The sequence below is a fragment of the Melospiza georgiana genome, chromosome 5, assembly GCF_028018845.1.
Source record: "Melospiza georgiana isolate bMelGeo1 chromosome 5, bMelGeo1.pri, whole genome shotgun sequence".
In the NCBI taxonomy this organism is placed as follows: Eukaryota; Metazoa; Chordata; class Aves; order Passeriformes; family Passerellidae; genus Melospiza; species Melospiza georgiana.
This window is the reverse complement of record NC_080434.1, coordinates 19,087,354-19,231,532: the sequence shown is the minus strand read 5'-3', so window position 1 is coordinate 19,231,532 and position 144,179 is coordinate 19,087,354. Positions and strand designations below refer to the sequence as shown.

The 144,179-nt window shown below is 42.6% G+C and overlaps 1 protein-coding gene across 1 annotated transcript; it reads left to right on the top strand.

The window, feature by feature from the left end:
* Positions 1–56,576: 56,576 nt before the first annotated feature.
* ELOVL6 (ELOVL fatty acid elongase 6) lies at positions 56,577–135,388 on the top strand. The gene is made up of 4 exons (XM_058024414.1): positions 56,577–56,795; positions 105,992–106,123; positions 127,110–127,261; positions 129,170–135,388. The coding sequence occupies exons 1-4, from the start codon at positions 56,707–56,709 to the stop codon at positions 129,592–129,594; spliced, it is 798 nt and encodes a 265-aa protein (XP_057880397.1). The 5' UTR covers positions 56,577–56,706; the 3' UTR covers positions 129,595–135,388.
* Positions 135,389–144,179: the final 8,791 nt, after the last annotated feature.

Sequence of the window (144,179 nt, the reverse complement as noted above, 5' to 3'; positions counted from 1 at the left end):
GACCTCAATGAAAATTATTCTTTTTATGTTCAGAGGGCTTATTAGCACCTCCTAGGCTTCCACATCTTTAGTAGGTATTCCAGATGGACTCATAGTGGTATCTCCCTGAAATAGGCAGCACTGTGACCTTGTTAGGAGAGATCAGGTTCTTTAAATGGTGCCTATAAAATTGCATATCATTCATAAAAATTAGAATCATGGGGTCTGGGTTGTAAGGGATGTTAAAGATCATATAGTTCCAAGCCCCCTACCCTGGGCAAATAGCATTTCAACAGAACCAGGTTACTCAGTCTCAAGTTCCAACCTTTTCCTGATATGGAGGATTCCTGAGTCCAAGTTTTCATTCTGAAGAGGAGCCAACAGTTGATGGTGCAATTTTAAAAATTGTCAAAATGCCAGAAATCTTTCATTCTGCCAAGGGTTCCTTGTCACAAAGGACTGAGCAGAGTTCTTGTGTATCCCCAGATATTGTCAGTTGAAGACACTGGGTTTCCCAATAGTGCAGAGGCCATGCCCATGCCAGTCTAGACCTGGTGGTCACGTAAGATATGACCTTCTAAAAGAGTGAGGCTAAAGGCTACTGTTACAACAGCAAAAATGTTACAATTCTAACACTGGACTGAGCAGATTTCATCAGCTTCCACAGTGAAACTTATATATGGAATTCCCTTGCTGCTAATCTGCAGACATATAAATGAGGTGAGAATTGCCCTGTGAACTCTGAAATGCCCAGTAAAAGAAAAATGCTGTTGTCACAGATAATGCCTCTTCCTTCAGGTCATGTCCCTATAGCAACCTCTGTGGCATACAGCAGTCTGGACATCGTGGCACATTCTGGCAGTCTACATAGCAGTGCCTACTTAGATGTTGGATCTCTTGTGGGTGGACTACACAGCCATACCCCTGGAGGCAGACTAACAAGAATGATTTGTAAGAATTATTGTGACCACAAGTATGTGGGATGGCACTGACCATTCCTTACTGTTAATGCAGAATAGAGCTGCCATAGCCATTTTTTGGTCAGTACACTTTGAATATTATGTATCTCTTATAATAACAAATATTCCCACATGAATATTTCAATAAACTGTTTTCCTTTTGGTATTGTATGACATTTGCATAATTATTACTGAAATTTGTGGCAGATTCAAACTGTCAAGCCTATTTACATTGCAGTGGAAAAGTATTTACTGATCTGTACAAATGTTACATTTGCATCTGTAACAGAAAATGCCTACCTCTTCAGTTTGCTAATGAGAAGAATTATACTTCTGGTTAAAACTTTGTCAAAGGCCGTACCAGAATTTTCCATGTCCCATTAATGTATGGGAACACTTTTTTCCCCCTTGGAATTTCAGTTAACTCTGAGAACATGTTGTTGAGAAAATTGAGTGGTGCCAGAATTTATATGAAGTATTAAACCTCAGGCTTCCGAGCCATAGACTTATAATAGTCATGGTCTTATTTGGCTGGCCAAGTAACAAGTACAGCATTAATACAGGATTTAAAACTAGAGGAACAAAATAAATGGGACACTGTCCTGTTCTTTAAAGAGCTAAACATCTGGGGCCTCAAAAGAAGTGTTTGAGAGAGGAGGTGCTGAGTACCTGACTGAATTTAGTACCGGGACACTCAGCTCTGCATTGCAGTTGTTAAACCCGTGACTGAAAAATGAGATGCAAACCTGCTCAGAGCAGCTCAGGTCCTGTCAGGCATATTAGCTGAGCCTCAACAGAGATCAAATGAAGCAGCATTGGTGCAAAGCTGGCTTTGAGGGACCATAATCTCAAACCTGGAGGAGCATGGTAGAACTGTACCCAAAGGGCTCTTCAGAAGTCTGAAAAAGTCCAGATAGATTTGGTATGGCTAGGTTGGAGCTGGCATACCAGCTGTCAGCAGAGAGATTCAGCCTTTGGCTTGTGCTCTTGTGCTAAGTGCACAGGAGAAGAAATCAGAGGACTTGGTTCCCTGTCAGTCCAAAGAGAGAAGCAGTGGGACACTGGCTGCAAATGAGTCCTCCGGTCCTGCTGGATGCAGAACGAAGACGATCCTTTCTGTAATTACAAAACAAAACTGAATTACAAGAATTATCCTGAAGAGGCAAATGTCCAAATACCAGGGTTCAAGTTGCAACCAACATGGGTCTGGCTTAGAAAAGACTGGTATTTTGGGACACGTTGGGTTCTCTTTGTCTTTGGAAACTTCCAGGTGTACTTGAATTCCAGACTCACCCCTTAAACTAGGAAGGCTAGAGGTTTCCTTGTCATACAACTGAACTTGACATTCCTGTTATCAGGAACTGGTGTGCTAAGTAATGCATCAGTATCTATGAGACTTGAAATAAAGCCAACACCACATCCTTCTGAACTGATAGCCCTGCATAGTCCCAGACTTCATGCTCTGCTGGTTGCTTTTAAATGTTTATATGATGCCTTTAACTGGATGGATCAAAGATAGTTATCAAAATTCCCTACTCAATTAATAAGAAAGGTGTGATATAATCAGAAATACTTGTTTGGTATTAAACTACTTCAGAAATCATTATTGTTTAGGAGTTAGCCTCCACTGAGATGTTTGATTATTTCACCTTAGCTCTCCTAACATTTAAGCTTACAACTTACTTATTTTCCTTAGTGGTCTTCAAAGTAAAAAATTACTCAAAATGTCCAAGAAGTAGATAACTAAACTATTATGTCCTTGTAATGAATACATGGAAGGATGAAGCTACTTCTTGGCCCCAGACACTTAAGAAGTTCCTTCCTTTCATGACTCTTATTTTTTTACTAAATGCAGCAACATCATGCTAGCCATTCCAGCCAAGTCCAAGTGAAGCATTAGTTCTATATGATAGAACTAATTATAGTTGTATATAATATACATGATATATACTCGAACAGTTCTTTCTGTTACTTGTGAAAAATCCTAAAATTTCATTCTTTTTCTCTTGGCTAATAGGGCTTTTAAGTGCTCTTGTCACTTGCACACTACACCACTATATTTTTATCTTTAAATGATGCCTATAAAATTGCATATCATTCATAAAAATTAGAATCATAGGGTCTGGGTTGTAAGGGATGTTAAAGATCATATAGTTCCAAGCCCCCTGCCAGGGCAGATAACGTTTCAGTAGAACCAGGTTACTCAGTCTCAAGTTCCAGCCTTTTCCTGATACAGAGGATTCCTGGGTCCAAGTTTTCATCTCTTTCATGTCCCAGACAAGCATCTTGAGCAGCTGGGACAGATCAGTATTTCTATAGATGTCCAAAGAAGGCTATGTGATAGCTGTGACTTGAACATGAATGAAGAAATACCAATATTTCTGGGGGTTCAACTTATTTTTACAGCAGTGTGCCTTAGGCCTTCAGGAAAGGCTTCTGCCAAAACCTGTCACATAAATAGATTACTTTGTGCCGAGGACATTTACTTCAGATTCTTTAGTCAGTAGCAGGCTCTCCCCTCATGGCACAAAAATTCTGTGAAACTTAAAACTCACAAAAAGAACCTCTGGCTTCTCTGGCCCTCTGGCGTTTGGGCCACCAAAGCAGAATTATAACATCCATAATGCAGCATGCTAAGCTAAGATGAAGAATGAAAGGCATGAAAGGAGAAGAAAGTGTGAGGATGAGCTGTGCACAGTGGGCCCTGATGTGCCCATGAAGGTCAAAAATGGACTCCTTGTGGAGGTGTGCAACTGAGAGTGTGACCTGAGCATGCATGAAGTGGGATAGGGCACTGTCTCAGATGCCTACAGTATCCTTTTCAAAAAGGTGTGGTAACTGCTGTCCAAAACTAGAAGGAAGCCTCCTATGATTCAGTTGTGCTTTTATTTGTATTAGCAACCAAAGGGCCTGACAGAAGAATTCCAGGTGTTTGGAGCTTTTCTAGTTATCCTAAAATTTCCTCAATAACTTTTTATTGTAGGGGTCAAAATCCTTGATTTTCCTTTTTTTTTTTAAACTTGGAAAGATTTTCTTTTGGTTCATTTCCAGGGTCAGTATTAAAGCCACCAAATGCGTAGACCCTAAACCAGAAGATATGGGAAGCAGCTAACTTCTAACGTGAAGCAAGTGAAAAGCTATTTCATCAAATGTAGGTTCTAGAGAATTAGATGGTTCAGCCATTCTCTGAGAAAGCAAATTTACGGTCAGGTTACAGAACAGGTTTGGTTTAATTAACTGTTGTGATTTTCCCATACCTTTTTGTCACCAAAATCAGACAAAGTTCTCCAATGCCTGTGACATCAAACCAGACATGGTCTGAGCCATCTGAGAGCAGTTGAAGCTCATTAGTGGGACTTTGTGGGGTGCTTATGTTTCCTGGGTCCCGCTTAACCAGAGTGTTACATTCAGCTCTTCAAGAGAAATGCTGAGGGTGTGGCTTTTCTCTCCTTAACTGCCCAAGTGACAGGTGTCTGTAGCTTTGAGGAGCTGACTCACCTGGAAGTAGAAGTGAGTTCAGCTTGAAAATACAGATTTTTGAATTCAAATATCCTCTTCCTCTACTCTTGCAAGACTTTTTAAGAAATAGTTGAATTTTAAGAATAGTTGAATTTGTTCCAATTAGACATCAAGTTTGTATTTGTTCTGGGAAGTCTAAAGGTAGAAAATTATGAAGTGCCCAAATACAGAATATTAGTGTGCTTTTAATTTTCCTAGAATGCTGCTGTACTGGTTCTAATAAAGATTTGCCAAAACTTGACATTTAAATTCTGTACTCCAGTCATAACTAGCAAACAAAATAAATCTGGAGATACACAATGTTTTGAGTCCCCAAGTTAATGTTGTATGTGTATACTTGTTGCACATTTTCTTTTTTTAAAATAATCTCAGACCTTTCAGTAGTATTTTAACTCATGTTATAAATTTCTACCAAACTTTTCATGGAGAATCCTATAGAAATACATAGGATATGTATATTTGTAACTGCTATAGAATGCTTAAAACAAAATACTTAATTACAAATATTGCAAAAATGTAAAAAACTGAAAATAATAAATAATTACTTTAAGTTCTATGATTATTATCTGTCTGTCAATGAAACATTTTATAATCTGCTAGTAAAACAGAGGAATTAAATTTCCCATCAAGGAGTATGTTCCATTAATTCCACACAATTTTTTTTACTTCCACTTAATTTAGTGAATACCATTATTTAATCTTCCCTTCTCAGAGAAGCTTCCCATCTATTCCTAATGCTTCATGGAAACAGTTCAATAAACTGACCTTGCACCTGAAAACTAAAACCAAGATGCTTCAGTCACCTTTTTAACAAGGTAAAAAAATTGTCTTGCCCACTTGTCTGAGCGGGTCAGAGTCCAGCAGCGTGTGAGCCAGAGCACAAATCCCAGGTGATCTTCTCTTGCTGAAGTGCTCCATCACCCTACTGACTGGAAAGTGATTACTATTTTCATAATCTCTCACTTCTTACTACTTTTGCTTTTTATATCAGCCCAGGTTGTGGGTAGGAAGTTATTGTGATGATATCATGCAGGCACAATAGGGATGTGCCAGAATATGATATTTAGGATATAATTCCAGCGCCCTTGACAAATCATTAATTTTAAATGTCAGCAGGAATGTATCTCTGCTGTGAGATGAGGGCCCCCTCTTACATATGTGTTGGACTCATTTTTCTCCACTCCCTGCCTTCTCCAAGCTCAACAGAAAGTCTGTGAATCCCCTTCCCTTCAAATACAAATTGAGATGTAGACCCAGAGGCCAACATTCCCGTATTTCATTTTCCAAAACTTGCAGAGCACAAGAGCCCTGGAGGTGTGTGCTTCTCAAATGCAGAGAGCAGCTTTAAAGTGCCCCCTGAGGTGGAATTCTGCTGGACCACAGCCTGGGGAGCGTGCCAAGTGGAACACACTGAACTGGTGTCACCCTGACTGTGCCTATCTGCCTGCTTCCAAGGCTCCAGGAGCCATGGTGTGCAGGGAATGGCCGATCTGCTGCCCTCCTTCCCCTCCTGGCTGTTGGTTCTCCCTTGATTCCTCTGTACATGGTGTCTGGGGAATTCTGCAGCCTGAACTGCTTTTTTGTTTTTCTCCAGGTGAGGAGTCGAGTTCTTGGCATGAGTAACCTCACAGAGATCTTTTTCTTACAGAAAAATAACTCATGGCCACAGAAACCTAAATGATCAAATCTACACTTCTCCCTCAGCAAAGGGGAAGAACAGGGCACAACTCCTTGCCAGCAGAGCCACTCCACAGGGAATGCTGCTGTCAGTGCAGTGTAGACCTGTCCCAGGGCAGCATGGACTGGCATCAGGAGCCAGAGAATCCCTGAGGAGTGATTGAGATGGTTTTAAAGTGCACATGTCTTTCCCCATGGCCAGGAATCACCCTGGTACAGTCCCAAGCTGACCACATGCTGTGTCCTTGGTTGTTTCTGTCATCCAAGAGTATTTACTCAACATTCTGATGTTTCTGTACCTTTATGTCTGTGGTGGGAAAACCAGGACATCCTACTGTGCTGCCAGTCAGCTGAACATGCAATCCTGGTTACTCTCAGACATATGCCTGCTGCTAAGAACTTTCTCCTTGTTTGCAAAGCTAACTTCGTTCAAACTTTCTCTCTCTCAAAGATATCAAATAAATTCTTGCAGAGCGCCTCTACCAAATCTCTCACTGAAGCTCTGTATTACACGGCAAGTGATTTGTGAGCTCATATCCTTGCTTTATGCAGCTGTCATGGACTCTGTTTGACCTGCAAGGGGCAGTATGTGGCTTAAAATGCTTCCTTTTTCTATGGCTCTTTATCATCCAGCTCAGTGACTTTCAGAGGGAAGGATAATTGGAGAGCTGACTGAATTCCCCCGACTAGGAGCTTACTTATACAGTCTGCTTGTCTGAATGGTGTCACACTGGCTCCTATTATTCCTAATACTGCTCAAGCATAGGAAAAGATTTTGAATTCCTTTCTTTTCTCAAGCTTTTAAAGCTGCTTTTTACAGTAGTCAAAAGATTTCTTTCCCTTTCTGTTTTGAAAGCTTATATTCCTATGTGAATTTTAGAATAGCACTGTGTGGCTCATTTCTACATAATGTTTGGGTGTCATCATAAATATACCTAGAGAAATAAGTACATTCAGTCAACAAACAAACTTAACTTGTGCGCATGATTTCCTTTGCGAAGCTAGTGTTAGAATTCTCAGCAGGGATAAATTCTGCTAAAGGTTTCCTGAGTTTTATGCCAATAAAGTGGTTTAAGCTTAACCTTTTAAGACGAGAAAAATAGGCTCCTTTGCTTTCTTTTGAGAGACATCAGCCTGATTTGTTTATTTTTAGTTGTCACCTAAACTTGAAAATAACTTCAGTGGCACCTTGCAAACCTCTGTTGTGCAGATGGAGTAAGAAAGCAGAGTTTATACATACTGGGTTTGATTCTGCAGTCTCAGCCATGAGTCAGCCCTCCTGAGGACTGAATGATAATCATAAATGATGCTCTTCTCTCTGATTCCCATCCTCCCTCTGCTTTATGTGTAAAGGTGCTATGCTTCTGCCTTGTCAGCTGCAAGTCTGGTGCTTTTTCACAGCCTTTAAAAATAAATCTTAAAAGAAACTATTCTGTTCTGTTTGGCTATAAAGGACACTGAAAATTTCGTATATAGCATATTATGCATAAAAATAATTGCTAGAACTGCAATGTACAAGTACTTATTGTTCCCAAGTAAAATCAAGAAATGTCACAACTGAAAAATATTCCTCTGGAAAAAAAAGTCCTTGCTTTAAAAAGTAGAGGGAAACAGCTATATCAGGGGAAATGCAGAACACAGAGAGGGTTTTGTTTATAAGTCAGCCTTTTTATGGTACTCATCAGAATCCCTTTAGTACCTCATAAATATTAATTAATTTATGCTCATAACTCTTCTATGAAGCATGCAAATATTCTTTTCTTCAGTTTGGAGAAGGGAAAATGGGCCAAGCAACGATAAATGCATTGCCCAACATCATAAGGCTCACCTGTAGTAGAGCGGAATACAAATACAAATGCAAATGCAGGTTTCCAGAGTCTGAGCCACACTTTTAACCATTGAACAAGCTTTCTCTCAAGGATAATTTTTGGTATCTATCACGGGGAGAAAATATCAGCCCCACTTTCAGGAAAATAAAAATATGGGCACATGGATGAATTGTTTTATCTTGAAGTCTCTTGAGATTTAGAAGCATTTAAATGTAAAGTTTCCAAAGACTGACTTTAGATTCAGCTATGTTCATAAGGTTTCAAGATTTAAAAAAATTAATTGAAATAGTCCATAAAAAGTGGGAATTACGGATCAAGAGGGGAAATCCTGAGCTCAGCTATTTTTTGGCTTTTCAAATGTACATGAATATCCTATTTTTAACACCATGGATTTCCCTCTCCTGTCAGTTTCATAATCCTCACTTTCAGGGATGATGTAAAACACACTCTCCAGTAAGTATGCTGATGGTTTCATTCCCCTGCTAGGGCTGCCTAAACCCCAGTGTTGTGAACTCAGCGAAACCAGCCCTGAAGTCTGGAGATTTTTAGAATTATAAATATTTTTGGTTCAATCTTCTCCAGTAATACCAGGAGTTCTCAAGTAAGAGAAGGCCTGCACCATGCTAGATAGAAAAGAGCTGATGTGAGACAAAGTCATGGATCCTTTTCCTCAGTGCTGTCTGACTGCAATTAGACAATTGTGACATTAGGAAAGGTACAGTGAAGCATCAGGAGTAGCACTGTGACAACTTCAAAGACAGCAGAACATCCCAGAACCTTACTTATCTCACTTAATAGATCATGACTGCATTGCACTGTAAATATTGCTTATGTGTTTTGTTTGTAACCACCTAGGAACAGGATGCAAAGAGTTTGGAAGGAGTTAGGTGTGCATCCATCTGCATGACACGATATCTAGTAACGTGTATCTCAGTATGCCTAAGATGGGAATGCTTTAAAATGGGAATATGTATTTTCTGCCCTGTGCCCTGAGCTCTTCTTCCACTTTTAACTTTTCCTGCCCTTTCCTGGCACAAGAATGTTTCCAACTCTTGGTCTTTTGAAGTTTCCTACTGACTTGAAAGTTTGGTTTGAGATGCTGCTTAGGACTTTTGCACTGGCTACTTTCATCTCAGTGGTTTAATATTGGACATAACAAAGTTTTAGCTTTAAGACTTCTTCTGGACTTGGAATTTAGGTGCATGTGAATCAGAAGTCTCCAGGTTGATATTAGTGGGGAAATTAAGTAGAATGCAAGGTGGAAGAGAACATGTATATCTATGTAAAAGCAGCCAGTGATGTATGGGATGGAAGCAGAGAGGGAGAAAGTTATACCAGAAGAGTTGCATTGTCGCTAACAAAATGCTTCCTGCTGTGAATTGCATGGGATGTGGTGGCTGTCCCTCACTGAGTGCTGCAGGAATTTGCCTGACTGGCCAGTCACAGGGGTCACCAGTAATCTCTGCAGCTACATCCAATTGCTTTGTTCTCCTGACCTCTCTGCTCTGCCACTTCAACTGAAACAAGTTTCAATACCAAAATGTTCCTTGCTCTAAACTCTTCTCGCAGGCATGTGTGTGGTGTCACATTGCATAACACAATGTCCAACAGTCCAAGCATAAATTGGCCTTGTGTTACCAGGAGTGATGGCAGCCTACAGGTATTTCTCATGTGTGTCTGTGTGTGGCGAGAGAGACTAATAGATTAGGAAGTCTGTTCAAAAAAAACTGTTTGTTCTTTCACAACAGCTCAGTGCAAAGCCACTCAATGTCTGCTTGTTTTGCTTGCTTCTGCACCTACCTCTGCAAAATGATGTTACCTGACAGTCTAGGAGGTAGAAAAGAGACTTTTAAAGTATTTTATTCCTCTATGACATCTGACAAGTCAGACTCCTGCTTTAAGATGAAGTTGAGAGCTCAGCACTCAAGCGGAAACCCTTTTGGAAGCAAAAGGCTCTTTCAGAGGCAAGAGGTCATGTGGCTGATTTCTTGCAGCACCAACTGCTCAAATCTTAAAATAATTAAGTAAGAAGCAGTAGATTTAATCCTACTGTGGTTTGGTTTTTTTCCCCTCTGACCATCTGTGAACAGAAGTGCTTCTTCCTTCAGTGCTGAAACAAGGGAAGATTTACCAGCAGTAGAGACTACAAAAGAAATGGCAAAGGCTTGGGTCCTGCTGGGATGCTCATCACTTCAGGAGAAGCAGAGGTGTCTGAAGAAACACAAGCAGTACCTGTTAGCTTGTGCTCTCTCTTTCATAAAAGAGGCAACCTGTTTTGCTTCTTCTCCGAAGGGGAATAAGAAAAGACCCACAATGTTCTGCAGCTGTGGGGAAGGTGGGAGGGTAAGGAAAGACATCTTGTCTTAGAGAAGGATGATCACAGGCACGTTGAACTGTCAGGTCTAACATTTCAGGGTGTAAGCAGCCTGGAAGAATAAACGTGTCATAAGGACATTTAAAAATGCAAGCACAAAGCGGAAATAAAAAAATAAAAACTAGGTGAATAATAAGGGGAAATTATGTCGAATAATAGGGGGAAATTATATCAAATAATATGGAGCTTAGCAGTAAAATGAATGGTGGAAAGAGGTAATTACTGAAAGACATGCAAATAAGCAAGAAAGAAGAGATTCAAGATAAGCCTTGAAAGAAGATTAGGAACAGAAAGTCAGTGTCTCCCACAAATATTTTTGGAAGCTTTTTTTCCTTAATTCAGTTCCATATGCTAAGACCTGATCCCATCTTTAGAGTTGATGGGTTATGCCTTTTTATCAAGCATGTTTTCTCAGCTGTGCTAACAAGTTTTTGAGCAGGAATGCAGCACTGTGTTTAAGATGGAAAATAGAAAAGCCTACTTTAAGACTTTTAAGCTTCCTGAAACTCCTACTTTTTGAAAAGCCATTTGTTCCCAGATACAATCTCTTGAAGAATAAACTAAGGCCAACTGCTTGCTGCTCCTCACTGTTTTTTATAGTCAGGAGTTGTGTATGGGCCTATTTGCTGAGAAGTGTTAACTGTTGCTCAGACTCTTTTTTGGCAAAAATAGGATTTCTTGCAATTTGTGCATTAGCACTTCTATGCCAAAAGCATAAATAAAAAACAGGTAATACATAAACTCTCTATGTTTGAAAGCAATAATCTTAGACTCTGCTTTAAAGCCGCTCTGAGAACCTATTACAGCAAAGCAGATTTCTCCAAATTGGTACCTCTCTCACCACAGGTAATATTCTTTAAGAGGATCTTCAGCAAGTTATTCCCAGTGCATTTGCAAAAGAGAATTTGCAGTTCGTATCCACTGCTGTTCAGAGAACTTTTGGGGCATGAGGTGTACAGGGATGATAAGCAGCATTAGCTGTCACCAGAAAACTGACTACAAGAAACCCAAGACTTCAGCTTCATCACAGATATAGATGTGGGTATTTTTGCAAGTGATAGGATGGATATTGCATCACTGCAGCGAGCTCTGTTCCCAGTTAGCAGGTGTTGAAGCTGACAGTGGGTGCCTTGCTCGCTCCCATGCTCGGGGAGCAGGAGCTCGGCCAGCTGCACTCCCCTGCCAGCTCCCCAGATCGCAGCCTGCAGGGACTGGAGGGATGGCACAACACAGGAAACTCATTTACAAATGCCTGAATTTCAGCTGCCTGGCTGAGGAAGCAAGAACTTCTCAAGATATTTCAGGGTCTTTTCAGAGCTGGGGACTCAGATAACCTTTACAAGTACAAGGGAAGCACTTTAAATGCAACCTACTAAAATGAGCTGCAACTAGGGCTGACACCAGATTTCCCGGAAGTCAATGGTACCTTCTAATTCAGGATATTTTATGGTTCTAAAATACATGTTTATACAGCAGCATATCTGCTGTTAATTTTGCACATGCTGATGTATTCTTCTCTGATTTTTCCTTTCTTATTATGAGCTCGCAGCCATTTCTCCTTCATATTGAGACAGCTTCAATGAACACAGATAATTCTGTCTGTGCTCCTCAGCAAGCAAAGGCCTCTTTCGTAGACTCATGAAATATTATAGAATATCCTGAGGTGGAAGAGTCATCAAGTCAGCTCCTAGCTCTGTGCAGACAACCCCAAAAATCCCATCACCGTTTCCAAAAGCTTCTTGAACTCTGTCAGGTTCAGTGCTGTGACCACTTCCCTGGGGAACCTGTTCCAGTGCCCAGTTCCCCTCTGGGTGAAGAGCTTTTGCCTAATCTCCAACTTAAGCCTCTGCTGACACGATTTCAGGCCATTCCCTTGGGTCCTGTCACTGGTCACCAGAGAGAAGAGATCAGTGTCTGTCTCTTCAGTAGCTCCCAGAATATTCTCTGGGATATAATTCTCTGGGGTATAATTTTACCAGTCATTGAAATGAGACTGACAGGCCTGTAGTTTCCAGGCCATCCCTTCTGGACTTCTTGAAAATTGGGAAAATGCTTGCTAGGTTCCAGTCCACTGGGACATGTCCAGATTCCCAAGACTTCAAAAATCGAGAGAGCTCTTGTGATGACATCAGCCTGCTCTTTGCAGACCCTTAGATGAAGCTGATCAGGCCCCACAGACTTACAGAGAGGCAACTGGAGTGGCAAACCCCACACAAATTTGGGATTGACTAGGAGTTTATAATTTCACATTGTATTTCTTTCTCTATCATTTCTAAGTTCAGTGGGATGTATTTCAGAAGAGGATAGCTCTCACAGCTGCAACCTGCAATCTGACTCCATGAAAAGCTTTGGTATCAAATCTGATCTCAGTGAACTATGAGCAACCTGAGTACCTGAGTTACTGGGTAACTTTGGCTCTGAAAGTGCAGAGTGGGATTATTGGCTGGTTGGATATAAGCATATGAGTTTTCAAAGAAGCAGATGGAAATGTGATGTAAAGAAAAAGACAAAAAGTCTGGCAAGTCAGCTATTTTGCTGTGTTTAGGGTTAAATCCTCCCGTCCTTGCTTCTGCTGAATAGCATTTATTAGCTTCCTTAATATGCCACCAGGAGTATTTAGGTAATGGGAGAAAATAAAGATGTCAAAATCCCTTCTCTACATTGTCTTGAACCAGGGGTGCTTGTTCAGCACCAAAGGTGAGAGCAAGTTATAAAACCTTGTGTCCCTTCTGATGCTGGGAACCATGAGACAAATGTGGCTTCAGACTGACCTATGGTCAGGGCATGGCACACTGTGCAGGGCATGGACACCTGCAAGTTTTGATAGGACTTTCTTAGAAGTAAAATAAGCTGCTTCCTTTCAAGAAAAAGACAAGGACATGTTGAGGCATCATGACTGGTTCAAGGTGATAGTGATCATAAAGATTTTCCATTATGATTAATCAGTTGAGCTTAGGTTCAGGGGACATGTAGAGCACAGCACAATCCAGAAGGCCAAGAAATAAGTGTGGCACAGCTCAGCATGTGCCTGTGCCTGCTCTGGGCAACCAGTGCATAGATCACAAGCTCCTCAGAATACAATAGTCTAGTTGGAATAACTGCATGTGCTCTATAGTCTTAAAGTGGATGTGAGATGTCCTAGAAGGAGAACACATAGATTTCTGGGCAAAATTGTAAATGGCTTAGTTTTCATGGCTGATTTTTCCTGGGGGAAATTTATGCTTTTCCAGTGCTTTCTGTGTGGAAGTGCTTCTATCACAGTAATTAAAAGGCCTGTAATTGCATGGGGAGGGCCATTTCCACATCATTTACACTAGCTGTGTGTTGCTGAGAAGTCACAAACAGGAACAGGACTCAGGCAGCTGTGCTGGTAATTCCCAAAAGAAACTACATGATTTCCATCTTCTCTGCATTGCTTAACCCTAGCAGAGCAGAAACTGCTTTCAGGGATGAGCGGACTGTTTTCCCTGTTCACTTCAGTGATCTAAATCAGTATGGACACTGCCAAGGAACAGCGCTCAATTGGTGCCAAATCTGGGCTGTGAGAAACAGACCTCAGCCCACTTGGAAAGCTCCACAGCCTGCCACTTCCAGGCTTGCAGATGCCCAGGATGAACTGTCTGGTCTGGCAATGCCTCCTTTCTCCCTCTTTTGCTAGTGTGTAGTGCTCTCTTCACACCCTGAAGGGGCCCTTCCCTTCCCCTCCCTCCCTTCCCTGAAGGGAGCAGCTGCTCCCAGGAGGGCAATGCTTTCCCTTTGCTGCTTTCCTGAGCCACAGAGGATGTCCCTTTGTAGCCCAAGCCACGAGACCAAACTAGACCAAACTTAAATACTGGCAGTGTCTAATAGAGGCTTCAAGTTCTGACCATTTCAGCCAAAAGTATCAAACAAAAAATTGTTATGGATGTCTTTTTTGTCTCTTTTCCTCCGCCGTGCAAACCTGTGTCATAAGTTTGGGCTGTGCAGAAGCAGGTGGTAAAATTCCTATTGATTTCAAGAGAGCCTAGGTTTTACTTCAGAAACAAACTGCAGAGCTGTGCAATAAATTAATTCAGCATCCCAGACGCAAACTCATACATTTTACTGTTTAAATTGTGCACTCTGAGTGTATAGTGGGGCTATGGGAGCATAAATTATTCCAGTGTTTGCTAGGTGTTATTGAAAATCAGATGCCAGCCTTAATCTGCCTAAACTCCCAAAATAGTGACACATAATTCAACTACAAATTGTGTGCAAAAATGGAAGAAGCTTCAGTCAAATACGTGCCTGGGGGCTCAGTAATGGATACCACGTTACACTTGCCAGTTCATTGCTGTCTGTGCTTTCCTCATGCATCCATCCTTGACTTACATTTTTACCTAATGGTAGGCCCATTCCTTTCTTCCCAAAATACTGAGAAGGGAACTGAAATGAAAAATTAAAATAATTGTCTAATTTTTACCAGCAGAAGATTCTTTGGCATAGATTTACAGTGAAGCAGGCATTATTGACAGCTTTGTCGAGTTTCCCATATGGACAGTTTATGCTGATTGCCAGGCAGTTACAAATAATTGAAGTTAAAGATCTCTGTAGCTTGTCTGACAAGGCTGAAACAAGAAACATGTATATGTTTGATTTTGGGAAGTTTATCATTTATGGTGCTGCTGGTGTGCTTCTTCAAGGAACTAGCAGGTTGTCTTCTATTACCAAACAGCAGAGACTAATTTGGCACTGCCAGCAATGATCACAAAGTGACTTTCATAAAAGATCAGAGAGTGCAGCTTGAAGAAAGCTGGTAACGTCAGGCAAAATGGAGCAAACCCTTCTGTTCAGTATGTGCTGAGCAACAGTCCATTTCACCTGTCTTTGCTGGTATCATTTTCAATATGCAATAAAAACAGTTATAATGAAAGAGAAGCTTGCCAGCCTGACAGCTACACATCTTTTTTTATGGTGAAGATGTCTGTGGCAGTAAAAATCTGTTTAATAAAGTCTCAGAATATATGTAATTACAGGGTACTATGTGATAAAGATGAAGTTAGGCATGAAATAAATGGTATTTTAGATGCTTGCAGTAGTTGTTAGATACCTTGAAAACAATCTTAGCTCACATTGGTAATGTATGAACAAAATGGACTTTCCTTGATGACAAAAATTGTCAAAATTACCAATGATCAAATCCAACAAGCAGAATCACCACAGTCATTATTCCTGAATTTTTGTGTGTATGACAAGATTTGCATTGTATATTCTGTATGTTTGGACTACTAAGGCAGTCAATAGGGGCAGGACCAAGAATCTACTGATAACTGATGTGTGTTGTAATTATGCTGGGTCTGGTTTGTGTCTAGTGATAAGATTCCTGTGTTTATATAATTTAGACACCTGAAAAGAAAAATGGGCATTTGGAACCTCAAGAACCGAGGGAGTTTCTCTTTCTGCTGATTCACAGAAAATAATAGGGTTGCAGGGTGAGAGGTTATCTAGTCCATCCTCCTAAATCAGTGTAAGCCCAGTGCCTTTTGTGCAGCCTCTGAGGAACCAGGAGTAGATGAAGAGTATTTACATATTCCGAGGCTACTCTCGTGCCCATTCTTCAGTGCTCTTTTTTTAGGTTGCTGCGGTCTTTTCTACACCAGTGCTCCTGACCTTTTCTTTTTCCTCCACAAGGTTTATTAGGGGAGAAAGAAAACTCCAGATGCACCTACTGTTCTTGAAAAAAAAGAACTGACAGTTGATCTTTTCAGTGAAAATGAACACAGAATTTTGGGTTTATTCACCTTCAGTCAATAGGTTTGCCCACACATCAGAGTGGTGCATTTATGGAATGTCACAACTTGTTGCCTTTGTTAGAGGCCTTTAGGATTAGCTGGTTTTCTGCAAGGAATAAGAACTTTTTATCTTCATTGACCTATAAGCAGTCAGTGAAGCTCAGGCTTATGCTTCACTAGGACATTTTAATGAGAGTCCCTACTAGAAAAGTCCACCTCCCAGTCATATGAGTATGGTGCATTTGCTGACTTCGGGAATGTTCTATCTGAAAGAAAATCTCTGAAGTATTTATGGTTGCTGTTTAACTTCAGGAAGATGTAGAACAATGTGCAGGTCAGGTATAGAAAAATATGATGGGATATTCTTCTGCATTTCTATCTGGCTAGAGACATGTTACCTTTTGTTTGTTCTGTTTGTCCTGATAGAAACACTGAAAATCATGAAACTGAGAAAAATATTATCTCATTTGCCAGGTTTCTGTTTCCCTTCTCAACCCCTTACAATTGAGCTGATGTAATTATGAAGTTAAAATTACCTCTGAGTTTTGATACTGCTCAGCTCTTTGCTTCATCTTACAAAAAATGTTTGAGTTTAATGCACGTGTTATGGATGTATGGTACCTCCAGTAGGAATTGCTTCAACTAGGGCTATGTAGGATTTACTTTGAACAGGAAATTCTAGGAGATTCTATGCAATCTAAGACTAGGTGTACTAAATAATAGTTATATTTCCTTTATGCCTATAGTCAGGATCTCCCCTTCTCCTTGTAAACCTTGTCCTGGAGCATTTATTCCACTAAATTTTGACCATGACTTACTGAAACCAGTGAAAAGTTTTTTCAGTGACACAGCAGGGATGTGGTACAATTGTCTTTAAATTACTCTTGTTTTGTGTCTCCTTGTTGTTGTGCTTAGCATTCTCAATGTCACCTCCTAAACTTACACAGAGTTCTCTTTTGGCAATAAAAGTACTGGCTGGCTTCCACTAGGATTCCCAGGGCTGAATTTGGCCCATAACCTCAGAGTGCTCTCTGAGTGAGTGTGATTTCCTTCTGAAAACTTTGATTGTCCTAAAAATATCATTCAAATATCTAAAAACCTACTTGTCAGATTCTTAGAAGATGAGTAGTGGTGTAGATCTCCAGAGTTCATCCACTGGCTGCTGCCAGAGCTCAACACCCAAACACCCTGAATAGCAGAACTAGATTGATGTTTGTATAGTGAACATTTATAGCACCACCACATAAAATGTCACACTGCGTCTTTTCCTCTTCCTCACAAGTACAAATAGTTTAGAATATCTTAAAAGTCATTAAAGAGGCAGAGAACTAACAGACCTAGCTTTAATTTAAAAATAATGGTCATTTTAAAAAAGTTCCCCTTGCAAATCTATTAGATCAAATCCTCCAGTCTCACACTTCTGCATCCTAACATTTCATCTTAGTGTCATCACTTTCCACATAAATAGCAACAACCAAGTGTGTAATAGTTATGAGGAATTTCTCCCTTTCTGACTCTGAATTTTACTTGTGAGGAGCTGGAATTAAATTCTCATCCACCAAGTGTTCTGTCTTTCAAAATAACTAAGTTTTCATTTACCCACAGATTAAATCCATGAGTGTATCATCCTCAGGACAGATAAGGCTTTGATGTCAAAGAATTAAATCATTAATCTCTCTTGCAAAGTCAGTGTGAATTTCCAGAACTCTTTGAGGTTTTCCTATTTTTTATCAATTTATGTCCACATTTTACATTTCATGCGTCCTCTTTTTTCTCTTCCCTGAAACTTTGTACATCTTTGTCTGCTGATTGTAATTTCTTCCTTGTCTTTTCTTCATTTTTTGCTTCTTTGAGGAAATCAATTATTAAATTTTTAATTAATTATCCTAGCACTGTCTTTATATTGGGCATGACCTTTGAGATTTTAGAGTTTTGGCAGATTTAATTGGTCAAGTAACACCCTCCTCCTGTTTACTGAATTCCTCTCCTTGCTGTAGAATCCCATTTGTTACATCTGGGTGACACAGTTCTCTCAGCTGCAAACCATGTCAGAAGAGCTTTTTCTTTCTTATCACTCTCTCCTTTCTTTCAAAGAAAAAAAATATATTAATTAGTTTTTAAATCACAAGTTTGAGTATCTCTGTGTAGTCTCATTCTTATATCTCAGTTCTTTACACTGAGGCTGTCCTCAATTAGTTTTTGATGGCTATTTATATCACTCTGGAATGTTCATCTCCAATTATAAATCTGTACAAAAGGCCAAGTCTGAATTTACACCGAGCATACTTCACCAGTTCTCATCATACAACTGACTGAAATGTGATCAAAGAAACTAAGAGACACTTGTGAAGACAATTTAAGGTTCTCTTGAAGTTACTGAGGCTCTATTAAAGTGATGAAATCAGGAGTTTATGCCAGAATGGGAATTTTACTTTAGATTTGGTATCCTAGCTGTCAGACTGTGAATTTTTATATTATAGAGAATAGAAATAAAAACAGATCTCCCAACACCATTGCAACTAGTTTACACAAAGATTTTTGTTCCTCTATACAGATATAAATTTTAATATTTGTCTTGGGATTGTTTTTTTTTTTCTTGCTGCCTAAGCTTGATAAAACCCTCACCTGTCTCTTTTGTCCCAGCTGAGTATCCATTAACTTCAGGTGAATTTCATATAGACAGTCTTTCTCATAAAACATTTATTTTTAATTATAAATATTGTTTTTAAATACAGTACAAGGGAATTGCATACTACATTTAATGTAATAAGCTTCTGGGTAAAAGGTATATGCAATCAATAGATTGAACACAAATGAAATCTAGGTAAAGATACGTGGGGATATTTTTCTACTGTTATCCTTTCTTTCTCTTTCCTTCTTTCTCTCTGTCACCTTCTAACTTCCTCTCCAAATATATTGCAAGCCAGACTAAAAGATCCCAGTCAATGCCTCAGTAAGTGCCTTATGTCTGAATAAGTTAAAGTTGGATAAGTTTGCGTTTTAAAGTTTATGAAGTACCTTACTTTGTCTGTATGCTGTTTTAAAATTTGCCTAGTACACTGTTGTACCTTAATGTTCTAAAGTTTGCAAGTAAAAGTTTGTCACTGAAGCTTCTGAGAATATTGTTGTTTCTCCCACACACCACCCAGAGAGAATCAAACAACCTTGCCCTAAACCCACTGAGCAGACCTGAGCATAACAAGGTGTTCAAACTCTGTCATTCACCATATGATCCACCCACAGATGCTTTTTTCCTGCTCTTTTAATGGATTGGAATATATTTTTCAGTCAGATTCTGTTATGGAGGCTGATTTCAGGATTTCTACAGCAATCTAGAAATATCTACTGCACTGATTTTTAGCTAGAAAACTGCTTATTTCTGAATCATTATTTTGCTTGGACACTCTATAGAGCTGTATCTCTCATCTGTGTCAAGACCGGGGGTGAAATATCTATGCGAAAGCAGTGCCTCCAGCACTAAGTCCATTTTATCCATTCTTTTCCCTCTTTGAGACCTGTGTGCTTCCTTAATTAGTCTCAGGGTGAGGAAATTAGTCTAACTGAAGCTGTAGTAACTGGAAAGCCCCAACCAGTGGGTGATTTTAGTGCCTAATGTCATTGGGATTACACCAGTGATGAATTTAATGCAAGTTTAACAAACACAGTCCAACTATAAAAATGTCTTGTATAAAGCTGAAAATCTCTTCACCCAGTTCATTAAACAACCTCCATATTGGAGAGTGACACTTTCCCCCCATTTGTAAACATTTGCTTCTTGCTTTAAAATTCCCAGTTATAATGCATCCAATCATAGATCTTATCTACAGTCCAGGGTGAACTGTACAATAACACCCTTTAAACATTGCAGTGTCTTCCCTCTAATCACTGCTCTCTGGAGTGGTTCTATTGTGAAAGCTCCTGCAAGGGCTAGGACTGTTTTCTTCAATACTTTTCACTAGACCACAGAATCTCTCCTGTTTTCCTGCTAAACAGGACCCTGTCTGGGTCTGCTAATGAAACACCATAAATTTGTGTGGAATTCTTCCAACAGCAGAACTGCCTGGGAGTAGCCCCCAAAATTTTGAATTTCTAGAGGCTTATTGTTCTTGAAATTATAGACTTCATGTGAAAAATATTGTTCTATGAATGGCAGAAAAAACCAGCAGCTGCACTAATAACCCTCTTATTTCTTATTTTCCAAGTCAATATCTCTCGGGCAGTATGTTGCGGTCACTGGGGATCAAAGAGGAGGAGTCAGAAATCTTCACAATTCAGTCTAATATCCACCTTGGTGTGACTGATGTCCTGTCAGCAGTTAAAAGTAGCTCTTATCCTGGCTTGTGTAAACTGCAAAAAGAGATGCATCTGCAAAAGGTTTAAGGAATACTGCTTTAGAGTTTGTATAGAAAATGACAGTGTCCTGAAAACTGGTGAACTGTTATCAATCTAAATCTAAAGTCTCAGATAGGATTCATGGAGATGAAGAATCTGATGTTAATTGTGAATTTTTATCTGAAACATCCTGTTGAAAATGTCTGTTTGGAAGGAAAAACATGTGTATTTTCCTTTTCTCTGTGAAGACCTATAATGTTTTTACTCAGTATAATTGACTAGATCAACACACTCTTGCAAGTCTTGCAAGCTTTTCATGACTTTTCATGACTTTCCTACAAATCAAGTAGGAAACTTTCATCAATAGTTGCCAGCATTTTAATTCTGATTCCCACATCAAAATGAATCAATCCCCTTTATAAGTCTACCCACACCCTTTGTTTTCCTGTCAGCAGATAGCACAACAGAGCTGAGGGAAATAAATTTAAACAGACCTGAGGGAAAGAAGTTCAGTGTGAGTGATTGTTATGTCTTTCTTTCCATTGTCCTTGTTTCTATCCTTCGCATAGAAGAGCAAATGGATTGTGAGACTGGGAGGAACTGAGAAGAAAAGCTGTCCCTTTCTGCTTGGTGAAGGACAGAGTAGCAGGTGTGAAGCAACATGTATCCAGCCTACTATTGGCAATTCCCATTTACCAGCACACTTTAGCTTGGAATGCACTGTGTTCATTTTGTGCTTACATCTGCAATTGATGCACAGATCATGCAGAGCACTGCCTTGAGAAAATAAATCCTCTTCTATTCCTCTAATGGTGCATTTGATTTCCTTTATTTGGGCTCAGTTTATTTAAAGCTTTCTGAGCATTGAATCTCTAGTGTGTAAATAACCTCAGGCAGTCCAATCTATTGGGAAGAACATCTCTGGTTATTTATTGTTTTTCTAAAATGGCACATACGGAAAAGCAGACTGTGAAAAATAGCACTGCGTAATAACTGGTTATTATACAATTGTGTATATCATAAAGAGGGTAATGTGCTATGTACTCTTAATTGCCACTTCCACTGTAGTATCTTGAGGCACAGGTCTCTTCTTTCAGTGGTATAGTTTTTTATGGAAGCAGTAACTCCCTGCCAGAAAAATAGTGCTGTCTTCATTATAGCAACTTCATAGTCATTTCCTATGTGCAGTATAAGGGCAGGATTTCAAACTACTTTGTTTAGCCACATGTGTTTCCCTTGTTGTGGATATCTGTGTTTGTGGGAATAGCTAATACAAAGAGATTGGCAGCATTTTGATAACTTTTGCACTGACCTCTCTTCAGTTTTGTAGGGGTCTGCCTATGGGTGGCTCAGTGCAAAGCAAAAGCTGACTGTAGATATTAAATATTACTTACTCTGTATTTTTAGTAGTGAGTGCACAGTGTGATCCTCTGTCTGAAACAGGCAAAAGAAAAATTAATTCCAAGGAAGCAAAGAGCAAACTATGCCATGTAGGAGGCCATTCCAAATAGATTTTCTCTAAAGAAAAATACAGCAAAATTCTTCTTCTTGTACTTGTGTGAAACAAAAGGTGAGCCTGCATACTGCTGAGTTTTTTGCTTCTCCACATCCAACTTCCTAGTGGCAAATGTAGTTTAAGTGTTTGGTTCAGTGGGCTAAGCTCTGCCAGTACCTCTCAATAGAATCACAGAATTATTGAGGTTGGAAGAGACCTCTATGCTCATCAAGTCCAACCATTAATCTAGCACCACTATGCTCACCACTAAAGCATATTGAATGCTGCATAGAGCCAAGCTGCCCTGTCCCAAAGGCAACAAACTTCAGGCACGTCTAGAGTTTCAAGGGGTCGGGTCCCAGGGAGTGCTGATATTGTGTTGCCTTACTTCTGTAGGTGTTACATTGGCAGGGAAGTTTGATTTTCTTTAGCTATTCTTTCTTTAGCTCCTTTGAGGCACCTAGTGAAGTGTATTGGGAGTCTGAAACAAGACCTCAGAAACAAGTCATTCTATTAGCTGAGCACCTTAGCTCTGTTGAGGAGGAAAAGTTGCTTTGAATGAAGATTTCCTACATGAGACAGGTCAGAAGCAGAGAAGATGGAAGATCAGGTAGAATCTGCAGGATGGGCAGCTATAGTCCTGAACACTGAGATCTTAGTTTTGGCTGACCTGTAGTCCATTAGGAGAAGTTTTGAGGCATTTCAGAATTCATAGCTGGTCTTAGCCATGGGGACAACTGAGAGGGAGGAGGTCATTGCTGTTGTGCAGGGATAGCTCCTGCTTGTTTACTGAGAACATCTGTGTCTCCTTCAACTCTCTCAGCTTGTCTTTATAGGAGGGGTCCTTCAGCCCTCTCATCAGCTCTCTGGCCTCCTCAGGACTCACTCCAACAGGTTCTTGTCCCTCCTGTGCTGGGCACCCCCGAGCTGATGCAGCCCTGCAGGTGGGGTCTCAGCAGAGCAGAGCAGAGCAGAGCAGAGGGGCAGAATCCCCTCCCTGCCCTGCTGCCCACGCTGCTCTGGATGCAGCCCAGGACAGGTTTGGCTCTCTGGGCTGTGAGTGCCCGTGGCTGGGTCACGTCCATCCTGTCACCCACCAGCACCCCAAGCCCATCTCAGCAGGGCTGCTCTCAGCCTGTGCTGGTTCTGGGGGTTGCTCCAACCCAGGTGCAGCACCTTGCTCTTGGCCTTGTTGAATCTCACAAAGTTCATATGGGTCCACGTCCCTCTGGATGACATCTCATCCCTCAGGCATGTCAACCATACCACTAACCTTGGTGTTGGGAATTTTAATTTAATTCAGTTTCTTGAATAGTAATTTATTCAGCTGGGACTAGATCTCATTAAAATCCTAAAAAGATATTGACTGTACTTTTGTTCATAAAGAACTGCTATATTTCTCTTAAAATATGACAGTACAGTGCATATTTGCAAATGGAATTTAAGCTCCTTTTTAAGCTGGATTCTTTTGGACAGACATAGAGAGATTTGGGATTTCTTCAAATGGAATAAAACTGTACCTGAAAATATTGTCTCATGCTTGAACACAAGCTGAGTTAGAAAAATAGCATACTTTACAACTAGTGGGAATTAAACTTTAATTAAATAAAACAAAGTAGGAATTGCCCGGTAATGTACAACATTAAATTAGCAACGCTAAGGATACAGCATATTCTGGAATATCTTTGCAATTACCAACTATTTAAATGGTTTTTTTATCAGCAAGGTAAAGAGAAGTGACATAGGATCAGAAAGTTGGCAGAAAAGATTAAGGGTGAAAAGAAATAGGAGAGAAAAGTGAGTTATGCAGCAGCAAAAGAAAGGAAGTAGGCCTCCACCCATTCAGCTGACTACACAGCAGCTTGAAAAAATAAACTCAAGCTGTGAAAGGCCACCTGTCACTGGCATCATCAGTGGCCTTTGAAGACATGAGGGAGAAAGCAGAAAAGCTGTCGTGCATCATCCTGTGCTGTACCAGTTCGTATCTGCTGCTGGGGACAGCCCAGCTGGCAGTGGCAGCTGCCTTGGTGGTGAAGAGGTGCTGCTGTCCTCGTGCCTCTGCCCCTCGAGGCTGGCAGAAGGAGCTGTGCAGCAGCAACTGTGTGGCCCTGGCTGTGCTGGAGCAAGGAACTTCCTTTTCACTGAGTGCAAAGTTACCTTCTCCTGTGTTTAACCAGGCTCATGCAAGTGGGGGTGTTTTGAAGCTTGCCATGAAAATAGGTCATTGTAGGAAACAGCTACTATGTCAACTCTGAGACACTATTTTTGGATACCAAAACTCTCAGAGTTACTTTTCAAAAAGGAGATGAGAGTAACAGAAGAGCATCCTGCTCCTGCAGGATATATCAATTTTGTCATCACACAATTTTTTTCTTATTAATGTCTTTGATAAACTTATTTATGAAGTAGTAGTAAAAGTCAATGTTCAATGTATGGTTTGAATTGCAGTACAGTCAAACCACTACTTTTTTTAGCAGACTTGCAGCTATTTTTCAAGTGTTAGTGTCAAAGGTTCAAGTCAAGTGCCGGAAAACAGATATTCAAAGCACACATCGGGGTCTTTTGTAGGCTCTGCAAAGGCAGATGTTGCAGTATCAGACAGAGCTGACCAGAGAACTCCTGCTAGCATGTTCTGAAGCCTTCCTTGAGTTTGCCAGCTGCTCCTCTCATCCACTCTGTCCTGCCTCCTTGGGGCAGTGGCTGTCCTTTGTCCTGTGCTTCTGGTGTTCTGTGGCATCCCAGAATCACAGAACCTCAGAACAGCCTGAATTGGAAGGGACCCACAGGGACCACAACTTCCAGCTCCTGGCCCTGCACAGGACACACCAAGAGTCACACCCTGTGTCTGAGTGCACTGTTCAAGAGCTTCTTGAACTCTGTCAGCCTGCTTCTGTGACCACTTCCCTGGGGAGCTGTTCCAGTGCCTACCAAACCTCTGGGGGAAGCACCTTTTTCTGATATCCAATAACCTATTTTCTAATTTTCAATTTCAATTTTCTAGTATCTAATAACCTAAACCTCTCCTGACACAACTTCAGGCAATTCCCTCAGGTCCTGCCACTGGTCACCACAGAGATCAGTGTCTGCCCCTCCTCTTCCCCTCATGAGGGAGTTGTAGACTGCAATGAGGTCTCCCCTCAGTCTCCTCTTCTTCAGGCTGAACAAACCAAGTGACCTCAGCTGCTCCTCATATGGCTTCCCCTCAAGGCCCTTAACCATCTTCATTGCCGTCCTTTGGATGCTCTGTAACAGCCTAATGTCTTTTTTATACTGTGGTGCCCAAAACTGCCCCTAGCACTCGAGGTGAGCCCTCCCTAGCTCAGAGCAGAGTGGGACAATCCCCTCCCTTGCCCCGCTGGTGATGCTGTGCCTGATGCCCCCCAGGACAGGACATCTTGGCTGCCAGGGCACTGCTGACTCATATTCGGTTTGGCATCCACCAGGATCCCCAGGTCCCTTTCCACAGTGCTCCTTTCCATCATCTCATTCCCCACTCTGTCCATACACCCCGGGCTGCTCCATCCCAGGTTCAGAATCCAGCGCTTTCCTTTTCAGAACTTCATACCATGGGACTGTTAGAGATATAACTGTGCTACAGCTGGAGTTTTGAAGGAAGTCAGGGTAGGTAAGCAAACTTCAACTCCAGCACTTTCATTTAGGGGTATTATCACCTCTTATCTCTAAGCTATATTAAACCTAAGGGCCTCTCTACCTTATCTGCTGCCAAATAAAACGGGAGTCCAGATATTCTGGCAAGGTTTATAGGCAGGCTGTCGGATAAAATCTGAAGAAATACAGGCATAAAAAGACTACAGACATCATATTACTAGCTCTTCTTTTTATGAAGTTGCTTTACTGGAGAAAATTGTTTATTTTAGGTAATAAACCATCTTTTCTCTGTCTCTGTGTGTTGTAGGCAGACAGTGGTAGCTGTAAATGCCATCCTCTTCCTTCCAGTGACTTAGCAATAAGGCAGCATGTCTGCCAGGCAAGTACAATAGAAGAAATTGCTAAGACAGTTTTAAAGCACTGAGTGAGATCGCAGAACCTGGAATGGCAATGCTTCTGCAGGTCCTTTAGCACTACCTTTCTGCTTCACTCAAATAAATTCATACATTCAAGTCTGCTCTGGTATATTGTGCCCAGTGATTGTACCAGAAGGTCTTTGCTACCTGCCTACATCCATTTTTAGCAGCAGTACCTTTCTATTTTGAGTTGGTTTTTCAAGTGGGAAACAGTCTCATGAGAAGCCGCAGCAATCTGAAAGAGCAGTAAGTTAGTTAGCAGTCATGAGATGTTGCTGGGAAGAAATGTAATCCCCACAATTTAAATATGCAAAACACAGCCCTGCTGTTTTGATCAGAAAATAATCTTTCAATTCTGATTATGCTCATTCAGACAGCAGGTCACCAGGCAGGGCTGCAGTTTTGTGTTAGCAGAAGGCAGAAAGAAACAAAGCCAAACATTTTACCACACTATTTCCCATTGCTTTTTTAACAGGTCTCCATAGGTTTGCTAAAGTATGGCTGCTGGAAACACCCATGTATTTAAGGCAGTCCTATAAACCTGTTCAAGGAAACAGAGTAGACCAGATGTATTTTTTCATACCTTTCGCACTTAGTTGCCTAATAGTAAATAGGATTTGCCACCTATTTTTATCTGATTATATAAACTGAGCTTGGTAGTACTGCTAGGCACTGATTTAAAGCTGAGATAGTCAAGGTCACAAATCCACCATTTACTTGTGAGGTCTGTCAAGTGTTGAGGGATATTTATGGGAAAGTGCGGGAGGAAGTTTGTGCATTTCCAGTGACTCGCTTGGACTGTCTATCAAGGTGCTTTGAGCACAAAATTAATTTTATGTTACTTTTAATCCCATTCATTTCTGCCATGGCAGTAGGGTTTGTTTCTCAGATAAGGTTTTGAAACAAGTAGTTATACCAAGGGGAAAACATGTAAGGTGTTTACATTTTTCTGAGACCATTGACCTCCCAGGCTCCCTGTCAGTCACACCAATGGAAGTGTGCAATGAATTAACATTGGTTCAAATTTCATACTTTGTAGGCTTTTTTTAAAATGAAACCTGGAAGCTGCTTAGCCTCAAATATCTTAATGACCTGGAAAAAGCAAATGCAGCTTCTAACTGATTATGGATAAAATGTTATGATAAGCATCTCTGGGTTTTTTTTTAAATGAGTAAGATTGATGGTCAACTTTTAAATGGAAAGAGCTGGCTGAGTCAGACCAGCTTTGATGCCAAGTTCTATAATGGAAGGAGAAGATACTATCAGTTCCCAAGTATTACTACTTTATTTCTAAATTGACAACACCATGCACATGGGTGAAATCTGTGTTTCCCATCATGAAAATATAACAGGAGTCAAGATGTGGTTTTGTTAGGACAGTGGAGTAGGAATTATAGGAGTAAAAGGGCTCTTTGCATACTTGAATAAATAATAAATATCCAAAGCAAAGGTACTCACTCATACCACAGAGCATGTTCATTCTGGGAGAAGTGTAATTGATTTAATTTCAATGAAAATATTTAACTAACCAATAGTTAATTACAGCCCACTTAAAACACTGTAGGAGACATTGGCATGAAGCTGCATGTAGTTATACCTGATAGACAGTGATCTAATACAATATCCTTCAGCTGTATACAGCATCCAGCCACAAATTGGGATTTTTAATTTCAGAGTTTAGTTTGGTAGGAGAAAAGTGGTCAACAATTCTAGCAATTTCATTACATGAAAAGGAGTCAGGGTAACCAATACTCGCACTCTCAGGGACAGCTATGGGCACTGTCCTACAGGAGAAGTTAATTCAGTTCCAGCCCCAGTTCTGACGGTTAAGTCCAGATGTCAGAATTAACTGGGAGAAAAACCCATAATTTTTGAGTGGAAGTTGGAGCACAATATATACCCTGTGATATTCACTTTAAATTTTTTCTGGAAATTAGAATCGAGCTGGGCCGATAACAGCAAAAATCAGTTTTTTGTTTAAGAAATTGCTATAAATGGAGGTGTAAAGTACTGGGCATATACACTTTTAAATAGATAAGGAACTGTGCTTGAAAGAGCATGTAAGAAGGGGCTGGGATCTCCCTTGGCATACTGCTCTTGGCAAAGCACAGATGGAGCTCCATGAGTCAGCTTCCTTGTTCTGCTGAAAAGATAGGACAAGTCCTTGGTAGATCCAAAGTGTTATTCTCCCTGTGCATAGATAGCTCCAAAGACAAATTCAGTTTGGTGGTACATGCAACCTTCTGCCCAGACCACAGTTCTCTCTCTCTACCTGCTTACACAGCAGATGGAATGCTGTCGGCATTATGTTGCATAACTGTCAACGTATTTTTCCCATACAGCTACTGCCAAGGTAAAATTGCTACTTATCCATAGGCTAAAACTCTAAATCATAGATCTTCATGCCACTTAGACTCCTTAAACTTCTTGCTGAAAATGAAATATGCAGTCTGTATGGACACAGGCATTTATGACTGACTGGTGATACCAAGTCTTCAGAGAGAAACATTATGCAAGCAGATGGTAGCTGCTTTCAGCTGCCTTTAACCAGGAGACGAAGGCACCAGCTGGAGACTCACTAGTGCTTAAAAAGCAAAGGCAGCCACTCATTGACATTTCCCTGAGCCGTACAGTTTCCAGAAAAATGTTTTTTGATGTCTCTTCTGCAGTGTAGAGTTCCAGCCAGGAGCTACAGCCCAGCAAGTAGAAAAGGAAGAGGTTTTATCGGCTGAGACTGATACTGATGTTGTCACTGGCTGTGAGAACAGAAGTTGATTGCTGTTTAGGCATATGAGAGGGAGCCATCTAAGTCAGGAATTAATTCTTAGGCAGGCAACCCACTGACAATGGTAAAGTGCTGATGGGGTTTCTACACTTAAATGTGCAGTAGTTTAAATGTGGACAGCATGTGCACCATGAAATCCAAATTTCCCTAGTGTGGCTTGCTGGTTTTTCAGACTGAAAACTGGAAATCAGCCTGTTTATTTCATATGTTACTCAGGAGTTTCAAAATTTCTCTGATAGCTTAGTGCTGATTGCAAACTATGCTATGCTGCATATAAATGCCTGGTTACAATATGAAAAAAAATACATGGAAACTTGGATTGCTTGGAATTAAGCCACACAGGTTATTTCAATTATATATATAGAGAGAGAGAGAAAGAGAGAGAGAGAGAGAGAGAGAGAGAGAAAGAGAGAAAGGTTTTCTTCTTTCAATTTGAGCAGTCCTCTCTCTTTTCCAAACATGATGCATGCCAGGGCCAGCCTAGAAGCAAATCCCAGGCCCTTCCCTTTCTGCTTGAAATCCTTCTAATGACTGCAGGCAGTATTTTGGCTTCTGTTGAAGTACAAATTTTCAAGTAATAGAATGGATAATTTTGGAAAACAGCTGACTGAAGTTCATATGTATGCATGCAAGGGCAGTGAGGAGATATTGCTGGTTTGGAAATATTGCCAGCATCCTCTTCACTGCTGCCTGGGGAGCAGACTTCTGCTCTAGTCCCTCAGAAGCTGAGAAGCAGGGGCTGGAGGAGCTCTGCTGCAGTGCTATGCTTGTCTCTAAAGCCTCTCTGGAGTGTGTGCACTTCATCACTTGCATAACCAGTGCCCAATCGACCACCAGATGGCCTTTGCAGAAGCAAGAAGTTTAAGGTCAAGATTTTTATTTCCGATTTGCGGGGTAGACACTGTTTCCAGTCCTGCATAATCAGATTCTCTGCGCACCAGCCAATTTCCTAAGACATAATGTATTTAGATGGGTAGAAAATGGCTTACATTTTTCCCAAAGCACTACAAAGGTAAGCAACAATCCTCAGTATCCTTGCAGAGAGGCAGCATAGAGACATGAATTGTTAATCACACAGGTTCTCCATTCACTCCCAACAGGCATTGCAGGGTTGTGGTGCCTCCAGCTGGCTCAGGAGGGCTTAGTTTGCAACAGAGTGGGTAACATCTGTTTGTTGTACCCACAACATCAGGGACTGCAGAAAATGCTGTAAAATGAGTCGGAGAGACTGAATGAGTAGTAGGGTGGGTATTTCAACACTGAGTTTTACAGCTGCAGCAATAGCTAAAGAGTTTTTAAGTTAGGTACATCTGCTTTATTCTGTCATTGTGGCAGCAGAGTCACTGTCAGGGAGCTAAACACTGAGCTGTGCAACTTTCACCATTGGTAACGAAAATGAATCTGCATCTCAAACTTTACATCTGGTGTAAATAGAAAATAGGAATGTGTACAGGACTGCACTGAAAGAAATTATGTTTTCAGGGAACTGGATGCTGAAAAGCATTTCCAGGTGATTTCAGTCCCAGTTAGAAATTGCCCTTCCTGTGTCAAACTAACATAAAGCTCCCACTCTTCCTTCCACATGTCCCCTCAGATCTACAGAATCCCAAACCATTCTCTATTCCCATCTCACTTTTGCTTCTGCTGCAGCTCCAAGCCATCAGTCTGTCTGTATGGTGTGTGAGTGTGTAGCATTGTCTCTCACAGCAATCTCAGGTAGTCTAGGTGAATATTTCATTGTTCAGTTTTCTCAAGGACTGTATCCTTCTTTCTCATTCCAGGTGAGGCAAAGGATGCTTGTGACTCTGTGTTTGCATTGCATGGGGTGCTGCTGAGGGAGGGACACAGCATTTCTTGTTATGAAAAAATGAGGATGCCTAGAATTCCCAGAACTATCTTCCCTTTTTATTTTTCCTCAATGCTGGTGGGTTAGCAGTCGCCTTAAAGCCTTCAGAGATCCATAGACATGCATGGGCTTGAAAATACACAAAGGAATTAGATTGAATTGTTGTTTTTAAATTAGATGGCTGGAATAGTCTTCATGCCCTCTTCCAGGTTCAAGGAGAAGTCCAACCAAAATACTGATGAATTTTGTCTTTCACCATCAATATCAATTTATGAAATGCTCTTGTATGTCCTGTGATTGTGAGTTTATTGAAGTGAATCACCAGCTATTTCTTGTCATTGCCAGACATATGCCAGGATGTGTGAATGAGTAGGACTGGTTGTGAACTTCTACATATAGAATCATGGAAACATTAGGGTTGGAAAAGATATCCAAGACCAGGTCTTGGACCAAACACTACCATGTCAATCAGACCATAGAACTAAATGCCATGTCCAGATGTTTCTTGAACACTTCCAGTGGTGATCAGTCCTGCATTTCCCTGGGAAATTTCTGTTCCAACACTTAACCACACTTTCAGGGAAAAAAATATTTCTGATGTCTAATATGAACCTCCCCTGGTGCAGCTTGAGGCCATTTCCTCTCATCCTGTCACTGGTTGCCTGGGAGAAGAGACCAACACCCACCTGGCCACAACATCCTCTCAGGTGGTTTTAGAGAACAATAAGGTCTCCCCTGAGCCTTCTTTTCTCAGGCTGAACAATCCCAGCTCCCTCAGCTGCTCCTCATGTGAGTTACTCTCTAGACCATTCACCAGCTCCATCGCCCTTCCCCGGACACGCTCCAGCACTCCAATGTTGTTCCTGTTGTGAGGGGCCAGAATTGAACACAGCATTCGAGGTGTGGCCTCACCAGTGCTGAGTACAGGGGGGCAGTCACTGCCCTGGTCCTGCTGGCCACACTCCTGGTGATAAAGGCCAGGATGCCATTATCATTCTTGGCCACCTGGGCACAGCTGGCTCATGTACAGCTGCTGTCAGCCAGCTGTGCCCAGGTCCTTTTCTTCTAGACAGATTTCCAGCCACTCTGTTCTCAGCCTGCAGTGCTGCCTGGGGTTGTTGTGACTCAGGTGTAGGACAGGGCACTTCACCTTATTGAACCACAAAATGCTCGCCTCAGCCCACGGATGCAGCCTGTCCAGATCCCTCTGCAGAGCCTTGTTAACCTCCAGCAGATCAACACTCCCACACAACTTGGTGTCATCTGCAAACTGATTGAGGGTGCCCTCAATCCCCTTCTCCAAATCATTGATAAAGATTAAACAGAACTGGCTCTAACACTTAGACCTGGGGAAGCCCCCTAGTCACCAGCCCCAACTGGATGAAATCCATTCTCCCCACTCTTTGGTTCCAGCCATTTGGCCAGTTTTTAACTCAGAAAAGAGTGCACCTGTGTAAGCCATGGCCCAGCAGCTCCTACATGAAAATGCCATGGGACACAGTATCAAAGGCTTTTCTAAGTCCAGCTAGACATATCCACAGCTTTTCCCTCATCCACTAGGCAGGTCACCTGGTCACAAAAGAACAGGTTGGCCAAGCAGGACCTGCCTTTCCTAAACCCATGCTGGCTGAGCCCAATCCCCCAGCTGTGCAAAACATGTTGCATGATCAGTTCCATTACTTTTCCTGGCACTGTGGTCAGGCTGACAGGCCTGTAGTTCTCTCGATCCTCCTCTAACCATTCTTCTTGTAGCTGGGTGTCACCTGGTCAACCTCCAGTCATCTGGAACCCCCACAGGTGGCCAGGACTGATCATAAATGATGGAGAGTGGCCTGGCCAGCTCTTCCACCAGCTCCCTCAGCACTTTCATGTGAACCCCATCTCACCCCAGAGACTTGTGAGCTTCTGAGTGGCACAGCAAATTGAGGAAGGGTGTCATGGGTAGTGTTTTCATTGAATACACCCTCCAAAAAAAAAGTGAGGGCAGAAGGCTATGGAAGAGCTGCCAGTGGACTCCCACAGAACCAGGAAGAGTGCAAGAAATTCTTCTCTCAGAGAATACCACTGTCACAGCAAAGGAGAGGGTTGTGGTGCATCTTATGAGAAAAAGTGTATTTACAGTATTCCTTACCACAAAGGTTAAGATGTCAAAAGAAAATCCCAGCTATTAAGTGAATAAAAGTGGGAATCCTGAGCAGAAGCTATTACAATGGCTGAATTCACAGATCGAATCTGCTTAATTCTGTGCCATCACTAATTGTTGCTTCATAGGGTGCAATCAAGCTTTGGATGAACAAAGCCATGAAGAGGGGTCTTACTTGTATAAGCTAATAATGTGCTTTTTGCTGGGTGGCAGACCAAAACTGTAGATGTTTACATTTTTTTCCAGCTCAGCTTGGAGGCCTGTTTTGGCACAAAATCAGCACATACCTCATTCAGCCAGAATAATTCACCTTTTTGGCCAGCCAGGAAAATTCACCTTTGGTTTCTGACTGGAGTTCTCCTCATTTCATTTCCTTCCCAAAGCCAAGTTTCAATTAGCACATTGAGAGCAAAGACTTGGGCCCCACATGACAGTGTTTACCTCAGTGTGGAAACCACAGGAGATTGCTGAGCAACCCGGACTGCTAAATAGTTCTTGGGAACTAGTGCAGAAAGAATAATTGAGGAGCAGATGAGGAGTTTGTGTGCAGCCCATTCGTACAGGCATACACAAGCCTGCTCTCAGTTGCAGTAGCTGAAGTTGTGCCTACTAACAAGTCTCAGCTGAAAACATTGGGTTTATACTTGACAAAGGGTGTTTGTGCAGGTTTGAGGTTTTTCTCCTCTATTTTTATTGTACTATATGTTTTGTGAAAGCGATCACTTAGAAATCTCCATTATGTAATGCTGTCTTAAAACCTTCTTAAGCTCCATGAAAATAATCTCTTTTAATTACATGATCAATTTCTTCCTTTAGCGTGCTTTTTTTGCATTCTACATGCCTCATGCCTTTCTTTCTACCACATTATCTTCATGGGAGGATAAAGAACAGCACTATTTACTGTCCTAGAATTACAGTTTCATGCATAAAACATATAGTGAGAATTACCACATCTAAATAGGATTAGCATTATTTTTCTACTTATTTTTTAGGTGGATTTTTTTATATAATTTATTCACACCCATCTTTTGTGTAGCAGCAGAACAGCTTTCAGCTTCTAACCCTCTTCTTCCCTTCTCCTGCCTGCTGAATGTTTTCTAAACACAGAAGTTGCTGAATAAAGTTAGAGGCCAGGTCATGTATGAAACAGGATCTGAACTTTTTTCTTTTACTGGAAATATAAACTTAGAAGTCTATATCTCTCTTTCATCCTTCACTTCCCACCAGAAAACATGCACTAAATGGTGCAGCTCAGGAGGGGAAATGTGCCTTCCCTGAGGCTGAATTTCTAAGAGGTATTTTACAGGCTCTGTCTAGAGCATGCTGCTGGTGGGGCTCCACACACCCTTAGCTCGGGGACAGCTGGGCCATAAGCAACTCCTGGAAGAGTGTCCTTGCTAGACCTTGGCCCCAGCTGTGTGGACAAATGCTTTAGGGAGTGCAGCTTGAAGCCTTCACCTCATTTTAAATCCAGGCTGGTGGTAATCCGCTGGGGACATTCCAAGTAGGAATGTCCTCTGAGGATAAGGGCAACAGCTAGCTCCCATCTCCTCAAATCAAACTGAAAAGCCCCCAGGAGCAGGTGCCTCTGCCTTTCACCATGCAGGTCACCTCCTGGAAAGGGCAGTGAGGGCTCAGAGTCCCCACTGAGCTTGGTGCAAGAAGCAGGCTCAAGGGGCTCTGCTGGGAGATGCCCGTAGTGTTTGCCAAGATGACACCAGTGAGAGCTGCTTTTGCAGGTATGACACACAAGCAAAAGTGCCAGTTTGAATGTTCAGAAGAGATTAGTTTCAGAGACAGAAATACAGATGCAATTGGGATACTACTGCTTCCAGGGGTAGGTAGCAACTGAGAGAAACCTTGAGGGCACCTGCCTGAAACATGGAGCCATCACTGATAGTTTTGTTAGACAGTCTGACTGTGTTCCCAGCAAAGTCTGGGACACACTGGACAAAAACTTTGTTAAAATATCCATTAAAATGAGAGAGAGTATTTTGCTTTCTCAACAGCCCAGAGTTTTAAATGAACTGGTGGAGGACCTCAGTATTTCTAGGATGAATTTTAAACAACTATTTAGAGACAGAGGCATCTTCAGCTTGATGCCAATGTTTACAATCAGAAGATGGCATGATTCAGATGCTTTCAACTGCTATTTCTCATCCTGACATTCATTCTGTGTAAAGTATTTTAAATGGGATATAATAATAAAATAGAGGAGAGAATTAATGAGTTTATAATTATTACTTCTTGCTATTTATTAAAGAGCTTAAATGGATGCTTTCATATTTGAAATAGATTGCTAGATAAAAGGATAAATTTGGCCAGCATTAGGGAATATAATGTGCTCAAACATCTGGTAAGAGTTTGATTAGATCTTACATAATATTTTGATACTAAATAAGACTGCCACAAAATTACCAAAGCACATATTAAAAAATAAGATGGGTGACAAGTCTTCAGCACATATAAGCAGGTAATCATGAGCAAGCATATCTTCTTCCAGAGTGGTCAGCTGGTGGCAGCTTCTTGATCATTGCCTAACTGCCATAAACCAAAGAGGTTTACAACAACAGCAATGTTGAGCATAAAAGCCAGACGGAACAATGTGGTTCTCTGAATAAACTGAGAATAAGCCAAACAGTGTAGGTCTTAAACTGAAGTTTATTACTCAAATACAATTTATAATAATAAAAATGAGTGGAGGAAATCTTCCTCCATCTCAAATGCTGCTTTAAAGAAAGCAGCATTTCTCTAAAGGATGGGGAGGGTAATTTGAGCTGCTGGGGTAATAAGCTTCTCCTTGACAGGATAGGGTCTAATGCAGTCCTTGGATGTATAAACAGAGGTAGTCCAAATAAAAATGGAGCAATGATATTTGTGTTTGGCACTGAAGAGAGCACTAATGGAATCTGTGTCCAGTTCTGTCATTAGAGAAGGATATTGGCAAACTGGAATAGGTTAGAGAACAATTCAGAAGCTGGAAAATACTTATTATGGGCAGAAAGCCCACAAGCCAGAAGCTAGTGTGTATTTTATGAAAAGAAAGTTAAAGGGTGCCTAATTTGCAATCCATGAGTTTACCAGAGAGGAAAGCTTTGGTGATGGCCTCCTGTAGCCTTGAAGCCAGAAAAAATGGAAGTAGAAGCATGGCACAGGATCTAACAGTAAGGCTCTCATCAAAAGTTATGGTGGCGATTGTAAAACTTTTTTTTTCTTGTTTTTTTCTTATAGCTACACAGGGGAGTGCTGCTCCAGAGTCATCCCCATTGGCCTCGGGAGCCACAAATCTATGAAAACTACTGAGAGTATCTCAAACAATGAGTGAGTTAAAATTGCAGGAGCATCCACACAGAGCCACAAATACAAGCATGAGGTCAGGGTCTTACCTGAAACCAAATGCTTTGAATATTGAGAAAACTGTTCAAGACTGTTAACATGTACATCAAAAACAGTCACCTTATGGCACACTGGCTGCCAAGAGAGAGGTAAGAAAGTTCCAGTGAAGAGACTGAAAAAGGAATCCAATATTGCAAGGGAAAAGGGTTGGATGGGCAAATAACATGTGTAAGGTGTGGAGCAATGAGAGTAGCAGAGAAGCCAAGTAACTCCCTGCCATGAAAGGAGGTCTGAGAAGAGTGGGGTTTTATACAAGCACATAAGGGTGAAATTAATCCTGAAAGGAAAATGGATGAGGTAGGGATTTGTGTTAGGATTTGTGAACACCTTTATGCAGGTGTTCTCATTAATGTGAGAGTAAGGGGAACTGCAGATGATGTGAAAGTACAAGTAACTGCCCTGGAGGAAATATAAAAGAAGATACAAAAAAGTGGTAGAGGATAATAAGACAGGCACAGAATAACAGTGTGAGATTCAGAGTGAAAATATGTAAATTAACTCATTGAGGCAGAGGAAAAGATGGAATTAATCCAAAGGAAGGGAAAATTGTACAGAGCAGCTATGCTGCAAGATAAGAAATGTGCAAAGATGGAAATACAGAGCCAGTGAAATGAGTCTACAGTGTGATATTGTAGCTTAAAAGATGGCATTAGTTCTGAATTTCACATGTGAAAACACAAGTTCAGAGTCTAGACCTGTAGGAAGGTCTGCTGCCAGGCCCTAAGCACAGCATGAGGTAAAGATGACTTCCTAATGTTGTTTTCTTGGGAAGAAAAATACCATGCTGTGAGTTGAGATATCAATAATCAATAACAAGGCAATTTTGGAGTAATTGAAATTAGTTCAAGCGGGACCCAGACATGGGTCAAAATACATTTGGATCAGAATGTAGCTGAGGTATTCTGATATTGGACAGGCTCTAGCCAAATTCCCATTTGCACATTGAAAGGTGACACAGATTGGATTGAGGCATGTTGCTCAGGAAACTACACAATGAAACTTGGAGAAAATTAGTTCTGAAACTGATCTGGAAATCTGAGTCTTCCTTGGTTGTCAGACACAGCATTTCCTTAGAAAACTTCTAACAACATTTTCACCATCTTAGATACAGCACTTGTACAACTGTACCATAAAAATGTTTCAGAGGCAAGGAGATGGATTAGAGTATACCCACTGGGTTTTTTCCACCTTTGTGATGACTTTATGAAAGCACTTTGTCAGCCCTTCACTAACTACTGTGTACTTAGCTCTGATCTTTCCTGTCAGTCTATGGTTTGGGAAGTTAGATTTAGCTATAAATTCCAATCTGTCTCTCTGAAATCTAAAAATAGAATAGTTGAGAATGTATGGGCTGAATTATGGATCAAATGTGTCACTGCAGAAATCAAGGACAAAATGTGTGACATTAAACTGATGTAAAAGAAAAACTCTTTACTTGACTATTTCTGTACTCATAGAGTACATTTTTCATACTCAGAGCTCTGTGAAGACATTAGCTAATTAATCTTCACAGGATGTCAGGGGACCATTACTCACACTTTCATTTTTTAGGCAGAAGAGAAAGTTTAGAGAATCTTTCCATCTTCCAACTGGAATCAGGAATATGAACGTCTTGCCCGTTGCCCCATGCTGAAGTCTCCAGCCCACACTGCCACCTAATGCCTGTCTCGTACATGTGAGAAAATGCAGCCTTGACAGAACAAATTCAGTAGACATTTTCAAACTATTCACAATTTTTAGTATTTAAAAAAATTATATGCTACATAAATTGGCTCGAAGGAGGGTTTGAACTGGTTTAAACCGGTCTGGACTGGTTTGAACCAGTTTGAACTGGTTTGAATGGATTTGAACTGGTTTGGACTGGTTTGGACTGGTTTGAATGGGTTTGAACCAGTTTGGACTGGTCTGGATTGGTTTGAACCAGTTTGGAACAGTTTGGACTGGTTTGAACTGGTTTGGAACGGTTTCAACTGGTTTGAACCAGTTTGGATCCATTTGGACTGGTTTGAACCAGTTTGGACTGGTCTGGATGGATTTGAACAGGTCTGAACTCGTTTGAACTCATTTAAACCGGTCTGGATGAGTTTAAACTGGTTTGAAATGGTCTGAACTCATTTGAACCAGCTCAAACCAGTCTGGATGGGTTTAAATTGGTCTGGACTGTTTTGAATGAGTTTGGACCAGTTTGGACTGGTTTGAACTGGTTTCAACTGGTTTAAACTGGTCTGGACTGCTTTGAACTGGTTTGAAGTACCAAAGGCCGATCCAGCACACACTGAGCAGCGTTGTTCGCTCTTGTGAGCGGTTGCAGGCTGCCTCCTGTGCTGGTTTGGTGCAATGTGATCCACAGCAGCACAGGCACAGCCTCTGCACATCACTGATGCAGCACTCGGATAACTCCTGGCTGCGGCCAGCAGTGACTGGAAGGAGTTTCCTCCTCACTTAGGGGGCTTCAGCATTGATATTCCCCTCTACCACTGAGGCAAGCATTGGTGTATGAGCTCCACCTTTCTGGGAGAGGGGGAAACTAGGCCAGCCTGTGATTGCAAGTCTTCTCAGAGAGCTCAGGAGCGTAGGAATCCCCAGCCATCATTTGTGATTACAGCAGCTGCTTTGCCCTACATACTGATGAGGCCAAAACTTGTCCTGGGACCACAATGCTGAATTGCTGCTCCCTCCATAGCAGTAACTTCTACCGCATCATCAGTTTTCAGCTCTGCCACAAGCAGTTAGAGTAGCTATTATTCACAGGTCCATCCCCAGCACAGTGATATTCATAGGCACACAGGCCTGTGTGTGCTTCCCCTGGATTGCTGGCAGCTGCTGAGGCACACATGGCCACGTCCACCCTGGCCCTGGACCAGGGGCACACCACTGACACAGCCATCGACTGCGAGATGCCACTGTCCTCGAAACAAAAGGAGGTGGCACACTTGTGCTGAGTTAACATTCCTGATGCACCTACACTCTGGACTTGCTAAAAAGACATGCCTGTCACTACAGCATGCAAGTAGCCATTGCCCAGAGGCAGTATAAAGCAATTGTAAATCTTTTTTCTCAAATTCTCCAACAGTTAGAACATTCCATTAACAGTAATATTTGCATGGTCTTGCTACTCATTGAGCAATTTTCCTGTAACTATTAGGTTTAGTACTGGTTTAATGAACCCTGATATTTTATTGTCCCAGCAGTGCTGACAGCGTGGCCACTGGAAGACAATAACAGGGGAGAATGAATTCCTATTGTCATCTTGTTGCCATTGTTATAGAGGTGAAATTCTGTTCTGCTGTGGTTGAATAACCTTTAAACTGGGGGGGAAATCAGGCCTATACAAGTACTCTTGTGTTTTCATACACAATATGCTGAATGTAGGGGATTGCTGACAAGCAAGGGAAGCATTCATAGTGAAAGCCAAGATTTTTGCATTGGAGAATATTTCTTTCTGAGCATCATTCAGAAATCCCTTATTAACCCAATGCATGCTGTGTCCAAAGCTACAAACATATGCACAGAAACGTAATGCTATGCCTTTGAAGATTTGGAGATTACACAGTTTGCTTTTGTCCTAATTCAAGTGGAAAAACAAAATGTTTGGAGTCCTTTATGTCAGCACTTGAAGGCATCCTTACTCTTGAGTTATGTTGACTGCATAGCAGATATCACTAGAGCCTTCAGTCCTAAAAGTGCCCAAAATTTGTGCCTGCCACAGATCTGTGCACCAGGCAGACTAGCTTACCTGGCATCTTTTCCTTTTGAAGAGAGCTGCCAACTGACTGGGAAATGGGACAGGCAAGAAACCTGCTGAAGAGACCTTGTTTGTTTTCTTTCTCTCTAAATTTCACTGGCACAGACACACATTTGCAAAGCATTTCAGGTTCAGTTAATTCAGCAGCTGGTAGTGAAGAGAGTTTTCTCTGTTCTGCCCTCCCCACAGTGGTTCTAATCTTACCAGAAGATAGCTAAAATTACTGAGTATTAACTTTCATTGGAAACTGTCAAAGAGAAAAATTCATAGCCTGATTTTTAAAAGGTAATAACTGCAAACTTTCCCATTGGAGTGCACATGCTTGAAGAAATTAGGTTATTTTCCTGTTTCAGTATCTTTCAAAATAGGCCAGATTCAGCCTGGGAGGAAGTAATTGTATTTATTACAAAAGAACTCAGTTTTCTGGGAAGTCAGTGGCTTTTTTCCAGGAAAACTTCTGTTGTTGTTACTATTATTGTTAGTGGTGTTGTTTCTGTTAATTCTGTATGGCAGTCCCACTATGTTATGTAATATAAGATAAAAAACACTCCCTACATCAAGGGAGGTAGCTCTCAGGAAGAAAAGAGCAAAGCAAGGAAAAGAAAGGAAAGGAGACAGGAAAATTGCAGTTTCCCCATAGGATCACATGTATAGGCCTTGCTGTTTCTTATCAGTCATCTTCTAACTTTCCCCCACCGCCACTCGAGTTTAAAAAGGAAATGGTTTTGATGGCATCCACCCCCATCTCAGAGCACCACAGTGTCAGTGCTCTGTGCTGGGTTTCCAAGTGCATTCCCAAGCAGCCAATTAAAGCAGACAAGATAGGTACCAAAGGAAAAAATAAATATTCGTCAGCTGCCACCTCGTTATGGAATGCAAGAGCCTGTCTCCTGTCAGAATCACTGGAAGGTTTTTGCAAATGCATAAGTGCATAAATTGTGCCTGGGAAATTGCAGCTACCATTGCTCCCAGAGAAGTGCATTCTGATAGCTTGCTTTTTAGATAATATAATTAAAGACATAAGTGAGGCTTGTGCAAAATTCAGACATACTGAATCTAGACGGTGGATATTTTGAAATATTAATAGGGCTTCCATTCTCCACATATTTTGGCAGATATCCTCCTTTGCCAAACTTTTCCATTTGCTGTTTCCTAGACATGGGATAGGCTGAATTCAGTCCTGGTTTTGCCTGAGTGCAGACACAATTTCTTGCCTGCAGTCAGGTACATTTAGTAGCCACTCAAATGGTGAGACAGTACGTTAAGACACACAGAACTGTCCTTCAGAAGAAATAATATCTTATGCCTATGAGGCAGCAGACATCAATTTACATAATTTACCACAGATCAGCCATAATTAGCCTGAGGAGCACATGCTAGGCTTGAGCATTTTATTGCCAAAGTTATGTGGAAACAGTATTTGTATAACAGGAATGCAATGCTTTTTGTTTTGTTGCTGTTGTTGCTGTTGCCAAAACCAGCACATTACAGTGTTATTTGCAATGAGTGGTTGTGGGAAGCAGACCTCCCCTCTTCCCTTTGAGCAGAGGGTGGGACAGAGGACATTTTTAACTGTGATTTCTACCTACCTTTAATTGCTACTGTTTTGTCCTTAGAGGTAGGTTAGATAGAATATGTATTTCTGAGCCTGATAAAAGAAGCTGAGATCAAAGTGTTGATCTTTTTCTTCTCAGTGGCATTTCTGTAACTAACTAAATTACTTGGGAATGGAAAGATAATGAATACAGAAAATGGATTGGAAATGTTACCAGAATACCTTAATGAAATTAAAATTTTTAAAAAGCAATTCAGCAACACACTGATTGTCCCTTACAAAGTCACACATAACAGTTAGTGTACAGCGCAAAGTAGAGGAGGAAGAAGGGTCTACCAGCTTCCATTAAGTAATAACACCTAAGGATGAAGGTTTTGTCCTTGACCTCACCTTTGATGAGGCTTGGTATTCTCCCTGAACTTACTTATGAAACTTTAGGTTTTCCAGGTCATTTTAGGGAACAATAGGAGTGAAAATCTTGCTATTGTAAATTCATGACCTTGTGAGAGCTGCTTGCTGGCACACATGGCCAATGCTGGCATCCAGGCTCTGGTGAGATAAATGTCCAGGTCCCAGAGGTCACCATGACTGGCTTTACTTGCATTTGCAAGGAAGGGATGGAAAGACATCTGCATTTCCACTTTGGGAGGCCAGCATGATCATGCATACTGCTTTTGATATTTCTTTCCTGGAGGCAGATGATTTGCCTTCAGTCCTATTTGAGGCTCTCAAAGACACCTCCCTGCCTTGCTGGAATGGAATGGCTCGTGCAGTAGAAAAGCATGTTTTCCCACACACACTTTCAACTCTCTGACTCCACATAAACACAACCCTTACAGACTGAGTACCTCGTAATAATGCAGTAGGAGCAGAGCAGTACTTCAACTCTGGCAGTTCCCGGGTGTGTTCATGTAGCTCTTAAAAGCCTGGCACCTTCAGCCGTAAAACCCTGCTTTGTAAAATCTGAGTTGCTGTTTTTCTGGCAGAACTGAGGAAGTTGTTGGCTTCCAAGCTGCACAGAACACCTTATTGTTCTGCTTGTCAGCTCCGATGCCGGGATCATTGCCTGCATGCTCCAGTGCACCTCTCACAAATTATAGCTGTACCTGTGTGCAGGCTCAATTAGGTTTGTGTACAGGGGAGCTGAGACATTTCAGTGCTGCCTCTGCCAGTGCCTATTCCCAACACTCTGACATGGAAAGAAAGAAGAAAAAGATTCCTTTTCACAAGAGAGAGCAGAAAAACTAGAAAGGAGGCCTGCAGCAACACCGATCACTGCTTCCCTGTATTATCTACAGAACAGAAAGATCCAGGGTAGTAGCAAGGGCCTGGGATGTGCACAGGCACCTGGGAAAGCAGGGAAGGGGCACCAGTGATATTGTGGGGAACCCAGGCCAGACCTTTAGGGCCAGAGAGAGGCTGGGAATAGAAGCAATAAGCTTGAAGTTGATTTATAATCATCTGTCTGGGGTTTTTTTCCTTACCTCTCCTCCCAGTTAAAGAATGGGACAACAAATTAATATTTCTCTAGTTTTCTGGTAACCGAGGTCTTTAATTTTACTCATAAGCTGAAAAAGCAATGAAAAAAATGTTTTCAGAATGAAAATTTGAACTTTTAGGTTTCAAAGGCATTGAGATGAAATTTTGCCTTATCCTAAAATATGTTATTGGGGCAGAGGAAAACATGGGATCCAATCTAATTCAGCTGAATTCATGTATGATCACTTGAGACTGAATTTTTTATTACATTTAGCTGCATTTGCTACCAAAGTTTAATCCATCTTGTTTTTTCTTTTTTGTTTAATAATTAAAGTTTATGGTACAACTATGCTCATGTTGTAACCTAGATAGTTTCCACATGTGGATGTCGGGCTGTAATGCTATTTCTAATAAATTTGGACTCCTTTTTATTTTTCATTTCTTACTATTTAAATGAAAATTATTTCTGATATGAAATAGTTCTAGATGTTGAAGAAAAGGCGCAGAAAATGACATATTGAATGTTTGAAGATTTGATTTCAGTAAATACTCATAGGTTTGGACAAATTAAACAAATCTTGACAGAAGATCCATGAAATATTTTTTATCTAGGTGGTGAGACATGCTTTTAATTTATATAGTAGGATTTGCCCTTAAAATGTCTTTTACAATAAAGGTTCTTATGTCACCTGTATTTATGAATTATTTGAATGAAGGGGAAATCAACCAGCTCCTTAACATGTGACTGAGGGGAACATTTTTCCACCAGACTATGAAAATGTGAAGATAGTGAAGAAACAGATGTTGGAGCAAGGAGGTGATTATTATGGCCAGCAGGAGGACAGGGGCTACAGATGTGCTACTGAGCCTGAAACCTGCATTTTCATCATCGTACTTGTACTTTGACTCAGTCTTCCCTGCTGCTTGAGCTACAACGCAGCTTTTTGCAGACAGAGTTTGTTCTGTTAGAAAAAGGGGGTGGTGACCTTCCAAGCTGGAATTACAGATGAACACCTTTGGAAAGGCATCAGGAAAACTGTCCTTAGTTTCAGCTGTCAAAAATGAAAGGCATGTCTATGTCAGTCATGATACATACAGGCACACACAGTTCTGAATTGATCTCTGGTTCTACTTAAGAGTAACAAACAGGTTACAATACACAAAATGCTAGGAGATATTTTACATTGAGGTTTAATGCTGTTTTCCTTCAATAATGTGTATGGTAAAGAAAGGTGCATAGTAACTTAAAACACAGGCATAAAAAAGATATTTATTTTCTCATTATTTCTATACAAAAAAATCAATGGTGAAAAAGTTGAATACATATAACTGTCTAGCACTTTCCCAAAAATAATTCCCCTTCTATTTCAGTTTCCTTTCTCTCTGCTTTTCATAGACCCTCAGTAGTTTTTGTCCCTGCTATTTTCCTTTAGCTCAAAGCATGGCTTCCCTGCAGAGAAAACAAATGAAAGGAGTTTTGCCATTGATTTCAAAAAGGACTTGATTTGACTCCAGATCGTCTTCCTGGCCATCACAAAAAAGAGTAAGGGCTGAAACACACAGTCTAGGAGCTTTTATGGAAATTCAGGGCTTTATTCTGAATGCACTCAGGTGCAGCGTTTCACAGGAAATTTCCAAAGGTTCAGCCAGATGATAGAAATCAAAAGTACAGTCTCACAGCCAGTCTGACCACTTTGCCTGAGACTGAAAATCATGAAGATCTGCTTTGAGCAAGGCTGATCCCAACAAGTGCACCAGGCCTTTGAGGTTAAATGTATTGAAAGGCAGTCATTAATGTCACTGGAGTTATAGCAGGGATGTATTTATGCTGAGAGAAATCTGTGGTGTAGAAGTACAAAATGCCAAGCTCACTTGAAAGGTTTTGGGGCATGTGTGTGCAGATGGGTAGAAAGATGTGATTTCTTTCTGCTCTGTTTGGTATTTGGTTTTTTATTTTATTAAATTTTTGGAGTAGTAATTTATTCTATGCAGCATGTAGTGATATTTGTCATCCTTATTCCTTCAACTATTCCAAAATCAAGGCTTACCCGCTTTGGGTGGCACATTTCAGGTCACTAAATCGGGAAATGAAATGAAACTGGAAAGCCTGTAGAAGCAAACCACCAAGAAAAACTCCTAAAGGAGTGTATTATCAGAGAATTGAAGAACAAATATGGAAAAAATATGCTTGTGTTTCCTATTTATCTGAGCAAAACAGTGACTGTGACCTACATAAGTTGTGCACAGGACAAAGTCTATTTGTCTAGACCCCAACCACAACATAGACACATACAGCACTTTCTTCATGGCTCCTGAGAGAACGCCTTAGCCTGTCCACAGCAAGTCAGGCAAGAAGCTTTCATTTATAGATGCCAGAATGCCAGTAATATTGGAAAGTTTTCCAGTTTGGCTCTGCAACTGGAGCAAAATCTCTCCCATCACTGCAGAGACCATAGTAATTGTGCGTGCATGAGTATTAGCTTTGTTGGAGTACAATCTTCCTACCAAGGAGTGTCCCTTCAAAAATGCCTTATTATTCTAAGGCAAATTCAAGGTGAACCCACAACCCTTCTTGAATGTGATGGCAGAAACTAGCCCCAAAATGCAGATCAATGAAAGTGTCAATGAAGCATCTCAGAAAGAATAAGTCAGTTACACATTTTATTATTCATTGTGATCTCTCAGGGGTCTTTGCAAAATCATTGAATGAAAATGTGATCTGAGATGCTTGCCCTGGATATGGAGGCAATATAGATTCCTTCTCTACATTGCTGCTGGCAGAGGAAAAAGCTGTGATGGAATTCATCGTAGACTTGAGCCAGGTGATGTCAACAGCCCTACCTCTACTGACTTCCCCACAGCCAAAGTGGTTGACCTTCATTAAAAATCTACCCCAGTAATTCTGGTCCTTCTCCAAATCTGTCTCTTAATAGCAAGTGAGTTTCCTGAAGTACCTTCATCCATCTTGTGCCCCTCTTTCTATCTAATATTTTCCAGAGTAAGACATCCTGTATTAGAATACATTTCACTAGGTTCATTCCCCTGAGGTTTATAAATAATAAGTCACATAAGCACAGCATCTTATTTGCTGTATCTGCTTCATTTATTTCAATACAATTTGGTTGTATTTCACTGCATGGAAGCAGTAGGAAATAGCCTGCAAGTACCTAACAATACTCAAGACAGTACAAAAGATTGTACTGAGTAACAAGCTCAGCACAGCTCAAACATCCAGTGAAGCTGTGACAAAAGCCTCTCACAGATCACAGCTTACAGAGCCAACCTCCAAATTACCTCTTGGAGCAAGAGTCCCTGCAAAATAGAGGAGGAAGCAACACTAAAAGATAGTTCAGCAGCTGGGCCCACTTATCAGGGTTTCTCAGTCCTAAGGCTGGTGCTTGCCATCCATCTATTCAGTGGAGAGAAATGGAGTTGGCACTGGGGAAGAAAGCCTGCTAACTGGCTGGAAATTGATGTATAGACTGCAGGAATTAATTAAACTTCCACTAGAGCAGAGAGGAACCAATAGTGAGAGCTCTTGTGCTCTGCAACTAAAATTTAGCTGGGAGCAGAACACCAGAGCTCAGGCGCCTGACTCAAGGGTTTATTCAGTGTCTATCCCAAACCCAACAGTGACACCTTAAAACCAGCGGGGGAGAACTGTTACTGGCCCCATCCCTTGAATCAGCAGCCTGGGAAAGCCCTCAGGGACACATGCTGCTGGGAGGGGGGCTGTGGAGGGCTCACTTGGATTGTAGCACTGACTGGCTCTTCTGCCCAAGCCTGGATTTGGGTCTGGTCATTATCCAGCAGTGTCCAAAACGCAGGCTCCAGCAGAGGGCACAGCCACCCAGCAGAAGCAGGGAGCAGGGCCAGCAGCAGAGGCAGTGCCAGCAGCAGGATGTTCCTGGGAGCAGAGATCACAGAATCACACAATCTGCTGAGTTGGGAGATACCCACAAAGATCATCGAGGCCAACTCCCAGCTCTGCACAGGGCCATCCCCAAGAATCACACCGTGTGCCTGAGAGCATTGTCCAAAGGCTTCTTGAGCTCTGTCAGCCTTGGTGCTCTGACCCCTTCCCTGGGGCACTGTTCCAGTGCCCAAACACCCTCTGGGTGAAGAATGTTTTCCTAGCATCCAACATAAACCTCTCCTGACACAACTTCAGGCCATTCCCTCAGGCCCTGTCATTGATCACCACAGAGAAGAGATCAGTGCCTGCCCCTGCTCTTCCTCTCATGAGGAAGCCATAGACTGCAATGGGCATCTCCTCAGTCTTCTCCAGGCTGAACAGACCAAGTCTCTTCCTTCTAAGGCTTCCCCCTAAGGGATCCTCACCATTTCCATTGCCATCCTCCGGACACTCTCTAACAGCTCAGTGTCTGTCTTGTGTTGTGGTGTCCAAAACTGCCCCCAGCACTCAAGGTGAAGCCACCCCAGTGCAGTGCAGAGCAGGACAATCCTCTCCCTTGCCCAGCTCTGTCTGATGCCTCCCAGGATGGTGCTGGCCCTCCTGGCTCCCAGGGCTCAGTGACTCATATTTAACTTGCCATAGACCAGGATCCCCAGCTCCCTTTCTGCAATGCTGCTCCAGCCTTTCGTTCCCCAGTCTGTATGTACATCCCAGGTGCCAAATCCAGAACTTTCCCTCGTTGAACTGCAAATGGCTGGTGAAGTCTCAATGCTCAGAACTGGCTCCTGCCGACCCAAGAGGCACCCTAAGAGGAGCTGGGGTCCTTTCCTAAAGGATCTGGTCCCTGCTACTTCCAAGAGAGGTGGAGCATCTGTTATTAGCACCACAGCATATGAGCACCTGGTCTGGGCAGGTTAAAGGAAGGTAGCACAGCCAGAATGTTGGGGTGGGGTTTTTGGTGGTTTTTTTTTTTTGTTTGTTTGGTTTGGTGGTTTGTTGTTTGTTTGTTTGTTTGTTTGGGGTTTTTTGTGGTTTGGTTTTTTTGGTGTGGGGGGTTGGGGTTTTGGGTTTTTGGGGGTTTTTTTGGTGGGTTTTTTTTTCCAGTGTTATGTTTGATCTTATTTTGAATATGTGCATCAGGCCGGCTTCCTAAGCTGGCAGCTGAGGTTTACCATTTCTTCCCACTAAACTCAGGTTCTAGATTCAGGGCTATTTGACAGTTACCTGGTTAGAAATTTGCTTCCCTTGCAAGAAACAGAAAACCCACCAGCTCTAACCTGTAACTAGCTTTTCTGCCTAGTTCAACAGGGAGCCACGGGCCTGAGGTGAAGTGGGGCATGGAGGCCCCTCCTGTCTGAGCTGGGACAGCTCTGCTTCCTTTTCCCTCTATTAGCCTGTTCAGCATTTCAAAGGGACCAAAGCAAAGGGAGAGCATTCCTCCTTTTCAGCCAACACGTGAGGAGAAAGTGATAAACATCCTTCAGGGAGTTACAAATCAGGAGATGTGCCTTCCTTGTGCAAGGGAGAGCTCAGGGACCACTTCTTCCTGTGATGCCTCCCAGGGCTCATTTTAGCTTTGTGTTCTCCCCAGTCAGGGCCCTCCCTCTGTGGCATGATTGAAAGCACACTGGAGCTTTCTGTTTGTCTCAGTAGAGCATCAATGGCAAGTGCAATTGTCATCTTATACAACATGACAGCAATTAACACCTAGCTACAGCACTATGGCATCTAGGTCTTTCTTCACTGATGACCACAAATCACAGACAAGCATTCACACTATGAACACTATGAATAGAGCACATTTTAATTATGCAGACAACGTATGTAACAGATATGCAGCATAACAATTATGCTTTGGACATAAACACTTTCCTTTTAAGGCTTTCCCTACATTTAAGCCTCAGTAATGAATTTAGCCTTCTGAATCAGCTGTGATGGGAGAGTTTTGCTCTGTAGAGAGAAAATGAAGCAGAGAGTTTTGCTCTTTAGAGAGAAAATGAAGCATAGAAGTGACTTTTCAGAAGCATCTTGGAAACTCTGCCATTGACCCATTTTGGCTTAATGAATAAAACCCATAAAGTTCACAGGTTTGGCATGTAACCATAAATTGTTTTCACATGCCTGCTTCTGGGGCCTGACAGAAGTTCAACAAATATTCTGTTGATTTCTGTAATAAAGAATCAGCACTTTGACCTTCAGAGATCATGTCATGACACACGTTATAAGAAGCAAGTGATGAAATTTCCTGTCTTCTGAGTGTTGATTCGAGCACATGAGGGGTTCAGATAGGAAATACCGCGATTTGCTGTCCTTCCTAAGGGAGCTAGTGAAGAGCTCCATATGAAAATGCAAAGAATCTTCCTCTGGTCAGTTCCTCGTGCTGATTAGTGCTCATATCTGACCTATCCATATTCAAACCTTCGTCCAATAGTCATATAAGAATGCTGGAAAATTCATCTCTCTTCTTTGGACTGTCCTGGGCAAGGGAGAGAGAAATGACAGGGAAAAGTATCTTGGAATCAAAGACAGTGGCATGTTTCTGTATCTTCCTATGGGAAGGTAATTCTTATCCCTGGAAGGATCTTTCCCAATATCTGTACTTTTTAAAATGCTGGAGAAAAACCCCATAGTTCCAGATTTTATCGCCCTTTTTTCACAGTCAATATTACTTAAACTGATATAATAATGTCCTACCTTATGTCCATATGACAACTTATATATGTCCCTCACACCAAAACCCTGAAACTCCTCCTTTCCAATTGAGAGCCAAACTTTAAACAGAGCCCCCTCCCACACTGAGCACAAGTTAACTAAGCTGAGCAAACCTGAACCTATCCCTTTCTGATCAGAATAGTTGGCCCAGGGCCAATCTATTTCAAGCACTCTGCTTCTCTGAGTGAGAAGTTGTGTCTGCTGTAAGCTTGCAATGCTGTGGGCTTATCCTTGGACAGCACCTGGCTGTAGCAATATGCATTTCCCAGTTTACAGATTGGTAGATAGATGACCACTGAAGCAGGAAAACAAGATTAAAACAAGCAGATAGCTGGAACTGAGGAACAACCTGTATGCCCAGTAATGTATAAAACCCAGAGAGAGCTGACACCTCACACTTTAGCACCCTTGCCATACTTAGCAGTTGGTCTTTCTTCCCTGCCCATCCCACAGCCCCTGGAGATGTTTCAAGAGTTGGCCACTACAACTTGCTGGCTCACTTGGCCCCTTTAGAAGAATGCAAGGGAGCATCCCAGTTCCAGCTGTACCACCAAGCACACTACTCACCCTTTCTATGGGCCACACCTGACCTTTCAGGGAGCCAGTACAATTCATTGCACAAGCTATTTACCTTTCTTTTTTTAGATGAATTACCCACCCACTGTAATGAGCAGCATCAGCTGATGGAGGGGCCAAGGGAATGACAGGATTGCAGAAGCAGGGGGGATGCATGACCAACAGGAGAGCAAGGAGCAGAAACTCCCCTTCTGTGGCAACCAGGCTGGTTCAGCCCTTCCACCCAGGCAGTCTCTTCCTGCCAGTGTGGCAATCGGTTGGAGTGCAGAGAGCAAGATGACATGTTATTTTGGAACACTCCCCAAATAGCATTCATCCTCCAAACAACTGTAATTCCTCTGGCTCTTCTGTTGGAATGCAAACAGCTTGAGGCACACAGGCATGGTTGCGTGCCCAACTGCAGGTGATTGCATCCATGGGTAGGTAGGCTAGGGTATCCAGCACATTTCTGGGGCTGGTACAGAGGACATGAGATTTAGGGGAACAGCTGCTGGAGACTAAGAAGAATACTGGAGGGTATCTCAAATAGCAGTACCAGACACCTACCTCTCTGAAAATGAGTTGAGACTGAAGGAACTTATGTTAAGGGTCCTCAGTCATGAGGGAAGATAGCTCCAGCTACACTGATGAAACTGCTGGGATATAGGATACCCCAAGGCTTGAGTAGCAGGGGCAGAGACTGCTCACAGACTTCCCCAAACCTCTGAAACAGTGACAGCAGATTTAACATACAGTTGGGTACAAAAACTTACCCTTGACCCCACTGACTTCCTACAAAAATTCTTGTAGTTGTATTAGCATCATAATTTCTTCTCCTTTCTGCATGTATTCCATCTAATGCTATCATAGACCACTTTTTTATGCCAACAAAAAGTACTTATGAAGCCAAAAAATACATGTGCAGAAGATGTTCAAAGATGTGTTTACAAATTAAAAGAAGCCCTTTAAAAACAGCTTTTGTCTGTGCAACTGTGCAACTGTTTCTATAAAGCATTTCTTTCTTGTACTTTAAAGTGCATGCATCTCTAAAATGCAAAGTAAAGTTCTTTACTATAATATTTTTGCACAGATTCCAGATGGCACAGAGCAAGTGACTTTGCTATTGAGAACTAAAGGTTTTAGAGGAGGTGACTATAAAGATTTCTTCATCTTTTGCACCCCCTTCCTCATTGTCTGCAGGGTTTAGTTTGACTGATGAAGTGAAAAAACAAGAGAAAATCTCAGCAATCATTTCCCATTTTCAGCCTTGAAGAATCAGCCAAAGCATTATTTGAGGCACCATTACTTTTTTGATAATTCCCTAAAAGTGAATATGATCAAATATTTGTATGGTTAAATGTCTCATTATAACATGGAAGAGCAAGACCTTCTTTTTCCTCTTTTTAATCAGTGAGACTTTGTGCGTACCTGTATGATCTCAGCAGCAGCAGGAAGATTATGCAGCACACCTATGACTTAGTCCTGTCCTTCATTTTGGTAATCTCTACATGGCACTCGTGTAGCACATTCACATTTGATCTAATAACAGCAGTAAGTAATCATAACCTTAACAGATAAGCAATAATTAACAGGAATTAATCCTGGTCCTGCTGTGAAGGAGCCCAAGTGATAATTTTCATCTTCAAACATGTAGCAAGTGGGCACCATTTCCAAATCCCATCTCTGACTCCATTACCTCAGACAGCAAGTGTGCCACCACATCCAGTCCCTGCTGAGAGCAGCAGGTCTTTCCAGAGCCACTGCAAGATACAGCCCAAAACTCTGCAGCAAAATTGCAATCTGTTTGTACTGCAAGCTGAAACAGTTGGGATTGAGCCTGTAAGCCATTTGGCAATGCCACTGTTGCATTATCCGGGGTTTTTTAGGGAAGGGAGTGAACTGATTTGTTCAGGAGTGATAGCAGTATCAGTTGCATTGACTCTGGAAGCAGTTAAACCTGCACAGAGCAGAAGCAGGTGAAAAGTCCAGGCCTGTTTGATGACACTTTCCTAATCACAACTGGCAGGTAATCTCACTGCTAGAGGGTGAAATCATGAAGAAAAAAATCCAACCACAAGATTTTCAGGGTGCCCAGTATTTTGCTCTGTGGCCACTTTATCAAAGCACCTGTCAGCTTTTTGCTTACTTTCCAAGATCGTGAAATATGCAGAAACAGGTTTTCAAGAAATCCAAACTATAAAAAAGCATGGAAGGTAAATATTGAAGTACACACATTTGTTTCTACGTTTAAATCTTTTCACTCTTTACCCAAAATACAGGCATACCTACCCAGACACTGGCAATAACAGCACTAGGCATCTGAAACCATGTTTTCTGCTTCTGTCTCTTTTGTACTGTAATGTAAAATTAAAATAGTTTGTAGAATGTGATTGCACAGACCCCATTACTTCAACCATATTTTTCATTTTTAACTTGATTCAATTAAAAAGCAATACATAGGAATGCCAAGAAAATATATGGAATATATGGAATATATGGAATATATGGAACATCAAATACCATAAGTCAGTTGCTATTCCAATCTCTGCCATAGACCTTTATCATATCCTCAGCATGAAAACAGGTAGTTCAGCACAGGCATCCAGCTCCAAAATTATGTGCCCTTATTTGAACGTTTTTGTCTTTTGCTTCTGCATCTTGCCTCTTTGCCTTACAAAACAGATTATTTTTGTTGAGTTCTGAACAATTGAAGTCAGTGTGTTTTCTCTCCCATTTACTGATATCATCCTACTGTTGAAAGTGGGGTAATTATTAGGGAAGGTATTAGGGAAGGGAGGATGCTGTTGGGCTTTCCCCGGCTTGTATGGTTGCAGCACCCCACAGGTCTGCAGATGTACTGGCAGATAATGCAGAAAAGACTGGTGTCTTTTGCCTGTGAATGAATACCATCTGGGATATGCTGAGAACTGCTACTAGTGTGTGCAAAGATAGCGAGTACAAATTTGGTGATTTATATGGAAATGGCTGTAAGGAGGGAGATCTTGCTGTTGGATTGTGCTTTATATACAAGATGCCAGGTGATCTAAACCCACAGATATTTTCCACTTCTTGCCACAAACCACAGGCTAGAGCTTCAGCTCAAACTGAAGAACGCTTCTGGTTCTTATGGCTGTGGAGGAAGTATTGAGAGGGGCTGAGGAGATGAACCACGTGAAGACAAGATAAAATTACCCCACTTTCAACAGTAAGTTTTTATCGAGCCAGTCTAAACCATAGCCCTGACAAGGAGGAGGGGCAGATTTCCATCTGAGCTACCCACAAGGGCTGCACCCCGGAGCTGCTGCCCAGGCCTAGCATGCATTCTGCAGCTAGCTCCTGCCCATCATCTAGGTAACTGGCATGAGCTGCACGAAAAATATTTCAGGAGAGCTCAGATCTAGGTGGCTTCAGAGCACACAGGTGACTTGTAAGCATATGATCAAGATGAAGTCCCTGGGTTCTGTAGCATGATAGAAGGGAGTACATTGAGACATAGACTATTTTACAGGCCTAAAGATGACACAATGATCCTGCTTTACATTTCTTTGTAACATTGTAATTCAGGTTAATGTTTACTATTAATTTATTATGTGCTAACACTTCCTGTGTACATAGGGTTGCTTAGACCTAGCATGGAATTCACTCAAGCAGCTTCCTAGCTGCCCATGGTTGAGATCAGGAGAAATGCAGTGGCACAATTTGCAGGCCTGAGTTATAAGGTAGACTTGGGCCGGACATCAATGCCCTTTGTCCATTTTTGGTTCATTGCCTGGCACTTGATGAAATCTTTCTCTATGTTAGGACCATTCATTCCTGATGCTATCTCCCATTACCTTATCTAAGAGCATCACTGATTTGTTTCTAAATGATGGGGTTTATAGAAGAACCCAGTTTCCCATCACTTCTATTATTGCATGTTGCTTTCGTTTCAAGCATGCCAAATCACAGATTGAGAGATTAAATCCTTTGATGCATTAATTGATACAGCTGGAAATAAGCTCTTGAGCACATAGGCCTCCTTCAAGTCTTTGTGTGTTTTAGTAATCGATGTCACATTTAAATCACAATGTCAACTCTCATTGCCACTTACTATACCTTATGTTGACTTAAGCAGTATAGCATCTCATTTCCCAGCAGCTGCTAAGAGTTTAGTTAAGACCTAGCTATACATCAGCAAGACAAACTATTCAAAATTACTTCTTGCAGCAATAGAAGCCTAATGGTTTTTGCAATAAATTAACTCTATGACACAGAGGGAAAAATATTTGCTTAGTAGCAGCAATGATAATGGTTACGTGCCCAACCTGATTAGAGAGTTATCTGTAAATCCTGAATGAAGCTGCTTGCATTATTCAACCAAAAGGTCTTGGGTAACAGAAACAACATAAACATATATCTGGTAGAAAATGTATAATTTACCTGCTATGCCTTCTACTCAGCCTTAGGAGACATGCCAAATAAAAGGAATTAAAAGCAATGCTCAATAACTATCCACTTACTAAACGAGATGGGCACCCCATAAAAAACCACAGCAATATAGAGGTATGCACATGAACAAGCACAGAGGGATTAACATTGTACTCCCTGCCTCCTGAGACCACATAATTCTCCCCACCTCCTTTCTCCCAAGAGACATTTCCTACTTTCACTTCAAGTTTGTGCTGTTATGTGAGAACTAATTAAATTACTTCAAAAATGGTTACATAAAAGTTATTTTCCTTTAAAATACACTGTATGTTTTTGTTTACTGTTCTTGACTATGATCAGTTTAATCAACTAGAAGCAGGTCTTACAAACTCCTCAAGGCTAAGAAGGTTTTTATGCTGTTCCATAGTTCACACAGATTTTGCAAGTGATCCCAAGCCTGAGGATTAACATGTAGATAGTAACATGCTAGGGAAAATTTTCAGGTAGAGTAGGACAGGAAAGGAAGTAAGATTCACTGCAGATTGTTTAACCTATGCAGAAGTTGTCACAGCTATGGAAAACGTGGAAAAGACCACAGTGAGTTTTTGAGACTCACATGAATCTCAGTAGGGTTTTGTATTTCCAGGCTGTTTATGTATTTCCTGAAACTGTTTCCTGTTACAGTAAATTTTCAAGTCTTGCTGTGACTTGAACTTGCACTCTGATGAAGTCTACCTGATGTCTTGCACTCTGCAATGAAGGCTGAATGCCACTTGGATGCTTTGTGAGTCTGGTTGGTAGCTGATCTCCCAGGTAGACAGAAACCCTGCAGGGGCAATAGTCAACCTCATCTGAAGCCCCATGGCCATACTAACCCTAAAGGAGCCCTTGTCATAACATTTCATAACTTTCAGGTTCATCCTGTGCAGTCCACCAGCTCTGACACCAACTTTAGGAAGCTGCCAGTGTAAGGGAGCAAGTTGTTGGGGCTAATGTGCCAATGAAAACACAACTCTGAAGAGCATGGTAGTCCAACTGCAAGCAGGATCAGACTGGTTAGCTGTTGATGTCTCAATACTTGAGGGCTCTCTTTTTTCATTTTCTCAGTGCTTGGATTTAATGATGCTAAAAACTTCCATGTCAATGAGAACTGAAGTCCAGGAAAGTCAAGAGAGTGCTGACCTTGCTGGACCTGCTTGCTTACACTGGCGTCTTTGACCCTGTTTTCCTCCTGCCTTAAGAATGCAAGTTTAGTGGGGGCTGGGACCACTCTTTTAGCTCGGCTTGTGCTGCAATGCACGTCCAGGATGCTGTTGGAGTCGGAAGAGCACAGCTGGAAACATCAGCAAGTGTCAGATGAGACGGGAAGGAAAATTCAGGCTACATAATCACCGTGTGACCCAACTGCGAGAGCGGCTCAGCAGGTGATGGTTAGACTTAGGGTCTCTGTCCCATGCTCCACCAGCCCCATGCATACTGTAACATCCAAAAGCGTGTCTGTGCACTGCAGGGAGCTCAGGGCAGCCTGGCTGCAGGACGGTGCCCTTCGCATGGGGACACCCAGCTACAGCCCCTGTCCCCGCAGCAAGCGGGACCCGGCTGGGCAGGGGGGCCGAGAGCCCACTGCCGCGAGATGGAGGCAACCGCAGCAGGTGCGCTGGGTCCTAAATGCAAAAAAGGACATGTCGGGGGTGTGTAGGCTTCTTCTGGGGGAGGGTATGCGTCTGCCCTTCTGGCTAAATTCGAGCCTGTGCTTTTTAGTTCCCGGCTGGCCAGCAAGGGCACGCAGGGCGCTGCGGCATGGATTCAGCACAGGGGTGGGGGCTTCCTGTTTTTGTAGCTATTTTTGACAGCCTGCGGTGTGTGTGTGGGGGGGTTCCTCCCTGCCATGAGCGCAGCCCCGGCGCGGCGCACGGAGGAGCGCCGGGGCTGTGCGAGGGGCGGCGGGGGGCGGGGGGCGGGTGTCCCGGGCGGCGGCGGCGGCGGCGGGCGGGCACTAAGACCGCGCCGCCCCCGGGCGCTGCGCGGCGGCCGCAGAAGAGGAGGAGACCGGCGGGCCCGGGAGGAGAGGCGCGGAGGGGAGCGGAGCTATGTTAAACCCGGGGTACCGCTGAGGCGGGGCGGGCCAGGCCAGAGGCTCTCCGGCGGCGGGCGCGCAGGGGCCCGGCTCCCGAGGCGGCGGCAGGCAGCATCTCGGCGCGGGGAGCGGCTCCGCAGCCACCGGGCCAATGAACATGTCAGTGTTGACTTTGCAGGAATACGAATTCGAGAAGCAGTTCAACGAGCATGCGGCCATCCAGTGGATGCAGGAAAACTGGTGAGTGCCGCCCCCGGGCCCCGCCGCCCGCCCGGATCGAGGAGGCGCTGAGCCCATCCGGGTGCGCGGGTTGCGCCCGGCCGGCGCGGTGCGGCTCGGCTCGGCTCTGCGCCGCCGTGCTCGGGCACACGGGCGCTGCCGCCGGAGCTACCTGCGCGCCCGGGCGGGGTCCAGCCCGCCGGGTTACACAAGGCCGGAGCATCCCGCCGCGGGCGCGGTGCGGTGCGGGGCCCGAGCCCCACCGCCGCCCCCTCCCGCCGCGCCCCGGCTGGCCCGGCGGCGCAGAGCCGCACACGTGCCCCGGCTCTGCCCTCGGCCTCCCTCGCCTCCAGCCCTGCCCGACCCTGCCGCTCCCCGCGCTGCAGTCTCGTTCAAACAAGTTGCGCGTTTGCCCGCGCTCCCCGCGGAGCCCCTTTGCCTTCCCCCTCCCCTCCCCCAGCTCGTATTAAACTTCATTTGCAGCCATGCGGTTCTATTAACTTTCCCGGCGTGTGCGAGCCGAGCCGCGGCGGGACCGGGCTGCGCCTGGACCGTCGGGGCTCCCCGGGTGGCGGCGAGCCGGAGCCTGGCGGCCCCGCAGAGGGACCCGCGCTCCCAGGCTGGCCCGCGAAGGGGAGTGGCTGTGCCGGCAGGCTGCTCTCTGCAGGCACTGCCCCGGGGGCATCCCCGGGCCTCGGCCGGTGGCAGGGAGACGAGGATGGGGAGAGCGCCCCAGCTGCCCTTCCCCCCTCCGCGGGGCCCTCTGAGCTGTGCTCTTGGCCGGGATCCCTCTCTCGATGGCACTTGCCCACCTTGCCCCGGTTCTTGTCCTGGCTTTGTCCACCTGCACAGGCCTTGTGTTCACAGTCTGCCCCCACATACCTGTGCCTTGCTGGTGCACTGTCCCTGACCACCCTCTCCTAGTGCCCGGTCTTGCCCTTTCTGCTGCTTCTGTGGTCTCTCTCTCCAGCTGGCCCCCAGCTTTTGCATTGCCTGCGTGCCCTCCCCTGGCAGGGCTGTGTGCCCTTTTGAGCTCCTGAGCGAGGCCCTTCCCCATGGCACCCTCATGGGACAGTGGTAGTATAGGACTGCCTCTGGGCCCAGGCTTTCGTGTCTACATTTGTAGGGCAGAGTGGTCCAGGATCCTAGGTGGATCTCAGCCAGGGATGTGCTAGAATCCTTTAGTGACTTGTCTGGGGAATTTTAAGGACAGTATCATTAAAATGACCATTTAAGTGCATGTATGTCTCCCTCTGTTCTGCAGGTGAGCTCATCACCTCTTGAAGAGTGCCTGGTGTCACTCATGTTTCAGGAGAAAGGAGACCATATAGATATTCTCGGGCTGGGATTATTGGGTACTTCCCATTCTGTCTGTGTTCCAGAAGAAAATTGGCATCAGAGTAGGACATGCTGATGAAAGAGGATGGAGGGGGATACATGAGTATATATAATAATCAACCCAGGAGAGATACAGTTTATTTTAAAGAACATGCCTAGCAACTAGCACTCCTGCATCTTCTCCTTGACTCTCCTGTGCTTCATGATTTGACCTTGGGAACATTACATAACCTCTCCTAGGCCTCAGTTTCCCCAGCAAAGAAAGACCAGGGGAGTGCGGGATAATAATGCTGAAATGTGCTTATGAGGTGCTTGAATTACTTAAGTAATATTTACCGAGTGCCTTGAAGATGTCAGGTACCACATAAGTACTAAGCAGTGTTATTGAAATCTCTCTGGCAGTTTGATGTGCTGCAGAGGTCGTCAGCTGGGATTCTGCAACGCTGGGCTGCCTCTGTCCGGGTTCAGAGGAGGAGACTGTCAGTGTTACCCTGTACAGCTAGAGAGGCACAATCATACATGTACACGTGCTTTTCAGTCTGGTTTCACCTTCTCTGAGGAAACTGATCAATTAATGTCTTTGATTCTTGTGAAAGTGAAAGAGAATGATCTTCCTGTGTCCTGGGAATGTTTTTGGAAATTAAATAGAGCTGCAGCCTCTGAGGTCTCTGTTGTGGCAGGCTTTTCCTGAAGATGCTGCTGAAGACTTACAAGTTTCAGGTTAAATTGTGCATTTTTATCTTGAAGAAACACTCTTGCTTAATGAAACAGGTCCTGTTCAAGTGTATGGGTTTTGCAGTGAGCTGAACTGGTAAAATATAGCAGATTTTTTTTACTTCCTTGAGGATGACTCAATAGGTCTGTGTATGCAGACATCAATGTCAGAGTACATAGCTCCTGCACTTTGTAGGTGTAGCCTTAATGTACACATCCTTAACGTAAGAGCCATCAGAGATGAAGTTGTCAGGCAGTAGTATGTAGGGATAAACATGTTCCTTCTCTCTTGGAGCAGGAAGACAGACTGGGGGACATACTTAAGGAAAGACTGTGGCTGGATTTTATACTATAATTGTTATTTAAATCAGGGTGCCATACTATTACAATGTCTAACATGAAGGTAAACAAATTCTATAGGTGTGGCATTTGCTATTTTACTCATCTCAGAACTATGTCTTGTTACCTTACAACATGCACACACACAAAAAAGGCTGTAGGGTGTTAGGGGGCATGAATTGGCTCTAAGGAGTTGACTCTGACTTTTGGATTTTGAAATGTCTGGCTAGGTTGGATATGAAGATGTCAAGTTTGAGGATGGATGTGAATTCTTTTACATATCCTCTTGAGTTCTGAGCTGGTTAAAGCACCATCATGCCCTTTTAATTAAAACTCTGTAAGCCTAAAGCTGGAAAAGCTTGAACTCAAAGCCTGGGGGTGGTGGCATACACCCCTAGGTACTGGTATGGTTGGTCAGGAAGGATCAGGTGCAAGGTCTGGTTCTGTTCAGCCAAGGCTTGCCCCTCTTTTCCTTGGTCCTTTGAGCCTGGTGCAAGTTTCATCACTCCCTGGGGCAAGTGTATGTCCTCTGCCCTCAGCAGTAGCTGGCATCCAGTCTTTTCTTTCCCATCCCAGGGCTTGTTTCCTTACTGCCATTTGCCCCTGAAAATCCCATCAGAGGGCATATTGATCTCATGGCAGTGAATGAGCTCTTCCTTGCTTCGTTCCAGATGGTCCTGCTTCACTAGATGGAGAACCCCATCCTGAAACATGCATGGCACTGAGACCTCTTTAAAGCTTGGGCCTGGAGTAGCAGTGCTGTAAAGAGGCTGCTGGTTTTGAGGAGAAATGAATAGTCTGTTGCCTGATACTTATAAGCAGATAGGTTTCATGCCTCCTTGAATGTCTGGCTTTATATTTACGCACACCTTTATGGTATAGCCCCCAAACTTCCTGATTCTCGTGCAGGGAGGCAGCAAAGATAGACCTGCAGTCTGCTGGTCTCTGATAATAAGAGCTGCCAATTAGTTGCCTTCCCTAAGTTAACAATGGCAGGATTTCTGGAGGTTAATGAACAGCAGGTCCGTTTACTGTCATGAAACTCCTTATACTTTGTTTTGTGGGAAAGCTGTTATTGATACATGTTTAAATATAGTGCCATCTAGTAGCTTTGCTTTTAAAATAAAGTATCACTTTAAGATATTTTCATGTTGTACTCAAATCATGGGAGGTGTGATTTCAGCATGTTCAGGATTAAGTCAAATGTTTATTAAAATAATTGCTTAAAATGATTTCTCAAACTTGCTCAGCACCTCCTCCCAAACTACTTCAAAGAGGGAAGTGAATGAAGTAAATAGTCTGCAAATGATTTTTTCTTTAAACTGCTGCATGAGAATTAATGCAACTCTAATTCTTGATTTCTTATGGGTAAGTATATTTAATATTTGTGGAGAAAATTCACAAATGTTCTGTCAGACACGCAGCAAAAAGTGTTGTAGCACTGAGATCCTGATTCCCAGCTGCAGCCAGTGAGGCAGCAAAAAGCTGGCGGGCGCTCAGGAAAGGCAAAGTGACAGAAATGCCTGGATGGAGTAGTGACCGCCAGAGTCCTTCTCCATCGTGCTGCAGAGCACCAGGTTCAGGCAGCAGCACGAAGTGACAGTCGTTCCTGTTATAATTGTCTGGCCAATAATAATTATCTTCAGATGTCTGCTGACGAGGGGCTCGCCAATGAGGAGGCAGGAGGCCTGTGCTGACTGCGCTGAGATTATCTGGGAGAGCTGACGTCACACCGGGGCTTGCCTAAAATCACAGAAACTTTTCCTCTGCTGCTCCCCGGCTGCTGCAGCGCTCCGGACATCCCTGCCCCAGCCTGGTGTCCGCCTGCCAGCTGCTGCCCCGGGCAGGCTCTCCTCACTCCTCCCTCTCTCTTTCCTCTCCTGTTTTGCTTCCTAAAAAGCCAAGGTTTAACCCTTGGCAGCTGGCAGCATGCTTGCAGGTAGTACTGGGAGGATGACGAGCAGGATGAAAGTGAAACTGGTTATTCCCTAAATATGCTGTTGGGCTCTGCTGCACAAACTGGCTGGTTTTGTTATCATTACCTGAAGTAATGCTTCAGTAACGAGAGAAGGACTGCTGGGAATTTTTTGGTATCTGACAACTCAATTCTGAAATCAACTCAGTGGACCTTGGATGAGGATAATTGTTTATGTATTTGAAAGAAAACATCTGTGCAGGAAGTTATTTTTAACCTTTTGTTACCAAAACTTTTATGTGAAAGAGGCAGAAAATGGAGCCAGTGCTGGGAAAAATTTGTCCTTTGGTGTGATTTTCTTTCAAGTCAAAACTAGAGATAAATGTGGAAGGGCAGAGAGTCAGCTAATTTGGATTTGTAAATGCACTTGCCTTTTAATAATTCACACAAGCACCATCATCCTAGACAGGTTTGTTTCCTAAATGCAGAACAAGCTCTTCTCATCCACTTAAGCTGCTCTTACCTCATGCAGAAATCAAGAGTGAGAGGCTGTGAGCGTATCTCTCCAGGCATATGTGCGGAGCAGCCAAAAACTGATGTAAATTTCTTCACCCCCCCCGCCCTGAGTTCTTGCTGGATGCCAAGTGAAGGATGTAGAGAGGGATGCTGCAGTCACCCTGTACTTTCTTCTGTGCTGCAGCAAGGACTCCAAGGAAGGATGTGAATTGGTTCTTTTCAACTGAGAGACTGTTTTACTTGAGCAGAATTCAATTGGCCCAAAAATTTAGCCTACCTCCTCCACATGTCATTCTCCAGAGGGGATTTTTCCTGCTCTCTGCTGCAAATCGGCTATAAAGCTGACAGAGCCACCAGTGCATGGCAGAGATTAGAGGATCCAACTTCTTTGCCTTTCTTTCATCCTTCAGGCCTTTCTGAGGCAAAAACTGATGTTTTGGACTATCACAGGGTTTTGGCTCTTGGAAAATAAAAGGATGGAGTCTATGAGGAATAACAGTAGATGTCCTTTCAGAGTTCAGGTTTTTCTGTCTCTGTGGGTTTGGGGAAGAAACATTTTAAAAATATGGTGGACACCAAAATGTCATCCTGGAGATAAAACATCAGTGTCTTCTTGATTCAGCCTACCACTGAAACATAGTCATTCGCCTTTTGTTTACTCTGTTCCTAGAGTATGAATGTATCAGTCATCATGTTGCCTCCATGATTTTAAACCTCTCGAGAGTGACAACTTCTCTTCTACTTTGTGAAACAGCACATACTTCTGGGAATAATAAACTTAGAGGAGTGGAGCCAGGAGTAGTTTAGGAGCTTGCCATCATCTTCAAAAGTGAATATGACAGTTGGGAACGTGGACATTCCAAAACACTTTTTGGAAAGCTTTGTTAAGAATTTAAGTGCTTTTTCTTTTAATGGAAAAGAACAGAGATTAAAACATTATTTTTAACTGTAAATTGGTCTGAAATATGAAATAAATTTTTCACTTGCTTAGTCTATATCAACATGTGAGATGTTTGTGTAACAACATTACCTGTGTGGTGCTACCCAGTAAATTTTTTCTTACCAACAGTTTTGTCAGCCCACTTGAGCCTTGCCCTGGGTTGGAGTGGTAGGGTTTTTTCTTCTGCTGTGCTGCCAGAGTGTCCCAGACTGCTGCTACTACAAGCTGTGCTGTTCCTGTGTGTATCCCAGCATCACATCTCCTGGGGCTTCCTGGATTCACTGGGGAAGGTTGGTGCAGCCCCGTGGGGAGCTCTGCAGGGACAGCCAGGTTAACGTTTCACAAGCCACCAACAGAGCAGGAAACAGTGAGGCTGTGGCTGCACCCAGGCTGATAGAAGGAGAAAATCGTATCAGTTTGTGTGCAAGGTTTGCAAATATTATGATTGCTATCAGTGCCAAAGTAGCAATGGTACTGATACTGCCCTTCATGGTGTGCCTTGTACTATGTGCTCTGTTGCAAACCATCAGTTGCGAGACTCGTTTGTTGACTTTTGTGAGGACACAAACTTTTTTTGGTATGAATTTTATTTACATACTAGGAGCAAGGTGGAAGGACTCCAAAAGCAACATGACCTCAGTTTGCCTGGAGAGGGGACCCAAGTCCCAGAGAGCAGACATGTGAAATGATGGGCAGAGCTTGCATCTGCTTAGCAGTCTTTGACCTCCCGTGGGAAGAGCTGGTATTCAGAGTGGGGAAGAAGAGAGGGAGATGCAAGTCAGTGTTTTACCTCATGCCAGGGCAGTAGGGACCTTGCAGAGCACAGGCAGTGGTTTATGTGCTGCATGGCATGCAGGGGAATGATATCTCTCAGGATGTGGAGAGCCTGACTTCAAACTGAAGGCAGCCATAGCTACTTTTTAGAAGTTGGGCATCAGTCAGGTGCCTGAGTCCCATCATTTCAATGGAAATTAAGGACCTGTGTCATCTCTGAAAATTTCTCTTTGTTCCTTAGTTCTTCTGCTGTGAAATAGGGAATAATAACTTTCTGGGAATATTCAAAGTTGGCTTTCTGCTGTGTCACAGAGATGATCCTGAGGTGGTAAAACCTGTATATACCTACAATACAGCAGTACAGAAAATAATGGTCTTACACTATTGCTATGCACCCTTACACTTTTATAGCAGCAAAGAATACTTTATTCTTGCCAAGGATGTGGGGCAAAGTTTGTCTCCTTGATTGTGGTAACTGAGGACTGAGAAGAGCTGCTGTAATATTAGAGGCAAGGCAGTTTATCATGGGATTAAACTGCAAAAATGCAGACCATTTCTAATTGCAAATTTATGAAAGGAACTGTCCTTCAAATAGTCCAGTTAAACTTCAGGCATCAACATCTGATGATAGCTTTTAAATAGATTTTAGAATTTGTTAGTAATTAGTTTCAGTATGTGAAGTCTGCAAACTGAATAAAAAATGAATTGGACGTCATCCAGATTGTGAGCTCGTCAGATTGAATGTGTTGATTTTGGTATCTGATGGCCTCAGTTACCCCTGGACATAAAATTTAAGGTCAATCAAGAGTGTTATTAAGGCCAAATGTCTGCTCTATATGTCTTGAGCCATAAGTAGTATAAATACACCTGGAAAGAGCAATCCCAGGGAGTGCCAAATAATGTTTTAAGGGGAAGAAACAATGGGCCAAGTTAATTTTTGAAAAAAGAGGACTCTTATCTTTTGAGTAATAAAATTTCCTGGTTTCAGTTCTCTTTAAAAAAAATTATTTAGAGCCATTAAGAACTACTTAAGATAGCAGTAAAACCCCCTAAGTATAAACAAAAGTGGGATGCCAAAGTTGTTGCACTGTGCCATTCAGATAGTGGGTTTATTAACAAATGTTTAGAAAGTCTGTCTTTTTCCTTATGTGGTTTTCCTTTTAGCTTTAATTGGGAATTTGCCCTCTAGGTCCCCTGATGTGGTTCTTCTGCATGCAGGTCCTCTGTAAACATAATTAGAAATTTTGTTGTTGCCAACATACATCATTTCCAGGCAGGTGAAAGCTGTGGCTTTTCTTCCTTTTTGTTCCCCCTGGTGGAGCTGGCTGTCCAACTCCTTTTCCATGTCTTTGCAGGTCACAAGCAAAAGAAACATTAGTTATTAGCAGGACATTATGTAGACACCTTGCATTTCAATTCCTTCTTGTTTCCTCACTCACCTTGGCTTGACGGCCAAGCAGAAAACTCCAAGCTGCTTTGTCCTCCACATGAATGTCTATATGCTCTTGTCTACCTTGACTTTCACAAAGGCTTTTGCTTGGCTGGCACAGTAGCTCTGGGGCTGCCCGCTGCCCTGGACCCTGCTGCACCTCAGCCTGGTCCCAGCTCTGGACAAGGATGCATCCTGTTCCATGTGTGCATGGCGTCTTCTGTGTTCATGAGCATCCAGCCCAAACCCAGCCAAACCCATGGGGGATTTCACTGCCTTTCTCAGGTAAAAGCAGAGGCTGTGGGGATGTGCCATGGGGAACTGCTGATGAGAGTGTGCAGCATTCATTTCAGACTCATGATGAAACAGGTTGTTTAGCGGGTAGAAGTATTTCAGGATGCATAATGTTGTCTTTACATTATTTTGAGGGCATTTCCCCATTATAGGCTTTCATAAAATACTGCTATTGGCACTGTCTGAAACAAAATACTGCCTAATTCAACCTTTGATCTGACCTGACTGCTCCTGTGTGCTTAAATATCCTTTTTTGATCACATGTCTGATAAAGAAAATACTATTTTTGGTCACACAACAACTGTTTGGAAGTGACATTGCCTCTTGAAATGGCAGTGTACACGGATGATCAGATAATTTTGTTATTTGGTGTTTTAGCACTGTGTAAATACTGTGGAATTAAATAGTTTTTTAAAATCTTACTTGGGAGTCTTATGCTAAGCAAAGTTCCTTCTGGGCAAGGCACTGCCCATGGATGCAATGAAAACTCTTGTCTTGCCCCTAACTTTGGGTTAGTTTAAGACTAGTACTCCAAGCAGACAAAACTCACTATTTTTTACAAGTTTAGGCAAATTATTGCATGGACTGTCACAGCCAGATCTGTGCTGCTACATTGCCACCATCTCTGTGACCCAGTGGGGAGTTTTGCTTCTGTTCCACTGGGGAGAGAACGGCTCCAAACAGCCGAAGACCATGAAGAAAAGTAATGTTATAGCACTGAAAGGAATCTTCAGTGTCCTTGTTCACTAACTTCTAATATCAGGACTGAAGTGCATATTTTTTCAGTTTTAAGAAATTCACAAAAGCTTTCCAGCATTTTCCAAGAGCTCCTCTCCTATATCAAGTGCTTAGATCATGGATAAATTTTAAAATTTTGTTTGAAAGATAGGATCAACACCAGCTATTCCTATTGTAACTCTTGGAGCCTGACTGTCTCGAGGCTGTGCCCAGGATGCTCACTATTTATTTCCTATTTTTAGGAAATAAAGGAAAACATTTTGCTGAAAGAAAGATTCTGAAAACCAGTCCCCTGATGTTTGTGAGAGATGGTCCTTGTGTAATGGTGCCCCTGAAAAAAGATGGTAGTTACAGTGGATGTGCTTCCCAGATCCTTCCACGTGTGATATCTTTTGATCCTGCTTGGGATGTTTTGTTTAATGTCTGAGATTCTGGTATTTGATGATTACAGACAGTTTGTATTCCTGTTCACTCAGTCAGGTCCTAGGAGCACCGTGCAGGCACTGGTGATGGCATTTGTCTGACCACAGATGCCTGCTGTGTGAGGTGTCTTGAGTCATCAGGAAGTGGGCAGTTGAGATAACTAAGTTTTATTGTAAAACCACTCCCTCTCTTACCAAATGTAGAGACTCAGGGAGCAAACTAGACCATAGTTATTTCTCCTGATCCTTCTTCCTTCTTCTCCCCCAAAATGCCTTTTTCTCTTTTTTCAGGTACCTATTTGGTCTTTACTTTCTCCCACACTTTTCCCATTCCTCTTTCATTTTCTGTATATCTTTTTCCCCTTTAGGAGCAGTTAAGCCAGCAGCACAAGTGGCTAGGGAAGGCCCTGGATGTTTGTGCAGAGCACCCTGCACAGTGGGAAAGAGCTGGTGCATATTTTGGTGTTGGGCTGGTGGAGCTGGGCGGCACGGGCCTGGCCTTGAGCTGTCTCTGGCCGAATGTAAAAAACACTGCATCAGGGTAGTCCCACTGCTATCTTATGATAAAATCACTTGGAATAAGGCAATAATAACCAAGGAAGAGTGCTTGCTTGTACCTTTGCACAGCCCCATGGTATACTGGTATAAAAGGACCCTCTCTTTTAATAGCCACTTCCCAGTCACTAAGTGGAAAAATACTAAAGTTAGTCTGTAGTAAAACATAAAAGATTTAGTTCCTAAACTTACGTGTGTTGGCTAAATGTAATGTAGCATCTGGTATGTAAAACAATTATGACAATTCACATATTTTGAAATGGTCATTACTGTAAATGGAATAATTGGAAAAGATGTTAGGAGAAAATGAAGAAAAAAGTTGTGCCTACATTTAGAAAAAAATACACCAGGCTGATAATATGGGCAATCTGGAGATGAGAGAGAAACTGTAACTGGAAGAGCTACTGCAGCTTTTTATTGTGGGGTGAACAAGCAGAGCTCCACTGCTTTCTGTGGTGGCATGCCATTGATGGAGAGGAGAATTGGATGAGGGTAACAAAACAGGATCTGTTAGCATCGATCGTGTATCAGCATTGAAGCTGGGAATGCGGATTTTGACCTCAAGCTTTCCAAATGTTCTTGGCTTAGCAGTTCTTGTGACTTCAGCTCTTGGGGTGCCATGGGGCATCTTCCCATATAAATTCTGGTGGCTCTGGGATAGGCATGCTAAGTGTGTAAGATACTGAAGGTAGTCCTTTGCTGTGCCTCAGTGCAAGTACTGTGACCAGTTTTCATTGCTTCCAATAAAATGGCATATAGGATTGAGGGACATTTTTGACAGACCACAGGTGTCTTGCCCATGCTTTTATGATTGTGGTGCAGCATTTTGTCTTTACAGGCTGTATCCTGATGACCTTAGTTATAATCCATATTTATTGATGGCAGAGTTACACTCCTTTCCATAAACTAGATCGTGTTGTATCTGTTCACAGGGTATACGAATTTGGCTTCAGACATCTTTAACCCATTTATCTTGTTCAAATTTTCAAGACTGAGTCTAGATGGAGTTTCGGGTAGTTCTTGTCTTCTAAAACAGCTGTACATCTTGAGAAAGGGACACTTGTGTTCACTGTATTACCATGAAGAGTTATGGTATTTTAAGATTCCTTTTTCCCTTTGCTAAGATCAAGACAGAATTCCACAGTCACATTCCTGGTGAGTTAGAAGCTTTAATGACACAAAGTTCTGTAATGTAGCATTTTGAAGAACAGGAAGGATGCCTTGAAAGTGGTGGATCTGCACAGCCATGAGGGCTGCTCTGAGAGATGCCTGAAGCCATTGCAGCTGGAAGTCTTCCCAAATGAAAATGATAATTTCCACTGTCTTTCAGCAGAGGTCTCTCATCTTAGCTCCCAAGTCCTGCGTGACAGTAAAAGAAAGCAAGACTTTCGTTCCCAAAACTTTGGAGAGTCTCCCATTGCATGTACAGACATAAACTTGGTACCATCATGCATTTTTCCTGGCTGCTGGATCAAATGCTCCCTCTTGAATGTCAGCCAGTCTGTGAGGCAACAGGGACAGTCTCCTCGTCGGCCAGGTTGCACAAGGGGGTGATATCAGGGTGAGATGCTTTGGGTTTGCTGGCAGTGGAGTAGTTTCCCAGGGCTGAACTTTGGCCTCATGCTGCACACGTGGAAGCACTGCCACAGCTGGGTAAACTGAGCTGCCTTTCATGGCTCCTCCTGGGACTCTGGTCTCCTATGGCAGAGTGGAAGGGACCAGCAGAGGCAGTAAACTACCGCAGTGCTCCATCTGCCTTGCCTGGAGGCTGCCTGTGTAGGTGTCCTGAAAGCAGTCCTGGAGGAAGCATGGCATGGAGGTGATGTGTCCTAGGATAGTGGCATAGTGGCATCTACACTCAAGTGCTTGTGTGCCCAAACGTTGCACCCATGCAGTCTGAGCTGTTTTGTTATGGCTACATGAGGGGGAGATAAACACTCTTAAGTTGTGAACTGAGCAAACATCCCTCCCTAACTGTATCCCACGATCTGCTGTGATAATGCCCTGTGGTGTGGTTCCTAGACTATCCTGCTTGACCTGCTTCATTCAAAGAGTGGGTAAGGCACCCATATGGAGACCTGGAGACTGTCAAGGACCTTCATTATTAAAATTGGGGCCTGGGATTCATCCAAGTCAGTGGGAGACATACCCATGATGGGAATGGGAAGAGGATGTAAATTTTCCAGGATGAGTAATGAGATGTCTCTGCCATTACCTGTAGCTTTGGTGCAGACAGAGATCTGAGTGCTGCTGAAGTTGGACTAAGCCACCTTCACATAGGCTTCCTGCAGAAATACCAATGAAGAGCTTTAAATGCAGGATCTGGGTGGGGAGTAAATGATTAAATACAGGAGAACACTAGAACGCATGAAGACTAAACTGAAAAGGGCTTGTTTCCCAGAGACAGGCTTAGATGCAATCATCTCTGTGGAAATGTTCTTCCTTCAGCATAAAACTACCCAGTGTTGAACGAGTTAATATGAGCAATGGCTTAGGCTGCCTTCTGCTGTGCTCTGGGGTAGTGGCTGTGCACTGCAGAAAGCCTTACAGAACAGAAAGAGGAAAGATGTCATTTTAACTCAGGCTGTGTTGACTCATAGGAGACGTTCTGAAGGTTATGGATATATGTTAAGCAGGTATTAAATAGCTCTTGCTTTATAAATATCATTTACAAAAGCAAGTATCCTTCAGGCATCAGAGTATAGAAGCATGTGAGTTAATTAGAGCCTGCATTTTCAAAGCGGTGGAACAACAGGATTTAGATCAGAAAAACTGCAATAAGTTTGCTGATGACGTGAAATCCAGTGACTTCTGTAAAACTTCCTGGCTTTGTGCCTTGCTTTTTCTTCCCCCTCACTGCTTTCTGCAGCTGTGTCCCTTGGACTCTGTGCAGTGGGTTGTGATGTGTGTGACCCCAGAGAGGAGCGGTGCAGTCCCATTCCCCATGGCTGTTGCACAGGTTCAGCACTGATGGGGACACAGCAGTGCTCTGAGGCACCCAGTCACTTCTTTTGCAGAAAAAGCAGGCTGGCAGGAGGAAAAGCCAAACCACAGGCTGAACAGGCTCGGTGGAGCATTTCATGGCCTGCAAAGTGACCAGGCTAGTCCTGGAAACCTGCAGCCTTTATTGTGACACCTGACACAGCCAGCCTCCTCTGCTTTACCAGATTTCCATGCTCACATCTCTTTCTTTCTAAACCTGGCATAAATTTTTTCCTTTCTCAGGCTTAAGGATGGGGGGAGGGTGGGGGCAGGTGAAAAAATGTACATTAAAACCTTCCCAAAACCAGTCTGAAAATTTAGAGGTCCCCCTGCAAAAGAATGGGGACCTTCACATGAGGATGGTCTTCCAGGTTGTCAGGGCTGTGACTTTGCAGCGTGAGCAGCCTGGTGGTGCATTCAGAAATGCTTGCCTGACTAACATATTGCTTACATTTGCTGACTCACTCTTGCACTGCCTTTTCTTTCATGTTCCCTGGATGTGTTGATTTTTATCTCTGTTACTAGGGCTGTGTCCCAGACACTGTATAATCATCCTGTTTGTGTTCGGCTCCTGTGTTGGTGGGAGGTATTTACATTTGGATACAAACGTTAATGTCGTTCACCCACAAGGGAATAACAGCAATGAAATACAGGGGTCTGAAGACCCCTGGGATGTGAAGGAGTGCAGGGGCACTCTGCTATTGGACAGGGCCATCCCCAGCATCACTGTCTGGCATTTCACACCACCACCTGCATTTGGTCTTGCTGTCTCTGAAAGCCCTGCTCGCCCAAACTGTTTTGGACAATGAATTTAAATTCAGAATCACAAAATATTTTGAGCTGGAGTGGACCCACAAGAGCCATCAAGTCCAGCTCTTCAGTGAATGGCCTGTAGTCAGCTTTGTATTTCACCTGCAGAAGACTCTAATACAGGCAGCCTGTGTCTGAAAGCACTTTCTAAGTGGGAGCCATACATGGGCATGGCTAAGAACGTCAGCAGAGCTTCTGGGTCCCACTGTCCTGCTTTTCTAGGACAAGTGTGGGTGATCAGAGGCCCTGCCCTGGTTGTAGCTTGCTCCTGGAATGACTTCATCTGGCTGCCCTTCACTAGCTGTGCTGCAGCAGCCCTGCCTCATCACCTCCCAGCGTGCCTTCCCACTTCCATCCATCCCACTTCACCCAGAGCCATTTAGTGTCCATGTCTCTTGCCACTTCAGAGTGCCTGTTTTTGATGTGCAATGTCCATATACTTCTGGAGGTGCAGCTCATTTCTGACGTGTCTTTTCAAATACCAGTGATCTTAAGTGATGGTCCTAAAATGTTTGAGGGTCCAGGTTAGTATGCAAGGACATTATGTCTTCAAGTTCTTTCCCTTTAAATCCCAGGCTCCTAAACTTTTTGTATGAGTAGCACAGGTGATTGCAGCTATCTTGTCTTCTCAATGGCTTTTAAACAAGTCACCATCTATTTTTCTTGTCCAGCTTGTTTAGGTCTAGTTTGAAGCCCATGTCATTAGGTTGTCATCACATGATGCTCCTTTCTCTTGTTTTAATCAGATGATATTCAGTATATTCACATAGTCCTCATGCAAGGACACTGCATGGCCAATTACCAGGGAACTAATTAGCAGCTTCTTCCTCATGGTTCAAAGAGCACTATGTATGAGTTCCCATAAGATCATGCCACACAGCATCACCTTGCAGCAGCATTGCTGTAAACAGAACATGCTGTTTGCCTCTCTGCCTTCTCCTTCCTGCTCACCACTTTTGTGTCAGCCTAGGTGCAGACAGACAGCACACCTCAGCATCACCAAGAGGAATCCAGCTTCCATGGTGCCTTCAAAACCCTCCCTGAGTTGGAACTGCAGCTTCTCTGTGCTGGTTCTGCACATCAGCAGCTGAGCAGAGCCAGGCTTCTGAGTGCCTGGACACTTTGAGGGGCTTTAGCCTTTCTGGTTCTTCTTAGGCATGATTGTTTTTCTCAAGTTAAACAGTATTTATAGGATTTCTTTTTGCAGGTTGCAGTATTCCAGATTCAGTGAGATCAGTGATATTTAGCATTTGCAAACAGAAACTTCAGAAAAATCTTGGCATTTTTGACTGTGACTTTTGTAAGTGCTGGAGGGAGTTAAACATGCAGCTTCTCTGGTGTCTTCTATTATCTGTTTATTCATAGTGGAAATGACTGTCAGCTTCTTGAATCAAGCTCTGAAAGCCCTCCAGGCATTTCAGTGGCAATGCTAAGGACTTGTGCCCAGCTTTACTCACTTTAGCATTTACATTTTTGTCATTGATTCTGAATACAGAATGGACCAAGTATATATTCAAACAATATCAGGACAATGTGTGCTTGTACACATAATTTTGTACACTTGTTAATGCATTCTTCTCAATCCCTTTGACAGCAGAAAGCAGGCTACAGTCTGCTTTCACTTGAGGGGCATGCAGTACACCAGAAATCACTGCCTCAGTAGTAGAAATACAGCCCTACCATCTGCCATGGACTTACCCAGACTGCACTGGAGTGGGATAAAGTTTTATAACACCTGCAGTACATTGACAGTATCATTGTGTGGGGCAATATAGCAGAAGTTTTTGAAAAGGGGAAGAAAATTGTCCGAATCCTTCTGAAAGCCACTTGTTTTTACTGACTTTCAAAAGCACCTTGAACCCATATGGTGAGAACTAAATGATGAGCAGAGCTTTTGTTTTACATTAAATCAGCCCATCTTCTCTATCCCAGCTTCCTCTGAATTTGTGTTATACTTACTGGCAAAGAGCATCTAGCATGACCCATTTGTAAGTCATATATTTAGATTTATTTTGCCCAAGTGAACAGAAGCCAGTTGCAGAACAGACAATAATACAAGAGCTTTAATAATGATGCCTTATCTTTATCAGTTAGTGGTAGTTGTATCCTGGTGAGGTCTGCTCTACTGAAATATTTCTTCATTTCTGTTGCTTAAGGTGAGCAGTAAGCTTTTTCTTCAGTGTGGCACACTCTCACAGGACTGGGTGAGCAGTGGTGCTGGAACAGATGAACCCCCTCCAAACTGCAGCCCCTGCTCCCAGTAATGTTTTATGTTCCTTTGTGCAGCTGGATGATGAATTTCTGCGCTGAGAAGCTGCTTCAGTGCAGAGTTTAAAATGGAAACCAGGACTTTGCCACCCAGCTTTCAAATCCCCTCTTTTAGAGAGTTGAGAAGGCTTTGTTGCCTTACCAGAGTACCCAGTAGCCTGGAAACCCAAAGCCTGCTCCCACCCTGGTTGGCCTCCAAACTGCTGATCCTTCAATTTTTTGCCATATGCCTTCCCCTGGTGACTTGGCTTCTTCTGTAAGATAAAGAAAGAGGTTTGTACCTCTGGAACGTGCTTTAGGCTGCAGGCAGCATCAAGGAAATATCAATATATTAGTTATATGGATAGTTAGATCAGATTTTCCAGCTGTTTATTTTACAAGCCTCTTGCGACATCGTAATGTGGTTAGAGGTTATAAGTCCAAGTTGTTAATTTTAATGATTTTAATAGACCTGTAGCATTCCTGTTTGATCCACTACTACTTACTGGCTTACACTGTATGTTGATACTTTTTTGAAGTGTCAGATTTGGCAGCTCTCTGAAAGAGTACCTGTATTTCCCAGATACTTGGATGAATTTCTTTCTGCTGCTGTTAACCAACACAGACTTCTGTGTATGCATTTATATCTGCATTTGGACTAAAATTGAGACCCATCTGCAGAAAGAAGCCTGATGCTGTTGTTGTAAGCAGCATCACTGGCTGATTTTGAAAATGGTGCCTGTATGTGTCTGCCAGGCAGAGGCATTGGGTGGAAGGCTCATTGAGAGAGAAAGAAAAAGGTTTGGTTTGGTTCAAATGAGGCATAAAATATTGTACCAGCCAAGGAGGCCTAAGAAGCTGCCCAACAGACCGTGCGACCTTGTTCACTGAAGTGAAGCCTAGCACAAGATGCTTTCAGCCCTCCTCAGAATCCCTGGGAGAAACATCCTGCTGGCTAAAGCACAACAGAAAAAGTATCAACCACCACTTTTTTCTGTGTTAGTTAAACATCTTTTCTTTAGGCTTAAAAGTGCTTCTCCACTAATTCAGTTTTAAGTTTCAAAGTTTCTAGAGTACATTAGCATTTAATCTGCCTTCTACTAGCTGGCAATTTCTATCCTGATTTGCAGTGATTAAAAAGTAATCTAGGTAGGATTTAGTGGTACTCCAGGATTCAGGCATTTTGATCTTTTAAGTCAGATTTTAAACTAAATGTACATGTACACCTTATTCTAAAAAAAATAGAATCAAAGTTTCATTTTTAATGTAAAGACTATTGATGGTTTTGTGATTTACTTGCAATTGTATAACTGTAGCCACACAATGAGAGAGAACTTTGCATTTGACTGGTGGCATCTTCTGTGGCTGGTATCAGAAAAGTACAAAAGCAGTTTGAAAGCCTTTACCTGTGGCTGCTGTTTTTGCGGTTGTGTTTTAGGAAACAAACTCAGGCAAAGCTTTCACTAATGCCATAAGGACAAGTGTTTTCTATACCATGAGCAACCGTAAAGGAATGCTAACTCAAGAAGAGAGGACTCGACGCCATATGAATACTTGTTTCTCTTATAGAGATTATCCCAATGTAGCTTTCCTAAATATTTTGTCAAGCTTTTCTGTCTCTTGTTTTCTTTAGTGTATGTTGGCACTACATGTCTGCTGACTTATTAAAAACCTTTGTTGTTTAATGACTTCAGGTAATGTGTGCAAATCCTGGACTTTATTTATTTGACTGGTTTATGAGTAAATCCATCTCAGTGTTTGTTTTAAATCTGCTTGGGTCTTAAGCGGTGAGGATGTTGATACCCTACGGATGTATTGCAGGTACTTGCACGTGACAAATTTTGTTTAATTACAACAAACCACCATGTGGGAGTGCTGATTGGGGTACATGACGTGGACCTTTTGGAGTGAGTCCAGATGAGGCCATGAAGATGATCAGATGATTGGAACATCTCTCCTGTGAAAACAGATTGAGAGAGTTTGATTTGTTTCTTCCTGGAGAAGAGGATTTTCTGGGGAGACCTTAGAGCAGCTTTCCAGTGCCCAAAGGGGGGCTATAAGAGAGCTGGAGAGGGACAGTTTGCAAAGTCATGTAGTGGTGGGAGAAGGGGTAATGGCTTTAAACTGACAGTAGATTTAGATGGGATATAAGGAAGAAATTCTTTACTGTGGGGGTGATGAGGCACTGGGAACAGGTTGACTGGAGAAGCTGTGGATGCTCCATCCCTGGAAATGTTCAAGGCCAGGTTGGGGGAGGGCTTTGCGTAATGTGGTCTAGTGGAACATTTCCCTGCCCACAGCCAAGGAGGTTGGAAATAGATGGCCTTTAAGGTCTCTTCCAACATCAGCCATGTCATGATTCTATGGTTTTCCATAAATACACCATAATTAGTATTCGTCTAAATTCTTCCTGGCTGCTTATTAGTTCATAAAGGGCTACACAGCACTTTCACTGATTAAATTCAGTGATAAGGCATGTATGAAGAAACCCATCTAACCAAAGCTCTAGTCTTTGGTTCCTGGTGTCAGTGCTTTGTCCATATGACTTTCATGGCTTGCCTCTCACTTTCTCGTGTTGTGATCTATTTGGCTTAATACATCTTTTGATCTTTGGCTTGTAAGCAGAAGTAATAAACACTTTTTTAATGTGTCAAGGGCTTTGTAGAGAGAGGAGTCTTTTGTGCCATTAGGTAACTGTTTAGTGAAATAGCTTATCCCACTGGACACTGAAATGCATTGAAATGGTAATCCTATTTCTAACCTAGGTTAGGCAAATAACTGTATTTGGACTCCTCACCAAATGTTAGTGTGTTATCCAGTAGGCTGCAGTCACACTAGTGTGAGACATTGTTTTACCACCCTTGACTAGAAAATAGTGGTGTCCTTGAGTAGCATCATGCAGTATCTCAGTTTTACGGCACCACTCAAAAACAGATGTAATGAGCATTGTTTTGTTTTTATTGTGCCTTCAGTCACTGACATATGGGGATAACCCCTGTTTCCATTTCACTGTGCATGGTGTGTACTCTTGTGTTTTACATCATTGCATTTTACTTGGTACCAGCCTGGACTGTGGTCCTGCATGAGGTAGTACCCTTTCTCTCACTCTGGGAGGTGCCTCCAGTTTACCTCAGGGTGAAGATACAGCAAATCTGCATGCAAAAAGTGAAACATTCAGGCCCAGGTTTCAACCATATTAGAGCTTTTGAATATTGAAAATCTTTGATTTACATTCTTCAATCCTATTGTGAATGTGAACTAGGTCTAAAATTGCAACATGCTGTACATTTTAAAGTTCATATAGGTTCATTGAATTCAGAGAAGATTTAAAACCTTTTAGGGTTACTTTTCCAAGTGAAATATGGAACAATGCTGTTACTGTTCTTTTGTGTATAATTCTGTTCTGTGACTTCTTCAGTTATGTACAGTACATTTTTGGTATTACTTGGGTAATGTTCCTAAGTCTGATTAGAGGTTAATTTAGAAGATCTAATTTTTATACTTCTGTCATTTTAGCAATGTGGTCTGGAATATATTAGCAGAGTTTTCAGCATTATAAATTTGTCATCTTCTGCAAGCAGATTCATAAGTCAGAACCAAGTTCTAAGTCAAGTAAGTAAGAAATAAAGTATCAGGTACAGACATCCAGAATCAAAAAACACAAAGGTTTAAGAAAAAAACAAAAAACCACAGGCTTTAATGAGATGTAATGTTCTTACCTTGTAGAAAAAGCTTTCTGGAGAAAGATCACTGTTGTCTTTAGCTTATTATCTAGAGTCATATGTTTTTCTACTAACGACATCTCTAATACAATTGCTGTTCAGTTATAAAATAATTTTCCTTGAGACACAAAGGCTCTCATCTCTTATTTAGTGTTTCTTGTTTTTGCTCTCCATAGGTGGGACCATTATAACTGTCCTACTACACAACAGACATAGCAGACCAAATACAGGCACAGCAGTGTTTTGCCAATTTTCCAATAGATCAAATAAGGCAAAATCAAGTAGCCAAATTCCTGAGAGCATTGCAGCTTCAACATGTGATGTGTGTGAATCTGGGTGCTCTGCACAGGACTTCACACTGGAGTTAACTATGGAGACAGACTCTGTATTTAAATCTGGTCTTTCAGAAGGTGATAAAATAATATCTTAACGTTTACATAAGCTATTCCTCAGTAACAAAAGGTGGTGCAGGAACCTGCACAGGTTGGTATGACTAGACTAGAGTGACATACAGAATGACAATAATGCTGTCCCTTTACTATCTATTATCAGTAGAAGAATGATGGACAGCCCAAACTGCAAACTCATGTAGACACTGCATGCTCTTTCCCCATTCCCATGCTTGAAGAACTGTGCAGAGATCCATCTGTTCTCTGCACTTCAGTGTGGGGAGAGAAAATTCACAGGTTTGCAATGTTTTTAGGCTCAGTCACAGTCTTCACAGAAGGCAAATTTTGAAGTCATTTTAGAAGATCATAATGAATGAATCAGCTAGCCCTGTACTTTTCAGTTGATAGAATGATTACATAATTCTATATTAGATTTAGTTCAGTTCAGTGTAGTTTAGGCAGTTAAAATATCAGGGAAATAAGCAGTACGACTGGAGAATGAGTCCAGGAGGAGAAAAATCACCAAAACCTGGTCAGTATCGCAAAGGCTTAAAAAATTAGCCTATTTGCAAAGAACTTCAATTTGCAAAGAACTGCCATTTCCTGTAAGACCAAAAGGGATTTGCTGAATTCTGTGTGATCTTTTTGGATCACTCCTTATGGCTCCAAAGTGTAAAGGTGGCTAAAACTAAATTTGCTTAATGTAGAAAAGGGCTATATATTTTTTAACCTCTTCTTTCAGTCCAGGATGGAGAGAATTAGGAAGAGAAAAAGAGAACAGCCTATGAAGCATGGTCTGGACCTTTCTTTGCAGACCTGATTAACCTGGGGAGCAATTATGGGGTTTGTCTTTATAGGGTCTCTTCAGTGCTGAGCTATGTAAACAGGAAACAATTGGAGAAGAAATACAGTGCCCTATTTCCATTGCATTTCCCATGCAACACTGTGGGCTGAGCCATTTGCGAATTTCCCCTTAATTGCACCCTTGGTTGTGAGAGGTGTGTTGATTGAGGATCAACAAGACCCAAGTTCTGAGTCCCAGACTTCATCCGAAACAACCCTGAGCAGTACAACAGGCTGGGGGGAAAGAGAGGTTGGAAAGTGGCCCCATGGAAAATGACCTGGAGATCCTGGTCAACAGGCAGCTGAACATGAGGTCACATGTGCCCAGTGAACAAGAAGGCTGATGGCATCCTGGCTTGTACCAGCAATAGTGGGGCTGGTGGGACCAGGGCAGTGGTGAGGTCCTCAGGTGCTGTGTCCAGTTCTGGACCCCTCACTACAAGAAAGGTATTTAGGTGCTAGAGTGAGTCCAGAAAGACAGTGGAGCTGGTGAAGGGTCTGGAGAGTTAAATCCTATGAGGAGCAACTGAGGGAGCTAAGATTATTTAGCCTGGAGAAAAAGAGGCTCAGGGGGACCTAATTGCTCTCTTGTACAATTACCTGAACAGAGGGTACAGTCTTGTGGGGGTTGGCCTCTCCTCCCAGGCAACAAGTGACAGGACAAGAGGTCCTTTATGCCTTTATGGTCTAGTTGACATGGTGGTGTTCGAAGGTTGGACTTCATGATCCTGGAGGTTTTTCCCAACCTAACTGACTCTGTGATTCTGTGGATTTTACCTCACACACCTGCCAACACGCACACCTGCTTGGAAGTGACTAGGGCAAATTGCCATGTGTAATGAATGGTGTTCAGCTCAGTTTGCTGTCTGAAAAAACTGAGGGGTGAATTCAGTCCTCAGTTATGGAAGATGAGTTGCAGAGAGATCGTGACCCTCTTGCCAGGTGTGGGAGGAGGAGAGCCTGGTATGAGCTTGGCACCATCCTTCCTTCAGGCATTCCCAGAGAAGTGTCCTCATGATTATGGCCTCTGCTGGTTGCAGGTAGCCACGCTGTGTGGTTGGGGAATGTGCCCCTGCCCTTTGGTCACAGATGAAGTTGTGTGTGTTGCACAAATAAATCTTGCCATATACAATCCTCTGAGCTCTCTGGGATGAGCGCTGCTTGCCTTGGGGCTTCCTGTTTGTTGCCATGTTGTCATAGTAATAGTAATGACATAACTGCAAATCAGAAGAGAAGGAGACCGTCTGAGGCAGGCAAGTCCTTTGAAAGTTAAGAGAGTGCCAGCAAAATGAAACTAGGACATCAGGGTATGCATAACCCCTTTAAAGTTCAAGGAATTTGTGCATAATTAATAGCAGTAACCAAAGCAGAGCAGCAGTTGAACATTGGTCTTGGCTTTGTTTTGGCAACTGCTTGGTATGTCCATTTTTCTGACTGAGAAGGAGCAAGTTTAGAGGCAGGTTTCATTGCTATCAAACTCGATGCCACTGGCAAGCTTTATCACTGCTGAAGATCTCAGAATTGTGTTGTTCTTTCATTTCCTTCAGATATGCATTGGTTCTGAGGTATCTAAAGGATGAATTTGGCTGCATATACAGTAAAAGCTTCTGGATTTGCCCAAGATGAGTAAGATCTTTCCAGATTTCTGTAGTGCTGATTCAGAGGAAGATGCAGGCAGTTGTTCTCAAACTCCTCCTGTAAGTCTGCAATTAAAATCTATAGGGTTTTGTGATACTTGCTGGATTATTCATCTGGATTATCCAGAAGATGTAGCTGTGCTGTAGGGATGGATGCACACATACATGTAAACTTTTGAAAGGCAATTTTAATGGAAAAATGATGAAATGACACTGCATGGGGATTACTGTCAAAAAATGCTTTAAGCCACAGAAAGGTAAGTAAAAAATAAATGCATGGTCAAGCTTAAAATAAATTCTTTTCCGTTGGTTTGTTTGTTTGGCTGGCTGATGATACATGCATTCTTTGGTAAGATGTTTTTTCTTGGTGTGATTGAGATATGGATGTAAAGATCACTGGTTGGATTAGAGGTTTCTGTGTGAAATGCCATTTGGCTTCTGCTCCCTAAATTTTCCTTAAAAAGCATTTTATTATCATCCAACACAAATATGAGATTGGATTGATAATATATCCATAGCTATAGAAAAGAATACCTTTTGAACCTATGCACAGCACGCAGAATTAACTCTTTTTATGTAGTTGTATTTGGAGGGATGGTATTTAAATTACAGCCTAGAATATTTACAGGAAAACAAACAATTACATTCATGCATCTGATGTTTTAGAAGTTCAGTTTCTTAAATCTATTTGCTAAATAAATGTCACCTTGCTGGAACTTGCACAACCTGGTGATGTGTTCACTTGCACAATCCAGAGCAATTCAAACAAGGCAAGAGGACAAAGATAAACTTGGTTTTGTAATGATAATGCCAAAGGCCTTTATTTATGTGCAATTAAAATTTCGCCTCAAAATTGCATAGTGAGTTGTTTGCAAAGCATTTCCTTTGATTCTTCAGCCGCCTTATTCCAAGAAAGTTATGGAAAACATGAGTCAAACAGGTGCTGAGCTGCACTTTGTTTGGAGCTCTTTTGGGCTGTGTTGCTTGCTTCTCATGAGCTAGTGTTTAAGGTGTCAGGTGATGCTTTTGGTTGTAGTCATCCTAAGATTGTCTGCTTTCATATTTCTTCCCAAGGGCTGAGAACAACCTCCAGTGAAACATTTGTGGGTAGCTTAACCATTTTGCAGTTAGTCTTGTGCCTCTCGGCCTCTGGATGCTTTGGTATTCATTTTTTATAGCAAGAAGGAGGAAGTCCCAGCTTTTCCTGATTGTTTTTAATCTTTGGTGAAGTGCCTTGTAGAGAAATCAAGGGCACACAGCCCATGTTTAATGGCACATCCAGTATGCTTGGGGGTCCTCTCCCTTGCTCTTTGGAAGCGCTTTTGGAGGATGTGCCAGTGCATGCACAGTTGTAGTTATAGTCAGGTCAGGTTTTTCCTTCCACAGAATGTGCTCAAGCCAAAGAAACCATGATGGAATAAAGTCAAAAAATAGTTTTGGATATTGAAAAAAAAAATTGTATGTATCCAGCATTGACAATGTTATTGCAGAGATGGAAAAGTTGTGAAAGAGCTCTCAGATGACTCAAGGTCTGCAGAAGATGCCCTTTGAGGAAATATGTAAGCATTTATCTGATGATTTTATCCCAAATTGTCATGTTAGCACCAGAAAAGAAAGAAAACACTGAGCACTGAAGAATTCTCCCATCTTGTAAAGGGAGGATGAGCAAGGGTCTGTGCCTGAGAGGTGAAGTCCTATCACAGCATTTGTGGCTGGTAATAAGCCTGATTATGCATTGGAGCAAATTAGTAACCTACGTAAGGAGACTACTGTAAAATGTTTTGGCACCTAGGAAAATTTTGTCCTTTCCTTAAGTGTTTTCTGTCAGTTCTTGTGATAATCACTTTTTTAGAAAAAACATATGTTTTTATCAGTCCCTAGGAAGAAGCCTTTGATGTAGAATTTCTGGAATTTCAGTAGTGAAAGAGGTTCAGAAATTGTATTACTTTAACTGCCATGCACAGTTCTTCATGTGTAGCATTTCATGTGTTCCCAGTGTTGATGATGGCATTCTGGGACATAAGGTTCATTGTCACATAAACAGCTGCTGGAGATGAGATGCATCCCTTTCTTTACTCTTGCTCATTGTTGTTCACAGGGTCAGCTTAAATGTATGTTCAGTCTGTTACCTGTATAGTTTTATTAGATTAGTTTTCTTTATTTGTTGCTGTGGATGTAACAATATTTAGAGATATCACTGCCTTTAATTTTCCACTGGATTATCACGTTTGTTTCTTTATACCTTTGACTAAATTCCTCAGCCAGAAGGTGAAGCTAGAATGAGGAAAATGAGGAAACTAAAAGTACTGAGACGATTGAGCATTGGTATGGGTAGCAAACCTTTTTTTTTCTGAAAGCAGAAAGTGTTTGCAGTTGGTAAAGCCGGGGGATGACAGAATTTTTGATCAAATACTGCTGCTCAGAACTGCCACTTGGGTTTCAGAAACCAGATTTTCAGACAAAATAAAACTAAATACTTGGAAAAAATTCTTAAACCTTGTGAATTAAGTTTGCATCAACATGTAATTTTCTGCCCCATTGCTGGAACTGAATTGAATGCTGCCTATTTTTTTTTTTTCTGTAAGGCACTAGTACTGAGAATTTAATGATAACAATTTAAAAGCATTCTTTGCTGATTCCTTTGTAGGCAAACACAAAAGAAGTGGACTGGGGACATCATATCTGAATGCTGTCTACCATCACAGGTGTGATGGGCTGGGTCTGAGAAAGCAGTTTTAGGGTTTGTTCCGATTAAATTCCCTCTCCTCCCCATACATCCCAATATCAGTATGCACAGAGTGTGTAAATAGGGTGTGTGTAGGTATTGCTTTTGCTCAGTGCAAGATACATAGATGTTCCAAATAGTAAATTTTGCAAGCTTGTCTTTTCCTAAATGCTTGTGTTAATAAAATGCTCATTATTGGCTGCTTCTGGAGCAGAGGCAGGGCAGTTGATGGTGGGCAGAGAGGAGCCTGTCTCTTATGTAAAAGATGTTTCTCCAGTCCAGCTGAGCTCTGGGCATTCCCTGTGGGTGCTCTGCTCCAGCAGCAAGTGACCTCCTGCTCTCTGCAGGGACACAGTGACTCAGTAGCAGACACATCCCATACAAACACTGATGGGGGAGTGCTCATACACAGGAGCCAACGGGGATCTGAACAGTGTCTGTGAGTGAGAAAATGAATCAGAGGCAATGAAAAAAAACACCCTAAATGGCTGGAAATTAAAAATAAAAAAAAAAAAACAGCAACCAAAACCAGACCCCACATAACAACCATAGCACACTGATCTGCTTATTGAGATGTGTGTGTGTGTGTCTGTCCTTCTCTCTCTCTCTTTCTAGTAATCTTCTCCACTGTTACTTGGTATGCCTGATTTTTGAAAGACTAGGATTGTTTTTTATTGAGAAACTAACAAAAGCTCTATGTCAATTAGTCAATTGTTGTGGAAGCAGGCTGCTTATTTTAGTTTATTGTAGGAGTAAAATATGCAGTTAGGTCAGCAGAGACTAGCTAAGCCTTGTAAAGCTGCTTATGTTGTATTAGAGAACCTGTAAAGTAAGGGGAGGCTCATTATTTCTTATTCAAAGTTATTTCAGGAATGTCACTGTGAAGTGCAGAAGATCCCACTTCAGAAGAATCCCAAATATTTGGAAAAAAAAGAAATTATCACTGCAAACAATAAAAATATCTGTCTGTAGTACAACAGTGCCATACCTTGCTGTTTGAGGAAAAATATAAATACAGAATAAAGTGCCCCATTTCTAGAGAATCAAAGCTTTGTATTCAAGCAGTGCTGGTAAAAGTGCACATTCTGCCTGTCAAGTCTCTGAATTCAGGCAGATTTGCTTTTGATACATTGAGGTAATTCTTCTGTTGCCTTTGCCTTGTAATATCAATATGTTTTGGAAGCTGCCATCCAATCTGTTTAGAATAACTATTTGAAGTCAATAAACAAATAATTCGAGTGTGGCTGTGGTTAAGATGACTGATGCTGTGGCTTCCTAGAGTAAAGCTCTAGCCACTCACCAGGACACTCCAGTGTGTCCAAGGTTCTTTTGGTTGGAGCCTTTTTTAGCGTGGAGGGTTTTGTCTAGGAAGGTTGTCTGTGCACGAGTAGGTGTTTATGCAAGGACTGCAGGGGTGACTCCATAACCCAGCTGGAGACGAGCAAGTGAAAGCACGGAGCAGCTGGGTTATTACTGAAGGGTGCATGTGTAATTTAGGGAAAGCCATGTTTGTTTATGTGGTGTCAGATTTGGAGGGTTCTTAACTAATTGAAGAATTATTTGTTTGAATCTTAACACATGGCATTCATTACTCTGCTGCAGTATTTGTGTGAAATCTGGAAATGGTGGGAAAAGAGTGCCTGTGTGTGGGTTAATATCTATGGAGTTGTGGCTACACCGTGTAATGTGAAAGTTTCCCTTTGAAATGTGCATGAAGTCAGGTGCTCTGTCTTGGATATCTACTGTGTCTCAAGGTTTTCAAAGTGACTGATGGTTATAATTCTCCCCAAGAGTTTCCTAGTCAGAAATACCTTATGAGAGTCTGCAAAAGGTACTGAGCAGCTCTGCTCTGGAAGGCAGACTGGCTACCAAGATCTTGCAGTCACAAGCATTTACAGTCACTATTCCCTGTGACATCTAAGAAAACGCTGCTCAAAAAGTTGCTCTTGGCTCTTTCATGTACTGCCAATTGCTGAGGCTCAGTCATATATATGTAAATGTAAACATATGCCAATTTCTCAGTTAGATCAGTGACTGGTTTTTACCCAAGCTGCAGTCCTTTTTCTTTTAAAAAACAGGTGAGCTGGAATTACTATCCTATATGACATGACTAAATGCTAAGTATTGATCCGTTATTTTTTAAAAATTCATGAAATAACAACACCCTGCAAGCGTTTAATTTATCCTGCATCTGCACCCATGAACATTGGAAGGCAATAGCCTGTAACTACATTTGAAAGAGTGCTCAGATCGTATTGTCAAATCCACAGAGGAGTGGGTCCCACTCAGCAGTTTTAATTTCATTTTTCATGATCAAAACAATGGTGAGGGTTTATGAGATCTCCCACCAGTAATCTCATGCAGAAAATAATCCAGTGCAAATAAAACTGTTCTTAGGAGACTAAAGAAGGGGAAAGCTGAGGTAAGCTAGGGAATTGCATTAAGTGTGTACATTGCTTATTTTGTCAAAATCAGTGCTGGAGGAAGGTGCTTGTGTAGGACTCATTGCATGTCTGTTGTGACTCCATGTAAAAGCAGGAGTTAGATGGGGTGAAGGAGCATGGTGCTGGAGGTATCATCCTGTTAGTGAGACATGTAACTCTGGTCGAACCCGTGTGCAGTCACAAGAGAAGAGTTGCCAGCTTGAGTGCTCAGAATTTCTGTTTGAGTAATTATGGTGTGCCTCCCCGTCCTAAAGTTCCCCATGAAAATGTAATAAGTCCTAGTTCATTTAAGTCCTTGAGCAAATAATTTTGTTGCTTGTCCGTGTCACATTTTACTGTCTGTGAAGAGGTAGCAATATCTTTTAAGGCTTGCACTGGAATGCTGTCAGGGTGAATTTATAATTTTGGTATGTACTTATGTATGGGCTGAATTGTATCAGTACCAAACAGAAGAGTATAAATTTTAAAGGGGTGGGTGCAATATGTGTTGGCTACTCCTAAAGCTGTATGTGTATTTTGGTTTGCTGGGCTTTCAAGAGGGCACAATATACCAGGATTAACATGGGTCACATCCCTAAATGCACTTCTGAAGCTAATGAGTGACTAGCTAAACCTTAGATGCAGTATGGTCTTTTATGGGTTTAGTATTTATTTCTTTTTCCTGCTCTCTTTACAAGTCTACTAAAAGCAAACAATCTGTGGCAGTGAGTCAGAGAGGCTAATGGTGTCTTGCACAGAAAATCCACAAGCTTTTTCAACTCCAGTTATTTCTCTTTCACCTTCATTGAATTCATTGCTGGTGAAGGATGCTGGGTGAACAGTCCTAATGTCTGAAATGTTCTGACCACAGCTGTGTAAAAGTAGCAGTGACCTTCCTCAGCTTTGTGTTTCTGCGGAGAGGAAATGATAAGGCTGTTTCTTGCTAAGCACGGGCTTAATGCTACCAGCTCGACTCATGCAGATTATCAAATAGTCTTCAGGTAGTAATGACCTTTGGCCATGGTGGACATGGGCCAGATCTAAACTAGCAAACTGTAAAAGTATCTATATCCCATTACCAAGCCACTATCTGGTCTTACTCATTAACATTTTAGTGGCAAAAGTTCAAATTAGTTATTTCATTAATAGTCATGAAACTAATTACATTGAAGTGCATTTGTCAGTGGTAAAGACAGCTGACTTCTATGCATCTGAATAAATTCAATCTGTGGTAGGAAATGTTATTCTGCTTCTAAATGAGATAAATACATTGCAAATCATGAAGATGTATTAAAAAGGAGAATGTAGATGTGCCCTACATGTAGATGTGCTTGGTGCAGCAGTTCCCTAATGCAGTCAGTTAATGAAGTGAATAATCAGAAGTGTCCTTGAGTAGAGGCAGGGTCTTGGGCAATATTTTGTGCCTCATTTCCTCCCACAGACACCAGAAAGTCTGCAAGATTAGAAGGTTATGGGGCAGGAGTGTTGTCACTGACAACCGTCACATTTGGTAAAACCAAATGCACCCCAGTATCAAGACTAGTTTCAATGTAGAGAGACCTGAGTATAATGAGAGTGAGTCAGGGAGGAGAGAGAAAGGGGAAGAAGTCCTACATCTGTTCCTCCTCAGTTTTGCCACTGGACAGCATTTCTCCACAAAAGAGACTCAAAAGCACAGGTAAGACTGTGGCCAGGCCTATTTCTGTAACACAGTCTTCTGTCTGTAAAATGGCACTGGCCTGTTCTGGGGTGAAGTAAAAAAGCGTGTGAGAAGAGTATGAGCAGTGATGAGGTTACACAGGCATTTAAAGTAGATGAACCACCTCATGCAGTAATTATGGCCAGAAGTCAGCCGCATCTACCAACAGTCCACTCTTAGGGAAAATACTGTATGTGGGGAGTTGTTACTGTGAATCTGTCCATACTAACATGTCTTTATATGTCTCATAACGCTGTGGCAGTTTGCACAGGTATGAGAAATTAGCAGAAAGATATAGTTTTCCCTCTTGGCTCTATTGTGTCTGATTTTTGTGTGGTAAGCAGGCTCCAGCAAACTGTAGTGTACCAGGACATTACAGGAGATGGGGGTCTCCGAAGTTTTAAGAAGATGATACAGACATAGAAAATATAATTACATATTTATTTTACTTCTGGATAACTAAATTGAGGTACTTCAAGTGACCTACAGTGAAGTTCATGAGGTGGCACTTTGATATGTAACATACATGCTGCATCCAGTAAGATGTTGTAAACCAAAGATGAAACTCAGTTACTTCTGCTCCTGGTAAGTTCTGGTTTTATTTCTGTTCTTCAGACCTACTCTAGAGAAACCTCCACTAGGGTAGATGTACAGTGGAGTTGTACAATGCAGATTCACAATGCAGACAACCTGGCACCAATGCAAATTACAGTCTTGTAATGCCACAAATGTCAGTGAAATTAACTTTAGTGGACACAGCTGGGTTATACAGGCCAAAGATTAATAGAAAAAGAGAAACTAGGTTTTTTCTTTAGTGGAATGCAATTTGCTCCTGCTTTATATGGAACATTCTTCAGCAGCCTGGGGACTTCCAGTTTTTCTTGGGAAGAAGCTAAGCTGTAGTGGGACCAGGGATGATGCCACCTGTATGCAGTGAGTGGGAGTCTTGTGAGGAAGCAGGAAGGCAAGCCTGCATTGATGTCTATCCCCTTCTGACTCCCAGCTAATGCCTGTTGTAAGGATGCAGAGGCTGTAAATGGCTTGGACTGACTCGTGTGGTTGACCACAGCAGGAACATGGTCAGATGTGTAGTTCCACCCTTGAGATACCTTTGTTTAATTCTCTCTTGAAAGCCAGGCTGCGTGAATTTTTTAGATGAGGAATAGTTTTTGAATTGTTTCTTTTTCACTTACTAAGCAATATAGATATAGTCAACACACCCATGCAGGGAGTGGTAATCTTGCCAATCCAGTCAGGAAAAGGCAGAATAAAACACTTCAGAGGTATGGCAAGAAACCTCAGGGAAGGGGAATAGGGTTCAACACAGAACTTTTTCCTGTGAATAAGTCACACAGAAAGAGAGATCACTGGAAGCTGCTAAGTCCCATAAGAAAGTTTGCTTAACCAAGAAAAAGCATTGGATAGGGACTTGGGGGACTAAGAAATAAAATAAGATTGTAAAGCTGTTGAGTTTTGCTGTCTGACTTAGGGATGTCAAAAAAGAGGGTCCACCAATTGATATGCAACTTTTTCAAAGTGCTCTGAAATTTCAAGGAATTTCTCATTGATGCCCCTAAGCTTGCACCAGACGTAAGTGTTTCTTTGGCAGTCAGAGAGAGGTGAAATCTTTTCTGGCTTCTGTGCAGTTGCACCACATTTTTTGGCAGTGTTTGGCATCCTCTGTCTGCTATTTCCCATTGGGCCTGTGCAGATCAAAAGGACAGGGAAAAAATATGTTTATTCTTTGACAGGCAGTAGAGCAGCTTTGCCTGCAGCATTTATGTTTGGCTTGGAGTTGCTGAGTTGTGTTTCTCAGATATAGAAATAGGTGCTTTCTGCCAGCTTATGCCTTAAGCAAGGGTTGTTCCCTACCCTCTCTTCCCAGTAAGTTGCACTAACTTAAGACTGTGTCCAAAGAAAGGCAGTGAAGCTGGTGATGGGTCTAGAGGGTAAAGTCCCATGAGGAGTGGCTGAGGGAGGTGGGGTTGTGTAGCCTGGAGAAAAGGAAATGCAGGAGTGACCTTATCACACTCTACCACTATGTGAAAGGAGTTTGAAGTGAGTTGTGGGGTGGTGTTTTTTCACAGAGTGATTTATGTTGGAAGGGACCCCTGGACATCATCTAGTGTAACCTCCCTGCTCAAGCAGGGCCCCTTAGCACATGTTATTCAGTTGTGTCCAGATGGCTTTTAATATCTCCAGAGAAGAGACTCCAGAACCTCTCTGGGGGTTCAACCTGTGCTAAGCCACCTTCATAGTAAGGAAATTCTTTCTCAGATGGAACTTCCTTTCTTCCAATTCCTGCCCATTGCCTCTCATCCTGCTGCTTGGCACCACCAGGAGGAGTCTGACTATCCTCTTTGCATCCTTCCCAAGTAACAGGTGATGGGACAAGAGGAAATGGCCTCAAGGAAATACAGAAGAGGTTTTGGTTGGATATTAGGGAAAATGTCTTCACAGGAAGTTTGACAGACACTGGAGCAGGCTGCCGGCGGAGTAGTTGAGTCACCGTCCTTGGTGGTTCTGAAAGTCTTGTAGATGTCACACTTAGGGACATGGTTTGGAGGAGAACTTGGCAGTGCTGGGTTAATGGTTGGACTCGATTATTTTAAAGGTCTTTTTTGGCCTCAAAGGTTCTATGATTCTATTTTTTCTTGACACATGCATGGTTACAGCTAGAGAATTAGGTGGAAAAGATCATTTAGCACTGGGAGCAAACACCAGCTTGGCAGCCCTTTGTTCACCGTTACAGGTTGATCAGTGCAGGTCTCTCTACATCACCTCAGCTGTGACCTGGGCTGACTTGAACTGAAGTGAGAGAGTGACTCAGTTAATTAATTCCCTGTCAGCCCTTTTGGCACTGGCTGCCACAATGGCTGAGCTGCCATGACTGGCAGTGCCATGCTGTCCTTAAGGAGAAACTACAAAAGACTTGTCAACATCTGTTGGTAAAAACTTCCAAGACTTACCAAGTCTTGAGCTCAGATAAATGTTTTTATCACTAGGAGACAGGCTCCCTTTCTCTCTCTCCTTTCTGCACAAACAGTGTAGGGCCAAACCCTGAAATCTTCATCCTCTTTTGTTCTATGGTAATGCATAACAAATACCACTAATCCAAACCAAGCCAGACAAAAACGTGCTCTTACTACAAGTGACATACTTGCTAGGAATGGGCTAGCAAATAGTTTTCTGTTTAGTTCTCAGGAACACTGTTGCCAGCCCAGTCGATGCATTGATGCAGCAAAGCATTTTGGTAAAACAAATAGAAGGAGGAATCTGTGCTTTTTTGAGTAAGGGGTTTAAACATTTGGCTCTGAGTTGCCTTCTAAACTGGAGCCCTTTAAACTGTTTGTGTAGCTGCAGGGACCTGGAGTGTTGAGCAAAGCTGGGCTGGGCTTGGGGAGGTGCGGGAGCCTGTTCGCTGGTAAATTGTAGTTCTTCACTGTTCTGCTGTGCAGGAGGCGAGCACATGGGGGAAGGGAAGCACAGGCCAGTAAAATACTACATTTCTGCTATGAGTCAGCCCCAAAGGAATCCTAATTTTAATTTATTCATTTTAGGTTGAGCTACCAGCTTTTATCAGTGCAGCCAAAACCCCTGGGTCTGCAGAGTACTGTGCTGGAGGCAGACTTGATACCTTGACAGGGACCACTTTGGGATCCTTGCTGATCCACTGCTACTGCAGCCACTCCAGCCCATCTCAAGGTGCAGAGTAATGAGATTTTCTTCAAGCCTCATCCCGAGTCTGGTCTCTGTGTCTGAGTAGTTTAGACAGCACTTGTCTTCAGGGGCCCTGGAAATAGAAACCACCCTTTGTCACTGGTCTACAAGGATGCAGAAGATGATGCAGCAGATAGGCTGGCAGTCACTATGTGGCTGTGCAAGACCAGATCTTTGTGTCTCCTAATGCTTGCAAACTTACTTTTCCTTTTCTTCTTTCCTTCTCTAGATTTGCCTTCCTTGCTGATAGCTCTGCAGCTCTCCTGGGTATGCGGTTTGTAGGAAGTTTCCTGCCCAGAGGAGGGCTGTATATCATTTTCATGCTGCTGTGCTGTGCAGGAGTCTCAATGAGTTTCACTGTGTACATCTTGCTCAACAAGTCCCAGCCTTGCAGCCTGAGGGATTTGCATTGGCAAAGTGCAAGTGCTGGGAGGCAAAGGAGAAGCTTTTGCAAATTAAAGGTGCTAGGCTTGCATGCTTCTGTTTGCAGAATGACTTTGTTGTAGGGTAGAGGTGAGACTTGTCTGCCACCTTTGTGTGTCACACCCAGCTGTACCCAGCAGCACTGAGCTTTTGCTCTCCTGGGTCTGTGTTTCCAGTGAGCACTTTCAGCACAGTCATGCAGGAGGTGATTGGGTGCAGGCAGGAGTGCCCAAGCCCAGTTTAATTTTGTAAGGAACCTGAAGGGTCATGCAGCCCATCATCTGGCCTTTAATTATTTTTTTCCCCAAACTTGCCAAGCCCCATCTTTGAAGCAGGAAAATATTTTTGCACTTGGAAAGCAGAGTCTCCCAGAGTTTGGATGTCCTGATGCCTAGGAGTCACCTTCCTGCCTACACTTAGTGGTGGCTGGCGTCTGTGGGTTTGTTCTGCTGCCAGGAAAACGGTAGCAATTATGTACCTTCCTCACCTTCCCTCTTGCATGAGAGCAAACTCAACCTGCCAGGGTTTTTTAATAGACATGAGTCAGGGAAGAGTTGTGTGAGCCTATGTAAGGCATCAAAAGGTACTTAAAAAAATAATTAAAGCATGTGTGGTTATTGCAGGCTGAGGAGCAAGATAATCCTTTCGACTTTGTGAGATCAGCAGCCATCCACTGTGTCTGTTTTGATAGATTTGCCCAGCCCTTGTGCTAGAAACTGCTTCTCACTGTTATTTTGTTAGTGTTTATCATTGAATATGTATGCAGAAATCCTCAATCATTTAAGATGCTCGCTTGTTCCACCTCTCCCTCCAAAGTAAAGAAGGCTGAAAAGTAAGACTGTACTTAAGCAGAGGCAGCAAAACCTTTTCCTAGTATTAAAAATGGAAAAGGATTACAAAAAACAGCTACATTGTTTGTTTGTTTTTTCTTTTAATGCAGAGAAGCATGTTTCCTTTTCATTTGTTAATTACAAAAGAAAACTCACCAGGAAGAGTCTTGTTAAACAAGTCTGGCATTGAACAGGGAAAGAAAGCAAAGAAAAGGACCTGCTTTCACTCTGTAGCTGCTTGATCCAACTCACAGCCATGACCTGAATTTAGTTTCCTTCCAGCTTTTTGTTTCCACATTTTTCCTCCAGATTCTTTGGTCCAGTATTGACAGCTCCAGGCAGGATGACAGAGCCCTATATTTTGCCCCCAGGCACCACATGGAAACGCTGATTTAGAAATTTAATCGTCAGGTGTGGACTTATTTCATGCGACACACACTTGCAGCGCAGGGAGCCACGGGAGCAGTGATGCGTGCCCATTGCTGGCAGGCAGCTGCAGGGACTTTAATTTCCCAACCTTCTCACTGCCTGTCTGACTTCCTCTTCCTCAGACCCATCAGAGACAAATACTTCCCCAGCCCATTTTACCTCTCCATAAAATGTTTCATTTGGGGGAAGCTGAGATTTTTTTTTCCAGGCAGACTAAGAGGCAGTGGGTGTGGGAGGCATTTGGGATGAGCTCCCTTGCAGATTGCTGACCTGAAGTCGTGGAAACATCTCATGAAAAGCTTTTGACTCGTGACTAGACTGCAGCTCTAGGTCTAAAATTCTGTGCCCCAGAGACACCATTCAGGAAGCTCACAAAGTTTGCTGGAAAACCAACTAAATAGTGGAGGAGCCTTCCTTTTGTGAAGGAGTCCTAGTCCTGGTGGGTTCATTGAGCTTCGGGTGCAGAGTTTTCCAGGACTGCTCACTCTCTCCAAAGTGCATTAGCATGTAAGAATAAGCCATGCAGGGACATCAAGACATTATTCTGTTACTTTCCAGTTATATTAGCTGCAGGATAATTAGGTTTTGTACCAGGATTTTCACATTTTCATTTTGGCTGCAGGATGTATGCCAGAAGGATGCTTTATGTGCCACTCCTATAGTTTAAACAACTGTATGGTTTAAAGTGCTTCAGTGTACAATGGTGAGGAAGAGAAGCAGCTGCTTGAGAATGTTTTTGCACTGTTGCTCTTTTGGATCAGTGCAGCCATTAAATTCATATAGACATTGCCAGCTTTTTCTTGGTCTCAAGGAGCTCCCAAACCATTGCCTATTAACACATCCTGTCATCAGTACATTTTAGAAGGTCTAATGGAATTAATTCATGAGCCTTCTCAGAAAGGTGTCAGCCTGTGAGCACCAAATTTAGCCAAGTTCTTTGAATACAGTTTTACTCAAAGTTTATGGTCTTTCTGTGAATGCAAATTTAGCACTGGGGTTAAGTTTCAATTACAGAATGCCACATTCTCAACTAGTTACCTCTTTTGTGAGTAAATCAATTTTCTTTATTATTTAAGAGACTCATTTAGCATGTTACCAGTAGTAGTATTATCAGTAGTATTTAATTTTTATCTGTAGTGCTGGTGTTATTTAACCGGAGTGAGTAGGTAGAAATGGAATTTGTTCTTCACACCAACCAAGCAAACAAGCACCTGTGAGACATGAATAAAGTGTGTTATAGTGCTGTAGGGAATTTGGTGTATATCAGCACATTGCTTAAATACCAAGATAGAAGAACAAGGAAGCACAGTCTGATTTAAGTGGTAAGGACTGGTACAGTTGTGACTGAAGTCTAGTTATGCCCATCATCTGGTTTTTAGCCATGCCTTTGTCCTTGTTTTATTTAGAGCAAAAGCTATCAGGGGTGGGGCAAGATGGGTGCAGTGGCAGCTGTAACACAGATCCAGCATTTTCCAGAAACATGGATGAGAAGTTCAAAGCAGTATTTATGAGAATTCAGTTCCCAAAAGAACAAACTTCTGCAACTACAGGCTTGATATATATTTGAACAAGTCACCAGGGTCCTATGAGATTGCTAAATGTCTAAGGCGGGGGAGTTGCTGATTGTTTTTGCTGATAGAGTAGACAGGTAGAACGACTAAAACATAAACTGTAGGCTGAAATAAAAAAAAAAAAAATTTGCGATGAATCACAAACTAACTGTGTTTTTGCTTGGCCCAACCTGTTCTACCCATGGGACTGAAACTGCTAAACCAAAACTTTGAGCATGGATGTTGTTCCTTCTTGGCAAAAGACAGACGACTCAAATATTTTTCTTCAGAGGTTTCTCTCTGTCACTTGTCCCTCTGTACTTGGTGTCACCTTGTTCATTCAGACTAGTGGAAAGGGCCAGAATGAAGGGCTGCACTGGACATGTCCATGTGAGCTGGTGCACCCTGCACTGTGCTGACCATGGGGACACAGCAGCCTGGAGCCCCAAAGAAGCAAAGCAGAGCTTGAGCCTGAGAGCATTGCTGCTGGCTGTCAGTGCAGGTACAGACTGACTGCAACACAGCAGAACCACGACCAGGATGCAGGCAAACACAGGGGCATGTGTCTGTGTTGGTGGTCTCTTGCTGGTGGTGCAGCTCCAGGTCTCTCAAATGTTTTTTAGTGAGCTGGAGTCCCAATGATCTGGAGAAATTGGATAAAGTAGAAAACCCCTTGCAATGGGGCAGAAGGGGAATCACTGGCATTCCTCCCTGAAATGTGAGTTAACTCTTTCCCCTTGGTGCTTTCAATTCCAAGACTATCTCCCTTTTGGAAAACAGGCTGGAGTGAAGTGTCAGTCCAGATGCAGAGTAATTGTGGAAGTCTCTAATATGCATTTATAGCATGCTTACATTCATAAATCTCAAAGCAAGCTACAGCAACAGAAGAAGCAAAACCAAAAGCAGCAAACATTAGCAAACTGCCATTTGCTCTAGGGTATCATGGAAGTGGAAAAGCTTGTTGAATGCACAGCTGTGCAACTTTTTCTCCAGGCATTTAGGTTAGCTGGGTGGCAAATGTGCAGTTGCGTTGATCATTACCAACCTCAAAGAGATAGCATTTACCTTCCCAATGAGAGGCTCATAAAAGCAGGCTACTATTAATGTGACTTAATGCTCAGAAACTGGAGTGCCTCACCCCTGGAGAGTGTGGTAGGTGCTTGGATCATGCAGGTTTAGCAAGAAAGCATCAGATATTTCCCAGTTGCATGTGTGGGTTTTGTGATGGGGCACCAGGTGCAGGGGCAGTGATGGTGAGCAGTGCCTGGGTGTTGATTTTGTTCAGATGGTGGGCTCTGGTGGAAGAGTTACAAAGCACTAGAGCACTTCAGGGCATGCCCCGAGAAAACAATGTCTTTGGAAAGATCACCTTCTTCCCTCTCTCTTGCCCACCAAATCCGGCACGCAGGGGCCAAGGGACTCTTGTATTCTGTTTGCAAAGGGAATAGGGCATCCTTGAATGAGATACTGATGCAAATGGGTTCATGTGTCATCTAATCATAGCATGAGAGAAACAGTGGGCAGATGCAGGAGGCAGATTTACTGCTGGCTTTACAACAGCCCCACGAAAGAAAAGAGGTAAGCATAGGTGATGAGAGTGGAGAGTGTTCTACTATGTTAGCTGTGTGGTACAGAAAAATAATGTAGGACTAGCCTGGCTTTTGGCTGGAACAGATTTTTTTTAACCTCTTTTTAGGCCACCCATAAGTTAGTAAACCTGCCAAAAATTTATTCATATTTATGCCCTTGCTTGCTCCATTTGTCTGCCTGTCCAGAAGAGCCAGATGTCAATCACTGCTCTCTCCTCATAATGCTCCTTTTTCTTCTCTAGGGTCAGCCACTTCCACCCTAGTCCAGATTCATCACCTTGTTTATCTGTGATTTCTTTCCTTTTGGCTTCTCCTGTCTTTTAACAGGTCCCCTCTGAGCAAGATTTAGCAGAGACTATGACAGGCAACTCTCTTTGTATATGTAACACTTTCATGTTACACTTCCTAATCCTTCAGTAACCTGGTCTTCTTATGCTGCCATGGAAAGTGAAATACGGCTAAGCAGTTTAGTATCCCATCTCATTAGGTGAGGGGGTGGCTGAGGGCAGAATGCAGTCGGTCAAACCATCGTGGCTGGAAGTAAAAAGAGACTCAGGCTCTTTAGTTTGGGACAGCCAGTGGGTCCTGCCACCTGTTGAGAGAGACAGAGGGGAGTGTGCCAATCCTGACGCTGCAGGCAGAGGTGGAAAGGCACAACAAGCTGTCGCAGCTATATTGCTGACAGGATGGAGATAAGCTACATTAATGCCTTGTACTTTGTACTGCTTTGTGCCACTCCTGCTACTTTATGCCAATTGTTTTGGACTTGTTCAGGAGTGCAAGTGGGATGTCTGCAGGAAATGGCCAAAAAACAGCCAGGCTGTGATATTTAGTTGAGGAACAGGTGCTGGTGATTGTACAGCGTACAGCTCTTGCTACATTCCTTTGTCCCACCTTTTCCACTACAGGTATAGGAATGTCATCCTGCTTCTTAAATTTTGTCCACTTCAGATCCTGAAAATTCTGACAGTAATTAGAAAATTACTTCCGCTAGTTTATTGCTTGCAGTATTTCTCATTATGTTTAATATACTCCTCAAAGACTTATTAGTTGGATTCAGGCCAGTTTGCCTCTACCTTTACATTTGAAAAGATCTGCTTTAAAGATACTGCCTTGACTGATTTCAAGTAAAACAATTCTGGATTTAATGGAGAAGCTATAGGTCACAGTCAATCACATGGGAATTGTGACAGGTTGAAAGTACCTGGAAATTTATTAGCAGATTATTCTGGATATTGAAGCCTCCACTGGGAACGAAAAGCAAGAAACTCTTAAGTAAGTAGTAGTGAGGTTTAGTTCACGAAAATGCCATTTAGTAATGACAACATAATCAGATAATGATACCTTCCCTGCCAGTGGACACATTGGGCAAGTGGCAAAGCGTTGTGCTGGGAGGAGGTAGCAGCATGTAAACCTGCCTCCTAGCTACTCCAAACTGCTTTCTATTGCAAGTTTTGAGCTCTGCTCAAACACCTTTCTGTTTGTTCTGACCCAATTCCCAGTTGATTGAGAAGCAGAATGGCTGTTGGGCAGAGCTCTTTGTTTTTGAGAGGTAATTGAAAATATTATGAAAAGATTGCCCCATTTTTTTCTGGATTTTGTCGGTTTCCAATTGGTCAAAAGTTAGATCTGGCTTCACTGCAGCATGTCCATTAGCATCCTTTATCACTTGCTCTCTCACCCATAGACAAAGGTCACATGTCCTTGAAGATTCTATTAGATTTACATCAAGCAGTCCTTGACATCATGCATCAAAAAGTACTGTGTAACTAGTCAGAGCAAGCAGTTGTTCTCAAGATGACCTGATTTTTCTTCAGTAGGGAATGCTGGAAGATATTCTTTCATTTGCTTCTCCACCAAAATGTCCTTTTTTATGAGTTCCATTTGCTGCCTTCTCTTCCACAGGTTGCCTGGACATTCAGAAAGTTTGAAAGCAAGGCATTTTATTCCACAGTTCCATTACTGCAATGTCACTGGTACCACTATTCCCTTCTAATCAAAGCTAGGCCAACAAATTATATTGCTGGCTTGCTCTCATCCATGTGTATGGCTTTAGGTCTTTAGGTGGTGAAGAAGAGTGGAGTAAGCGTATATCTGACGTGGTTTAGGAATGGTATGTGCCAGTTTAGAACTCCCACTAAAACCCAGGCTCCTCTAACTCACTCCCCTCCTGGCCATTCCCCTGCTGCAGAGAAGAATTGGAGGCACCACAGGTTGAGATAAGAACAATTTACTGGAAAGAGCAATGAGAAGAGAAGACAAACAGTAGCAGCAGCAATACTAATGACAGAGGGTACAGGACAGGAAGGATTCACACACAAAACCCCCAGCAGCCAACAGGACTGGACAGCTCCCCCTGCCATGCTCACTTGACCAAAAGGAACCCCTTCTTCCCAGAAGAGACTCCCCTACCTCCAACCTCAGCAGTGACATGTGGTGGTACAGAATAATCTCTGGGTGCCAGCCATGCCCTCTTCTGGCTACTGCAAAATTAACCCTGTCCTGGCCAGACCCAGGACAGCATTCTAAATTATTATGCTTTTCAGGCATCCCCTTAGTTTGGTTTCCTCTAGGATAATTTAATGTTTTCTAGCACTGAAAACATTATATGGTGGTGCTTTTTGTAAGGTGATCAACAAGCTTTGGCTGTAAGGTCTTAATTGTGTATTATTTTTTGCGGTCCTGTTTCTGCCATTGCACTCTGCTCTATGGGAAAATCATGCATGACTCCTTTGGCCGAGAACGCTCTCAGGGAAATCAGAACAGTTTTATTTGTTTGTGTTTTGCAATCCACTGACAGTTGTAGCAACATCATTCTCTGAGGCTGTATTGCAGAAGGCTGGAAGGGAGCAATGTCTACTGGAATGTCTTTTAGGGCAGATAGAAAAGTAACACACTTGCTGCTTGCAACCCCTCCATTTTCCGTGCTTCATCTTAAATGACTGCTTTTATTTTTACTTAAATATTTTTTGGGATCCAATAGACACTTTCCCAGAATAGTTACAAATTGCCTTTGCAATGGTAGAGAGACATGAACTTGCCGTAGTGGTGCTGAGGCTTTCTGCAGGTGCACAGGCAAAGACATCTTCAGTAAAGTGTTCTTATTGATCTGTTAGTTGAGTTGTGTTTTGTTCTGTTTAATAAACAAATATCTATTTGCTCAACAGTTTAAAAAAACAACACCTGTCTATATAAATAATATTTTGAGTTTCTTCAGGGATCTTCTTGGATTTGAAGGATTTACATTGATGTACTCCTTTAAGTGTAAAATTATGAAATGTCATAACCATTGATTAATTTGATCAGATAAACAGATCAAAGGAGTAAGGCAGTTTGGAAATCTAGTTATTTTCAGCTATATCTCTATGACATACCTCTATTAGCATCTTCATTAACTGCTTTCAGGTGAGAGGTAGGAACAAACAGAATGATTTCAGCTGGGAGGGATGTAGGTTAGTAGTCCCCAAGTTCACTTGCAGTTGTGTTTACTAGCTCCAGGTTTTTATGGTGGAGGCCAGAGGTTTACATTTACTTTGATGAAATTAAAAGTGAAAGTACTCTAGCTTTTCATTAGAGCTGCAGTGCCTATGACCTACATTAGCTTCTCTGCTTTCTGCCATCTCTCTACCAACTGCCTGCAAGTCTCAACAATGCCTGGAAATATCAAGTGGAATTGGGACACCCTGACTTGTCACCTGTTATAACCCCAAATATTTGTCTTAAAAACTATGTATGTTGTCAGAATGATATCAATGGATTTAGCAGAGCCTCCCATTCAAGGAGTTTCTCTGACTACACTGAGCTCCTGTAAAGGCTCTTAACAGGGAAAGGGATGGCCATCTTTTTTCCAGTAGGGTCCTGTGGGGCTAGATTCAAGTCTAAGCACTGGCCCTGTAAATCTTGGAGGGAGTTGTGCAAAAATGGTTGTTACCTATGATCAGTGTCAGTAACAGTGGGGTCAGATGCCTTCCCTGGGATGTGGCCCATTCTTGGGATGTGTGGAGGCACTGACAGTGAGGTGGTGCAGGCTATGACTTGGGCTGAACCGTGTCACTTGGGATGCCAACTGGGTCGGAGGGTATGGTGTGGCTCACCCCAGTCACCCAACCCACTGAGCTGCAACTTCCACTCTTGTCTGTGCCAGGTGAAAACTTCAGGTGTGGCTTTTGTCATGGCAAGCACACTCACCTGCCATCTCCACTGGGTGGGTCCCCATTCACAGCTTAAGTGGAGGAAGTCCGGGGCAGAGCCAGAGATGAAGCTGATTTTCCTTCAGTGATAATTTTGGCAACCTGACTTCAAAACCCAAAATTTTGGAACTTGTTTTGGGGTGTTTTTCTGAAGTGTTGAGAAGTTCTTTTCTCTTGTGACATGGCTTATATTTGGGATTGTAACTTTTTTACAGATTTATGGTTTGTTCCATCAAGCCTGTATGAGGCTTATAAAGAACAGGGGACCATGCTTCAGAGCTGAGTTTGCCCATTCTATCTGAAAAAAACCCCAAATTGTTCCTGAATTTTAACTTCGTTTTCCCACCCTTATGCTTTTCTTATATTTTCCCACTCACAGAGAAGACAGCAAAAGTTTGCTGCTTTCCTTGTCCCTAGCTGCCCACATTTGAAGTGTGTGTCTAATACTTTCCAACACCTATGTTTTACAAACATGAGTATTACAAATTACTGGCAAACATTTCAACAAAACAGATGCAACCATCAGGGAGGTGCAGGACATGAGCCACCTCCCCCCATGCCCCCACACTTCCGTGCCCTTGTTTCTCCTCTCTGTAATTTTAGGGCTGTTGTCTGCCCTGCCAAGGCAGGAGTGGCTTCCTGCCCCTGGGTCAGACTGAATGCAGTGTGGGCAGAGGCTCAGGTGGGCACAGCCTCTTGCTCCCCTGGGACAGTGTTGTATTGCACTAAATAGTTTAGCTCTTGCAAATTGGCTGGTGGTGAACTGAGGCTATCTCCACTGGACCAGAGCAGGCTATGAGCTGGTGATACGCCACAAAAAAAATAGTTGTTCTGCTTCTCGGAGGTTGCTGCCCCTGCAGTTCTCACCTTTGGCACTCTGACCTGGGCAGTGGGGACCTGGGCTTCACTGCCCCTCCGCTCAGCCGCTGGCACTCATAGAGCAAGAGTGCATACACAAGTCTACCTCATCCTTCTTCCATCCTTTTCAGCAATGTTGTGCTTGGGACAGGTCTCACATCAGTCCTCCTGGCAGCCTCCCAGGCCCATGTTTCTTTCCTTTGTGTGGGTTAAGGATCAGGGCAGTGACACAACTACATCTGGCAGTAATGACAGAATTGGGTGATGGGAACAGCAGCCTAGAGAGAAGGCACATGTGGGGGAATAACAGTCCCTGGCCCATGTGTGGTCCCAGGGCCCTGACTCCTCTTCCCTTGCTCTCAGACAGGAGAGAGGTGCCTGGAGAGTTGCTCCAGCCTTGGGGGAAGCACAGACTGGCACATCCAACAGTACCTGTCACGAGGAGGCTGAATGGCCTTTGAGACACAGGCTTTAGAAATGAAGGGATCAGATGATTGGTATGAGATACATCTGTGGTTACTCTCTGATAGCTTTTTACGTCAGAGACCATCATCAGTGAATCACCTACATGTCTGTGTGACTGTCATCACTGCTGTGCTAAATATAAATGTCAAAGGGTATTGAGCTGCAGGAGTAAATCAGACTCTGTTGGCATGTGGGTATCAGACAGGTCTTCCTCTTCTGTGTGTCCTTCTCTCTCTGTTATGAAGGCTGCTATGGTCAATGGGAAGCAGCTGCAGGAACTCAAATCTAAGCCAGGAGTACAGGTTATATTTTCATACACAGATCTGGCATATCCACACATTGGATCTCTTCTTGCTGGTTCTGTCAAAATTGCATCAGTGGGGAGAGAGAGAAGGTTTGCTTTGACAGTATTTCTGAGGTAGAAACACTGAGAGACTGAGAAGCGTTTTCACACCCTTTTTTATACAGAATGTGTGATTTTTAAATAAGCACCAGAGAGAAAGTAACTTTGCCAAGACTACCAGCCCTGCTGCCTGATCTGTGGACATGGGTATGTTGTGTGATTCGCATGGGTTCAGGTTAAAGCACTTGCACTGGACTCTCAAGTTAGCAGTTTCAATTATAAACCTAAGTTATTGTTGTTACTTTCTGTTGAAAGCTGAGAGAAAGCAGTAGGAAAATTCCCTTATATTTCATATAGCCAGACATTATTTTCTTTCTTTTTTTTTTTTTTTCAGTAAATCTGGTTGGGTTTTTTTTGCAGCAATAAAATGGTGATGAAGGCCAAGAGAATAACGTCAGGAACCTGAAACTGCTTGTTTACTTTCAAGCAACACTCTGCTCTGGCAACTGCAGTGGGATTTTTTTAACCTGTTGTTCTCCTTTTACAACAGATGAAGTGATAGTGAATTTAAAAATGAGCCTTGAATGTGCAAAGTAAATACATCTTGATTTTAAAAAGCTTTAAAAATCCTACGGAATGTAGAAAGAGGGGGCTAACACCACTTTACTACTCCTTTACTGAAGGCTGTTATGTAAATAATCCTATATTGCATGATAAATGAGAGCCTAGCAATCTGTGATAAGGTTGTCTTTTGGGCATTTCTGTAAGGACTTTCCTTAATAATTAAGGAAAATCCTGTGAAAATAGTCAATTTTATTGCGCACACACACACACACAGACACATATATATATCTGTTTACTCATTAACATCAGAGAACTCTACAATAATGACTCAGGCTGCTATTTTCAGGGGGAAAAAATGGCAGCAGTGCATCTGGGCTTGAAACCACCTCCTTCAGCAGTAGTGCAATATTCAGGGCTATTTCACTTTGCATCAGAGACAGGGGGATGTCTCATGCTGCTGCACATGAGGCTCACCCTCAGGCTTTGGCCCCTAATTTTAGAATACTGTGGTAACATTACATATTGCATTTTCATCATTTTATAAATAAGTGCTTCTGTGGAAATCAAGATTTCTTAATCCTTAGCCATTTGTTTACAACTGCTTTCCTCTTTGGATTATTTGCTGCCCCTTCCCAGTGCTGTGTTTTCCTGCCTGAGGCTTGGGTGGCTTATCTCTTCTTGTCACTCTGTGGTGCCTTGAGTGGGCTTTCCTGCGTGGGACTCCCTGCTGGAAATGAGTAGAAGCTTTGTTTCTGTCTTTCTTTATCATTCTCAGTTTCTGCCTCCCTCTTCTCAGCTATACTTTTCCTCTTTCCTGTCTCTGTTCCTCTGCCCATGGATGCAGGAAGGATCCTTCCAGGGGTTCCAGCACAGAAAGAGCTTCAAGCTTCCTGGCCTTCCATGCTGTCCCAGCTTTATGTCCATCTCATGGCTGCCAGCTCCCATCGTTTGCTGCCATGTTTACTGTTCATCCTTTCTCTTCTCTTTCTCACATCACATGTCCCAGCTTCTTCCTCTCCCTTTGCCTCATGACACAGCCATCTCTCTGCTACTGTCCTGGAAGATCTGTCCCACATCTTTAGCCCATAGTCCCTCTTGCCTCCCTCTCTTGTAGTAAGCCCAAATATAGCTTTTAATAGGTTCTCCAGAAGCCTATAAAGGGGGAAAGAGCTGGCAACTTTTGTCAGAGGAACATGGAGTTGTATTCAGTACAGATAGTACTTAGTCCCTGAAGTCTGAAAATGTAGGAAGGTGGGAGACAACTGTGAGAAACAGAAATGCCAGAAAAATGTGGAGGATTTGGCAGCCCTGTCTTTATGTCTACTGTGTTACCCTGCAGAACAGAATTGAAGACAAACATATGAATGTGCTAACATTTAAGTTATTGATGCAAGTCTGTTACCGAATTACTTTGAGGAATTTTATTTTTTTTTAGTTTCAAGGTTAATTTTTTTGGTCATTGTTCTGCTCTATTTAGTTTCTTTTCAGGTAATAGTATAGAAAAGGTACATTACAGAACCACTCCAAACCTCTGTCTTCCAAAATGCTTGTTCAATATTTCTCTCCTTTGGCTAAAATCATACCAGACCCAATTGAATTCTGTCAGATTGCCATTGCTTTATGTCACTACCCCAGCACCAGATTGTAGTATGAACCTTTGGGAAAATCCATCATAAAAACACTAGTAGGAAACGGTTAATACCAGTCTAATGGAGTTTTATCAGATTATTTTAAGAGTACATACCTCTGCAACCCCTTTGTAACTCTGTCACCTGGCCTGCCCAGTTCTTTTAACCATTATTAGGATGAAAAAATGGGGAAAATTCAAAGTCCTTTGAGTGCAAAAAGTAGCAGGGATCAAAACAGTGGATGATTTCAAGATCAGCCTAATCATTATTCAGTACTGTGCTTACCTCTGATGGAAGATAATACTACTGTGTCCCTCCTTGTCTGAAACTGCTGACAACTGCTCTCTGCAGTTCACATCATGTTTGCAGTGAAATCTTGCCATGTCTGCCTCTGCTGATACAAAGCTGCCACTGCTGATACAAAGCTGCATACTCTGGGAGTACCATTTACCATCATTGAAAATAATGCCGTACTCGTTACAAAGCTCTAAAGTGACCTAAAATGTATCTATTCTAACTACTGTAACATAACTATTGACCTCAATAAATTGATTGAACTCACAAAAGATAGTTTCAGTAATAAGAAGCAAAATGAAATGTTACTTGATGTAAATATATAGATTATCTGGCTCAGGGTGAAGTGGAGACAGACAGAACATAGACCTGAACTGCTAACTCATACAGACTGCTTTTCTTGAACTGGAGCTGAAGTTGAATTGTTACTTTGAAGTCTCGGCTGTGTTTGATCTAGAACTGAACTGTTTCCAACTTGCCTTTTGCAAAGTGTCTCTAGTTCCTGCTCTTGAATCCTGACATCCTCCCGTGGCAGCCTGCATGGCCTATGCTGTGTTGGCAGCTGCATGGCAGCTCTGCATGGCACTCTTTTCCCTGCATTACTTGGGGTGTCATCTTGCTCTGCTCTCAGTTGCTTTGGAGATCAGTGCAGGACAGACCTCACCCATGCCCAGGGTGGCATTGAGCTGGGCTTCACACTGCTGCTGAAAAGGCTGCAGAGGGAGGAGATAGGAATGCAGTCCAGACTCACACGAAGAGCCTGCTTCTATCTTTCAACCCATAAATCTTGTGTAAACAGTTCAGTACAAGCAAGCTTGAGGTGGTTCATCATTACCCAGACTGGTTAACAAATATTTACTGATCTCCAGCCAAGTTAAAGTGCAGTCATGCTTTCAATTGGTGATTCTGTCCCTTCCCTGGCCAGTGAAGTAGAAATGAATGGGTTTTTTTCTGTAATATATGAATAAGGGCTGATGCTTTGTCATTTTCAAACCCTGGTCATGATAACCATTGCCCTGGCAATTAGACCATCTCAGTGCACAAGGTGAGAGGGTGCTGCCTCCTGAGCCTTCCTGGGGCTTTTGCCAGCATGGATGCTAAAGCTCACCCAGTGGATTATAGGCACTGGGTCCTCCCCTTCTCAGAGCATCAGGTGTATTTTCATGCAGTTACCTGCCTTTTACAACACAGAGCTATAAAGATATCAGTAGAAACACAGTTTCTCAGTGAGCAGAAAATGGCATGCTGCAGAATGCTTACTGATACGCATCCGACTCTCTTGGGTTAGTTTTTACTTAGCTTTCAAACTTATATAAAATTCAATTCATTTATCTTGATTGAAGGTTGCATTGAAGGTTCCAGTCAGATGTGCTACAGCTTTCTTAGTTTTTCTGAACCTTCCAGGAAGACCCTTGGCCATCGAGGGTCTCATGATCCATTACCAGCTGCCTTGAGGAGGCACAGGCACATACTGTGCTGTACCACACTGCTTGGCCCTGAGGACCATGCTGTGCTATGCTGGACAGATTCCTTGCCATGAGATAACCTCAGCTAGCCAGTCACAATGAAAGAGCCCAAAGGTGGCATCTACTTGGTACCAGTAGTGACACCATGGCACATACTTGTTTTTATCTTGAGGTGAAGCAACATGCTGTCATTTAAATACCAGTTGAAAATCCTGTGAAAAGTCTGAACACCTCAGTATGGCTGAGCCTCTCTCCCAGTGGGAAGCCTGGGCAGTATGCCATGCCCTGATCATAGGCCTGTCTGCCACAGCTACCCTTCAGTGTCAGAAAGAAATAAAGGTCCTGTAGCCTGCTGCTGTTCTTTTCAGTCACGTTAATGAAGTAGTTACCTTTCTTTAGAGTATTTGTTATTCTTTCTTGGTGTACAATAGGAGCCAGAGACTCCTGGTTCAAAACCATAGTCCATAGTTCCTATATTTGTGAATGCAATGATAAATTATGTAGAGAAAATTCTATTTTTGAATAGATGCCCTTCCAGTTAGGCCACCATTAATGATGTACATTATGAAGCCTTAGTCAGTATAATGTTGTGCTGTGTGGGAAGGAGTCCCAGGCTTAGTCTATTTTGGACCTCTAATGGTTGATTTAAAATGAGTTACAGTAGCAGAGTTCAAATATTTGGTGATTATTGCTGAGCTGGACTACTATCAGGCAGTTTTAAAAATAAAATTCGCAATTTGAGGAGTATAATTGAAGTTCCTCTAGAGAGCTCTGCTGGACCTTTCAGCAAATGCACTGGATTTCCTGAACCAGCAGTCACAGGCAGGGCAATGCCACAGGGCAGTGCCAACCAGCATGGTTCTGCTGCTTGGTGGGGCTATTGACCTCTCCTTGTTGATCCTCTGCTTCTTGTGAGACTCATCATGGTGTGTTGCAGGGCTATTGATCTTTAAGTGTCTTTTTAGGGGAAACGGTGGGAAACTAAAATGCCACATAGGGAGGATCCTCTAGGAAACAAAAATTTATATGCAAAAGATAAATGAGGCACAGAATGTGATCAGCTTGTTCAAGTTCCAGCCACGTTTTGCTTGCAGAAGTGTGTCTGGGCTCTGCCACATCTATTCTGTTCCTCACAGAAGTTCAGTCTTCTGAAACTGGTGAAGAATGGGAGCCAAATTTGTCTGTCCTTTTTCAGAACTTCCCCAGGGTCAGTTTTGCCTGAACCCAGCCATGAGTGTGTGCAGGCATGTAATTTCATACTGAAATGATAAGCTCAGCTGGAATGCAGAAATGTCTCTGAAAGAGTTTCCTTTCAAGGAAGCACACAAGCCCTTAGCCATGGTGTCTGTATGTGACTCTGCTGTGTATCTAATATTAATTAAACATTTGACAAGTGTTTTTTGGTTTTGTTTTGCAGGAAGAAATCATTCCTGTTTTCAGCTCTGTACGCTGCCTTTATATTTGGTGGTCGGCACCTAATGAACAAACGAGCAAAGTTTGAGCTGAGGAAGCCGCTAGTGCTCTGGTCTTTGAGCCTCGCCGTCTTCAGGTAGGCACTTCCTCACACCACCTGCCTTGACACCAGGCCCTGGAGAGGTTTGGGCTTCTTCACCTGCAGCAGCACTGCTAATGCAACAACAGGCTCACACAGAAATGGCATTTCTTTGCTTCTGCTATTCCGGGTTGTGTCCTGATCCATTCCTTAACATTGAAATTATTCCTTTTGACTTAGCAGATCATAAAGCGTTTGAAGAGGGGAGAAATCAGTAATAAAGGTGAAAATACAGGAGGACATGGGAAAAAGCACTTATCATTGCAATACATTTACCATGCAAGCTACAAATGGAAATAAACACATTGAGATGTTAGTCTTGTCTCAGGTGCTAGTAGTATTATGTTTATGTGGTGTGTATGTATGGAATATTCAGTCAGGACTCTGATCCCCATTACAGTGAGGTAAAACAAAAGTCACTGCTTTGATGACAGGTAAATTAGACCACTGTAACTGATATCAGGAGCTGACTTCTGGTTATTCCATCACAATTGCTTGTGACTGACTTCTGGTTATTCCATCACAATTGCTTGTGACTGTAGCAAAAAGGTGGCTCCACAGGGAAAGGCTGTTTCTTAGTGATGCACATCTCTTGGCTGTGTGTTCACTCTGTATTTAGTATGGGGAATGTCATGTTTGGATTGTGTTGGTAGTTGTTGAAGTCAAATTGGCCAATCTGAACTCCACTTTACATGCTAATATGCTAATTTTAATGAGGCTGAAGATAAATGAATGAATAAACAAATGCTGATAAAAACAGCCCTTACAAACACACGAATTTTGGTACAAATTACTAGTAGCAGTACACAGATAACCTGAGGACTATCCTTCATTTCAGGGACTATTGCGACTGTAATTTAGAGCTCACTGAACAACACAGAGACCATCCACAAACCATTATCAGACACTGCTACTCATATTTTTCTAATTTCAATATAATACTTACTGATTATATTACTTCACAACTGCATAAAACGTGTTTGCTTACTGAGCAGGTGTGAATGGTGCATTGTTTCTCACAAAATGGGAATAGTTTTTGCTGAGAGACTCTACAGAGTGAAATAAAGCAGGAATGGGGAAGTTTGGAATTTTTTCATGGTTTTTCCTTTTGTTCTCCAAAATTGTATCACCTTGAAACTTTCCAAAACTCTAGCAGGGGAAAACAAATTGTATTTCTAATAGCTAGGGCATGCTAACAAAAGAACTTTATTTGGCTTGGTTTTAATAGCTCATCAGCACATCAAAGAATATCTCAGAGCAGACAAAACTTTTAGTGGTCTGGATAACTTTGGGAGCAAGTTGTAACACCTTGGAAATTTGTAATTTTCATTTGATTGCACTTGGTGCTGTATTTCTGGCTGTGTGTCTAACATCATTTTGCTTTAAGGTCCTGTAAGCAGTTGTCATTGTTTGTTCCAGAAATGGCTGAATCTCAGCAGCCGTTGAATCGGATCCTAGATGGCATTTTGGTTTTGGATCAATTTGTGAAGTTGTTTGTAGCCAGCAGGATCCCAATTCTGATAGCACTTTCTTAATGAATGTGGACAGTAGGAACTAGATGGCTTACACAAAGCATTTGTAGTTTAATTCTCAATCTTAGGTGGGGAAGCATGATTTTGGAACTCTCCTTTGCATAAGATGTCTAGGGAGAATTTAAAAATCATATTATTTTGAGATGTGGGCTGGCATTCACAGTGTAGACTTTTAAAGCAATTTCGCTGGCTAATTTCCTCCCAAAATCTCAAGTAATCAATGCAGTGATCAATGAATAGCATGAATTTACACTGCACTGCCTAGATGGACTTTGACATAAACAGATTCATTACTTGCTGATTGGAGTTTCCCATTGTAATCATATGAAGTAGCTAAAAACTCATGGCCAGCATGAGCTGCTGAGCGATGCTGGCTGATATAAAACTGTGGACTTCACGTCTTGAAGCTTCAAGCTGCCAGGATGAATCTGCCACAGAGAGCCCCTCAGGGCAGGCACTCAAGGAGAGCCCTGCTTGTGCAGATGAGAAGCATTGGCCAGAAGGGCAGAGTTAGGAGAGGGATTCACAACTGCACAGTCTGCTTCCTCTGTCAGCTCAAATAGCACCACGCAGGGACAAGGGTTCCTGAAGCCCTGCAGAACTCACCCTTTGCTCTGTGTGTTAGGAAAAGAGACAGCAGAATGGAGGGGGTGTGTCCGATGTTTGGCCTGCACAGAAGCACAGTGCATTTAATCTGCTGGATTTACCATGGGCATCAACTGATTATGAAAATTATATGACTATGTTTTGCTCTTCTGAGGTGCTGAGTAGTGTGCAGAAGAGAGAAGTAGGGAAAGGGAAAAAACAACCCCAAATGTTTGCAGTAAGACAGCATGAAACCTTTGTAGCTTCCCTAGCAACATGAAATCCCATAGGAAACCCCTTGACTTCTTCCCTGGAAAACAGGAGAGGTGACAAAGAATTCATGAAGACATAAGACAAAGACTTATAGAAGTGTTCACTGGAACATCCATTACCTGGTGCTTCAGCACCAGTGTCCTTTCTGGGGCCTTCTGTCACAACCTTACTGACTGTCTCAGCAAGCAGCACTTGACATGCTGTGAACTTGCCAAGTAACTTGGATTTGGTTTTTTTCTGGTTCCTGTTGTAACTAGGTGTTGTGTTTATATATGCTTGGTCTGAAAGGCATTCCAGCTTCCTCCAAAGGTCTATTCAGGTACATTTAGGAGACTGGATACTACTGATTACTACGGATCCAGAAAAATGCTCCTTAAGTTTCAAAAGATTTCCTCTTTGGCTTTCTGGGATGCTAAAATGCTCTGAGTTTTACAATACCTTGCAGAAATTCTAAGTAATGTATTTGTCGGCCATGAGTGGTTGTACTGAGGAAGAAAAACTTGCCTGGAGAGCCCTCAGTATTCTGCCTCAAGGTCAGTGTGAGGCTTTTTTCTGGGCTCCTTGTTTATCTCGCTTTTAGCAGTCCTACTCTTTTACCTGCTTCAAATACCCTCAGAAATAGTAACACTTAGCAGAGGCTGAAAAGATGTGTTTTGGGCTTTAAAAGAAAAGGAAATTGCCTGCCAGGCAATCACATGGTCCTTCTTCAGAAGGTATCCTGTATGCCCTCACGCTTGCCAAGATCATTTAAATGTGGTAGCTGTTACAGTAGGAAACTCGCCACGCTTATAAATAAACAAAACAATTACACCACCCTGCTGAGCTCGCTGAGCATTCAGGAGCCTGGTCAAGAGCGAGTTTTGTGTCAACACTGGCAGCCAGCAGGATTTCTGAGAGAAAAAGCAGCTTTATTTTCCTTTGAAAGCATTGACTGGTTTTGAACATTTTGTCACTGAAAACTTCAGTAGGAGCAATGACAGTAAATCTTGCTTTTCATTTGGAAGCCACTGTGAAAACATCATCTCTTGAAATCTTTGGCTGAGAAATCATTTTGAGATACTGGGGTTGCTGGGCTGGTTTGGTCTTTTGGTCCCTAGCAGGTTTGTTGACTTGTTTCAGTCATTGAAGATTTGTTCTGTTTTGTTTTGGTTTGTTTTCTACATTTTAATTAAGTGTGTTTACCCAGCCTGGTTATGTACTGAGGTCCTTGGGGAGCAGAACCATGTTGCTCTGTGATAACAGGAACCTGCTGTTAGGCAGCTACACAAAAGGTCTTTCTTCAGTCCCATAAGACCCCAAGGAAACCATTGCTGTTTCACCTGCACAATTAGAGTGACAGTCAGTCCTGTACTTTTGAATATTTCTTGGGGGCAAAACACATCAAACCTGAATTGCCAGTTTTATATTTGTGACACTTTGAACATAAAGTCAGGGCCATTCATTGAATGTTTTACTTGGAGTCTATCAAAGCTGAGGCCAGGATTCGCAGAAGGATACAAGTCATTAATTCATGTTTTCATTACATCTCATATGGATTTTTGTAATTCCTTTTATAGGCCATAGAGCCTGTGTATGGGTGGGTAGCTTTTCTTTCAAAGAGCTTAAACATGTTTGATCACCTCATCTTCACAGAGGACAGCAGCATGGCCAATTTTCCTATATATCCTTAAGGGGCTGACAACAGAAGTTTCAGGGTCAAGGCTCTAACTAATAATAGTAAAAGGTTGTCTTCCCTAGGGAGTGCTGTCACATCAGTGCAGGAGGCAAGGAAGCTAAAACATCTAACGTGATGCAATCATTTGTAGGCAGAGGCTTAGCTTGACTTTGGCTGGTGGGTGCAGTGAAAGGAAGAATATCTCTTCATCTAGCCAAGCCACGTCACTATAATGCTCTTATCATCTCCTGAGATCACTTAGATTCTAATCCAAACCCAGCTATGCATTGTAGCTGTGGTGGAAATGAGTAGATGTCAGTACAGGGTTTCCAAATGTCTTTCTCCCACTTTCTCTAAGCAGTAGAAATAGTATCAAATGTAGCTAAAAGGTTGCTACCTGCTTACTACAGAGCTAACCAGAGCCTCAAAAGCAAATTCCTGCAACAGGTGTTATAAATTGAAAGACAAACCCCAAAAGACACACTAAAGGAAGGTGACTCACGTTGCCTTTACAGAACTGGTGTTGACTGATTTCCTACTGAAAGCACAGCAGCGCTTGTAGAGGGGTTTGCACCCACAGAGGGCTCCTGACAAGGGAATTCAAGACATGCCATTATGTGAAGAGCTCAGTTCTGAGCTGAATGAAACAGAAAAGACAAAACATATATTTAAAGAAAAGACTTCAGTTGCTTGGATTTGTGACTCTGAAATACTTTCTAGCTATCATGCGTGTAAGTAGGAAAATCGATAAAAGATGGCTGAGATTTATGTCCCATTGTAAGAACTGCTGTTCACAGATACTTGCTGTGGAGATTTAAACACAACTTAATTTCATATGTTGCTGAGCAACCCATCAAAATCTTAAAATACTCTGAAATTTTATAAGGTCCTGACAGTACATTCAAAGAGAAAATTAATCACTGAAAATAGGAATGTTTGCCAAATAACGTTGAAATTAATAAGCACATTTAAGGTGAATTAATACTCTTCTCAATTATAAATTTAAAAGGAAGCTAATTCAAAGTGAAACATTCCCTATATTTGTAAAGCATTTTTAATGCATATTCTCAGGACATTTCTCAGAACCCAAATCAGTAAAAGGCTTAATATGCACCTACTTAACAATTTATTTCTATAGGACCATGTTCATCTTTACATACTTTCCTGATTTTCTTGCATGACAGATAAAGAAACGTTTTTTTAATTACCATTTTGGAGATGAAGTTGAATGTTGGGTGAACAGTAGAAATTCAGAATGATTGGAGAGAAGACAAAAATCCATTGGGTAAAATTTAACAGTTTAAGAAGAAAAGTTTATTTTCCACAAGTTACTCCAATTCCAGTAGGAAAATAGAAACAGCGTTGTGTAGAGTGAATTCATACAGTGCAAGACAAATGGTAGCTGGCATTAAAAAAACTGTATAGAGGTGATAAAAATATACAGACTAAGAAAAATAAATTGTCATAAAACAAAGAACTGTCAAGAAGATGTATCTCCAATATCTACCTTATTTATTCTAACTAACCTTATTCCCAGATTTGTAGCTGATGCCATGTGGCAAAATACTGTGCCCATCTTCTGAAATCTCACCCCTTTGTTCACTCTGCTGTTAGTGCTGTGGACTCCTGTGTTCATCAAAGTAATTTTGAATGTAAGCTGATTTTACTGTTTTTACCTACTCAGGCCTAATTAAAAGTAAACCATGGAGTAACTGTGAGACCTGGCTGATGGTACTTTACAGGAGATACGGATAGGATTGTCTAAAAATTATTATGAAAAATCTCTACTCAATGCTAAGCTGCACCTAGGTTCTTTAAGACCTTTTCTTTTTCTCTGACTTAGCTTGCTTGCCTTTATTGCTGGAAAATGAACATCTTAGTGAAGTGAATTCACTACATCATTTGAAAAACTGTTGTGCTCATTTTGCCCCTGTTCCTTCCCCTCTCTCACAATCAATGTGTGTTCACACTCAGTATATCACCTTGAATTACACCTTTCTCATGGGCTCACCCTCTCCCAGCCCACAGGAGCTCTCATAGGTCACCCACCACCCAGCATGAATAATACCCAAAGCAAAGCCCCCGAGAGTGAAACTTTGCCTCTCAATTTTATACAGGGATCAGACTGAAGCGCACATTTGAAGAATAAAGAACATCTGTCTGATGGCTTAAGTAGGGAACTGTACTAGAGAGAAGGTATATAATTAATTTAAAAGGAATCAATCAGATCCATCTCTGCCTGTGTGGTGTCACTTCTGCCTTTTACTCAGCCTCAACACTTGGTTCATGAGCATGGTGAAAGGGCCTCCTCCATGCAGAAATCCCTGGGGAACTGTATCTCCATGTGTTTCCTTCTGAGTAAGTCTCTGACAGCTTGTGCTTGTTGGAGGCAGTGGGAATACAGCGCTGAGAGGTGTTAACTTGCATGACCTGTCAAATCCAGCGCTTCCTCTGCAGCCAGGCTGCAAATAAACCCTGCCAGGGCCAGCAGGGCTCGCACGCAGGGCTGGGCTGCGCACGGGCGTCGGCCCGGGGTTTAGCAGAGTCACAGTTTGGTTTTGTCACAAGTTCAGCTTCTTCTAAACAAATGTGTCTCCTTGTGCCTGTACCGTTCAGCATCCTCCCCCCAGGTTGTTGAATTTAAAAGAAAAATAAATTATTTGCTAACTGTAGGCGAATCCCTGAGATGTGAACTTCTTTAGGTGCTTGCAGGAGCATCACCCCACTGAGGACAGAATGGAAAAGAAGATCAGTGGCTCCAGACCAGCAGTTGGTATTAAATTATGGATCTGAGCAGCTCATTACAATTGTATTATAACTTCTAGCTTCTTTAAGCCTCCTTTATTCTGTCAAATGCTAGTGTTTCCCTGTAACTTAGATTTTTCTTACTTTGTTATCTGCCAGTTTTACAGCTTTACTGATGGCTGGCTTCATTGGTTGGCTTGATTCTTTGCTAAATCTTTTACTTTATTACTGTTTGGCTTTATTTGCATAGGATAATTTCAAACTCCTGAATACATAAATTTCAGTGCTATACATGCCAACTTGATACTTTTGATCCTGTAAGTATCTTTAATTTATCCTGCAGAACTAGATAATGCCACTTTTTTGGATTATCATGTAAATCACTGCAATTCTGTACTTACTCTAAGATTGCCTTGAGATGATGTTGGATGCTGAGAATAATTTTCAGTAACAACAGAGGAACAAGTGCAAATGCCCCTGATGCATTCATTAAGGACTGCTTAAGAGGCACAGTGTGCTTATGAATCCTCATGGGCTACTTTAGAAATCCTCAGATGGATTCCTTAATTCCTATGAGATTTTGCACCAAACACGAGGCTTAAGTAGAAAATTGATTTTTTTTTCCTTTTTGATAGTTGAGCCACAGTCCAAACTTGTCGAAATAAATGTCCAAGAACTAGGAAATACTTCTTGAAAGAAAAATATCTCACTGATTATGCAGCCTTCACAGGGTGCCAGTGAATTTCAGCTACAACAAAGTCCTATTATTATTTAGTGATGGTATTGCTCAAGAAGTAACAACGTTCATCAGGAAATATTGTTCCTGGAAGTTCCCACCCTCCATGCTAGGTCACCAGGAAGCAATGTCATGAATGGGCTAAAACCAGGTGATAGGTAATTACTATTGATTAGCTTATAACTGACTCTTTGGAAATCAGAGGAGATGCAAGGATGCGTGGTTAGAGCTGGAAGATTATTTTTCATTCTCTGTATGAAAAGAGTTATGTGATTTGTGGCAGTGTATGGGTACAAGAGTGTCCCTCTGGTGTTCCTCGGGCGATGACTGAGTGCAGCTGCCCTTCAGCCTGGCCACTGCTCCCTGCTTATCTCTGCCAAAACCCAGCCCTTGCACAGCTGCTGAGGGCTCTGGGTAAGGCTCTCCATGCAAGAATAACTCTCTTCACTTTTACCAGTTATCCTCCCCTCTGTTGCACAGACTACTGGTAGGGATCTACACCCAAGCTTCTTTTTTTTCTGCTGTGCTTTTTAAGCAGTACAAGTTCTTCCACCAGCTCACAAAGCTTCACTTACTGATTTTTTGGTTTTGTGCTCTGCTCTTGGGATTGCCTGAATATAGCTATTCCCAATCATAAGGAAGGCAGATCTGGAGAATCAAACTACATTTATTCAGGCTCCATGAGGAGAGACCGGAAGGCAGTACCTGTGGTAGATTGATTTTTATCCACACATACAAATGAGCCTTACAAGTAGTAGTTGCAGCAATTGGCAGAATTGTTGAGTTTGCCACTTTAGCAGGGGAGAGTCAGATGGATTTTCCTCTGCTGTGGTGTTAATGTGATTAAAATCTCCAGATGACAGTGTCCATTGATCGGGAGCCCTGCAGAGATGTTACTGCTTGGTATGCTTAATGAAGTCCCTGGGGAGGGAAAGAAATAAGTTAGGTCTGGCTTTCCTTCCAGTTTTGTCAATAAAAAGGACAAAGAAATGGTTTGGGGAGCCAGGTGAGTTGTGACTAAGAAATCTGCTGACAAGAGGGAGGGGCTGAAGGGAGTGGTCCCACACTGAGGAATTTATTGCCAAGAAGAAAAAAAAGGCTGATGCAGGATGCACAGTATCTGCTCTCACTTGGAAACTACAGAGCGAGCCATCACTTTGATAGACCTCATTACCTTCCCCAGAATTTATCACATGGGATCCTAACACCACCCAGGCATGCATGCATGTGCTTATGGGTCTGCATAGCTGTACAAATGATATATTATTTCTTGGAGCCCTGTAAAATATTTGCACAATTTCTAAATCAGTCTGAGCTAGCCTGACTTCAGATTTTGGTCCCACCTGAAAACTCAATTGATTTGCATTGCAAAGCTTTCTAGAATTGCATCTGGATCACTACAGTAGACAGGTCTGAAAAGCAAGGCTTGTATGCTTGGTTCAGTGGTAGGGGTCTGTTTTAGAAATGGAAGGGGAATTCTCTCAAATTTGCTTTGGAATTTTGATAGGACTGAGCCCAAACCTCAAAGTATGTGTGAGTTTATGCAACAAGAAATTTTCTGCCAAGAAGACTGATGATAACTGCAGAGATCAGCACAAGTTGTGCTCACACACATGGTTCTGAGAGCCAGAGAACCTCATTATAAAGTACTTCCAGTACTGCTAACCAGCAGGTTTTAGGATAAGAAAGCATCATACTGAACAAAGTGTTATTCCTCATCTCCCCTATTCCAGCCTTTTTTTTAAACATTACTGTGGCTTGGACTTTGCCCTGAATGAGTCTCCTTCACCTGCAGGTCTGATAAAGGAGGACTGTGTGGGTGAACTGCAAGATTGATTTGTTCTCCTTCGCAGTTAGGAAATGGTCAGGGGGAGAGGCTGAGGAGCAGTTGGGCAGCAAAACATCAGAATGAAGGTTTCACTCTTGGGGCTTGTCAAATTATTGGTGTTCTCATGCTTTGCATTTGTGTATGTTTTGGAGGGACCCATTTCTGTTATTCAGAGCAGTGGATTATAGAGATAAGAGTCTGTAATAAACATAATGGTTACTAATACAGAATGTTCCTGCTGCATTCTCAACTGTAGCCTGTGTATTTCTGCTACCCTGTAAAGGAGCATATTTAAAACAAGATCCAGCAGAGATGCCAACCACTGTCTTGAGCTCCTTTTCAGTGGCTTCCTAGAGCAGAGAGCTGCTCAGAGCACAGCTCCACATTTTGAACTCTCTAGTGCCAAGGCCGCTGGAAAGTCTTTGCCTTTCCCAGTCTTTGTTTTCCTCACAATGAATGAGAGCAATGAAATCATGTCATTAAGAAGTGGAGGACAGACTGTTTTAGCTGCGTCATTCACCAGTCCAGGATTAAATGGCACGGCCATGGAGCCAGCCAGAGCAGCACAGCAGGATGGGCAGCAAGGCACTGCAGGCAGCACCTGCCGGAGGGGTGGGTGAAGGGGTGGGAGAGCTCCAGCAGGAGAGGGCTGGAGCTCACTGTGGGGAACATGGATACAGGAACTTAGAGCAGAGGGCAGCCACAGAGAGTGCCCATTGCTAGTAATCACATTCACCTCCCCAGGGAAAGCCAACATTTTCTGATAGTGCATTTCCTCTCCTCTCTCAGCTGGAGAGGTAAAATTGCAGGTGGGAACAAAGGCATTAGTCATTGCAAGCTTTCAGGCAGTTTAGGAAGTTAAAGACATTTTCTAGTCAGAAACATTTGTGAAAATAGTGCTCTTAATTATAATGATTTAGTCGTTTTTTAGATACCTTGTAGCCTATCGGACACATGGGATGAAGAGGATGGGTACTGTCTTCTTTTTAAAGAATGAGATTAACGTAAGTGCTGTTAAATGACTGTTATGGTAATTTTTGGAAAAGTGTTTTTAAAGGTGTTCAGTTACCATAAGAAAAAAGTGTATCATGGAACCAGGGTGCTTGTTCCATTATTTTTTCTTTTTCCTGCCTGTTGTAAGAGAATAAATAATAGTCACAAATTATTTTATATATAGGCTAGGACCTGGGGGATACAGGCATGAGGGAGTTGTTCCTGTGCTTTCAGTTATTTGCTGCAACTGAATTGTAGTAACTGAGCACATGGTCAACTAAACACAGTTAATAAGGTGTTGTCTAAACACAGTTAACAAGGGCTAAAATATGGCGGCAAAAACTTCCTTCTTTGTTTTGATGGTTTTATACTAAAATTGCTAGATATAGAATGAGCATGTAAATAGTTACCATAGTTCATCAGCACCAGAGAAAACTTGGTAACATTTTTCACATCTGTGCCCAAAATTACTTTTCTTAAAGGAAAATGTGAGAAAATTATAGCCAGTGTGATTTTTTTTCCCAGTGAAATGCAAACAATGTAGAGCAGAAGGGAGTTCAGCTTAGGTGCTCTGAAATGTTACAACGGTCCTAAATCCCAGACATACAAAAAGAAGTGTTGCAGTCCTCTGAAAGACTGAGATTGAAATAATCAGATTTTTTAATTTTACAGTGAAAGTTTAGAGTTCTGGTTTTGTCCATAGTTGACTCAATGGTTGTGTCTTCAAGCATTTCCTTCATAGATTTGGCTGGATAGAAGCCTTTTAAAAATGGATTTTCCACATACTCTGTTGCTGATGAATAGGATTAAAACTCCATTTTTGTAGCTTTATCCTTAAGTAAAGGAGAACAGGAGTTTTTAAGAATATTGGCATTGAATTTTCCACCTCACTTTTGTATCTGCTCATGTCACAAGCAGTTAAGCACTCCATCATGGGTTCTGATCCATACCTGATTTTATTCTGGAGCTGACTGGCGCAAAACAACAACAGTAGTTAAAATAGCTGCAAAACTTCCATGAGGGAGAAAATCCAAGTATTTTCTGCCACAGTTAAGGTCAGTTGCTGCAGTCTGGTCCTGTGCAAACTCAGGACGTGTGACAGTGGGGAGGAGGTAGAAGCACGGATGCTGTTGAAACTCACTTTGTAGGGTCACATACTCTGTCACTTCTGTCCTGCTGTGTCAGGCCAAATCTACCCTGGAGTCCTTTCCTAAGGGAAAAGAGAGGGAAGGCAAGGGTCTGACTGCCTCTGTGGAAGGCACATCTGGTGTTCAGACTGGGTCAGAATGTTTTCAGCTGTTGGGTGTTTCTAGGACAGCACAGCTTCGTAAATTTGCACTGTGTGTCTCTGCACATCACTCTGTATTTTTAGATCTTGAAAGTGTGCTGCCAAAATATCAAATGTACAAGCAATGAAGTGTTGTTAAGAGGTGTGCCAATAGCTTTTATTTCTATAAACTATTTATCTTGAAAGGTATAGGTGTACCTTGGGTAATTAAGATGAAGGACTTTGGACTTGAAGGTTTAGAGAGCAACTTCAAAAAGTTAAAAGAAAATCTGCAGTAGGTCAAAGGACTCTGAAGAAAATTCCTCCTAGTGGAGTGTGTTTACTGTTATATCAACTATACTGTTTTCAGTGATACAGAGTGAGGTCAGACCTCTTTCTGCTTACATCAAACAGACCTCATGGGTAGGGCAATGATCCACAACTCACAGATTCGCAGAAAAACCTGAGTTGGGAGGGATCCACAAGGATCATAAAGTCTAACTCTAAAGTAAATGGCCCCTATGGGGATTGAACCCACAACCTTGGACTCATGAAGTTGCACATCATTTCTTATCCCAACTCAGATGCAGATTTTTGACAGAACAATTAAAATTCAGCTTGCCCCACCTCTCTTTGAAATGGGTTTTATGCTTAATCACCTTACAAGGCTATCACATAAGTCCATAAAGTTCTGTGAGGAATTCCTACATAAAATGTTAAAGGCCTTGGAGATGCCAACAGAGACAGAAGTCTGAAGGAAGTTACCTGAATAGACCCCAGCTCATGAACAGCTTTGCACCCAGCAGTTCTTCACGCGTGGCCGTCTGACCTAAAGCAGTTGCTGGCCTGAATATTACTTAGGTTGGTAACTCTGGGACAGCCCAGGCTGGAGGTGGTAGGCCTTGGCTGTTGGAAAGCAGAGAAGATCAAGATTTTGGAATGGCAGAGAAAGGTCTGTGCTGTGGAGAGAATGGAGATGCTCTTTTCATCTGAAGTGGATTCAGTAAGGAGGCAGAGCCTTCTGGGGAGGTATTGGATCAGTTCTAGGAGGTAAAACAGAGAAGTGCTTTACAAATGTCTTAAAACAACAGTCTTTCTGCAGGATCAGGTCTCCCTCTTCATCACTAACCTTGGCATTGCTTGAAAGCACTTTGGAAATGTTGAAAGACAATGAAACAATAGCCTAATTACATTAATTTTGTTTGCCGTTTCTTACAAAATAACAGTTGGGCTGAGTTCAGCAGCTGTGATTTGAACAAGTGTCTGTCTAGGATATCTACGTAACTCACTGTTAAGAAGTCCTATCTTTTCAATGCTTATAAATAAAGCATTATAGTTATAAAACACCTCAAAAATATTACATTTAGAATTAAGAGTGACCAAATCCATACTCAGTACCATTATTTTCAAACTTTTTTGTTAAGTACCATATCTCTGTGTATCCTTTATGGACCAAGAGACTGATTAATTAATTTGGAAAGTTAAACACTATCCCACAAACCTAGCAAAATATTTTTAATAACTAGGCACAGACTTACAAAGCTGGTTCTTCTAGTCAGTTATTAGTACAAATTAATATTTCGTATAGGCTGCCCTTGTGTCACATTGACCTTTTAGCATGTTGGGTGCCAGATCCTTTTCTAGGCTGTCCTTTGTGTGTTTTGAGGACTCATTATTTTGCAGTGACTTAACAACAGATCTCATTAACTCTGTGAAATCAAAATAAGAGCCATTAATGCCACGTAGGTCACTAAGTGGAACAACAGTCAAATGATAGTTTTTGCTCATTGGTCACATTTAATTTCTGCTTAATGATCGACTTTTCACCATACAAATATCATGATTTTGCAATCAAAGGTAAGTCTAAAGAAACCATGTATTTTCTACACCAGTTTAAATACAGGAACATCCAGGACTTATAGCAGTTCATGGAACTTATGTGACTTTACAAAATTTACACTTATGTGTAAATTTTTTTGAATACCATCAAGACAAACTAAGACAGGAGTCACATCTGAGATTTAGGTGGTCTGACAACCTGTTCGTGACACTATATATTAAGATTTTTGTGGGCATAATTAAATCATTCTCTCTTTTAGAAGATTTGTTCCATATATTTTTATTTTTTTTTTTAGTACTGCACCATCACATATTGCACATTGTCCAGTGAAGTTGATGCTGCTCCTCCCTTCCCCCTGCAGAGCTGGCCAGATGTGGACAAATATGTCCATCAGTGGAAAAAAGTCACAATGAGACTTAAGAAGTGGTCATTTTAGAAAAAAAGGAAGTGGAAGAACAGCTACAATGAATCCTAACCAATCCACAAACACCCAAGAGCAGCTTGAGTATCAGAAATAAGATCAAAACAATTGCTAATTCTGATGAGTTGTGTTGCCCCTTTGCCATGTTCCTGCACACGACAATCCCCCAGAAAGTGGGGGCCACAGAACCCACATTCTCAGTGATACCTGTAAACATGTGCCCATGGACACAAAAGTTTAAGGAAACTTAATTGGCCAGGAAACATACTTCTCACTTGTCCTTTGCTTCAGTACACTGGAAGGTTGGTGTGTGACCCAGTTTTTCACCATCCCTTATCAATGCAGGAAGGAATGCTCTCTCTGTCGGACAGACTCTTAAGGAGCCTACTCTTGTGGTCTTAATTCATTTCCCAGCCTTAAAAGAGGCTGGCACATCTGCCCACAAAAGTTTTTGGAACAATAATCTTTGAATAAGCACCCAGGCACCAGTAAAAGTCAGTAGGGTGTTGGTCCATAAGTCTGGTCAGCTCAAACCAGACCGCAGTGTGTCCTTTCCTCATTTGTCATTACCCAGATAAACACTTTAACCTGGACATTCCCTTTTGGTGTTGCTCAGCTTTAAAAAGAAGCTAGTCTCTCTATAGCCACATCCTGGGAGAACTGAAAAAAATGCAGTTCCTTTTTTTTTTTATTTTGCAGATGATGAGGACAGACTCCCATGAGCATTCTGATTTAACTGCTAAAATTTTGTTTGACTGCCTTCTCTTTTTGCTATTAAGGTTAGCACTTTTACAGAGTACTCTGCTCCTAGGGGACCTGAAACTACCACAAAATACAAAGACAGATTTTAGATTAGGAGCAGGCCAGTGGTTCATTAAATCTTCCATCTTTCCCACTGGGCTGATAGTATAATCACCACAGCAATAGCAATACAGCAAGCACACTGTGATCTGACTACCTCACCTGTCTACACAGGTAATAGTTTAGGTTTATCTTTCTACAATACAGCTGTAAATATATATTAGTATGTGGTTGCCATACAAATGCACATTCCCAGAACTGCCCTGTTTGCTAGGTAGGAACTGTCATCATCTCCTTCCTCCCTGGAATAGGCCATTTCTCAACACTGGTCTGCCAACTTTATCTCTAGTCACCTAGGAAAAATAATACAAAACTTGGAAAAAACCCTTTCCTCTGCTGGTTGGCAAGTGCCCCCTTCAATGCCAGCATCCTCTAGAGGTGCCCCAGTGTCTACTGAGTCAGCCAAAACTACTGTTATTTCTCACATGGCCAGAGCAGGGTCTTATGGGAGACCAAGAGAAATCTCCTACAAAAAGCTTAATTTCCAGCAACAAAATCTGTCAGTTTCTTAAGAAGTCTGTCACCTAACCCTGTCTGCTGTGTTATTTTTGTGGTGAACATCTTTGATGGGCTGGTACTGTGAGACTGCGGAATAAGTGAGTGATTGGAAAGAAGCTCATCCTTACCAGGTGGAGAAGAAAAACTATGAATACTTCCAGAGAACTGCAAAACAAACCTACCACTCATGTTGAAAATGCAAACTTATTTTTAGGAATAAGTTAAAAGCACAGCAAGTGAACGACTGAATGACGTGAGGTGTTCTTTGACATGGAGATGCACCAACCTTGTATATGGTGCTTGGTAATACCAGGAGTTCCTGAGTTTCTTTACTCTTTTGGCTACTGTCCCGTTGGGGACTTGAGCAGTGTTTGATGAAGCTGCATTCTTTTCAGAGAGTTGTTTCTGATACATGCTTCCTCCCTGCATTTTTCCAGCATTGGTTCATAGCTTGTGTGTGTTCTGTTGCTTGGCTAAGCACAGAAGGACTCTGCTCCCCCTTTGTACAGATACTGCTGTCTCCAGGTGTGCTCTCAGGACTGTCTTGCTGCTTGGAACTGACAGACTGAGGGGTTGCTGTGCTTCCAACACTCCTGTGCCAAAGCAGTGCTACTGCTTCCTCTTTCCTGAGGACTGTGGGATTTAAATCAGAAGGGCACAGAAAGGCCATTTTATTACGTTATAACTCCTCAGCAACAGAAGGGAAGGTTGGAATGACTGCCAAGGCACTGCTGCTGACCAGAACAGTAAGGTGAACATGGTTTGATTTGTCATGAAGGAAGGTGTGGGAAGCTCCACACTCTTCACTTGCTGCCCTTTAGATGTTGCAGAGTTCTTCCTCTGTAAATATTTCACATGCTAAAATAAAAGAAAAAAAGAGCGTCAACAGGAAACTAAAGAACCTGCTTCCCTGCTCTTCTTGCTGTTATGGTACAAGCAGGCTGCAGTCAGTGTGGTTGTCTCAGCTGCTTTCCCAGGACACTGTCTGCCCGATGGGGCTTCCACAAAGGAGGATGTTGTGCTTTTTGCCATAGCCTTGTGCTTCCAGGGCACAGAGTTACCTGCCAGAACTCCTGTGAGTCACCATGTAAGCGGGTTGGGGCAGAATTAATATTTTTTCTCTTTTCAAACTGGTCCTCAGGCTGGGAGCTGGAGCTGGACCTGTGGGAGCTCTGGCTGGCTGGCTGGCTGGCTCACTGCTGGACTAGCCCAGCACACCCACAGCACACTGCAGGCAAAAACACCTCAGAGACTGGTTGAACCAGCTAGGCACTGTATATACAGTTTGCATGTTTTGTTTGGTTAAGCTTTTTTAAAGCCAGAGCAGAGACTTTCCACTCTGTGATTGCCCTTTAGGACATGTTGCTATATTCTGTGCTGCACTTCCAAAGTTTTTATTTGGAAGTCACGTTCCCTGCTCAGTTCTGCAGTGTTGAGCCTAGAGTGGAGTGTCCAGAAGTGTCAGGAGCCAAGTGCAGCAATGGATCTCCATAGAAAGCAGTCCTAGCAAAAATGTGCAGTGACCTCCACTGTGAGGAGGAGCTGAGCCTGCTGCAGTGCCATCTGGGGTTGGACTGAAGGCTTGAGGTACCTGCTACTCACGTGGGCTTTTGACAAAAACATACTTCACTCCCTACTGGCAGGTAGGATGGAGACAGCAGAAAGTAGCAATAGGCTTCATACAATAACACCTGCATTGTCTACCCACCTCTCCAACCAGCTCTCGAGCCCTTCTTAATTCTGCACATAACCCATGCATGGGATGTGTTTTGAGGCCCTCTGAGTACTGGATTTCTGTGGCCAGGTTTTGGTAGCAGGAGGACCATTCCTCATCCCTCTCCTCCCCTCGCCACTGGGGAAGAAGAGGTAGAGAATTCGAGAGTAAAGCTAAACCCAGGAGGAAGAGAAGGCGGGGGATGTTTTTAAGATTTAGCTTTTATTTCTCATTATGCTATCCTGTTTTGATTGGTGATAAAGGAATTTCCCCAAGATGACTCTGTTTTGCCCCTGATGGTAACCAGCTAAATGATCTCTCTGTGCCTTTATCTCAGCCCAGGAACCTTTTGATATATTTTCTCTCCCCTGTCCAGTCGTGGAGGGGATTGATAGAGCAGCTTTAGTGGGCACCTGGCATGCAGCCAGGGTCAACCCACCAACCCCTGTGTGAAAACAAGTTTGAGATGGTAAAATATTTGTTTGTATTTTACTCATGGACATATGTTGATAATACTATGGAGAGTAAAATATCTATTGGGCATTTTTTAACTTACTAGAGAAGTCACTGCCTGAAGGGAGGAGAATGTAGGGCACTCTGAGCCTGAGTACATAAGAAAGCTGCATTAGATGATGCAGTTTCTGATCAGTCTCTCTAGCTGTAATTGTACAGACTGTAATTGTACAGTAATTCACTGCTACCTTATTTTGAAAATCCCTGCAGATGATTCCCACCAGACAGACTGCTTTGGTAAGCAGTTCATTTCAGTACCTCACAAAAGCTACAGCAGAGAGCAGGGCAAGGACAGGATGTAGCAGAAGTGATTTACTGAGTAAGCAGTGTCATCACTCTGCTGCACATCATGTCTTTGCAAGATAGAAATTTGTTGGTTGATTTTACCTTACAGAACAAACAAGATTAAGTGGCAGGGGCACAGAAAGCAGGCTTATTTCTCTGGCTCCAAGACACATTTGCAGGCATGCATTAGATCTTTTTCCGTCTCAAGTGGCAGATACTTGTTGGCAAGGCAGTGTTTTGGCATGCAGCGCTTCTCAAAAGCTTCTACCTGCTCATACTGTCTATTTTGGTAATTGAATCAGTTACTTGGAGTTTGCTTCCTTCCTTTGCATAAAGCCTTCCTTGGTGAATTATGTGAAAATGTAACTTGGTTTCTGTTGAGAAAAAAAAATACAGATTAGTTTGACTCACACTGTGTAGAGCTGTAATTGGGGTCACTTCTAGAGTCATGGAACTAAAGGATGCCACCATCCTGAGGAATTGTGGAAAAGTGTGTGAGTGTGTGTGTGTGTGTGTGTGTGTGTGAGTGTGTGTGTGTGTGTGTGTGTGCTCCAAGGAGAGCTCCGCAGTAGCTGCTAAATGGAAAGACAAGCAGAATTACATCAATATAATCTCAAAGACAGAAAAGGGACACTGTAATGCCCCCCAGGCAGAGACTCTGTGTCTCTGTTACCAGTCTGAGTTAGATCCCTGGGTGTCCCTACCAAATCACAGTTAGATCATTGTTTGCCTGCTGCTCCAACAAGTGTTCTTCTCATTTGCATTTGTGTTCACAGCACAGAATTTTCTTTAGTAGCAAACAATTTTTTAGAAAAGCAATAAAGCTTCTTTATAGAGAAAGACATATTGCTTGCAGCTATTTGATTTCATTATTTAAAATTTCCTTTTCTCCCCCCATTTTAATGTCAGCACTGAGATACTTGCTAATGGGAGAAACCAGTGTATCATCAGGTATTCTGCCTGATCTTCCTCCACCCAGTTTTGCAACCACCCAAAACATAGGAGCAGGCAGCAGCATGCCCTGGCTAGCCTGAGGAGTTCACTGCCTCAGGAAGTGATCAGATCACATCTCTGTCCGGATCTCCTGTCTTCTTCTGGGAGTGAGAAATGCGGTTCCTGAGAAAAAGAGAAAAAAAAAAAAGGCATATTTTAAACACCAAAGAGAAGACACAGAATGAGTTGCACCTCATTTCATAACTCCTCCTGCAGGTTTTGGCACTCTGCTGAGTTTAAATAACCGATGCCTGAAAGACGTGAGAAAAGTGTGCTGAGAGAACATTTCTGAGTGGAAACCACCCTGCATGGAGAGAGGATGCACTGTGAGCTGTGTGGATGCTCAGAGCTCTGCACTGTCCCCTCTGCATGCAGGGGTGGGTGATCATGGGAGGCTGCAGTGGCTCTCTTGCCTAAGCCTGGGAATGTGTGCATTGCTTTGGGCAATGCTAGTGGGAAACCCAGACTCAGCTATACTTCTTCAGTGCGCCTGGAAACCACAGCAGGGTGGTTTTTTACTTGCACATAGCACAAGAGGACTCATCTGGCAGCAGACCCAATGAGCAAATACCACAGTGCAAATAGCAGATAATAATAGTAGCTTTGTAAGTGCTCACAGTTGTCTGAATTTCCTGATGGTGCAGTGAAACCTCAGGCATCAGAAGGTAATGGTGCAGGAGCCAGTATGCAGCATACCTCTGTGGGTATGACCTGGCTGTAGAGCCCCATCTGTGATGCCACTGACAGCCCAAAGAGCAGCAGGCACTGTGGCCCTCCACTGGGCTGCAGATTCCATGCAGTGGACAGGGGAGAGCAAGCTGCATTGTTCCTTAGCAGCAGGGAAATTTGACTGGGTGTAGCAATGCTGCGGATTTGGAAATCTGAATACTCTGTGCAGATTATATATAAGTTAGGTAGCCGTTTTAATGTGCAGTAGGCTTGCTAGAACCATCTAGTCTGACCAAGAAGCATAAAAACTGCCATCAAACTCAGCTTTTGAGGCTGCCTTGATGATTGTAAAACAGTAGTTTTTTACAGAATACTGACTTCACAAGACAAGGGCAAGTAACAAAGAATTTACAGCTTCAGAGGAACTGTTCCTTCTTTCACACAATTTGCATAAATGGTAGCTTGCATTACCCACATGTGTTTACACAGCAGTTTTAGGTGGCTTGTTTTGCCTGCTGCCATGTAATGACAGTGAGGCACAGTGGGAACCAGGTTAGGTCAAGGTCAGAAAGAAGTTAGAGGGGAAATAAGATGGAGCTGGGTAGAGGGATGAGAACGTATGATGTAGGCATAAAGTAAGATATACTCAACCCCTAAATAGATTGAGTCTGTCTTTGCTCTATTTCTTTTTGAAAGCTGCTTCCTTCACCCAGTATTCATCACAACTTACATGGGGCCACCAAGCTACAGTAGTAGACAATGGGCAGGCATGTTCTTGCCATAAAACAATGAGACAAAACTCCTTCTGCAGAGCTCCTTGCTGGTGAGACAGAAGCCTTTGTTCCTGATATGAGCTGGATGTCAACCTATCCCCTCTGTAATTGCAGTAATTAATACTGTTACAAATCTGTTGAAGTTTCTCATTTACAGAACACTGTTATCTTGCATCTCACTTTGATAAGGTGAAGGTGCATCTGCTGTTTACAGCTTGATTTAACTACCTGTTTCCGCTGTTAGCAATGACCTGTTCAGGGATGAAGTCAAGCATGTGCACCAAAACACTGGCTCTGACTGAGATTCCTCATCAAAATCTGTGTGCCTAGGTGTTGCTGTGCTCAGAGCTCCTGTGGATGTAACAAATACAGGGAAGGATGAGAGGAAACTCGGAGGAAACCAGAAGAGTGAATTGGTCCTGATTATATTGCTAATAAACATTTTATCAACCCATTTCTTGTAGTTTCCCAGCCATCAGCATCAAAACTCTACATGTTGTTTTGAGCTGAAATAGAATGTTTCCCTGCTCCTGAAAGCTGAAGGATCATTCCTGTGGTAATGAAATAAAAAACACTGATGTTAGCATTCCAGACTTGCACCAGGAGATGTGGCTGCGGTCCAGTTTACAGGTCTGAGTTCAGAGTAACTTCCTAGAAGCCAGCAGAGCTTCTTCAACTTTCAAGCTGTCTCAAACTTATTATTTCAGCACAGTTATGCCTTTTCCTCATAATGGTTTGAAGTGATGGCATTGTGATTTCAAATGTCCACTGACCTTTCCTGATTTTCTCTTTTTGTTTTAAAGTATATTCGGTGCTGTTCGAACTGGTGCTTACATGCTGTACATTTTGATGACCAAAGGCCTGAAACAGTCAGTGTGTGACCAGAGTTTTTACATTGGACCTGTCAGCAAATTCTGGGCATATGCATTTGTGCTAAGCAAAGCACCTGAACTAGGTGAGTACCCTTTTTCTTTCTCTCATATGCATTTGTGTATTTTTAGAGAAGAAACATCCATGCAGACAGCTCAAGAAGGGTCTCATCACTGTCAAAATCCCATTTAAGCCTCAGAAAAACTGAGTAAACATAACCAAGCCCAAGCTACCTGCTTTAGCCCAGGAATAAACTGCAGTGATTGTACACAGCAGGGCAGTCGAGAAGTAAAAGCAATCTGGTCCATACCTTTTCCTGAGCTACTTGCAGGCAAATGGGAGTGGCATAATTGGCAGTCACACACCCTGTGGCTACACAAGTGGAGGGTGGGCTAGAGCAACTGTGTCAGCAAGAAGCTTTGAGTCAGGCTCTGCCTCCGTTCTGCAGTTTTTATTCTTTAATACACACCTAGGTGTACAATTATGAGCAGTAAGGTGCTTCCTCTCTAAACTATGAAAGCTGTGGCTGCCTGCTTCCTCCAAGTAGAAATCAATTTCCCATAATATCCCTAGCTTTTCCAGTCTTGATTTTTGTAAACTTATATCTCTCCAGCAGTTTCTTGACAAGGGTACTTACGATATCCATGTGAAAGCCATCTTGAAAGTCAGGCTTCATGTGTTCTCATCCATGGCTTATTAGTGTAAGAAAGGATTGTTTTAATGGAAAGGAGCAGCCCTCCAACTTTCATTTCAGGGGATGTCCTTATTAAGCTCCAAAGGACAGCAGCTCTCACCATGTTCAGGTGTACAGCAAAAATGAGACTTTACCTTTCAGCAGGTAATTTAATTCAGCAAATTAAAGAGGACAGCAATTCATCAGCATTAAAACTAGAATGAGACAGACACCAGTTGCCTTGCTGTGTCAGAATCCCTGGGTTTCATGCTGCTTAAATTGCTGCAAACCCACAGAAATTTAGTTGTTAAAAATGGGGAACATCAGCTAGAACTGCACAGCAACAATAAATTGAACATATGATTACTTATTAAAATATGAGTCAACATCATGCAGTTAATGAAGTGAACAGTGTTATGGTTTATTGCAGACCTTGAGAAGACAGTGCAGTTTTGCTTCCATCCATGACTAATATTCAGGACTTAGATTTCCTGGGATATTTACATACCAAACTAAGTCCCGGGTTCAAATCTCAGGGATCCTTTTGGAAACACTGTGTGTTTCCACTGTGTGTTTCCACTGTGTAATAGTGGAAAACAAGTAGCATACATATATATCCATAAATCTAATTGAGATGCTCATTGCAATATGAGAAGCAGACAGAAGAAAAAAAAGCAAGCAAGATGAATGATACTAACTTTTATACAATAGTAAGATTGATTTGCAGAAAAGGAATGTTTCAACATAACCCACATTTCTTCCTGGAAGCATCTCTTTCAGTATGGTAAGTTGCATATGCAACAGCTTTTTTGTGTATTACCTCAAAAGGCTCTACCAATTTTAACTAGGTTCAGTTTGCACTTAGACATTTGAGCCAGAGGACAGTGTGCTGCTTCCTCTAGGTTTTCTGCTCTCTGTCAAGCTGCATTTCTCTTCCAGTCACAGTACATAATAGGCAGTCTCACAGTAAGAGACGATACACCTACATCCACCTACCTCACCCCAGACTTTTGTGGATAATGTTTGCAGCAAAAGGCTACCAAGAACACTCACAGAGTTTTCAGATGGGGCTATCCATACAGGAAAATGTCAATGCATTGGTTTGCTAAAGATTGCATAGGGATTAGGAGCCAAACTGGCTCTCAGACAGGCTTTCAGATCTAGAGCTGAGGTGGTTTTCATGCTCTAAAGTAGTGTATACTCCAGCAGCAGCAAAGGCAAGAGAGCACTGCGTTAATTATGGAATTGTTTGATATGTTTCTCATTTCCTCCCCCCCCCTTTTTTTTTTGTTTTGTGTGTGTGTTTTGCTTTCACTACAGGTGATACAATATTCATTATTCTTAGGAAGCAGAAGCTCATCTTCTTGCACTGGTACCATCACATTACAGTGTTACTTTACTCTTGGTACTCGTACAAGGACATGGTGGCTGGCGGGGGCTGGTTCATGACCATGAACTACGGGGTGCACGCCGTCATGTACTCCTACTATGCCTTGCGGGCCGCCGGCTTCAGGGTCTCGCGCAAGTTCGCCATGTTCATCACCCTGTCGCAGATCACTCAGATGTTGATCGGTTGCGTGATCAATTACCTGGTCTTCTCCTGGATGCAGCATGGCCAGTGCCATTCCCACGTGCAGAACATCATCTGGTCCTCTCTCATGTACCTCAGCTACTTTGTGCTCTTCTGCCATTTTTTCTTTGAAGCCTATATCGGCAAAACCAGAAAAGAAAGGAAGGTTGACTAGAGGTAGAAACGAGAAGCCATAGCTCAGGGTCATCAAGAAAAAAACAAAATTATAAGAAAAAAAAAAAGGCACAAGGAAACACATATATGTATGGTGCAGCTAAAACTTGGCAGCTTAGGGAAAGTTAGCTTGGTTTAACCCAGTAAGTTTATGATCCTATCATGGTGAGGACTCACTGAATTCTACTCTATCTCAAAGGACTGCTGATGAAAGACAACTTCCTTCTTGTACCTCTCTGCTCTAGAAAAGAAGGAGAAAAGAAGAGAAAATTCAAGAAAAAGAAAGAAAAGAAGAGAGAAGAAAGGAGAAATGGAATAATGTTAAGGGGGGAGTAAAAAGTACATTAAATAAGCAGTGTGTTTCCCCAAGGTGGAGGAGAGACTTCTATTTAGAAAAAGAAAAAAGGTTTCTAAATCCTTTCTAATAATTTCTCTGCATTAAACAACAACAACAACAAAAAAAGCAGAGGTGACAAAAAAATCTGTCTATAATAACAACAAGATTGCAGAATTAAATTTTTTTCCATAGAAGGTTAATACCTTCAGCCAAAATGAAGCCCAAAAAGATGTTTCCTGCATGGAAACTGGCTGAACTCCACACTGTGGTTATGTATGGAAAAGAGAAGAGATTGATTTCTCTGCTATGTACTCTGCCAGGAGAGCAGATCTGGGATACAGAGTGACCTCCCTCAGAAGGTGGAAAGGAGCAGTATTTTTACAAGAGTTTAATGTGAAAAGATGCACTGTTGCAATACATATCTCAGAGAGTGCATTTCCAAGTGCATTTTTCAGTTAAAGGCAAGGAATTTCTGCAGCAGGATAAGTCATAGAGGGTTAAATCAATCAATATTTGCTAAATTACCAGGGGCTAATAGCGGAGGGATGTTCAGAAAGGAGAGGGAGACAACTCCCCTCACGTGATTTTTAGGAATTATCCATTGCTCTTAATTTAGCCTGCAGCAACACCGGATTAAACGGGGGAAATTGGGAGAAATCGCAGTTAGCGAGAAGAGAGTGATTTATCTGCCCACTGTTTTCAGAACAGAGCCCTGTGGTACAATCTGGATTCTGTGTTTTTGCAGACACAAGGATGCCTGCCTGAGTCGGGAGAGGTGGCAGGACTGTGTGACATTGGGTATCACTGTGCTTCTGCATCTGCCTCCTGGGCAGTGCAAAGATGTTCAAAGTGCCCTCCTCTGGTCATGTGGAGATACTACTACAAAACATACCTGGAACAGGTTTTTCTTGAGATTTGTGTAGGAAAAAAATTAGTCTAAATGAAGTAATTTTGCTGCAACAGCTTGACTCTAAAGTCCAGAGAGAGTGATCTTTCATTAAATAAATATATCTCTGCAGAATCTGTACTGTAACATCAGACTGACCGCTTAAGAAGACACTCTTCTCTGAAGTCAGCTACAGATGTAAACAGAAATGTATTTCACTCTGAACCTTAGAGAGTTAGTTGAGAACAGCCATATTCTTTCAAAGACAAGTAGATTGCATTATCTGTGATATTCCAGTCCTTACAAAGCCAAATAAAATGTGTAAAAGTTCCTAGTATTTCAAAGACGCAAGTATGTAAACTTGATGTTAAATGTGTTAATGTAGTATTCTAAATTGTAACAGCTAGGTAGTTTAACTAAACAATTAGAAGAACTAGATCAACAAAATAGGGACTGCTGTTCTGCATAGAATATACACACACCTATAACTACACCCATATACACATTCTGTGAATTGTCAACAAGAAAAAACAGCCCAGTGGCAGAGAATCACATTTCCTGGCTAATGCAAAAGATTGTCATTATCTTTCTTGCTTTAATTTGAGATTGTACAGTACAAAGGGGTTTCTTTAATTATTATTTTTAGCTTTAATTGTGCTGTCATTCATGAAACAGAGCTGCTTTAGTATCCTGTTAAGAGATGACAAGGGCTTTCGGTGTCTCATTATATACAAAAGAAAAACAAATAAAATTACATTCCATATTATGTGAATGGTCTTACAAATCAAAGGCCTTTTCAGGCTCAAATTGTAATTATAAAAAGCAGAAAATGAGTTTACATTTGTGTTATTTAAGTTATTGATGTGCTGACATTATTTTATGGTACAAACCATCGCAAAATGTGATATGCAGTAATGAAGCTATGATACTCATTAATAGGACTACTGTATACGTGGAAATATTAGACAAAACCAATTAAATGTGTAAAGCATTTTGTTATACAGCTTGGGAGTAGATAATTATAACGCTAAATAAGCCTTTTTCCTCATGTTTAATTTTGCCCTGGCTAAAAAGCAGGTTAAGAAGACCAGTAAAGAGTGGAAAAGGCAAAATTAAAGTTAACTGCAATTAGCTGATAAAGTGTTAGTAGGAGCCCACCATTGTGCCATTTAGAGCCTCAGTCCCATGTGTCTTAAGTCTCTCAGACAGAGCAAGAGGGGCTGGAAGTGGTCCAGTGTCTGGAGCTGAAGCTGGAGCAGACCTCTTGGACTCTCTGAAGTCAGTGGAGGCTTTGCTGTGCTTTGAACAGAGCCAGTGTGCCTGACTGCCTTTATCTGAGCAGAGGGGAAGGAGCCCTGCATATCTCCTGCAAATTTGAGGCTTATGGCTCATGACTGAAAACCTTTATTGATGGCAAGTGACATCACAGCCTGGCAAGGACTTGCTGCCCAACTTTAACACAGGCATGAAACAGGGTGGGTTGCAAACAGCAATCACCCCTCTTTCATACTCTGTTTTCCTTAATTGCATAGGATTAAACCCCCATATTTCTAGGTCCTGGATGGCAATGCTGGCAATGCCAACACTGATTTCAGCAGAGCAAGAAATTCACCTGCTCTTTCCCCATCTCCCAAAGCCCTCATGGGTGCCTCTGCACCGTTCCCATGCCCAGTGCCCTCCCAGACAAGGCTGGCTGTGGGGGAGGCAGCTGCCCTGCTGCAGCTTCTCTGCTGCCTGGGAAGCAGCTCCAGTGCAGTCACCAGCCCGAGTGACCTCCTCAGCAGGCAGTGCAGATGCACCCCTGGTGTGCAGGGGAAGCTGAGCACCAAATGCAGGGGGCATGCTGGCAGGTGACTGGGCTGCAGACAAGGACACTTGTAGGGATGTGGCAGCAGGATCAGACATGTAAGGTACTGTGACAAATTAGGGAGCATTTGTTGTCACACTGGGAGCTGGCTGTGACACTGCCATTTGCTTCAGGAAATTAGAACATCACACACACATTTACAAGGTCCTATGGCCCTACTGTACCAGCAGGCTTTTCCTCTGAGGTTTTCCACTGGAGCCAAATGGTCTAACTGCCATTAAAGAATTTGACAAAAATACAAAATACAGCTGACACTGTTTTTCTTACTTTTCTTCCCCTGAAACATACATGCATCATATTTAGACATCACATTTAATCCACTTGCAAATTCTTAAACACTGAGCTTGTCATGTAATGACACCACAACAGTACTCCTGCTGTTCCAACCTTTGAGCCACAAGATACAAACAGAGCTAATTGGGTCCTACTTATTTCCCCTGGCTTGGGTCTTGGAGTCATATTTTCAGATTTTTCTGTCCAGTACCAGAACTCTTTTTTTCCCTAGTTATTTTAAAGAAATCTGTCATTCTGTTGTGTTCACACATGCCACGGGGAACTCAGACTTTATATAAATTTACCAAGGATTATAGGACCTGTGACAGCTGTGAGACATGCTAGAAATACTGTTATGGGATCCACTGTTAAAGTCAGGAAAGTTCCACTGTTGATGAGGTCACTCTACCAGGGTCAAAGTCTGTGTTTTATGTTTTGATGCATTAATGCAATGTACTGAAATAAAACCAGAAAGGTCAGTATGGATTTATGCTTAGGCAGCTGCCAGCAGAATTTGGCTCTTCCTTAAAACTACTTCTGTGTAGTGAACACTTTAAGGAAAATATTTTAAACTAGTTAGTGAAAGAACAAAAACTTGGATAATTCTGCAGCCTCCTTAAACCATGCCTGTGATGAGAAGGAAACCCCTGGTTCTTACAGATCTTTTGTAACTCAGTCACAGATGATTTATGTCTGGGCTCACTGATGACACCCAACTAGGAGCAGCTGGCTCCAAAAGAGACCTCTCACCAGCATCTCACAGTAAAATGATTTGGGTTTTTTGCAAGATAAGGGCCAAAGTGTGCAAAAGGAGTCAGGCAGGGTAGCAGGAATGAAATATTGCACACAAGTTGCAGGAGAGACACGGAGGGAGGTCTATTCCATATCCCAGGACAAAGTATTTCCAGGGTGAGCACTCACTCCCTTCCAAGATGAGGAAAGGCAGTGTGGAAGGAGGGTGGGCTGCACAGTGCCAAGTGCTCAGGATGGGGTGGCTGGTGGAATGAAGCTTCCATGTAGGGGTCCCTCCTGCAGAAGTTAATTAGGCAGTTGCTCCCTGAGTGCCAAGGTGGGTCTGTGGATTTGTTTGGAGGAACATCCATGGTTTGATAACTTGTTCAAGTCCTGGGTGTACTTTATTTTTTCATCTGAAAGTAAAAACTTGGGACATTTTAGTTGAAAACAATGGTACCTTAGGATTCAGGCAACATTCAGGTGATTTCAGGCAACAGAGCACAAGAAACCAATTATTGTGACCATGAAATAGCAGCCTTTGTAAGCAGTGCCAGATGCAATGCAGTGGTGCTGTAATATCTCTAGGAGTTGTAGCCTGTTGTCTACTTCAGAACCGGAAGCAGAAGTACAGCATCTTTGTATAGGAACCATAAACACAGACATAAAGTAATGAAGATGGCTTTGATCAAGGAAGAAATCCATATTTCAGACCATACTGCATAAGTTCAGGACTTGTTCCAATGCCTGCTTAAAGTGAGATTGTTGGTGAGATGTCCAATGACTTTGGGTAGCTTTGCTTCAGCCCACTGGAGCCCAGTTGCAGAGGGTGATGTAAGACCTAAATTCCCTTTTTGCTTAGTGGTGATATGAACCCTCTGGGGCATTACTCAGCTCTGACGTGGGTCTTCAGTCATATTTTCCAGCCCAGCATCAATGAGCCTTCTACAAGGGAAGATTTGTAACTCAGAATTATCAGTGGGTTTCCACGGCTTTATTTCAATACATTTTCCATTCCATTTATTTTATTAAAAGCAAGCGAAAGGACAAGTCCCTGATCCTGCTATCATGAACGCTCCCTTGCAGGCAGTGCACATACACAGGCTTTTGCTTACAGGGGTAAAGGCAGGACCAGGGTCTTGTTACTGACTTAATTTCTAGCAGAGCAAACACCACAGGGTAGGATTTGATTTCTTAAATTGAATCAACTGTACCAACACAAATAAGATTGGATCTGCACATTAACTTGACAGCTAAGGGTAACCAGGGCCCTCCCCAGGACATCATAATGTAAAATGCTGCATGAAGAGAGGTTAGAGTGTATTTCCCAATGGGTATAAAATAATACTTCCCTGAAACAGTGACCTTCCTGAGAAATCTCCCTTCTGTCCAGTCCTGGACAGCTTCAAACAGGCCTGTCTGCTGAAAAAATGCAGCTCTGATTGACTTATCTGCTTTCTCAAAAGGGCCACTACATGCTTTAGGCTTTTTGGAGCCTTAAAGCTCAAGCTAGATTTATATTCAGAAAAAGAAAAACAACCTTAATATGTGTACAATAACTAGAAGAGAATAGTATGATAAATATCTTTATTTTACCATTTTCAAATGGCTATTTCATTACATAAAAGGAAGTTTTTATTTTTATTTTTGGGGGTATATTGATATTCCAAATAAATTTTAACTTTTGGTTCAAAATAAAATCTGTCTCTGTGTCTTATTAATGTGTAACATCCATTTTTTCTCTCAGTTTGCACCAAGTCCATTTGTTGAATAAGAGAAGTCATTTTCCTGATATGAGACTACAGCATGACTACTGTGTCACTTCCCAGCAGATCCCTCCCAAGTTCATATTTTTGTGCACCCCGCAGAAGCATCACTTGTTTTTTTTTCTTTTTGTGTGCATCACATGCACCTGTGTGATGAGAGTGCATATCATACAGGTGCTTAAATGTCCTGACTGTACACACCTACATTTTGGGAATCCTAATCTTTGCATCTGTGGTAAGGAACAGAATCCCTGTCCACCATCTGTGCAGGGAGATCATGAGAGCAGAGCAGCTCTTGCCACTGAGCCCTGGCAGCCCTGTGCTGTTGTACCCATGGCACTGGCTGCTCTGCAGAGGCTCTCACCAGCCGTTCTCTGGACAATCCTGTGTCTGTTGTTCCCTGAACATCCCAGTTACCCATCCCTGCCAGCAGCATGGCTTGGGCAGACAGGCACCCCTGCTGAGTGATGGACACAGCCAGCCCTGCTCTGCGCAGCAAGAGCAGTTCATGGCTGGTTTTGCTCCTGCTCTTTTGGAGTTAAGCTAAAGCAGGCTGTAGAGGAAAAGCTTTGTTGCCCTATATACACAATTCAGTGGAGTGACTTGGCATCTGGCATCTACTGCAGGACTAACCAAAATCTGAGGCAAGATCCAAAGCGAAAAATGTTTGGGCTGCATCATCACCCTGCTGAACCCTCACCACTCCCCGCTGCCTTCCAGCCCCACAGCAGCTTTCTGAGCAAAGACAGCAGAGGCTGGAGGCACTGGGAGGAGGGTAAAGGAGTGGGAAGTCCACAGTAGGGACACATGGGGATATGAGAGACCCTGGTGACCTTCCTGAGGACTGGCTTGGGAATTAGCCCAAGGAGCAGTCTGAAAATGAAACAGCAAGAAGAGGGAATTGCACATATGGACTGGGAAGTGCTGCCTACCATCTTCAGTATTATCATAGGGAGAGTGAAAGAGCAAATAATGTAGCAAAGCAGAAGGGGGTTTACAAGGTAGGCGCAGCTCAATAACTGTTCAATAACCAAGCAGAAAAAAAAAACCCCATTATGTGGGCAGTATAGGATTGCTTCAGGCTTATGGCAAAAACTGCATTTTCTTTCCTCCAGTTCTCTATGCTTCTGACAAGTACCTGTGACACTGTCTATGCCCCCAAGCACAAAAGTCAGCTCTTCTTTCTAGATTCTTCTGTCAAGCTGCAGTAAGCTTGTGCTTGGAAGTCCCCAGCAGAATTAGTCATCCTGGCATCCCACTAAACATGGGCTGCTATTTACCCAGAAAGATGAAATCAGGATGAAAGGAATTGTGTTGTGCTTGTCCTTCAGCACTGAGTGGACATGCAGGCATCCATCACCACGAGGCTCTAGCAGTGCTCTGTTTATTGCCATCGCAGCAAGAAGAAACATTTTCCTAAGCTGAGCACATGCAGGAGCCCAGCCACAGTGGAGGGGAGCTGTGGAGCTGTAGCTGATGCTCTCCTGGCAGCTTGTGCAGGGAGTAGAGCACAGCCCCACCTTGATCCGTGCTCTGTCCCTCCTGCACAGCGAGTGCCTCGGAGACAAAGCTGAAGCACCTCACAGAGTTCACATTAAGTCCATGCAAGCAGACACAGATTCTGCAGTGATGTTGGACTTGGCCGAGAAGTTTCTTGAGTCTTTGCCACATTGCTTAATGTCAAAATGCTGAATAAACTTTCTTCATCCATTCTCCTCCAAGTAGCTTGGTGACCTCTGTGCTCCCTCAGAGTGATGTGCCCACAAAATCCCTGCCAGAAACCCCCACATAAACACCTTCAGCTGTCCCTGCTCTGCCACCTTCCTGCCCTTTGGAGGCCTGAGAACTTGTCAGGCAGCAAACCCTCACTGCTGCTCTGTCAGAAGCTCACCAGAGAAGGCTTAAAAGGGGTTATTTATAATGACTTTTACAGTGATGGAGGTGATGGAGCAGGCTCTGTTGCCTAAATTATCGACCTGGGGGAGACAAGTGAAGCCAACTGAATTCTACTAGGGGCGCAGTGCTCTGTCTTGCCTCTCATCTACACTGCTCTTCACATTTCCTCTCTGTTTCACCAAGCCCGAGGTCCTGCTGCTTCAAGGAAGTTGAGTCTGTCTGTTCAACCCAGGCTAAAATCCATTGCTTTGTGCAACAGAGGACGACTTTTCTGTCCACCTGCTCCAGTCCTCATCCCACTGTTGCCAGCTGCAGTTTGCAATTCAATGCTCAAATCCTTTCTGCTGCTGTGCTCACTGTAATTTTTCATATTCTTCATGCATCACATCTCAGCTGCTGCCCCCCAGCACGGCTGGCACCTCCACAGGGCAGGGGATGAAGAAAATCTAACCACAGAAATGGCAGGAGGTGACATTACAAGAAGGGAAACAGTAATAGAAAATACCAGTTTCTGAGCATTAGAATAATTTGCTTTTGCTGAAAGGACCTTAAAGGTCACATGTAAAGGATTTTTTTTGGTCAGTATTTTTTCCTTTAAAATTTTTCTGGAAGTGCCAGGGATCTGAGGTTTGTCCAATGCAATGCTGGCACTTGGATACAAATGCTGCCACTAGAACTGCTAACAGCATTTAAACCCTTTTTCCTTAGTGTTTGTTAGACAGACAGCAAAATACAGTTAACAAAGACTTTGCTGTTCACCTCTTCTGCTTTCTCACTACAGCTTTTCTTTCAACATGGCTTTATCCATATAAGATAAGCTTAGTCCACAGAGGCTGGTGGGCATTAAGGTTATCTGTCTGTAGGACAGGTAAGATCATGGCTATTTGGGGCTGTACTGTCTGTTTGGGAATGTTTTTTCTGTTGTGTAATGGAGTCTTTGTCTAGGGAGATAAAAGCTGTTCAGGACTGTTGTCACCTGAGAGTGGTAACACTCATCACTTATGCATTTCATGATGGCAGCTCTGTACCATTTCAGTATTTAATCCACAGCTATTGATGTCCGTAGAGATTTAGGCTGGAAGGATGTTAAATCTCTTAAGCATATCTCATCAAACTGTTGCCTCAGGTGGAGTTTTGCAAGCCCCAAGCAGAGATGAACTCCTTTGTCCCACGTGGCAATCAGTGTGATGCAGCCATGGGGCTTGACCCCACACACCAAAGCTGGAGGGGGCATCTGCAGGTGAGCTGGGCCTGGCATCCTGCAGCTGTGAGAAATGCCCACCCTGAGGTGTCCCTGGCCCTGTCTGTGGGCAGTGAGTCTCCACAGAGGGGTGCCAGTGCTCCTAGGGAGCTTGGAGAAGGTTTAGTCAGCCTTGGACCACGGGCTGACCACAAGACACAGTCTGTGGGCTAATCTTGCTGGGGTTTCTGCCCCTCAGCTTGCCCCAGGCAGCTGCTGGTTCAGGCTGGCAGCAGAGGACCTTGGCAGGGCCATGCAGAGTGCCTGGAGCTCGGAGATGCAGTTTGGGGATGTGTGGCTGTTTATGAAAGTCATACAAGGATAGCGCTATTAACTTCACAGGGCTAATTTAAATCAGAAAAGCACAAAACATACAGGAAACTTGGCTTCTGGAAAACATCTGCTGCTTTTAGCTGATGGAACATTCAAGAGAAAACTGGGAAAAATCTCAAAGACTCCAGCTTAAGGTTTTGGTCTTATCTGAGGTCCCCTGTGAGCTTCCACCCTGCTTTTGCAGCCAGCCCTGTCAGTACAAAGCCATCCAATGTAGTACACTATGTGGGCCAGGAGAAAAATTTGCATGAGTTAAAGAGTTTTAAGTATGAACTACATCCAGGGAACAAAATTTCAGAGTATCTGCTCCTATGCAATATATGTCTCTTTGAGAGAACACCTTTGAGCTGCTATTTTCCCTGCTTTATCCCAGACTCATTTGAAGTGAATCAGGACACCTGTTCCTTCAAGCAAGAGAAGAACACAAGAAATGAGATGTGGCAGCTGGCCAGGACCATTGCATGCATGTATAATGTTGGTGGCTTGTGTGGATCTGCATCCAGAGGCTGGGAACACCTGGCTTGCTCAGTGTGAGGAAACCATGCAGAAATCCCAAACAGGCAGCTCCCATGGGTTTACACAGCCTGGGCACCGGGTTCCTCTCTCCCATGCAGCTGGGAGCACTTTGGACCTCCATTCACTAAATTGCCCATCCCTGGTGCCCTGGGAGGTGGTGAGCAGCATGCAGCAGCACTCTGGAACTCAGGGCTGCTCACTTCTTGCACTGCCTTGACAAAATATTGTTTACTCCCTGCTCTGCCACCCCAAGGTGTAGCTTCAGTCTGTGCATAAGGCAAAGGGCTTTTCCCTGAGCAAAAGAAGTTATTAATTTCTAGCAGGGAAGGAGGTAGCTGCTGCAGCTTTAAGGCTGTGTGCTTTCCTGGAGAGCAGCAGAAATGCCACTGGCAGGTCCTGCATGCTGCCAATGGGACTGGTATGGGCTCCAGGCCACCACCCAAAATGGCATGGCTCAGAGAGAGCAAGCTTGGCAAGGCAGCACTGCATGGGAGCCTCAGGAACAATGACATCTCTGTCTTCTAATATCATACAGCACCACAGGGAGGATTCAGTGAAGGAGCCGGCAAAAACTGGACAACAAAAAAGGCTCCTTTCCCTTTCACCTCCCTCAGCAGAGTAATGCTAATGAACTTGAGGGTCTTGGGTTGGAAAATAAAAGCACTTAATTTCTACAAAATTAACTTCAGATGCAAAACAGAAAGGAAAAGCTGCTGGTATTTGCAAGAGGACAAACTGGATGTCATCATTACCCAGCCAGACTTCCCCAAGCCTGTCTTTTATATAACTGAGATACTGCACACCTGACCAAAAGCCTCTGCCTCAGCTTGGCACTCCAGGACATGCTGAGATGTCTCTGGTCCATCAGCGCAGCCAGAGCCACCTGCTGGCCCCTGAGCCCCAGAGAGGCTGAGCAGCCCCCGAGCTGGGCTCTCTGCCTGCCCAGGGCTGGTGGATGTGCACCGCTCCTCGGCAGGGAGAGCTTTCCGCTCTTTTAAAGAGGTGAACTTCAACCATGTACAGCTTCAGTAACTCCAAACTGTACAAGTGTCTCTTGAAAATTCAATTGCTCTCAACTGTGTAGAGTCTTTTTTATATTCTTTCTTTCTTTTTTTTTGTTTTGTTTTTCTTTCTCAACCTCCTTTGTGGACAATAGTGGCAATAAGAGGAACCAGGAGCTAACTTTGCTGCTCAAATTCTGTAGAACTCTAGAAAACTCATCAAAAGTATGTGTGCATTTATATATATAAAATACCAATATTTTAACTGCAAAGATCTCATAGGTGAATATTTGATGTATAGAACTTCCTGGAGTCATTTTCTTAAAAGGCAGCAACTGATTTTTTTTCTTAAAATCAGGAGATTTTTTAAAGAACATAAAACTTTCATTATGAATAACAGCTCACTCCCATGCAAACTTTGAACTTGCAGTGTTACAAGCAGTGCTGTGCAATGGCAACCAACTATAAAGCAAGTTTAGAGAATACAGTTTTGTTCCTGATTCTGCCTTCAAAAAGGACTTGTATAACTCCATGTGAAGCATGCACTTGCCAGTCCTTCATGAATTCATTCTTCAGTGGGAAAGTTCTGAGCAGTCAAAACCCCACAGTGCTGGTCACTGCCTGCAGAGTGAAAAGTGTATATCAGACACCAACAAGTTGGTAATTCTGCAGCTGACAATTTTTAATTTTGAAATTAAGCAATAATGCTTAAAGGAAATTGTTTTTTACTTGTACTGATAAGCTTAATCCTTCAGTATGGCAGACACTCTGGGTTTAAGATCTGTAATGTATTTTTGTGGACCTATTTTTTTGTAAATTCCTACCTGCTGTAATTCTACTCAGGGCTGCCTGTTCCTGAGTCATCCCCTTCTGAGTTGGAGTGAAGCACACAGGTCACCTCTGGCTTTGTGTCCCTGCTCTGAGCAAATTCTTCTCCTTGTGCAGCTCCTCTCTAATACACTGGCAAGACTAAAAGAGAGAAAAGAGGAGGGAAAGGACATGAATTATTTTTCCAGAATGATGCCTGGTGAAAGAGTCACTTTAAGTCACCACATGTCTGAGGAGACACTCACAGCCACTGTTGCTACCAATGCCAGGACTGCCAAAAGCTCAGGATGGCTGGGCACTTGGGTCCTCTCTGCTGCAAGAGTTAGAAAATGTGAGTCTCAGGCATGTCCCCAAACAAACCACAGAAATGGAAGCACTAAGAATGACAACAAGGACAGACTTTGCACATGCAGCAGCCCACAGAGATGTGACTGTGGTATTGTGATATACTGAACCTGTTCATTTACCAAACTCTCCATTTATGATTATTTCTATCCCTTGCTTAATGATTGTCTGCTTGGTGAGATGCCTGTAAGTGCTTGTGGCTGGTTGGTTGTGAACCTGCTGTCAGCCACAATATGTTTGTTGATAAGTTCTTTTCTTTCTATTTCTCCCCCTGATAACATTGGGCTTAACTGCAACTCTCAACATCGATGGGCCTGTTTTGTACTGAACCCAATCTTTACCCTCTCAATCAGTGTAAATTACACAGGTAAAACTTCTATTTTTAAATTTTTATTAAGATGGCCTGGATAAGACAGACACTATCTGGGTAAGGCAGTAGTAGTCATTATACATGTCTCAAGAATTTAAGCTACTTATTTAACTTCCTCAAAGTTCTTGTCAGGTCTACAGGATATTTCTTTGTTTCATCATTTGTTACTCTTTTTTTTTGGCATGCTCCAATTAGATGCCTTTCTCTGGTTCCAAAAAGTAAGATAATATTATCCACCACCTTTCAAAATCCTTTACAAGAGCAGCAAACGTGAAACTTCCAGAAAAGAAACTTGCTTGCTATTTGGTTGAGCTGTTCCATAGCAATAGTCATAAATTGTGCAAGAGGAATACAAATAGTTCTTCTTGCACTCACAAAGACTATTTATGCTGTTGAGCAATATATACCTTACAGGGATTACAGCTCTGTAGAGGGTGGAATAGCTAGAATAAAAAAATTCTAAATAAATCTAAAATAAAAACTATAGACCTTCAACTTTAGAAAGTAGCATTCAGTAAAGAATGACTCATCAGTTCTTTCTTTATGTCCACATTTACAGCTTGAGCTGAATACTGCTATAATTAAATGAGAAAGCTTCCAAAACAAACATAAAGAAAGATCCAGACAAACACATGTTTATATTTTAGCTGAAGCTAATCTCCTCATTGGTCATGTCAATGGTAGAGTGGGAGCCAGTGTTTTCCTTAAAAATAGATATTTCACCAGCAGGACTGTCATGAATTCTATGCCTTTGGGTAATTATTGCAGCAGGACCCTTGAACCTTGAAAACATTTTCAAAGACACAAAATTAAAATCTTGATGTCATAATTAGAGGGCAGGGGATTTGTGTGACCTTCTGTCTAGGCATGAACCATCTTTTAACAAAGTTCTCAGCACTCTTTACTCATGTTTCACGTGGATACAAATGCCCTCACTTAGCCTGACAGCTCTCCATTTGGAGAAGAGTTAGAAGATGTGCACAAAAATGCCTCAAAGAACCTCTCCTGACTGATGAGAGGCTGTGCTGCTGTTCCCAGTCTCTGCTCTGCAGTACAAAACTACCATAGATGATGCACTGTCCATCTGCAGAGCCTCTTCTGCTCTGCCTTTCCTGTTTCTTCCAGCCCTCCCAAAGATGGGATTTGAGGGTCAGAGGCACTGTGTCTGTTGCAATCTGCCTGTTCCCATGCTTAGCCAAGAGGGCAGTGGGTGCTGTGATCCTACATTTGCATTGCACCTGGCTGGCCAGTGACTGCTGCTCTTCACAAGTGCCTTCTCTCCAGAGATGGTATTCTAAGGGATGAGGGATTATTTACCTTCCTTCTACCAGCTGGACCTGGAAAAAATAAAAGACTTTTTTTTACCTTAAAAATTTCTGGAATCTGCCATATCAGGAAAAATACTTCCCAGCTTTCATCACAAGCTCAGAGCCTAAGCTAGTAGGTTTTCAACTTTCTCAGCTTGAACTTTACAAGAAGCTGACTTTTGTTCTTGTGGTAACTCTTCTTCTCCCTCCTCTGGCACCAGGATTTAAAGGAAACTTAGAAAAAAATTATCTTTGTTTAAAATTCAAGGAAAAATTGTCTCTACTGCTGCCTGGAACAAATTTTATTCCCATGAAGGAAGCCATCAAGTAGCTCCTGGGGTTTCCTTGCCAAAAGAGAGCGTGACTGGGTGATCAGCTAACCAGAGGGGTGACAGATCTGTAGACAAAGGACTCACTTCAAACACAAAGTGTGTGGAAGAAGTTGGCCTCCAAGATTTTTTTTTCCCTCCGTTGCTTTCCAACTGAGAAACACCATGCCCTTCCCAGCTTCAGCTTCCTTTTTGGCACACAGCATGAAGGTGAAAGCTCTGTGCCAGCCTTCCATCACCTGCTGGCAGCACACGGATTGTGCTGACCTGGATGAGCAGGTCAACACGAGTGTGTGCCTGGGTGCACTGCCTGCAAGCAGAGCCTGTGCCTTCCAGTCCCTGGGCAGGGAGGGCAGGAGCAGCAGCATCGGGGCTCCTCACAGCTGTGAGTGGCTGTGGGCTGGAATAGCAGCCCTTGCTTTGATCAGCCAAGTACTTTGTCTCCCTAAAAATACATTTTGCTACTGAACTCCAGGCTAAGAGCAGAGAGCACCAACCCTAAAATCACAGTGTGGCTGGGCTTTTGCTGCTGCAGCCCAGGAGGAGAGGGAGGGAGTGCC

Coding starts and splice junctions, on each gene's coding strand:
- ELOVL6 (XM_058024414.1), top strand. CDS start 56,707: ATGAACATGTCAGTGTTGACTTTGCAGGAATACGAATTCGAGAAGCAG. Junction 56,796..105,991: donor CAGTGGATGCAGGAAAACTG/GTGAGTGCCGCC, acceptor TTTGTTTTGCAG/GAAGAAATCATTCCTGTTTT. Junction 106,124..127,109: donor TTGAGCCTCGCCGTCTTCAG/GTAGGCACTTCC, acceptor TTTGTTTTAAAG/TATATTCGGTGCTGTTCGAA.